Source organism: Ranitomeya variabilis, chromosome 6 (genome assembly GCF_051348905.1).
Source record: "Ranitomeya variabilis isolate aRanVar5 chromosome 6, aRanVar5.hap1, whole genome shotgun sequence".
Lineage (NCBI taxonomy): Eukaryota > Metazoa > Chordata > Amphibia > Anura > Dendrobatidae > Ranitomeya > Ranitomeya variabilis.
Genome location: NC_135237.1, coordinates 570,206,393 through 570,329,844, shown reverse-complemented (window position 1 = coordinate 570,329,844; position 123,452 = coordinate 570,206,393). Strand labels below are relative to the sequence as shown.

The 123,452-nt window shown below is 49.8% G+C and overlaps 5 protein-coding genes across 11 annotated transcripts; 2 read left to right on the top strand and 3 right to left on the bottom strand.

Annotated features, from left to right (window-relative positions):
* Positions 1–18,903: 18,903 nt before the first annotated feature.
* On the bottom strand, positions 18,904–33,053 carry LOC143783114 (protein brambleberry-like). 2 transcript variants are annotated; one of them, XM_077271389.1, is made up of 13 exons: positions 32,949–33,053; positions 32,210–32,460; positions 31,887–32,015; positions 31,628–31,813; positions 30,788–31,010; positions 30,465–30,581; positions 30,151–30,330; positions 22,860–23,066; positions 20,377–20,518; positions 20,230–20,291; positions 19,904–20,085; positions 19,654–19,754; positions 18,904–19,309 (listed from the first exon to the last, which is right to left on the bottom strand). In XM_077271389.1, exons 2-13 carry the CDS (start codon positions 32,450–32,452, stop codon positions 19,171–19,173), a joined length of 1,911 nt encoding a protein of 636 aa, XP_077127504.1. In that variant the 5' UTR covers positions 32,453–32,460; positions 32,949–33,053; the 3' UTR covers positions 18,904–19,170. The 2 variants fall into 2 exon arrangements, with proteins under 2 accessions (XP_077127504.1, XP_077127503.1); XM_077271388.1 differs by having other exon boundaries at positions 32,913–33,041.
* A 29-nt stretch (positions 33,054–33,082) lies between these two features.
* PYCR3 (pyrroline-5-carboxylate reductase 3) lies at positions 33,083–42,351 on the top strand. Its single transcript, XM_077271391.1, has 6 exons — positions 33,083–33,241; positions 33,320–33,384; positions 35,626–35,805; positions 35,935–36,147; positions 41,672–41,764; positions 41,891–42,351. Exons 1-6 carry the CDS (start codon positions 33,094–33,096, stop codon positions 42,071–42,073), a joined length of 882 nt encoding a protein of 293 aa, XP_077127506.1. The 5' UTR covers positions 33,083–33,093; the 3' UTR covers positions 42,074–42,351.
* A 6,858-nt stretch (positions 42,352–49,209) lies between these two features.
* Positions 49,210–51,131, bottom strand: TIGD5 (tigger transposable element derived 5). Its single transcript, XM_077271390.1, has one exon. The coding sequence runs from the start codon at positions 50,979–50,981 to the stop codon at positions 49,344–49,346; it is 1,638 nt and encodes a 545-aa protein (XP_077127505.1). The 5' UTR covers positions 50,982–51,131; the 3' UTR covers positions 49,210–49,343.
* A 180-nt stretch (positions 51,132–51,311) lies between these two features.
* Positions 51,312–71,823, top strand: EEF1D (eukaryotic translation elongation factor 1 delta). Of its 6 annotated transcripts, XM_077271381.1 has the most exons (11): positions 51,555–51,607; positions 59,339–59,355; positions 61,837–62,939; positions 64,623–64,752; positions 65,655–65,726; positions 67,182–67,253; positions 67,805–67,892; positions 67,985–68,094; positions 70,617–70,844; positions 71,004–71,198; positions 71,738–71,823. In XM_077271381.1, the coding sequence occupies exons 3-11, from the start codon at positions 61,837–61,839 to the stop codon at positions 71,774–71,776; spliced, it is 2,037 nt and encodes a 678-aa protein (XP_077127496.1). In that variant the 5' UTR covers positions 51,555–51,607; positions 59,339–59,355; the 3' UTR covers positions 71,777–71,823. The 6 variants fall into 6 exon arrangements, with proteins under 6 accessions (XP_077127500.1, XP_077127502.1, XP_077127501.1 ...); XM_077271382.1 differs by lacking the exon at positions 67,182–67,253; XM_077271386.1 differs by lacking the exons at positions 59,339–59,355; positions 61,837–62,939 and having other exon boundaries at positions 51,475–51,607.
* Positions 71,824–93,139: 21,316 nt separating this feature from the next.
* On the bottom strand, positions 93,140–104,414 carry NAPRT (nicotinate phosphoribosyltransferase). Its single transcript, XM_077271380.1, has 13 exons — positions 104,157–104,414; positions 102,750–102,877; positions 101,858–101,940; positions 101,069–101,199; positions 100,880–100,995; positions 100,593–100,804; positions 100,368–100,508; positions 99,583–99,667; positions 97,265–97,345; positions 97,034–97,136; positions 94,434–94,591; positions 94,121–94,228; positions 93,140–93,710 (listed from the first exon to the last, which is right to left on the bottom strand). Exons 1-13 carry the CDS (start codon positions 104,347–104,349, stop codon positions 93,642–93,644), a joined length of 1,608 nt encoding a protein of 535 aa, XP_077127495.1. The 5' UTR covers positions 104,350–104,414; the 3' UTR covers positions 93,140–93,641.
* Between the last annotated feature and the right edge of the window lie 19,038 nt (positions 104,415–123,452).

The following is a 123,452-nucleotide window of genomic DNA, read 5'->3' as shown; positions in this document are numbered from 1 at the left end:
TGCATATAGATTTATACAGCCACCACTAGAGGGAGCACATTACATACAGATTTATACAGCCACCACTAGAGGGAGCACATTACATACAGATTTATACAGCCACCACTAGAGGGAGCTCACTATATACAGATTTATACAGCCACCACTAGAGGGAGCACATTACATACAGATTTATACAGCCACCACTAGAGGGAGCACATTACATACAGATTTATATAGCCATCACTAGAGGGAGCACATTACAAACAGATTTATACAGCCACCACTAGAGGGAGCACATTGCATACGATTTATACAGCCACCACTAGGGAGAGCTCACTACATACAGATTTATACAAACACTACTAGAGGGAGCTCCCTACATATAGATTTATACAGTCACCACTAGGGGGAGCTCACTACATACAGATTTATACAGTCACCGCTAGGGGGAGCTCTCTACATACAGATTTATACAGTCACCACTAGTGGGAGCTCTCTACATACAGATTTATACAGTCACCTCTGAGGGGTGCTCACTGTAAAATGATTTGTTTTACGAGCACTTGGGAACTCAATACAGCACAGCCTTGTATGGTGTACTCAGGATTTCTGGTTTATTAGTACATATAGACATTTTAACCCCTTCCCAACCTGTGACACAGCTTATGCGTCTTGAAAGTCGGTTCCAATCCGACCTGTGACGCATATGCTGTGTCACAGAATGATCTCGTTCCTGCAGGTCGGGGTAAAGGGTTAACTCAAATTTCACCCGACCTACAGGAACAGGGGGAGTGGTACTTCAGCCCGGGGTTGCTCCGATTGGCTGTTGAAAGTGAAACAACCAATCAGAGCAATTTGTAATATTTCACCAATGAAACTTGGTGAAATATTACAATCCATCGGCCACGGCTGGCGACCCCGATCTGCCCCTGCCACCGACTGACAGCGGCGATCTGCTGCTGCCGTCAGTCCTCTCCGTTATGTCCTCCGCTGCAATCATCCCTCGGTCCTGTCCGGCGTGCCCCCCCCCCCGCTGTCCGATCCCACCCCCCTGTACTCCTGGGGTCCCTCCTGGTGTCCGTCCGGCTTCTAGGATGGGTGCCGCCATCTTCCAAAATGGCGGGCGCATGCGCAGTGTGCCCGCCGATCTGCCAGAAGGAAGATTCGTTCATTCATTTTGATCACTGATAGATCCTATCAGAGTGATCAAAATAAAAAAATAGTAAATAACCCCCCTCCCTTTATCACCCCCATAGGTAGGGAACAGAATAAAATACAGAGAATATATTTATTTTTATTTTTCCACTAGGGTTAGGGTTGCAATTAGGGTTAGGGGGTTAGAGTTAGGGTTAGAATTAGGGTTAGAATTAGGCTATGTGCACACGGTGCGGATTTGGCTGCGGATCTGCAGCAGACTGGCCGCTGCAGATTCGTAGCAGTTTTCCATCACGTTTACAGTACCACGTAAACCTATGAAAAACCAAATCCGCTGTGCCCATGGTGCGGAAAATACCGCTCGGTATTTTCCGCAGCATGTCAATTATTTGTGCGGATTCCGCAGCGTTTTACACCTGTTCCTGTATAGGAATCCACCTATTGGAGGCACTAGAGTTCTAGTCCTCTTCCTCTCTGAAGAGACAATTTGCATATTTCCCAGAGGAGCATTGCGGCTTTAAGTCTCCTCACCTCGACATGCTTATCATGTCACTCTCCGCAAGGAGAAACGATGATACTTGGATCTTGTGAAAATAAAAATTTGCTTGCTAAAAAATAATTTTTGAGGAAAGAAAAATTATTTTTTATTTTCACGGCTCTGCGTTATAAACTTCTGTGAAGCACTTGGGGGTTCAAAGTGCTCACCACACATCTAGATAAGTTCCGTGGGAGGTCTAGTTTCCAAAATGGGGTCACTTGTGGGGGAGCTCCAATGTTTAGGCACATCAGGGGCTCTCCAAATTCGACATGGTGTCCGCTAACGATTGGAGCTAATTTTCCATTCAAAAAGTCAAATGACGCTCCTTCCCTTCCGAGCCTTGCCGTGCACCCAAACAGTGGTTTACCCCCACATGTGAGGTATCGGTGTACTCAGGAGAAATTGCCCAACAAATTTTATCCTGTTGCCCACGTGAAAATGAAAAAATTGAGGCTAAAAGAACTTTTTTTACGGATCAATTTGTGAAGCACTTGGGGGTTTAAAGTGCTCACTATGCATCTAGATAAGTTCCTAGGGGGGTCTAGTTTCCAAAATGGGGTCACTTGTGGGGAAGCTCCAATGTTTAGGCACACGGGGGCTCTCCAAACACGACATGGTGTCCGCTAACAATTGTAGACAATTTTTCATTCAAAAAATCAAATGGCGCTCCTTCCCTTCCGAGCCCTGCCGTGCGCCCAAACAGTGGTTCCCCCCACATATGAGGTATCAGCGTACTCAGGAAAAATTGGACAACAATTTTCGTGGTCCAGTTTCTCCTTTTACCCTTGGGAAAATAAAAAAAATTGTTGCTAAAAGATCATTTTTGTGACTAAAAAGTTAAATGTTCATTTTTTCCTTCCATGTTGCTTCTGCTGCTGTGAAACACCTGAAGGGTTAATAAACTTTGAATGTGGCTTTGAGCAGCTTGAGGGGTGCCGTTTTTAGAATGGTGTCACTTTTGGGTATTTTCAGCCATATAGGTCCCTCAAACTGACTTCAAATGTGAGGTGGTCCCTAAAAAAAAATGTTTTTTTTTTAAATTTGTTTTTGTAAATGGTTTTGTAAATTTTGAGAAATCTTAACCCTTATAACGTCCTAACAAAAAAAAAAAAAAATGTTTCCAAAATTTTGCTGATGTAAAGTAGGCATGTGGGAAATGTTATTTATTAACTATTTTGTGTGACATAACTCTCTGGTTTAACAGAATTAAAATTCAAAATTTGAAAATTGCAAAATTTTCGCCAAATTTCCATTTTTTTCACAAATAAACGCAAGTCTTATCGTAGAAACTTTACCACTATCATGAAGTACAATATGTCATGAGAAAACAGTGTCAGAATCATCAGGATCCGTTGAAGCCTTCCAGAGTTATAACCTCATAAAGGGACAGTGGTCAGAATTGTAAAAATTGTCCCGGTTATTAACGTGCAAACCACCCTCGGGGGTAAAGGGGTTAAACAGGGTCACAAACAAATGGAAAGTTCTCATAATAGTGTTCAAAATAATAACAGTCCAATATCACATACCAGATAAATCCCTGTTTTTGGTATAAATTATATCACCATGTGTCACACAATTTACCAGTTGGTGCCGCAGATTTTAAGAAAACCCCCAGATTCCGCATTCATGATCTGCAGGTTTCTGAGTCTGTGTATTAGAATAATTAATTGTAAGGGCAGGTGTCCACAATAACAGCAGTGTGGTGATCAATTAGTGCGGTCAAGTTGATTGGAGCCGGTAAAACTTATAGAGAAGTGCAGACAATGATCGGCTGTTCAGCTACAATGATCTCCAAAGCTTTATAATGGAAAGGCAAACCGGAGAGACGAGGAAGAAAATGGAAGACGACCATTCTAATGGATGGAAGAAAGCCAAAGGCTTAGCCAGTGATCGGCTCCAGGATGATCACAGACAGTCTCACGTTACCAATGATCGGCTCCAGGATCACAGTCTCATGTTACCTGTGAGGACTGTGACAGAAGACGCCTGTTTGATGCTAATCTCTTACCAAGAAGTCCCCGCAATGTCCCCGCAAAGAAAGAAACGTACTGAAGAAGATACAATCTGCCAAAGAACACATCAACTGGCCTAACGAGAAATGGAGAAATATTTTGTGGACTGATGAAAGTAAAATTGTTCTTTTTGGGTCTGAGGACCACAGACAGTTCATCAGACGACCCCAAATCTCTGCGTTCAGGCCACAGTACACCCTGCACACTGTGAAGCATAGTGGTGAAACATCAGGATATGGACAGGCTTCTCTTACTATGGTGCCGGACCTATTTACCGCACACCAGGGATCATGGACCAATTTGCATATAGTAAAATACTTGAAGAGGTCATGTTCCCTTACGCTGAAGAGGATTTGCCCTTGAAATGGGGGTTTTCACCAAGACACTAAACACCAGTAAATGAGCAAAATCTTGGTCCTAGTTCAACAAAATGGAGGTTATGGAGCGGCCGGCCTAATCCTCAACCTCAATCCGATAGAACACTTGTGGGGTGACATCAAAAATGACGTTTCTGAGGAAAAGCCAACAAATGCCAAAAAATTATGTGATGTTGTCCGAGCATCCTGGGCTGGAATAACAGGGACCAGAAGGTGGGTGACTCATGTAGCATAGATGTGAAGCCGTTCTGTAAAAAACTGCGGGGGAACAACAAAATATCAGCTCAGTGATTCACAGGAATGAGAAATCGTCATAAAAAATAGTTCATATTGTGAGATTGTAAAGACACTGCTGTTTATTAGAACGGCTCAATGTTCATTTTTTGTTATTTTCTATAAAGTAGTTAAGAATTATCTACATAATGGCGAGCAATGTTCCCAATGTTGCAAATAAAACTAGTAAAAAGATTGTGCAATTAAGGGTATGTTCACACTGGGCGGTTTTTTTTTCTGCAGCAAAACCTGATTTCTTGGCAGGAAAGAAGCTGCGGTGTTTTGTTGCGTTTTTTTTTATGTGTTTTGTAGGCAAACTTTTGTCTCTTTGTGCATGCTAATAAAGTTGAGTGCCCCCAGAGGGAAAAAAAACTACTTCCTGTAGAACCATACCCCACTCAAGATCCTGTGAAAAGCCGACAATTCATGTGCCGTGTATAGTAATATCACACTGACAGGTGAAAATAGAATAGATATATACACATAGAATACGTAGATATATAGATGTTAGTGACACACACATATATATGTATATATATTACATGGAAGAAAATCCAGTAATTCATCTGCCGTGTTCTGTAAAGTCACTGCAGGAGCCGACAGGATAGAAGAGATGGATTACATACAGTAAATACAAATAGAATAGTTAGATATATAGATGTCAGTGACCAATACAATTAGTACAGTGTGTCTGCAGCTTAATGTACATTAATTAATAAAAGATTATTTTAAAAAAATGGTGTGTGCTCCTTCGTAATTTTCTTAACCAGCAGAGAGAAAGCCGCCAGCCAGGGGCCGATGTTTATAGCCTGGGAAGGGGGTAATACCCATGGAGCTTCCCAGGCTATTAATATCGGCTCACAGCTGTATACATAGCCTTTACTGGCTATTAAAATAGGGGACCCCCAAAAAAAGATGTAGGGTCCCCCCATAATTAATAACCAGCAAAGGCTATGCAGACAGCTGCAAGCTGATATTAATAGCCTCGGAAAGGGCAATGGATACTGCCCCAAAGGCTAAAAACATAAGCTCTCAGCCTCCCCAGAAAAGGCGCATCTCTAAGATGCGCCAATTCTGGCACTTATCAAGTGGGGTGATAGATGGGGGGGTTGATGCTACCTTTGTATTGTCAGGTGACATCAAGCCCACAGGTTAGTAATGGAGAGACATCAATATGACGCCACCATTACTAAGCCCATAGTCACATTGTATAAAATCACAGACACCCAGAAAAAAAGTCCTTAAATTGAAAGACTGACACAGACTCCTTTAATAAAGCTTAATTAAACCATACTTATGACCTTGCCCATTCCCCCAATACCATTGTCTCCTGCAAAAGAATTAAAAATAAAAACAATATTCCTCACCTGTCCATCGTTCTGTCCCACACCGTAATCCAGTCTAGGGGATTAATAGTTTTCAACCTGGACGGTGCCAAGATGCGACTGTCCAGGCGGAGAACCACTGGTGAATGAGCTGCTGTGAGCTCAGCCTCAGTGACTAGTGGTGCTGTCACTAAGGCTGCGTTCCTAGCCGGGCAGAACTGCAGTGACCTCAGTGAGATCCCGGCTAGCACCGTGAAAAAGTCGCAAGGTGCAGAGGCAAGTTCACCACAATTCAAATACACCGCAATGAAATTCTCCCGGTGAACTTGCCTCTGCACCTTGCGACTTTCTCACGGTGCTAGCCGGGATCTCACTGAGGTCACTGCAGTTCAGCCCAGCTGGGAACGCAGCCTCAGTGACCGGCAGTAACTTCTATGACGTCACCGCTAGTCACTGAAGCTACGCTTGCATCAGCTCATTCACTAGTGCTTCTCAGCCTGGATGGTCGCATCTTGGCACCGTCCAGTTTGAAAACTGTTTATTCCCCAGACATGGATTACGGCGTGGGACAGAACAACCGACAGGTGAGGGATATTGTTGATTTGTTATTTCAGTTTTATTACAGGTGAACGAGGACTTTGGTGGAATATGCGTTTTGGTCAGTATAACTGTGTTTGTTATTTTTAAATAAAAAAGTAAAAGTGTTTTGTTTTATTTCTAATAAAGGACTTTATTCCGGTTGTGTCTTTATTTATCATGTAACTATAGGATTAGTAATGGAGAGGTGTCTTATAGATGCCTCTCCATTACTAAGCCTTGGGCTTGATGTCACCTGACAATACAAAGGTGACGTCAACCCCACAAATATTTTAATGTCCTGGTGGAGGGAAGGAGGGTGTCATTCAAGATTTTACGGTACATGACTCCATCCATTCTCCCATTGATGCAGTGAAGTTGTCCTGTGCTCTTAGCAGAGAAACTCCCCCAAAGCCACCTCCATGCTCGACAGTGGAGATGGTGTTCTTTGGGTCATAGGCAGCATCTCTCTTCCTCCAAAGGCGGCGAGTTGAGTTAATGCCAAAGACCCCAATTTTTGTCCATTCTGACCACAGCACCTTCTCCCAATCACTCACAGAATCATCCAGGTGTTCATTGGCAAACTTCAGACGGGCTGCACATGTGCCTTCTTGAGCAGGGGACCCTTGCTGGCACTGCAAGATTTTACACCTTTACGGCGTAATGTGTTACCAATGGTTTTCTTGGTGACTGTGGTCCCAGCTGTCTTGAGACCATTAACAAGTTCCCCCTCGTGTAGTTTTAGGCTGATCTCTCACTTTCCTCATGATCAAGGATACCCCACGAGGTGAGATTTTGCATGGTGCCCCAGATCGATGTCGATTGACAGTCATTTTGTATTTCTTCCATTTTCTTACTATTGCACCAACAGTTGTCTCCTCACCCAGCGTTTTACTTATGGTTTTGTAGCCCATTCAGGTTTGTGCAGGTCTATGATCTTGTCCTTGACATCCTTATAAAGCTCTTTGGTCTTGCCCATGTTGTAGAGGTTAGAGTCTGACTGATTATTGGAGTCTGTGTACAGGAGTCTTTTTATAAAGGTGACTATGTAGACAGCTGTGTGTAATGCAGGTAATGAGTTGATTAGGAGCATCTAACTGGTCTGTAGGATCCAGAACTCTTAGGGTATGTGTCCACGTTCAGGATTGCATCAGGATTTGGTCAGGATTTTACATCAGTATTTGTAAGCCAAAACCAGGAGTGGAACAATTAGAGGAAAAGTATAATAGAAACATATGCACCACTTCTGTATTTATCACCCACTCCTGGTTTTGGCTTACAAATACTGATGGAAAATCCTGACCAAATCCTGATGCAATCCTGAACGTGGACACATACCCTTAAAGGTTGGTAGGGGATCAAATACTTATTTCTCACTGCAAAATGCAATTATTATTTATATAGCACCATTCATTCCATGGTGCTGTACATGAGAAGGGATTATATACAAATTACAGTAAACAGACTAACAATTACAGACTGATACAGAGGGGCGAGGACCCTGCCCTTGCGGGCTTACATGCTACAGAATTATGGGGAAGGAGACAGTAGGTTGGGGGTTGCAGTATGCTTCGGTAGTGCTGACGAGGCAGCGGGGTCGGTGCAGGCTGTAGGCTTTCCTGAAGAGATGGGTTTTCAGGTTCCGTCTGAAGGATCCGAATGTGGTTGATAGTCGGACGTGTTGGGGCAAAGAATTCCAGAGGATGGGGGATATTTGGGAGAAGTCTTGGAGGCGGTTGGGTGAAGAGCGAATAAGTGTGGAGGAGAGAAGGAGGTCTTGGGAGGACTGGAGATTACGTGAGGGAAGATAGCGGGAGATTAGTTCAGAGATATATGGAGGAGACAGGTTATGGATGGCTTTGTAGGTTAGTATTCGTAATTTACACTGGATACACTGAGGGAACGGGAGCCAGTGAAAGGATTTGCAGAGGGGGGAGTAGCGAGGAGAGAGATGAATTAGTTGGGCAGTAGAGTTAAGGATGGACTGGAGAGGTGCAAGGGTGTTAGCAGGGAGGCCAAAGAAAAGGATGTTGCAGTAGTCGAGGCGGGAGATGATGAAAGCATGCATTTTCGTAGATTGAGGGCTGAGGAAAGGATGGATTCTGGAAATATTTTTGAGCTGGAGGTGACAGGAGGTGGAAAGAGCTTGGATGTGCGGTTTGAAGGACAGGGCAGAGTCAAGGGTTACTCCAAGGCAGTGGACTTCTGGTACGGGGGAAAGCGTGATATCCTTTACTGCGATACATAGGTCAGGTAAGGAAGATCTGTGAGATGGAGGAAAGATGATGAGTTCAGATTTGTCCACATTGAGTTTGAGGAAGCGAGAGGTGAGGAAGGAGGATATGGCTGATAGACACTCTGGGATTCTGGACAGCAGAGAGGTGATGTCTGGGCCAGAGAGGTAGATCTGAGTGTCATCGGCATATAGATGGAACTGGAATCCATGGGACTTTATGAGTTGTCCCAGGCCAAGTGTATAGGTTGAGAAGAGTAGGGGTCCTAGAACAGAGCCTTGAGGGTCTCCAACAGAGAGAGGGTGGGATGAGGAGGTAGTGTGGGAGACGCTGAATGTGCGGTTGGTAAGGTATGAGTAGATCCAGGATAGGGCGAGGTCTTTGATGCCAAAAGAGATGAGGATCTGTAGTAGGGGGCAGTGGTCAACTGTGTCGAAGGCAGAGGACAGGTCTAGAAGGAGGAGTACAGAGTATTGTCCATTAGCTTTGGCTGTAAGTAGGTCATTAGTAATTTTGGTCAGGGCTGTCTCAGTTGAGTGATGGGGGCGAAAGCCAGATCGTAGATTGTCAAAGAGCAAGTTAGATGAGAGGTGGGAGGAAAGTTTAGCGTGGACGTGCTGCTCCAGGAGTGTGGAAGCGAATGGGAGCAGCAATATTGGGCGAAAGCTGGACATAGCGGTTGGGTTGAGGGTTGGCTTTTTAAGGATAGGCACGATTGACAAATAAATTCGAAATAGCCGACCGGTCTGGTACAGTAATTCTGAGCAGATCCACAGATGCCACCCCAGAGGTGACCAGCCACTGTTCCCATATATTTATAAACTTTCTTATTGAGTTCCTTTTAATGTAAGTACCTCTCTCCAGGCATATGGTATTATTAATTTTAGCTTTCAATTCCTCCAATGTTGGGGGATTACGGTCTAACCAGTGCAATGTTAACAATTTCCTGTCCAGAAACAGTATTCTCAGAATGGCGATAGTCACAGGGGATCTTACATCTGCCCCCACTCCCAGAAGGCCCAGTATGCACACCCTAGGATCAAGTTCTATGTGTATGTGTTTAATCAGAGAGGTCACTCCCACCCAGATATCAACACATTCCCATAGCATATGCATCAGATGGGCCCCATTCGTACCGCATCTCGGACATGAGTCTTCAGTCCGAGCCCCAATTCTAAACAATATATAAGGAGTCTTATATACCCTGTGGATAAGGAAAATTTGGGACATTCTTTGGGACTCAGAGATAGTAGAGGTGTTGTGTTTAGTATTTCATTCCATTGTTCTTCAGCTATGGGGCCAACATCCTCTTCCCACTTTGATCTGACCAACATGGGATGCTTATCCAGATACAAGGGTAATAATATCCTGTAAATGGAGGAAATAAGGCCCTTCATATTAGAGGCTGTAGTGATTAGTGATAGCTACGTTAGCAGTCTTAATTTGTGTCTGGAAGGCATGACGAAGCTGCAAATACTAATAGAAGGCTCTATGTGGAATGCGACACATAGAGCGAATTTGATCAAAACTGAATTGACGGAATTGATCCGTCACGTATTATTTGGGTCAATAGCAAAATCCCTCTGCATTCCCATTCAACGAAGCCCTCTAGTTTAGTTATTTCCCTTAGTTTAGAATTGTGCCACAGAGGGGAATAGTTTGTGAATCCCTTGATACAGAGATTGTCCTTGATACGCAGAACGTCCTGGATACGGAGAATGTCCTTGATACTGAGAATGTCCTTGATATGGAGAATCTCCTTGATATGGAGAACATCCTTGATGCGGAGAACATCCGTGATGCGGAGAACGTCCTTGATACGGAGAACGTCCTTGATGCGGAGAACATCCGTGATGCGGAGAACGTCCTTGATACAGAGAACGTCCTTGATGGGCTGAAGTCCTTGATATGGAGAACGTCCTTGATACGGAGAATGTCCTTGATACAGAGAATGTTCTTGATACGGAGAATGTCCTTGATGCGCTGAAATCCTTGATACGGAGAACGTCTGATACGGAGAACGTCCTTGATACGGACAACATTCTTGATACAGAGAATGTTCTTGATACGGAGAATGTTCTTGATACGGAGAATGTCCTTGATACAGAGAATGTTCTTGATACAGAGAATGTTCTTGATACGGAGAATGTTCTTGATACGGAGAATGTCCTTGATGCGCTGAAGTCCTTGATACGGAGAACGTCTGATACGGAGAACGTCCTTGATACGGACAACATTCTTGATACAGAGAATGTTCTTGATACGGAGAATGTTCTTGATACGGAGAATGTCCTTGATACAGAGAATGTTCTTGATACGGAGAATGTCCTTGATACAGAGAATGTTCTTGATACGGAGAATGTCCTTGATACAATGTTCTTGATACGGCGAATGTCCTTGATACAGAGAATGTTCTTGATGCGCTGAAATCCTTGATACGGAGAACGTCTGATACGGAGAACGTCCTTGATACGGACAACATTCTTGATACAGAGAATGTTCTTGATACGGAGAATGTTCTTGATACGGAGAATGTCCTTGATACAGAGAATGTTCTTGATACAGAGAATGTTCTTGATACGGAGAATGTTCTTGATACGGAGAATGTCCTTGATGCGCTGAAGTCCTTGATACGGAGAACGTCTGATACGGAGAACGTCCTTGATACGGACAACATTCTTGATACAGAGAATGTTCTTGATACGGAGAATGTTCTTGATACGGAGAATGTCCTTGATACAGAGAATGTTCTTGATACTGAGAATGTCCTTGATACAGAGAATGTTCTTGATACGGAGAATGTCCTTGATACAATGTTCTTGATACGGCGAATGTCCTTGATACAGAGAATGTTCTTGATACGGCGAATGTCCTTGATGCGCTGAAGTCCTTGATACGGAGAACGTCTTTGATACGGAGAACGTCCTTGATACGGACAACGTTCTTGATACAGAGAATGTTCTTGATACAGAGAATGCTCTTGATACGGAGAATGTCCTTGATGCGCTGAAGTCCTTGATACGGAGAACGTCTTTGATACGGAGAACGTCCTTGATACTGACAACGTTCTTGATACGGAGAATGTCCTTGATACAGAGAATGTTCTTGATACAGAGAATGTCCTTGATACAGAGAATGTCCTTGATACGGAGAATGTCCTTGATACGGAGAATGTCCTTGATACGGAGAACGTCTTTGATACGGAGAACGTCCTTGATACGGAGAACGTCCTTGATACGGACAACGTTCTTGATACGGAGAATGTCCTTGATACAGAGAATGTTCTTGATACAGAGAATGTCCTTGATACAGAGAATGTCCTTGATACGGAGAATGTTCTTGATACGGAGAATGTCCTTGATACGGAGAACGTCTTTGATACGGAGAACGTCCTCCGTATCAAGGATGTTCTCCGTATCAAGGACGTTCTCCGTATCAAAGACGTTCTCCGTATCAAGGACATTCTCCGTATCAAGAACATTCTCCGTATCAAGGACATTCTCTGTATCAAGGACATTCTCTGTATCAAGAACGTTGTCCGTATCAAGAACGTTGTCCGTATCAAGGACGTTCTCCGTATCAAGGATGTTCTCCGTATCAAGAACGTCCTTGATACGGACAACGTTCTTGATACGGACAACGTTCTTGATACAGAGAATGTTCTTGATACAGAGAATGTTCTTGATACGGAGAACATCCTTGATGCGGAGAAAGTCCTTGATGCGGAGAACGTCCTTGATGCGGAGAACGTCCTTGATGCGGAGAACGTCCTTGATGCGGAGAACGTCCTTGATACGGAGAACGTCCTTGATACGGAGAACGTCCTTGATACGGAGTATGTTCGTGATGCGGAGAATGTCCTTGATGCGCAGAAGTCCTTGATACGCAGAATGTCTTTGATACGCAGAATGTCCTTGATATGGAGAATGTCCTTGATACGGAGAATCTCCTTGATGCGCAGAACGTCCTAGATATGGAGAATGTCCTTGATACGGAGAACATCCTTGATATGGAGAACGTCCTTGATGCAGAGAACATCCGTGATGCGGAGAACGTCCTTGATGCGCAGAACGCCCTTGATACGGAGAACGTCCTTGATACGGAGAATGTCCTTGATGCGGAGAATGTCCTTGATGCGCAGAATGTCCTTGATACAGAGAACGTCCTTGATACGGAGAACGTCCTTGATGCGCTGAAGTCCTTGATACAGAGAAGGTCCTTGATACGGAGAAGGGCCTTGATACGGAGAACGTCCTTGATACGGAGAACATCCTTGCCCCTATCCCAGATTTTATAGATCAGATTTACACTGTGAGCCGTTGACTCATTTTCCCTGAGAAAACCAGCCTCAAGAGCGAATAGTGGGATCTCCCATTTAGTGCCCTCCTTTACTAGCTGACCTGAAGCTCCACAGAGGCTATGAAGTATAACCAAGCGTTTGGAACTGCTCATCCCCCATTATCCTTTCCCCTTTGCAGGGTTTCAAGTTTAATTCTGGGTTGCTGTTTTTTCCAGATGAGTTTCCTAAACAGCCCATGTATTTTATGAAAGAAAGACATAGGAATCCAAATCGGAGTATTATGAAGAAAATAAAGGAGTTGTGGTATTAGGATAATTTTCAGATTACTTCTTCCCACTGGAGACATGGGGAGGCGACACCATGCATCCACCTTAGACCTAAATTGTAACAGCAGTGGGGCTAAATTATGTGAATGAAAATCCTGAGGGTTAGCAGAGACTATTACCCCCAAACATTTAAAAGAGTTTACTATGTGAATTTGTGTATGCTCCAATGAGTATTCCTCTGGAATAAGTACCGATTTGCTCCAGTTAATTAGAATTCCCCTGGTAACCCATCTGAGCCTGGGGCCTTCTCATGTTGGGACCCTTGAATGTCCTCCTCCAATTCCTCAAGCTCAACTGGTTTGTCTAGTATATCTCTCGATTTGATAATTGTGGCAATGGAATGGTTGCCAAAAAGTTTTCTATTTCTTCTGAATTGATGACGCTTCTAGATGAATAAATACTCGAAAAGTAATTCTGCAGTGTGGAGAATATCTCCATCCTCTGTAACCGCGACCCCAGTCTCAGAGACCAGTCTAGAAATGGACGAGGACCCATTTTGAGCTTTAACAATAGTTGCCAGTAAGTGGCCGGCACTTTCACCCTCTGTAAAATGTTTGTTTTGCAAAAAAAAAAAATGTTTGTACAGCTCGTCCCAATAGGTGATTTTTTTCATAGATTTTTGAGATTCTTTCATATTTTCCGCAGTGCTCACTGCAGGGTTTGATATAAATTCTCATTCTGCTGGGCCGACCTGCTCTTGTAACTTTTGGGTGTATTTTCTTGTTTTAGTTTTCCGTTTACTAATTTCTCCAATATAGGGCCCTCTAACAAATGCTTTCACAGCATCCCATATTACTAACCTCGAAGTGGAGTCCATATTAAAGTTATCCCGCAATCTGTCGTGTAGAGAACTCCCAATAGTCTGAATCGGCCATGTTCTTGGTGACCGAGCCCTCCGAGCCCAACCTCAGTTGTACCCATATGGGGCAATGGTCTGACACGGTTCTCGGTAAATATTCAACCTCCTTTACCAGAGACATCATAGTCACATTTCCAACCGCCAAGTCAATTCAATAACGAATGGTAAGACGTTGAATAACAAGAGTATTGTTTGATATTGGGGTGCTCAACTCCAGCTCCGACAGAACTCTGGATAGAGCGGTCTGTGAGGCTGATCCAGATATGGTTCCTGTATGAAATCTATCCCAGTACGGGTGTAGATACAGATCGACATCCCCCATCATGAGCAAAGACACGTGTGGAAGTGTGGAGGAAAGGGGGTTATAGAGACGGAGAGACCCTTGGAGTCTACCACGTGACCGGGAGGGCCCTATAAAGCAGAAGACTCGCTCCTCGAGTGCGTGCTATAGACCAAATGATAGTCATAGGACATCCATGACCCGTGCAATAGATGCGTCCTTTCCTTCACCATATATATGTTTCCAGTAAGGATATTATTCCTGGATGGTAAGTACACAAGCACGAAAATATTGCGCATCTCTTGGATGGGTCGCTTAGTCCTCTGACATTCAACGCTATAAAATTTACATTTTTGCACAAAAGCAAATTATCTCCCATATGATATCACTGTGTCCACCTGCAGCGAGCGCACACTGGCAGGGAGCTGGTCATACATACAGCAGTTCCCTAACCCAACTACATATAAAAAACTAATAACCCAGATAAACAACGTAATAGACATTCCTCCTCTAGTAGGACGACGGAGGCTTTGTATGTTCCTGGGGTCGAGTGACGGGCGGCCTCTATTGTTATATAGCTCACCGTCCATCTGAATTCCAGCCACGCCGCTTATCTAAACAGGTAATAACCCCTTAGTGACCGGGCCAATCTGGTACTTAACGATCAGGACGATATTCACAATTCTGACCACTGTCTCTTTATGTGGTAAGAACTCTGGAACGCTCCAACGGATCCTGATGATTCTGAGACTAGTGATGAGCGAGTATGCTTATTACGCTGGTTTCTCGGAGCATGCTCGGTTGGTCTCTGAGTATTCCGGTGGACTCGGAGATTTAGTTTTTGCCGACGCAGATGTATGGTTTACGGTTGCTAGACAGCTTGATTACATGTGAGGGTGCCCTAACAAACAGGCGTTGAAGTAAGTATCGATTAATTTAGAATATATTATAAAGGAGTCTAATTTTTTTCAAATAAAGGACTTTATTCTGGCTGTGCCTTTATTTACCATATAACTATAGGATTAGTAATTTTTTTTTTTTTTTTTGTGGGGGGGGGGGGGGGGGGGGGTTGTAGACTTCTCTCCATTACTAATCTGTGGGCTTGATGTCACCTAACAATACAAAGGTGACATTAACCCCACAAATATTACCCCATTTGCCACCGCTACATGGCAAGTGGGAAGAGTGAGGCTAAGCGCCAGAATTGGGGCATCTAATAGATGAGCCTTTTCTGGGCAGCTGCAGGCTGCGTTTTCAGGCTGCGGGGGGCCCATATCACTGGCCCCTTACCAGCCTGAGAATACCAGCCCCCAGCTGTGAGCTTTAGCAAGGCTGGTTGTCAACAATGGGGGGGACCCCATGCCATTTTTTTAAATTATTAATTTAATAAACAGCATGGGGACCCCTCTATTCTTGATAACCCACCTTGCAGAAGCTGACAGCTGAGGGTTGCAGCCCCCAGCTGTGAGGTTTGCCTGGTTGGTTCAAGAATATAGGGGGGAACCCACACCGGGTTTTCCATTTATTTCCTTAGATTGCAGGTGGCGGCTGAGGAATACAGATCATCCGGCTCCTGCTGTCACAGTTATTAGTGGCAGCAGGTGTCGGATGATGGGGTAACAGCACCAAAAGCCCGCACCTGCTGTCATCGTTCAGACTTTAATCTAACTCTCATCATTCTCTTCTGCTCATACCGATCGCCGGCAGAGCAGGAGAGAATCATGAGAGCCGTATTCAGCGCCAGGGAACAGCGCTTACTGTAACGCATCTTCCCCGGCGGCTGTCTGTGTGGTACTGATGCTGCACACGGACGGCATCCGTGTGCAGTACGCGTTTACATGGACCCACTGACTTGAATGGGTCCACGTGATCCATGCAGCTGCACAAAAACAGACATGTCTACGTGTGGGTCACTCGGAAAAACGCTCCATGAAAAAACACAAGTTATGTGCACAGACCCAATCATATGAATGGGTTTCCGTGTGTCAGTGTCTCTTGTACGTGTGAAAACTATCACTACACGCACCGGAGCCACTGACCTGTGAAAGAGGCCTAATGCCGGGTAACCGAGGATCTTTCAGGATGGAAAGCAGGAGCTGGGTGAAAGTTCTTCACATGCTGCTCTAGCTCTCGCGGTTATTAGAGGCAGCAGGTGTCGGATGATGGGAGAAGTAGTCCCACACGTTGTACCTCCCATCACAGCTGTGTGCTCTCGCCGTCTTCTGACAGTGGGGATGGTATCACTGCCGATCAGAAGCGACGTTTGCCACGCTGTCATGCATATGACAGTGGCAAACACAGTATTGTCGGACCCCCATTCAAGTAAATGGGGTTCGGGTCCGCTCCTCTGTCTCTGCTGGACGACAGGCTGTATGGTGGCATCATGCAACCATGCAGCCTGTCATCTAGATGTAGCAGAGCAGACTGTGAAAGAGGTGACATGCTCTATGTAAAAAAAAAAATGCTGCAAAGCACAAAACCCCGATGACAAAAAAATAAAATAAAACTGCATGAGGTTTCTGAAATCTCATAGGCTTTGCTGGTACTGTAAAAAGCAGCTGAAAATTAGCATAAATAAACGCAGCAAAGACACCCAGTGCGAACGGGCCCTTTACTCATGTTCTTGAACACACGGCTATTATTCTGAACACTACTGTAAATATGAGCCAATAGGAACTTAAGGGGCCTGAGCAAAAATGTGAAACTTCACCACCATCAGTATCACACAGGGGTTACAAGACCTCTCACATGCATGATCTGCAGGGTTACTGGCACATAGGTCTGACATCACGGCTTGTAACAGTGGCTGAGGGGACACATCCCGGATCTGCAGTGAGGAATGGAGACAATCCAGCAGACCCTAGTGTTGGATGTCACGTAAACTGCATTTCAGGGGCTAAAGATTGCAAAGAGAAACACCTAGAGCTCACATCCAGCCTATATTACCGGGAGAGACACACAGACCTCACATCCAGCCTATATTACTGGGAGAGACACACAGACCTCACATCCAGCCTATATTACCGGGAGAGACACACAGACCTCACATCCAGCCTATATTACTGGGAGAGACACACAGACCTCACATCCAGCCTATATTACTGGGAGACACACAGACCTCACATCCAGCCTATATTACTGGGAGAGACACACAGACCTCACATCCAGCCTATATTACTGGGAGAGACACACAGACCTCACATCCAGCCTATATTACTGGGAGAGACACACAGAGCTCACATCCAGCCTATATTACCGGGAAAGACACACAGACCTCACATCCAGCCTATATTACTGGGAGAGACACACAGAGCTCACATCCAGCCTATATTACTGGGAGAGACACACAGACCTCACATCCAGCTTATATTACTGGGAGAGACACACACAGACCTCACATTCAGCCTATATTACTGGGAGAGACACACAGACCTCACATCCAGCCTATATTACTGAATGAGACACACAGAGCTCACATCCAGCCTATATTACTGGGAGAGACACACAGAGCTCACATCCAGCCTATATTACTGGGAGATACGCACAGAGCTCACATCCAGCCTATATTACTGGGAGAGACACACATACCTCACATCCAGCCTATATTACTGGGAGAGACACACAGAGCTCACATCCAGCCTATATTACCGGGAAAGACACACAGACCTCACATCCAGCCTAAATTACTGGGAGAGACACACAGAGCTCACATCCAGTCTATATTACTGGGAGAGACACACAGACCTCACATCCAGCCTATATTACTGGGGGAGACACACAGACCTCACATCCAGCCTATATTACCGGGAGAGACACACAGAGCTCACATCCAGCCTATATTACTGAGAGACACACAGAGCTCACATCCAGCCTATATTACTGGGGGAGACACACAGACCTCACATCCAGTCTATATTACTGGGAGACACACACAGACCTAACATCCAGCCTATATTACTGGGAGAGACACACAGAGCTCACATCCAGTCTATATTACTGGGAGAGACACACAGACCTCACATCCAGCCTATATTACTGGGAGAGACACACAGACCTCACATCCAGCCTATATTACTGGGAGACACACAGACCTCACATCCAGCCTATATTACTGGGAGAGACACACAGAGCTCACATCCAGCCTATATTACTGGGAGAGACACACAGAGCTCACATCCAGCCTATATTACTGGGGGACACACACAGACCTCACATCCAGCCTATATTACTGGGAGAGACACACAGAGCTCACATCCAGCCTATATTACCGGGAGAGACACACAGAGCTCACATCCAGCCTATATTACTGGGAGAGACACACAGATCTCACATCCAGCCTATATTACTGGTAGAGACACACAGACCTCACATCCAGACTATATTACTGGGAGAGACACACAGAGCTCACATCCAGCCTATATTACTGGGAGAGACACACAGACCTCACATCCAGCCTATATTACTGGGAGAGACACACAGACCTCACATCCAGCCTATATTACTGGGTGGACTGATTACAATTAGACGTTGGATACAGACTGAATTTCAGGTGTCTGAGAATACAGGAATTTAGATTGGAAATGCTTCAGGGGTCACAGCTGGCAGCCCCCCATGATCTGAGCCCCTGCTCCTCCTCAGTCGCTCCCTGTTGCACAGCACTTTGTAGTAAAGACTTCAGGTTTATTACAAAACGGCCCTTTATAAAAACATTTCTACAGACAATAGATAAATGCAGAGAAGACCGAGACTCACAAAACAGGTAAAATACAGAAATCTGCGGGAGCCAAACCAGCAATCAGCGATCCCATCAGGGGCCACAGGGGCCCGTAAAGTGCAAAATCTGCAGAAGTCTCCTCCAGATGGAGCAGAGTAAAGTGCAGCACGAGCAGAGGGGCCCAGACCGCGGAGGTGGGGCAGTCCCTGGATCAGTCCATCAGGGGGCGATGTAGGACGTCTGACCCGCGGCGTGGACTCTGCAGAACTCCTGCCCTCCGCTGGCCTTGTTCCTGCAGGGCTGACCCGCACGGGTGATGGCGTGGCAGAACTGGCGCGGAGACATCGATGACAGCGACCTGTGCGGGCAACAAGGGGCAGGGCGTGAGGGCGACGCTCCGGATCGGTCACATCTGCCCCCTACTGGTGGGTTATATCGGGTCTTCAGTGCCATTGATAGTCACAGCCGCCCCCAGAGATTGAGTCTCTGCAACAAGCTGCACTACAAGTCCCAGAATGCACCACTGTAAGATCTGCTCCAGCTGCCATGCTGGGAGTAGTAGTTCCACAGCAGCTGGCTCAGCGTATATAGCCGTGATATGCTGCCTGTGGCTTCACAGCTTCTGCACTGGATCATGAAGGAGCATGCTGGGAGTTGTAGTGGCATGCCTCCCGTCTCCTTCACATTACTCTGGATACTCACAAGTTGCTGCAAATAGAAGAATTTGGACTTTTACTTATAGACTCCGACATGGAATCAAACGCTGCCCCCAAGTGTCGCTGGGGAGTTCTGTCCAGCGCCATCTGCAGGAACAAGACGACACTTACATCTGCTCTGTGCAATCTCTGCAGCTGACACTAGGGGGCGATGTCGACACAGGGGTATTAGGCTGTGACCGATACACATCGCCCCCTAGTGGCGGCCGCAGCACATCATTCCTCCGAGCACTCACCGTTCTCAGGGGGCTGCCGTGCCCCCGGACTGAGATGGAGACGCTCAGTCGGCGCAGTTTCATGGCGGGAGTGGACGGCTGCGGAGTCCTCGTCCATGGCTGCGACTTCCAGTCCTGATGTGCCGGAGACGCTACCACAGACACATCTTTACACAACGTCTCGTTACCCAACACCGAATCATCTGGAAGAGGGAGAACGAGTGCATCAGAAAAAAAAAGGGGCGAAAACCTGCATTAGCCGCAGGGCAGAATTATAAATGCAGCTCTGGATGGAAATCCCATAGAGTCACAAGAACAAGAGAGAGAGCGCCATCCAGAGGCCGCACCCATGTGACTGACGTCCACCAGCTTCCTCAGCTTCTCCTTCAGCAGGGCGTCCTCCTCTGCCCTAAACACACAAGAGAATTACTGAAATCCTCTGTGCTAGTTTAGGATTTTTATTTTTTTTAAAATTACATTATGGGTGTACTTACTTTTCAGGAGTTGAGCTACAAAACCCTGCATCCTTCTCTACGTAAGGCAGGAGCACAGGACACTCTCTGGGGGCCGTCAGCGCGGCCTTCCTGCTCCTCACCTTCACCAGGTAGCAAATGAAACGCAGTAGTGTCCAGTGACCTGCGGGGGGCGCAGGAGGGATAAACAGCAGTCACCTCAAGAAGTCCGTTATGTCTCCACACACTGGCAGAGGGCGCCCCCCTCAGATATGCAGTAGCCGTAGATCCTAGCAGATAGGCAGCCCCCCTCAGGTGCAGCAGTTCCGCTGGCAGGGACCCCTAGCAGTCCCAGGAATGCCCCCCATTGTCTGCACTCACCTATCACCCCCCCTCAGGTGCCCCCAGTTGTCTTCGCTCACCTATCACCGCCCCCCTACATTGTCTGCGCTCACCTATCACCGCCCCTCCCCCCGGCGCTCCCCGCTGTCTGCGCTCACCTATCACCGCCCCCCCCAGGTGCCCCCCCTTGTCTGCGCTCACCTATCACCGCCCCTCCCCACGGCGCTCCCCGCTGTCTGCGCTCACCTATCACCGCCCCTCCCCCCGGCGCTCCCCGCTGTCTGCGCTCACCTATCACCGCCCCCCCTTGTCTGCGCTCACCTATCACCGCCCCCCCCAGGTGCCCCCCCTTGTCTGCGCTCACCTATCACCGCCCCTCCCCCCGGCGCTCCCCACTGTCTGCGCTCACCTATCACTGCCCCCCCTTGTCTGCGCTCACCTATCACCGCCCCCCCCAGGTGCCCCACTTGTCTTCGCTCACCTATCACCCCCCCCCTCAGGCGCCCCCAGTTGTCTGCGCTCACCTATCACCGCCCCCCCCCCTTGTCTGCACTCACCTATCACCGCCCCCCCCAGGCGCCCCCCGCTGTCTGCGCTCACCTATCACCGCCCCTCCCCCCGGCGCTCCCCGCTGTCTGCGCTCACCTATCACCGCCCCCCCCCTTGTCTGCACTCACCTATCACCGCCCCCCCCAGGCGCCACCTGTTGTCTTCGCTCACCTATCACCGCCCCTCCCCCCGGCGCTCCCCGCTGTCTGCGCTCACCTATCACCGCCCCTCCCCCCGGCGCTCCCCGCTGTCTGCGCTCACCTATCACTGCCCCCCCTTGTCTGCGCTCACCTATCACCGCCCCCCCCCAGGTGCCCCCCCTTGTCTGCGCTCACCTATCACCGCCCCTCCCCCCGGCGCTCCCCACTGTCTGCGCTCACCTATCACTGCCCCCCCTTGTCTGCGCTCACCTATCACCGCCCCCCCCAGGTGCCCCACTTGTCTTCGCTCACCTATCACCCCCCCCCTCAGGCGCCCCCAGTTGTCTGCGCTCACCTATCACCGCCCCCCCCCTTGTCTGCACTCACCTATCACCGCCCCCCCCAGGCGCCCCCCGTTGTCTTCGCTCACCTATCACCGCCCCTCCCCCCGGCGCTCCCCGCTGTCTGCGCTCACCTATCACCGCCCCTCCCCCCGGCGCTCCCCGCTGTCTGCGCTCACCTATCACCGCTCCCCACTGTCTGCGCTCACCTATCACTGCCCCCCCTTGTCTGCGCTCACCTATCACCGCCCCCCCCAGGTGCCCCACTTGTCTTCGCTCACCTATCACCCCCCCCCCCCTCAGGCGCCCCCAGTTGTCTGCGCTCACCTATCACCGCCCCCCCCCCCTTGTCTGCACTCACCTATCACCGCCCCCCCCAGGCGCCCCCCGTTGTCTTCGCTCACCTATCACCGCCCCCCCCAGGCGCTCCCCGCTGTCTGCGCTCACCTATCACCGCCCCTCCCCCCGGCGCTCCCCGCTGTCTGCGCTCACCTATCACCGCCCCTCCCCCCGGCGCTCCCCGCTGTCTGCGCTCACCTATCACCGCCCCTCCCCCCGGCGCTCCCCGCTGTCTGCGCTCACCTATCACTGCCCCCCCCAGGTGCCCCCCCTTGTCTGCGCTCACCTATCACCGCCCCTCCCCACGGCGCTCCCCGCTGTCTGCGCTCACCTATCACCGCCCCCCCCCCCCCCCCCTTGTCTGCGCTCACCTATCACCGCCCCTCCCCCCGGCGCTCCCCGCTGTCTGCGCTCACCTATCACTGCCCCCCCTTGTCTGCGCTCACCTATCACCGCCCCCCCCAGGTGCCCCCCCTTGTCTGCGCTCACCTATCACCGCCCCTCCCCCCGGCGCTCCCCACTGTCTGCGCTCACCTATCACTGCCCCCCCTTGTCTGCGCTCACCTATCACCGCCCCCCCCAGGTGCCCCACTTGTCTTCGCTCACCTATCACCCCCCCCCTCAGGCGCCCCCAGTTGTCTGCGCTCACCTATCACCGCCCCTCCCCCCGGCGCTCCCCGCTGTCTGCGCTCACCTATCACCGCCCCCCCCCCCCTTGTCTGCACTCACCTATCACCGCCCCCCCCAGGCGCCCCCTGTTGTCTTCGCTCACCTATCACCGCCCTCCCCGGCGCTCCCCGCTGTCTGCGCTCACCTATCACCGTGCACACCAGTAACGCCGTCAGCGATCTGAACCCGAGCGACGTGTTGTGGTTGAGCTCAGAAACTGCGTTGAGCAGGATCAGGAGCAGCAGGACGAGGCGCGAGAAGCCGGGGGTCTGCAGGAACGTCATCAGCAGGGCCAGGAGAAGGAAGTAGGCGCCATGAAGGACACACGTGGAAATGGCGTCCAGGTTCCCGCCTGTGAACAGAAGTCGTGGGCGGATTATCCGCAGTAATGCACTGTCACGGTTCACGGGGAGGATACGTTTATCATCCCCACCACTCTCACCAATTTGTCCTGAACCGGGGTTGTTTGGTTGCCCCTGGTTCTTTTCTGAAGGGGATTTATCTATATCCCACTTCCGGTTTGGAAGTTGCAGCTCTCTGGCGCCCCCCTTACCCTCAGGTCAGATTAGGTTCTGCACCTAGGGTAATTTGGCACCAGAAAGTCTGCCTTACTTTGTACTGGCTAATGGGCACACTGCAGTAAGGGTGATATAACTACTCCCACTCAGGCGGGAACAATAATTATCGACGCAGCCGATCGCTACAAAGCCTCCCAAACGCACAGAACAAATCCCGTGCCACAATGTCCAATTTCTTAATTATTAACGGGTTCGGAGCCTACCCAGATTGGTGAATTCACTTCAGAGGACGTGACCATACGTTATAGAGCAAGGAGCGACAAAGCTAGTAATTTTATATTTTACTCTAAAAAAGGTAGGCAGTGTTTACAGAGGTATAAAAAGATATTATAAAGAAGACAAATATATGTACAATACAATTACGAATAAAATGGGATCAAGGTTGAAAAACACTTACATTTCGTTATGCCATATCATCTGATGGCTGACCGTGTGCTGTGGGGGAAGGGCGAGCAGATGCATCACCCTTGAATAACAACTAGACCCCAGACAGACACTAGAAGACTGCTGCTTCACTCACTTATTTCCTAGCCTAAAACCAAAGCCCTCCCCCTGTGGTGACCTCACTTAGAGGCTGGATACTCCCCTATCTTAACAGTATGAAAAATCCTCAACCCGGATATCTTGGCATAGGAACCTCTTAGAAAGAGGACACCCATGTCATTATGCTCAGTGTTCCATAGGGATTTGTTTAAGTATAGACATGGGGTGGTTGGGTGACCCAGTTCCGTAGTAATCTGTTTCTCATCTGAGCTGGTTCTGGAACCTGGAAAACTCACTGGCTGATAGTTCTACTGAAGTATATGCCAAAAATGTATTTGTCCCACTTCTATCATTAATCGGTGCTGATATTTTGATTTGCAAGGACATAGAAACCTGGGTTTGTTCCTCCTTGTGCTTCTACTTGTACTTTCACTTTGAAGCCAGATAGCATTAAGCTACTTACGGGTAGCGGCATTTTTCGGAGGCCCATGACAGCACTATGAGAGAGGGGATCCGCCCTTCAGGAACAGGAAACCTACAGAGATACAAAAGGGCGGCACCTCTCCCTATGCATCAGTTGTATATTAGAGCCTGAGAGGACTACCGCGGTTAGTAGCACACAAATATTATATATAGTTTATATACAAAACTAATCCAATACAAATACCACACGTGAGATCTATATATATCTCATTATATACATTATAGGAAGTGCAACCCCCACGTGAATAGGGAGGGAACTAAGGGTGCTGTCATGGGCCTCCGAAAAATGCCGCTACCCGTAAGTAGCTTAATGCTTTATTCGGACTCCCATGACAGCACTACGAGAGAATTACAGAGATGTAAAACTACCTTAGGGAGGGACTATGGCTTGTAGCACCCTTAACCCGAAGGTGAGATCAGAGGAGCACCCCAAGTCCAACCGATAGTGCTTGAAAAAGGTGGAAGGGGACGACCACGTAGCTGCCTTACATATCTGGTCGATTGATACTCCAGATCTTTCCGCCCAGGATGTAGCCATGGCCCTGGTGGAATGCGCCCTCAGATTCTGCGGAGCCGGACCCCACCTGCAGTATAAGCCAGAGAGATAGCCTCCCTAATCCACTTCGCTAGTGTGTACTTCGAAACTCTAAGCCCTTTCCTAGGACCTTGGAAGGATAAAAATAACGCATCCTCTCTCTTCCAAGCGTTAGTGACCGTGATATATTCTAACAGGCATCTCCTAACATCTAATGTATGGAGTAGTTCTTCTTTAGCGTTAGAGGGGTTAGGGAGAAATGATGGTAACACTATCTCCTGTGATCTGTGAAAATGTGAGGTGACTTTTGGCAAATAGGCGGGGTCCGGTTTTAGGACTACTCTGTCCTGTAAAAACTCTGTATATGGGGAGAGTCTAGAGAGCGCTTGAATGTCCCCTACTCTACGAGCAGATGTTATCGCTACCAAGAACGCTGTCTTGAGGGACAATAATTTAATTGAAGCAGAATGTAAGGGCTCAAACGGTTCTCTAGTCAAGGCTGACAGGACTAGGTTGAGATCCCAAGGTACCGACCTGTTCTTGTGTATAGGTCTAGCTCTACTAGAAGCTTTTATAAACCTTGATACCCAATAGTTATTAGCAACGTTACAAGAAAACAGGGCCCCCAGGGCTGAGACTTGTACTTTTAGTGTACTCGTGGATAGGTTTAGCTCTAACCCTTTCTGCAGGAATTCTAAAATTTGGTTAATTGGTAACCCTTCTTCCATTCTGAAATCTGAAGAGGCCAAGAACTTCCTCCAGGTTCTAGAGTAGATCTTTGTTGTTATATTTTTTCTACTCTTCATAAGGGTATCAATTAAGTTTGGGGAAAAACCTCTGTTTTTTAATAATGACCTCTCAAACACCATGCCGTCAAATGGAGCCCCTTCACCTGCGGATGGGTGATCGGACCTTGATGGAGTAAATTGGGAATGTCCGGAAGTACCCAGGGGTCTTCCACCGACATGGTCCTGAGCCACGCGAACCAAGCTCTCTTGGGCCAGAAAGGGGCGACCAGTATGACCCTTGCTCGGTCCTCCCTTATTTTCCTGACCACAAGAGGTAATAGGCCCAGCGGGGGAAACGCATAAGCCAAACGGAAGTCCCATTTGTTCAGGAAGGCGTCCACTGCCAACGGATTCTCCCTGGGATTCAGAGAACAGAATTTTTTTGTTTTTCTGTTGTCCCTGGTGGCAAACAGGTCCACGTCTGGATGACCCCACATGTGGACAATCTGACCGAAGAGGTCTCTGTTCAGGGACCATTCCCCTTGTTTTAAGGTGTTGCGGCTTAGAAAGTCCGCTTTTAGGTTTTCTTTCCCTTTTAAATGTAGAGCAGTTAAAGATAGTAAATTGCTCTCTGCTGTCTGGAGAAGGCGGTCTGCTACATCCATCAGAGATTCGGAGTGTGTTCCACCCTGGTGGTTTACGTAGGCTACTGCCACCTGGTTGTCGGAGAGGATCTTGACATGGTGACCCTGTAGATACACGAGGAGTTTTTTAACTGCTAGCTCAATAGCCATTAACTCTCTCTGATTGGAGGAAGCTGATGTTTGAGGGTCCCATAGCCCTTGAACTACGATGTCACCCATGTGCGCCCCCCATCCCGTAGGGCTGGCGTCAGTTGTTATTACACGAGTCACATGTGTCACCCCGGGAACTCCTGCCGACAGATTGCCTTCTACTAGCCACCATCTGAGAGATGTAAGTACTACTGGACCTGCAAGGACCCCTGTAAGGCTCTATCATTGTCCAGAACCTCAAACTGTAAAGGTCTGGTATGGAATTGGGCCCAACGGACGGCAGGAATGCACGAAGTTAGGGATCCTAACAGTGACATAGCCTGTCTAAGGGTCATGGATGGTTTATTAATCGCCTTCAACACCTGTTGTTGAATGTGGAGTAATTTATCAGGCGGCAGACAGCATTGTTGGGTCTCAGAATTTAATAACAGTCCGAGGAATCTCTGAATTTTTAGGGGCTGTAAACGGGATTTGTCATAATTTATAATCCAGCCCAGATGTTCTAGTTTGGCTATGGCTGTCATTGCTTGCGAAAGGCAATGATCTGCTGAATTCCCCACAATAAGGAAATCATCCAGATAAGGTATTATGAGGATATCGGATTCTCGCAAATATGCCATAACCTCAGCGACTACCTTGGTAAATACCCTAGGAGCTGCAGAAATGCCGAAGGGAAGGGCTCGATATTGAAAATGACGAACAATTCCCTCTATAGACACCGCCACCCTCAGGAACCTCTGGAAGTTCTCATGGATAGGAACATGATAGTATGCATCCTTAAGATCTACAACTACCATAAAGCAGTGTTTGAACAACATCTTTATTGTAGTACTGATAGACTCCATTTTGAAGGTTTTATTAACCAGGAATTCATTAAGAGATTTAAGATTAATGATGGTCCTAAATGACTTATCTGGTTTTTGAATCAGAAATAGAGGAGAGTAGAACCCTCTTCCTCTTTCTGAATCTGGGATCTCAATCAGCACCTTTTTAAGACATAAATTGGTGACTTCAGCTTCCAAAGCCGTTTGTTCAATAGAGGAGGAACGTAAGGGGGTTAATTTGAACTTATCCCGAGGCCAATGGTCAAACTCCAGTCTCAGACCGTCTGATATAATGCCTCGGACCCAGTCACTATTTGTGAGGTCAGACCATGCGGAAGAGAAGGCTGCCAATCTCCCTCCCACAGGGATTGCTAGTCATTGGTCTGACTTTTTACGTTCTTTTGAGGAACGGCGGAACATATAGCCCGTACCTCTTGCGTCTATCCTCCCATCTGAAATTATCTCTCGAGTGTGAGGACGCGCGTTTCCTTCCGCGACCAAACCTCCTTCTGTTGAAGGGGCGACGGTAAGATGCTGATGCCAGATTAGGGAACTTCTTCTTATCATCACCTGCTTTTTCAAGCAAGTCATCCAGAGTTGGTCCGAAGAGATATTCCCCTTTACATGGGATAGCGCAGAGCTTGGATCTTGATTGGATGTCACCAGACCAACATTTTAACCATAAGGCTCTACGAGCCGCGTTAGAAAGACCTGCTGCTCTGGCCGCCATTCTGACGGAATCCAGTGAAGCGTCCGACAGGAAGGCCGCAGCATCTTGAATCACTGGGAGCGCATTCAGGATTGTATTCCTGGATGCACCTTCCTTAAGTTGTGACTCTAACTGATCCAGCCAGACCATTAAGGATCTGCCTGTACACGTTGCGGCCACCGCTGGTCTCAGAGATCCGGCCGCCATCTCCCAGGTACCTTTAAGGAAGGTGTCTGCCTTCCTATCGAGCGGATCTTTAAGGGTCCCCATATCCTCAAAGGGTAATGAGGCTTTTTTGGACGCTTTCGCCACCGCCGCATCTAGCTTAGGGGCCTTGTCCCAGGTATCAACGGCTGCATCCTCAAAGGGATACCTGCGTTTTAAAGCTGGTGGTAACGAGCCTTTTTTCTCCGGCTTCTTCCACTCTCGGAGAATTAAATCTTGAACTTTATCACCGGAAAGGATCTGCGCTTCTTATGGTCTAATCCGCTGAACATTATTTCCTGCCTGGAAGGTTGTGTTTTAGGCTCTTCCAGGCCCATGGTACCCCTGACCGATTTAACTAGTTTGTCCACTCGGTCCAGCGGTAGACAAAACCGGCCAGAGTCCTCTTCCGAAGACGAGGAAGAGGGAATAGAGCCATAGGAACCTTCCTCTCTTTCTTCCTCCGAAGATTCAGAGATTAAGGGAGTTTTAGGTTTTGAACTTCCCGCCTGGGATAGAGACCGCAGGGATTCCCTTACTTCCATACGGATCACCTCTTTTAAGTTAGCCGTATTTGCAGATTCTTCCGCTACCTAGGGGAGGACAATAAGGTGATACCATCTATCCGACCTGATGTCCCTTAACCCCTACCACACCTGTAGACCTCACCGTCTGTTGTATACAGGGGGCACATAATTTTTTGGGATAAGAATCTGGTAAAGGGATTCCGCACAGGGCGCACTCCTTATGTTTCGTCTTTGCACTTCTCTTCCCCTAGAATGACAAAGTATAAGGGGGCCCGCGTCACTGAGTGAACATTCACGTAGATCACTTACCAGTGTACGCCAAATCAAGGTACCGGAACACGAGGGGGTTCTTTCCCAGTCGAAGCTCTCGATCCCTGCTTGGACGAGCTTTTGCGGCTGGACTGGTCACTCCTGACATGCTCCTTCTCCAAGGGCTTCTGTCGCACATCCAGTAGCTGAGGCTGCTCACCATCACTCTCCATGATGGAAGTGTGACCAAAAGCAGGGTTCTAAATCCGACACCTGCTTAAATCCCCCCTGGGTTCCGGTCAGCAGACTGCCTGGCGTCATCCCATTGGTTTCTGCTGACCAGACCGCAGCTGGGAGGTCAGCGGTAGTTAGTGGGGAATCCGGTGTCCAGGATCGATGGGCGCCGCCATCTTGGATAGACTGCGCATGCGCAGCCATCCAGTAACCCGTAAGCGCCTGCCGACTCCGCCCCCGGCGTCACAGCACTCCGGAAACGCTCCTGGGAGCGGTGCAGGACGCCGGAGATGTGCGACAGCGCTCCGGTCGGCGCCGCTTTCCCGTCACCGCTACCCCACTCCACCGCTGCATCGCTGCAAGAACCAAGGGGGGCATATACTTACCAACGCCGGCATAGAATGGAGATCAGGCAATCCTCCGGACCCTGCTCCCTGCTGCCATACTCCACCGACGTGCAGTCTAGCCAGGACCACCGTGGCGCCTCCAGGGACATCCGCACCGGCCGAGGTAGGAGACCCCCCCGCTACCAGATTCGGCCGGCCGGCCTGGGATCCACTACGGAGATTTTCATCTGTAGGATCCTGTCCCTCCAGGAACAGGAAACCAACTGATGCATAGGGAGAGGTGCCGCCCTTTTGTATCTCTGTAGGTTTCCTGTTCCTGAAGGGCGGATCCCCTCTCTCGTAGTGCTGTCATGGGAGTCCGAATAAAAATTCTTGAGGGAGGGAGGGGGGAATGAGGGGTTCTGGATTACACCCACAGGCTGAGTGGGAAGAGAGGGGTCGGAAAGGCCACAGCGTGTGTCTGAAAAGCCAATGTACTTTTAGGTAGATACTCAAACATGGCATATTCACATTATTGTGACATGCACCTGAGTATCTGACAACACCTGCGTCTGACAACCAGCGCTGCCATCGCTGCTCTGAGCCTGGCTTACAGTGTTTCCGCTGCCTCGCGGCACTGCTGGGTGACAATATGGCGAAACAAGGAGCCATCGCGGCGGTGGCCAAGCTACAAGAATTCACCTTTAAGGCAAGGTGCATATTGGATGTCTCTCCCCGCAGACACCCCCGGCAGCTCCTTACCTGCCCAGATGATGAACCCCTGGATGTAGCTGAGCCGGTGCTCCACGCTGCGGTGCATGTGCTCCATGGCGTATAGCGCGGCGCTCAGGCTCCGGTTCATGCGCTGCAGCTTCTCCATCAGGTCGTCGTAGTGCAGCGCGCTGCGGTCCTGGTAGGACAGGAACAGCGCCAGGTTAGACTCTGCAGATACAAGAGAACAACAGCGGTCACCGCAGAGAGGAGCCATAATCAGCCGGCACAGTCACAGCCAGCAGCGCTGATACATTGTAACAAACCCTCAGCTGTGATACCAGGACATCGGGTCTAGCACTCACCGATTTTGGCATAGACATCACGTGACCTGGCTCGGACTTCTGCGAGGTCGGCCATGATGGCTTTATGCCCCTTGTGCAGCTCCGCGTCCTGCGCCGTCAGGTGCCCACTCACATTCTCTACAGAAAGGAAAGAAAGACCCCCATCAGCGAGCGGAGGATGGGTGCAGGAGTCCACAGCCGGATGTCTCCCCACTGTCGGGTCCCCAGGGGCAGAGTCTCTGCAGACCCCACATGGTTGGCAGCGTCTGCTGAGAGTTGTGGTGTCTTTACCAGGAGTGCGATGCAGCAGGGGGCGCTCCGGAGACGCTGCCGCTCCCACATACCTATGTTTCGTGTGATCCCCTCGATCATGTCCACCACCAGGTGGTGCCCACTGGCGATCAGCGCCTTCTCCTCCGCCAGCAGCTGCAGGTTCCCGCTGATGGAGCCCTCCATCTTCTCCTGGTTGTTCTGCAGCTGCTCTTGCTGGGTCAGGAGGTGGTCCTGGCTGCTCAGGACCCTGTGCAGAGACTCCGAGGTCAGCTCCTTCAGCTCCTCCTGCCCATCCTGGGAAGAGACGTAATGTCAGAGGAGGGGGAAGGCCGCACCCAGGAGGGGGCAGGCAGCGCCGACAGAGGACCCGCACCCAGGAGGGGGCAGGCAGCGCCGACAGAGGACCCGCACCCAGGAGGGGGCAGGCAGCGCCGACAGAGGACCCGCACCCAGGAGGGGGCAGGCAGCGCCGACAGAGGACCCGCACTCGCGGGGAAGCGCCGACAGACGCCGCACTCGCGGGGAAGCGCCGACAGACGCCGCACTCGCGGGGAAGCGCCGACAGACGCCGCACTCGCGGGGAAGCGCCGACAGACGCCGCACTCGCGGGGAAGCGCCGACAGACGCCGCACTCGCGGGGAAGCGCCGACAGACGCCGCACTCGCGGGGAAGCGCCGACAGACGCCGCACTCGCGGGGAAGCGCCGACAGACGCCGCACTCGCGGGGAAGCGCCGACAGACGCCGCACTCGCGGGGAAGCGCCGACAGACGCCGCACTCAGTGTTGTGGGTGGAAGGACATCTATTCCTGTGCTCAGATTCTGGGTCAGGGTGGGCATCTGACCGTGCTGCTTAAACATGAATGGCCTCAATACCAGCCCCCGTCTCCCACCCCCCATCGTGCTCGGTTACCTTCAGCACTTTCATGGCCTCCAGCTGGTCCATGGCCGTTGACACCAGGGTGTTGACCGTGAGCTCGGTGCGTCGGCGGAAGTGGAGCTGTCGTGTGGTGTAGCAGACGGAGCGCGCCCGGTTACTGACAATGTGGTAGGCGTTCCAGGTGTCGGGGTCCATGGGGGACGTGCACTCGGCGAGGGTCTGCGGACAATGGACCGACTCAGTAAACCGCACGGTGTAAGAAGTTCTGCTGAGCACCGCCTGTCCTGCTCACCATGTCCTCCGTGCAGGGGTACGTCCGCCGCCCCTCCACTTCTGCCTGGCAGTTGAACAGCGAGACCCCCAGCTTGGCGATCTCTTCCTCCGACATGTCTGTGCACGACGCCCTCAGCTGACTGACGACCTGTAAGGAGACGGAGGCGCCATCACCGCACAAGGCCCGTACTCCAGTCACATCCAGAGCTGCGGGGCCTTACAGCCTCTGCACTGCCGTGTTATTGGGGGAGGGGCAGTCGGACGGTCATCTGCTGTGGATGCAGCTCTGGGTGTGACTGGAGTACATCAGGATGAACAGAGCAGGACCCCCACCCTCCGCACCTTGTAGTGACAGCTGTCCAGAGGCGACAGCTCCAGGATTTTGGCTTCAGCTAAAAACTTCTCATCAGAAGTGGTCATCTCAAAGGGGGCGCTGGAAAGAGACCGGGGGTCCAGGGCCGCCTCCTTCTGGGGGGCAGATGAGTCACTGGGAGACTTGCGGGTGAACCAGCCAAAAAAAGCCCCACTCCCTGCAGGAAGGCAGAGGACGAAGAAGAGCAGAAAGACATGGCTGCCGGGAGACATCACGATAGCTGCAGGAAAAAAAGGAGATGTAATACCCGTCCTCACCACAGGGGGGCGGTGTAGTGTAAGGAGTGATACCCCGTCCTCACCACAGGGGGCGGTGTAGTGTCAGGGGTGATAACCCGTCCTCACCACAGGGGGGCGGTGCAGTGTCAGGAGTGATACCCCATCCTCACCACAGGGGGCGGTGCAGTGTCAGGAGTGATACCCCATCCTCACCACAGGGGGCGGTGCAGTGTCAGGAGTGATACCCCATCCTCACCACAGGGGGCGGTGCAGTGTCAGGAGTGATACCCCATCCTCACCACAGGGGGCGGTGCAGTGTCAGGAGTGATACCCCATCCTCACCACAGGGGGCGGTGCAGTGTCAGGAGTGATACCCCATCCTCACCACAGGGGGCGGTGCAGTGTCAGGAGTGATACCCGGCCGGCATTACTACAGTGTCACAAATAACGTTACCGCAGCAGCTGTCGGTCGGTGTGGACAGCCGCGTACCGGAGCAGCCCGCTGGCAGCAGCTGCACTTCACCTGCCGTCTCTTCAATGCTCGAATCTCTCGCGCCGACATCTTTTATAAAAGATCGTGTGAGTGACGTCACGCCCAATCCCTTCCCTGCAAAGCACAGCGCCCCGCCCCCTCCATGTCCTTCTGCCTCAGGCTCCGCCCATCCCCAGTGTGCTGCTGTGCGGCGCTCAGGATGGCGGCGGGTCCGGGCTCCGCGCTGAGGGTCGGGTGTATCGGAGCCGGGCGGATGGCGCGGGGCGTGCTGGGCGGCCTCGTCATCAGCGGTAACCGGAGCCGAGACTGCGGCCTCCGCGCCTCCCTCCGCCCTGTCTAGTAATAATCATCACTCCTTGTGTTTCTAGGGAAAGTTCCAGCGCAGAACATCAGTGTGAGCGCCCCGGGCGACAGCAACCTGCACTACTTCCGGGTGAGCATGCGCACTGCCGGGACATTAACCCCTTCCCAGCACTGGCAGGTTGCATTTTTCCCCCAAATCCTTTAGGCCATGTGCACACCTATTCTGGTCTACAAAACCGCTGCGGTTTTTACTGCAGATTTATCGCGGTTTTTATTGCGGTTTCCTCTGCGGGTTTTCACCTGCAGATTTCTATTGGAGCAGGTGTAAACCCGCAGCGGATTCCACACAAAGAATTGACATGCTGCGGAAAATAAACTGCTGCGTTTCTGCGCGTTTTTTTCCACAGCATGTGCTCTGCGGATTTCATTTCCCATAGCTTTACATGGTACTGTAAATGCATGGAAACCGCTGCGGATCCACAGCGTGCGCACATACCCTTACTTTCTGTCGCGGTATCGGTTCTGGTATTAACCCTTAAAAAATTCCATCAGACCAGAAATTATTCCACAAAATATATTTTTATTTTAAAATTAAACACAATCACAGACAAACATCACCAAAATATATGGAAATGTTAATATTAAAAATACATTTAAAAACCATATCCAACATAAATCTTTATTAAGAATATAAAACGTAAAATTAAAAATATTGATATTATGTAGCTCCTCCAATCGAGTTTTTTTCTAGGGATTAATAGAATATAGATCCCGTATGTGCAGGACACGGCAAATCCAAACTGATCAGTGTAAAATTTAAATAAATATAATGCAGCAAATAATATTTTAATAATATAATATGTGACAAAAATAAATCAAATTAATTTGTGGATAATATGTGTGTATACCCATATATACACACACACCCCCTTTGTGTGCAACAATCAAATGTTCATTTTATAATAAAGTGCAATAGTGCAATGAAAACCATTTGCATACAAAACAGACCAATATGACCACAAAAATAGTGAGCAAGGAAATCCAACACCCAAATGACAATATATTACTCTATCACAGTGCTGCAAATGTGCCAAAATTAATATAACCAAAATTTATCAATACTGACCAGTTAGGGATGCCACTGCCCCGCACACACCACTCCAACGCCGTTTCGCTCACTGCTTCATCAGGGACTTCCTGATAAAATGAACATTTGATTGTTGCACACAAAGGGGGTGTGTGTGTATATATGGGTATACACACATATTATCCACAAATTAATTTGATTTATTTTTGTCACATATTATATTATTAAAATATTATTTGCTGCATTATATTTATTTAAATTTTACACTGATCAGTTTGGATTTGCCGTGTCCTGCACATACGGGATCTATATTCTATTAATCCCTAGAAAAAAACTCGATTGGAGGAGCTACATAATATCAATACGGTATTTTTAATTTTACGTTTTATATTCTTAATAAAGATTAATGTTGGATATGGTTTTTAAATATATTTTTAATATTAAAATTTCCATATATTTTGGTGATGTTTGTCTGTGATTGCGTTTAATTTTAAAATAAAAATATATTTTGTGGAATAATTTCTGGACTGATGGAATTTTTTAAGGGTTAATATTTATAGTGGTTTTCCTTAGTCTATATAAATTGTCAATTCTGGCATTTCTTTCTATATAGGTTTTTGTTCGGTTCTGGTATTGTCTGCAGTGCTGTCGTCACATCAATGGTGCTGCAGCTAATCATTAGCTCACTGATTGGCTGCAGTGCTGATGGTTAGCTCACTGATTGGCTGCAGCGCTGACATCACATCAATGGTGCTCAGCTAATCGTTAGTTCACCGATTGGCTGCAGCGCTGATGTCACATCTATGGTGAGGCAGCTAATCGTTAGCTCACTGATTGCCTGCAGCGCTGATGTCACATCAGTGGTGAGGCAGCTAATCGTTAGCTCACTGATTGCCTGCAGCGCTGATGTCACATCAGTGGTGAGGCCGCTAATCTTTAGCTCACTGATTGTCTGCAGCGCTGATGTCACATCAATGGTGAGGCAGCTAATCGTTAGCTCACTGATTGCCTGCAGCGCTGATGTCACATCAATGGTGAGGCCGCTAATCGTTAGCTCACTGATTGTCTGCAGCGCTGATGTCACATCAATGGTGAGGCAGCTAATCGTTAGCTCACTGATTGCCTGCAGCGCTGATGTCACATCAATGGTGAGGCCGCTAATCGTTAGCTCACTGATTGTCTGCAGCGCTGATGTCACATCAATGGTGAGGCAGCTAATCGTTAGCTCACTGATTGTCTGCAGCGCTGTTGATGCGATAACGGCCTGGTGCGTCTCTTCCGCAGGATCATGGCTGTCACACAACCCACTCCAACATCACCGTGCTGTACGAGGCGAGGGTCATCTTTCTGGCCACCAAGCCGCACATCATCCCGCAGGTCCTGGTGGAGATCTCCTCGGCCGTCACCCCCGATCACATCATCGTGTCGATGGCGGCCGGCGTGTCGCTGCAGACTCTGGAGAAGGTAAGTCCAGGGCACGAGGAGGCCCAGCTGCTGGATGACTCTGACCCTGCGGCAGCGGCATCCTGAGTGTTAGAGGAGGCCGCTCACCACTGTGTGCACAGGACCGACAACCCATCATTGTGTCTGCAGCTGGTTCCCGATGGGGTCCGGATTCTCCGCATGTGCCCCAATCTGCCGTGTGTCATCCAGGAGGGGGCCGTGGTGTTCTCCCGGGGATCCTGTGCCGGCCAAGAGGAGGCGGACATGCTGAAGGATCTCCTGTCCGTGTGCGGGATGTGTGAGGAGGTGCCGGAGTCCTACATGGATATCCACACCGGGATCAGCGGCAGCGGTGTGGCCTATGTGAGTATAACGGGGCAACAGCGGTACCGCGCCACCTACTGGTGACTGACTGCATACACTACACATAAACGTCTGTGCCCCCACATCCACCTCCGGGGGCTTCTCTCTCCTCATCTACATCCATATACATTAATATGGAGAAAGTATGTGACCCCCACATCCTCCTCCGGGGGCTTCTCTGTCCTCATCTACATCCATATACATTAATATGGAGAAAGTATGTGACCCCCCCCCCCCCCCACATCCACCTCCGGGGGCTTCTCTGTCCACCTCTACATCCATAGACATTAATATGGAGAAAGTATGTGCCCCCCACATCCACCTCCGGGAGCTTCTCTCTCCTCATCTACATCCATATACATTAATATGGAGAAAGTATGTGACCCCCCCCCACATCCACCTCCGGGGGCTTCTCTGTCCACCTCTACATCCATAGACATTAATATGGAGAAAGTATGTGCCCCCCACATCCACCTCCGGGGGCTTCTCTGTCCACCTCTACATCCATAGACATTAATATGGAGAAAGTATGTGCCCCCCACATCCTCCTCCGGGGGCTTCTCTGTCCACCTCTACATCCATAGACATTAATATGGAGAAAGTATGTGACCCCCCCCACATCCACCTCCGGGGGCTTCTCTGTCCACCTCTACATCCATAGACATTAATATGGAGAATGTATGTGACCCCCACATCCTCCTCCGGGGGCTTCTCTGTCCTCATCCACATCCATAGACATTAATATGGAGAAAGTATGTGCCCCCCACATCCTCCTCCGGGGGCTTCTCTGTCCTCATCTACATCCATAGACATTAATATGGAGAAAGTATGTGCCCCCCACATCCTCCTCCGGGGGCTTCTCTCTCCTCATCTACATCCATAGACATTAATATGGAGAAAGTATGTGCCCCCCACATCCACCTCCGGGAGCTTCTCTCTCCTCATCTACATCCATAGACATTAATATGGAGAAAGTATGTGACCCCCCCCACATCCTCCTCCGGGGGCTTCTCTGTCCACCTCTACATCCATAGACATTAATATGGAGAAAGTATGTGACCCCCCCCACATCCACCTCCGGGGGCTTCTCTGTCCACCTCTACATCCATAGACATTAATATGGAGAAAGTATGTGCCCCCCACATCCTCCTCCGGGCGCTTCTCTGTCCTCATCCACATCCATAGACATTAATATGGAGAAAGTATGTGCCCCCACATCCTCCTCCGGGGGCTTCTCTGTCCACCTCTACATCCATAGACATTAATATGGAGAAAGTATGTGCCCCCCACATCCACCTCCGGGGGCTTCTCTCTCCTCATCTGCATCCATATACATTAATATGGAGAAAGTATGTGCCCCCCACATCCACCTCCGGGGGCTTCTCTGTCCACCTCTACATCCATACACATTAATATGGAGAAAGTATGTGCCCCCCACATCCACCTCCGGGGGCTTCTCTCTCCTCATCTACATCCATCTACATTAATATGGAGAAAGTATGTGCCCCCCACATCCACCTCCGGGGGCTTCTCTGTCCACCTCTACATCCATACACATTAATATGGAGAAAGTATGTGCCCCCCACATCCACCTCCGGGGGCTTCTCTCTCCTCATCTACATCCATATACATTAATATGGAGAAAGTATGTGCCCCCCACATCCACCTCCGGGGGCTTCTCTGTCCTCATCTACATCCATAGACATTAATATGGAGAAAGTATGTGCCCCCCACATCCACCTCCGGGGGCTTCTCTGTCCACCTCTACATCCATACACATTAATATGGAGAAAGTATGTGCCCCCCACATCCACCTCCGGGGGCTTCTCTGTCCTCATCCACAGACATTAACCCTTTGCCACCCTTAGACGTATAGTTACTAGAGATGAGCGAATGTGATCGGGTCAGGGCTTATTCGGCCAGCTATAGCGCTTACTGATTAAGCTGCAGATTGAACCCGGATACCTGGAGCGCTCCGGCTGATCAGCTCTGCAGCTGCATGTGTCGCGGCTGTGTTCACTGTTACAGCACATGCATGGAGAACCTGTGTGTTGGGCTCCCCATGCATGTGCTGTCACACAGCCGCGACACATGCAGCTGCGGAGCTGATTAGCGAGAGCGCTGCAGGTATCCGGGTTCCCTCTGCAGCTTATTCGGTAAGTGCTATAGCTGGCCGAATAAGCAGGGATCTGATTAAATTCGCTCATCTCTAATAGTTAAGTCTAAGGTGGGCTCCCCTCTGTTTGCGAGCTCCAGTGATGACCCGCAGCTTTACCGGCACATGTCAGCTGATTTCATTAGCTGACATGTGCCCCCAACAGCCGCGGATGGAATCGAGATCCACCCGCGTCTGTTAACATGTTAAATGTGCCGCCATCAATCTCTGACATCGGCAGTTAACATGCTTGCGCCAGAAGCGCGTCCCTAATCCCACCCATCGGCGCCCGTGTCACATGACCGCGGGTCGCCGATGGTTTGGAATGACAATCCAGGGTCTGCAGGAGACCCCTGTGGTTGTCACTGCCGGATTGCTCATAGCAAGTGAGCATTTCTGCTACACAGAGCAGGGCTTTTTTGCAATTTCACCGCACTTGGAATTTTTTTTCCCCTTTTTTAGTACACGATATGGTAAAACCAATGATGTCGTTCAAAAGTACAAGTTGTCGTGCAAAAAACAAGCCCTCACATGGCCATATTGACGGAAAATTAAAAAAGTTATGGCTCTGGGAAGAAGGGGAGTGAAAAACGAACGCTAAAAAGAAAATGGGCTGCAGCGTGAAGGAGTTAATATGGAGTCGCCCCTAGGCAGATATAATGGCTCCCACTCTTCTGGGAACGCTTTATACAAGATTTTGGAGGCGTCTGTGATGAGTTTTGCCCCTTCTTCCATAGCATTTGTTGTCCTTGCTCTGTGCGGCCGCTCATGTCCCCCCCCCCCCTCCATATCTGTGTGGGGCTTGTGCACTGGGGGACAGATAAGGGTCTTCCCCAAACTGCTGATGCTTTAAAGTGAACCTGTCAGCAGTTCTGACTGATAAAAGATACGGCCATCACCTTTCAGGGTTTATATAAAGCATTCTATAATACTGTATATCTGCGCCCAACTCGACCTGGAAGAACTGAAAAACAAGTTTTATTATACTCACCTGCGGGGCGGTCCGGTCCAATGGGTGTCGCTGGTCTTGGTCCGGTGCCTTCCATCTTATGATGGCCGTCCTCCTGCTTGCTTCTTGTGGATGACGCGAGCCTGCATTATCCACACAGGCTCCCCGCATCGCGCTCCTTTCCGGCACCTGCGCACTGCAGTACTTTACTCTGCCCTCAACAGGACAGAGACATACTCCTGCGCATTCAGACCCTTTGCTCAGACCCTCATTTTTAAGTCACATGCTGTCCATTTCCTTGTGATCCTCCTTGAGATGGTTCTACTCCTTGATTGGAGTCCAGCTGTGTGTAATTAAACTGATAAGACTTGATTTGGAAAGGCGCACACCTGTCTATATAAGACCTTACAGCTCACAGTGCATGTCAGACCAAATGAGAATCATGAGGCCAAAGGAACTGGCCAAGGAGCTCAGAGGCAGAATTGTGGCAAGGCACAGATCTGGCCAAGGTTACAACAGAATTTCTGCAGTACTCATGGTTCCTAAGAGCACAGTGGCCTCCATAATCCTTAAATGGAAGAAGTTTGGGACCACCAGAAGTCTTCCTAGACCTGGCCGTCCAGCCAAACTGAGTAAGGCTAGGTTCCCATTGCGTTAATGGGATAGCGCTAACGGACAGCGTTGCACGGCGAAATTAACGCCGTGCACCGTGTCCGTTAGCGCTCCCATTGCCGGCAATGTTAGAGCGCATTGCTAGCGCGTGTCATTTTCGGCATGCGCTAGCGATGTGCCGGTCTTTTGTAGCGCGCCTCGGACGCTGCTTGCAGCGTCCGCGGCGCGCCAGAGGTCCGTTCCCCGCTCTCGCAGATCGGGGATCTGCGAGAGCGGGGACGTTAACGCGACCCCTGAACGCGACCCCGAAAAAGACATTGCGTTAGCGCAATCCGCTAGCGCTCGCGCTAAACGGATTGCACTAACGCAATCTGAACCTAGCCTAATCGTGGGAGAAGAGCCTTGGTGAGAGAGGTAAAGAAGAACCCCAAGATCACTGTCGCTGAGCTCCAGAGATGCAGTAGGGAGATGGGAGAAAGTTCCACAAAGTCAACTATCACCGCAGCCTCCACCAGTCGGGCCTTTATGGCAGAGTGGCCCGACAGAAGCTTCTCCTCAGTGCAAAACATATGAAAGCCCGTATAGAGTTTGCAAAAAAAACACATGAAGGACTCCCAGACTATGAGAAATAAGATTCTCTGTCCTGATGAGACGAAGATAGACCTTTTTGGTGACAATTTTAAGTGGTATGTGTGGAGAAAACCAGGCACTGCTCATCACCTGCCCAATACAATCCCAACAGTGAAACGTGGTGGCAGCATCATGCTATGGGGCGTTTTTCAGCTGCAGGGACAGGGCGATTGGTTGTCATTGAAGGAAGCATGAATGCGGCCAAGTACAGAGATATCCTGGATGAAAACCTCTTCCCGAGTGCTCTGGACCTCAGACTTGGCCAAAGGTTCACCTTCTAACAAGACAATGACCCTAAGCACACAGCTAAAATAACAAAGGAGTGGCTTCAGAACAACTCTGTGACCATTCTTGACTGGCCCAGCCAGAGCCCTGACCTAAACCCAACTGGGCATCTCTGGAGAGACCTGAAAATGGCGTCCACCAACGTTCACCATCCAACCTGACGGAACTGGAGAGGATCTGCAAGGAAGAATGGCTGAGGATCCCCAAGTCCAGGGGTGAAAAAACTTGTTGCATCATTCCCAAGAAGACTCATGGCTGTACTAGCTCAAAAGGTGCTTCTACCCAATACTGAGCAAAGGGGCTGAAGACTTATGACCATGTGATATTGCAGGTTTTATTTTTTTTATTACATTTGCAAAAATTTCTACATTTGTTTTTTTCAGTCAAGATGGGGTGCAGAATGTACATTAATGAGAAAAAAATGAACTTTTTTGAATTTACCAAATGGCTGCAGTGAAACAAAGGGTGGAAAATTTAAAGGGGTCAGAAAACTTTCCAAACCCACTGTAAGCCCTGAAAGGTGACAGGCGTATCTTATATCGGCCAAAACTTATGATGACGGGCTCAGTTTAATTGTCCATGTTTGGTGCTAAAGATTAAGATTTCCCATCAATGGAGCTGAGGGTCCGCGGCCGTCCCCTGATAACGAGACCATAGCATTATCCTCCACCATCTGTACAGGGACACAATGCAGTCAGGGGGGAATGTTCTGGAATCACCAAACCCAGACTCCTCCATCATCAAATAGAGAAGTGTGATCCGTCACTGCACAGAACCCTTCTCCAGATTGAGGTCAATAGGACTGAAGAAGAATCTCGAGTTCACTGACGTCTCTCCTTAGCGTCATTGCCCCCTCCCTCCCGCACTGACTTTACTGCACTGATCTCTTGCAGGTCTACCTCTTTGCGGAGGCGTTAGTGGAAGGTGCGGTTAAGATGGGAATGCCCAGCGCCATATCGAGCCGCATCGCTGCCCAGACTCTGCTGGTGAGTTGATGAATCCTTGCCACATTCTTCATTACCTGCGGCGTTGGTTTTTTTATGGTAAGCTATAGCTCTGTTCATCCTGAATTTCCTGGTTCATGCATTGAATGCCAATTCTTTGTATCATAGGGAGCTGCTAAGATGATACTAGAGACGGGCGAGCACCCAGCAAAGCTTCGCTACGACGTCTGCACCCCTGGCGGGACCACCATACACGGGCTCCACGAACTGGAGAAGGGGGGTCTGAAAGCTGCAGTGATGAATGCTGTGGAGGCCGCGACAAAAAGAGCGAGAGAGCTGGACAAGCACTAGAAATGGCAGCGATGCCAATCACATACCGGGCGCGGGGACCAAAAGAACTAAATTCAGGCTGCTCCAGTTCCCAGGCATGCACCGTTTGGCTCTCCACCTGGCAGGGTGCACCGTCTCCTTGAAGTGCTCCTGTAAGGTGCTCTGTCTTCCAGGACATTTCTGGTACGCAGCTCCTGTGCTGGAGTTGCCTCTTTATTATGAGCATCATCTGCCACTTCATCGCCCCAGGATCATTTTGGGAAATTTTGGTGGATTTTGAAAGAAAAGTCCTTGATGTGTTTGCTGTCAGTGAATAGAAATATCCATAGTCTTCTTCCAGTCCCTCTCACACAGGTGCTGCCTTGTTACACTGGATGTGAATGTTTCCTCTCGGTGCTGACACTTAGGATTTTCTTGTCGCTTTTGCTGATATTGTAGGAGCCATGAACAAATTTCTGATGTGTTCCTACAAGACCTTCTTGTCCTGACCTATTTAATAAAAGCAGAGGCGCCATTGCATCTGTGTTGTATGAGGACTGCGCCCCGAGACCTGCTGCTCCCTGCATCGCCCCGAGTCCTGCTGCTCCCTGCATCGCCCCGAGTCGTGCTGCTCAGAGTCCTTTGTCGCCCCGAGTTCTGCTCCCTGCATCGCCCCGAGTTCTGCTCCCTGCATCGCCCCGAGTCCTGCTGCTCCCTGCATCGCCCCGAGTCCTGCTGCTTCCTGCGACGCCCCGAGTCCTGCTGCGCCAAGTCCTGCTGTTCCCCGTATCACCCCGAGTCCTGCTGCTCCCTGTGACACCCCGAGTCCTGCTTTTCCCCGTTTCCTGCTGCTTCCCAAGTCCTGCTGTTCCCAGTGTCCTGCTGCTCCCTGCATCACCCAGAGTCCTGCTGTTCCCAGAGTCCTGCATCACCCCGAGTCCTGCTGCTCCCTGCGACGCCCTGAGTCCTGCTGTTCCCCGTGTCCTGGTGTTCCCCATTTCTTGCTGCTCCTCGTGTCCTGCTGCTCCCCAAATCCTGCTGTTCCCAGTGTCCTGCTGCTCCCCAAGTCCTGCTGTTCCCAGTGTCCTGCTGCTCCCTGCATCACCCAGAGTCCTGCTGCTCCCCAAGTTCTGCTGTTCCCAGTGTCCTGCTGCTCCCTGCATCACCCCGATTCCTGTTGCTCCCTGCGACGCCCCGAGTCCTGCTGTTCCCCGTGTCCTGGTGTTCCCCGTTTCCTGCTGCTCCCCAAATCCTGCTGTTCCCAGTGTCCTGCTGTTCCCCAAGTCCTGCTGTTCCCAGTGTCCTGCTGCTCCCTGCATCACCCCGAGTCCTGCTGCTCCCTGCGACGCCCCGAGTCCTGCTGTTCCCCATTTCCTGCTGCTCCCCAAATCCTGCTGTTCCCAGTGTCCTGCTCCCCAAGTCCTGCTGTTCCCCATTTCCTGCTGCTCCCCAAATCCTGCTGTTCCCAGTGTCCTGCTCCCCAAGCCCTGCTGTTCCCAGTGTCCTGCTGCTCCCTGCATCACCCAGAGTCCTGCTGCTCCCCAAGTCCTGCTGCTCCCTGTATCACCAAGAGTTCTGCTGCTCCCCAGAAGCCCGTACATCCCCACATTGGAGTCTGCCCCATCCGCATCGTACCACATGTATATAATGTGCTCACAGTGAGCAGAACAGAACCTGCCTCCCCGGCATGCAGTGCGGCCACACCGCTATGCATTATGGGATGTGTATGGAGACTATAGACTGCCAGTAACCTGGAGCTTGTTGACATCACATTGTAGGGAATTGCTATTGAACCAGTTTCCTGACACTGGAGGTTCTCTCTGCCCTATAGGAATCTGATGTAGCTTTCCACTGGATTCCTGTCTGCCATAACCTCTATGTATATAGTATAGACACTGATCTCCACGCCCATGTTGTAGACAGAAGTATTTACTATTATTTCCCACGGTCGGACACTAAGGCTATGTTCTCTAGGGGTTTTTGTTTTATTTCAGCCAAAACCTGTTCTCTTGGCAGTAAAAACGCTGCATTCACAATGCCTGTTTTGTGGCATTTTTTTTCCCAACTTTTTTTTTTTGAGTGCAGAATACATGTGCTTACTATGCATGTTTAATAATGTTGGTTTAATTCACCAAAAACAGAACGAGAAACGCGACAAAAATGCAGCACAATGTTTGTTGCGAGTTTTGAAGTTAATTTATTTTTATTGCTTTCTATAGCTGAAAAAACACTGTAAAAACTCTGAAAGAATTGACACTGCAAATTTCACATACGATGCAATTCAGTCAGGAAAATAAAATCAAGAATGCGAGAGATCTCTGAAATCTCACAGCTGGTACTGTAAAAAGCAGCTTTTAATTTGTATTAAATTGCTGCAAAACCGCTGCATGTGGACAGAGCGTTAGTCTCCTCACTACGCAGCGTAGCTTCATATATGGCGGTCGTCTGGTGGTCGCCTGAGCTGTTTGACATAGTGATAACATTTAAGATAGAATATAACATAAGAAACTACCAAGAAGATAAAAATAATTTATTACAGAACTCTATCACTTCTGACAAATGTGTAAAGTGCCAGTTTGGGGACAGGTTTAAAAAAAAAAACAACAAAAAAAAAGCAGGACAACTTTGTAGCAATTCACAATATGGGACGTGTGCGGAGACATGGTAGGAGGGCGCGATATGGGACATGTATGGAGATATTGTAGGAGGGCATGATATGGGACATGTGAGGAGATGTAGGAAGGTGCGATATGGGATGTGTGAGGAGATATTGTAGGAGGGTGCGATATGGGATGTGTGAGGAGATATTGTAGGAGGGGGCGATATGGGACGTGTGAGATGTAGGAGGGTGCGATATGGCATGTGTGAGGAGATATTGTAGGAGGGTGCGATATGGGACGTGTGAGGAGATATGTAGGAGGGTGCGATATGGGATGTGTGAGGAGATTCTGTAGGAGAAAGCGATGTGGGTCGTGTATGGAGATATTGTAGGAGGGTGCGAAATGGGTCGTGTATGGAGATATTGTAGGAGGGTGCGAAATGGGTCGTGTGAGGAGATGTGGGAGGGCACGATATGGGACGTGTGAGGAGATATTGTAGGAGGGCGTGATATGGGACGTGTATGGAGATATTGTAGGAGGGTGCGAAATGGGTCGTGTATGGAGATATTGTAGGAGGGTGCGAAATGGGTCGTGTGAGGAGATGTGGGAGGGCACGATATGGGACGTGTGAGGAGATATTGTAGGAGGGTGCGAAATGGGTCGTGTATGGAGATATTGTAGGAGGGTGCGAAATGGGTCGTGTGAGGAGATGTGGGAGGGCACGATATGGGACGTGTGAGGAGATATTGTAGGAGGGTGCGAAATGGGTCGTGTATGGAGATATTGTAGGAGGGTGCGAAATGGGTCGTGTATGGAGATATTGTAGGAGGGTGCGAAATGGGTCGTGTGAGGAGATGTGGGAGGGCACGATATGGGACGTGTGAGGAGATATTGTAGGAGGGCGTGATATGGGACGTGTGAGGAGATATTGTAGGAGGGTGCGAAATGGGTCGTGTGAGGAGATGTGGGAGGGCACGATATGGGACGTGTGAGGAGATATTGTAGGAGGGCGTGATATGGGACGTGTGAGGAGATATTGTAGGAGGGTGCGAAATGGGTCGTGTGAGGAGATGTGGGAGGGCACGATATGGGACGTGTGAGGAGATATTGTAGGAGGGCGTGATATGGGACGTGTGAGGAGATATAGGAGGGTGTGATATGGGATGTGTGAGGAGATATTGTAGGAGGGCGCGATATGGGACGTGTGAGGAGATATTGTAGGAGGGCGCGATATGGGACGTGTGAGGAGATGTAGGAGGGCACGATATGGGACGTGTGAGGATATGTAGGAGGGCACAATATGGGACGTGTATGGCGATATTGCAGGAGGGCGCAATATGGGACGTGTAAGGAGATATTGTAGGAGGGCGTGATATGGGACATGTGAGGAGATATTGTAGGAGGGCGCGATATGGGACGTGTGTGGAAACATGGTAGGAGGGCGCGATATGGGACGTGTATGGAGATATTGTAGGAGGGTGCGATATGGGATGTGAGGAGATATTGTAGGAAGGTGCGATATGGGACGTGTGAGGAGATATGTAGGAAGGCGCGATGTGGGACGTGTGAGGAGATATTGTAGGAGGGCGCGATATAGGACGTGTGAGGAGATGTAGGAGGGCACGATATGGGACGTGAACGGAGATATGTAGGAGGGCGCGATATGGGACATGTACGGAGATATTGTGGGAGGGTGCGATATGGGACGTGTAAGGAGATATCATAGGAGGGCGTGATGTGGGACGTGCGGAGATACTGTAGGAGGAAGCGATATGGGACGTGTGCGGAAATATGTAGGAGGGTGCGATATGGGACGTGTATGGAGATTGTAGGAGGGCGCGATATGGGATGTGTGAGGAGATATTGTAGGAGGGCGTGATGTGGGACATGTGTGGAGATACTGTAGGAGGGAGCGATGTGGGACGTGTATGGAGATTGTAGGAGGGCGCGATATGGGACGTGTGAGGAGATATTGTAGGAGGGCGCAATATGGGACGTGTACAGAGATACTGTAGGATGGAGCAATGTGGGACGTGTATGGAGATAATAATGTAGGAGGGCTCGATATGGGACGTGTATGTAGATATTGTAGGAGGGCTCGAAATGGGACATGTATGTAGATATTGTAGGAGGGCACGATATGGGACGTGTGAGGAGATATTGTAGAAGGGTGTGATATGGAATGTATGAGATGATATTGCAGGAAGGCGTGATTTGGGACTTGTGAAGAGATTATCTTGTATGAGTGCGTGATCTGGACGTGTAATGAAAAAATATTGGATGATCTGGGACACATGAGATAATGTTGTATGAAGGAGGCAATCTGAGAAACGTGAGATGATATGACTTTGCCATCAGAGACGTGTATAATAAAGGAGGGTGCAATTTGGTATATGTGAGGAGATGATACTGTAGTAGGGCACAACCTGTGACCCTCTAGAAGATTTTGTATGACTATGCCGTTTGGGACATGTAATGCTATAATGTAGGATGGTGAGATCTCGGCCACGTGAGGAGAGACTATCCTGTACACCAAGATTACCTCACAGACCTGGGATATTATCCGTCCATAGATATTACTTCAGAGACCTGGGATATTATCTTACAATTAAATATTACAGAGGAAACTGATATTACTTCAGAAATCTGAGATATTACCTCACAGATCTGAGATATTACCTCACAGATCTGAGATATTGCCTCACAGACATATTACGTCACAGACAGATTTTACCTCAGAGACATAAGATATTAACTCAGAGACATGAGATATTACCTCAAAGATCTGAGATATTACCTTACAGACATGAGATATTACCTCACAAACAGATATTACCGTACAGATCTGAGATATTACCGCAGACTGAGATTATCTTACAGACATGAGATATTACCGCACAGATCTGAGATATAATCTCACAGATCTGAGATATTACCGCAGACTGAGATTATCTTACAGACATGAGAGATTACAGCACAGATCTGAGATATTACCTCACAGATCTGAGATATTACCTCACAGGCATGAGATATTACCTCAGAGATCTATTTACTTACAGACATGAGATATTACCTCAAAGATCTGGGATATTTCCTCACAGACATGAGATATTACCTAACAGACATGAGATATTAACTCACAGACTTAGGTATTACCTCACAGACATGAGATATTACTTCACAGATCAGAGATATTACCTGAAATACGACTTTACTGACATAAGATATTACCTCACAGATCTATTACCTCAGAGATATGAGATAATACCTCAGATCTGAGATATTACTTCACAGATCTGAGATATTACCTCACAGATCTGAGATATTACTTCACAGATCTGAGATATTACCTCACAGATCTGAGATACTACTTCACAGATCTGAGATATTACTTGACTGACATGAGATATTACTTCACAGATCTGAGGTATTACTTGACTGACATGAGATATTACCTCACAGATATGAGATATTACCTCACAGACATGACATATTACCTCACTGACATGAGATATTACCTCAGATATCTGAGATATTACTTTACTGACATGAGATATTACCTCACAGATGTATTACCTCACAGACATGAGATATTATCTTACAAACATGAGATATGACCGCACAGACTGAGATATTACCTCAAAGATCTGAGATATTACCTTACAGACATGAGCTGTTACCTCACATACTGAGATATTACCTTACTGATCTGAGATATTACCTTTACTTAACAATGATACCTAACGGCCATGATAATATCTCACATATATAAGATATTATCCCACAGACCTAGAGTCCCCCTCTGGCTGACTGGACAATTGTAAGGCTGACGTGACCATACAGATACAGACTCTAACCCATATTGCCCGTTACAGTATTTCAACTTTGGTCATACATTTTTAATCACTTGGTGACGAACAAATGACAGATTATTCATAGGCAAACGATCTTTCGTCTGACATTCGTCTGTAAAAGTCAAATATGTCCGACTTAATTTCAAACAACGACGATCTGTGATCGGGTCAACTAAACCGATCATTCATTTTGATAGAAATTGATCATTAAGATGTTGTTATCCTATAGCCTTAAGGCCCCCATACCAATGAAGGTTTATGAAAATGAACAATTTCTACCAAAAAGATGGTTCGTTGGGGAGAAACCTAAAAGCAAACGATTGCTTTAGCCGACATTCATCCACTGGGTTCATTTTTTTTTTCAAACGGAAATCTATTGTTTGAAGAATATTCCCAGAAGGATTGTACGTTCATGGCCCTGGGTGACATGTAAGGCCATGCTGAAAGCCTAGAACAAGCAAGATGGACTAATGTGTATGTGTGCGTCAGTGTATGGGGGCCTTTAGATATGGCCCCTCACTTCAGATATTTTATCTCTGGGATCTAGCTATTAAATATCTCAACAATTATCTAATTGGCTCCCAGAATTTTTATAATGACTTTAAAATATTAAAAAAAGTTAAAACATTTCCCGCATTAAATTTTATGACAGAAATATCCGCGTCGACAAAACACGCCATAATGCGGATGTTCAAATGACAGCTAAACAGGTCAACCTGGTAAAACGTAGTGCAATATTTCCTGAGGAGCCACTAGGACACCAGGATGCATATCACTGGGGAGTATAGATTGTATATATCTATTAGAGTCTACCTACAAATACATTTCCAAATCTATGATGCCCGCTAATACCATCAGTTAGAAGCTGCCATAGTTGGCGCCTTTGGTTTCTGATTTAATTTGCTGAAGACGTTGCGTCATGACGATTAATGAACGCAAATGCGCTTTTGCTATAGGGGCCACATTTTGTGGCTCCTGGGCTTCAAACCATCGTAACGCAGTCTCCAACCCCTGGACAGCCTCGGCCATTGATGGGTTTAGGTCATGCTCTATTTCGTCATCTTCACTGACATCTTCGTTGTCACAAGCGGTTCGCCTCTCTAAGGATTCCTCTATGACCTGGATGGGGTCATCAATGTGCACCCACTCCGCGACATCCTCTGGGACTAAATGTTTGTAAACCAGAGTGACCAGGTTGGTCAAGTCTGAGAAGATCTTGTTATAGTCATCGCCAACTGTGTCCGCCAGGGCACTGCTTTCGAAAGCAGCTTTGAGACCATAGAGCCAACACTTCTCAATGCTTCCGGCCTGTATCATGCCCCATGCCTGGCCAGAAAGGACGATCATGTCTTTCAGCAGAAAGGACTTGAGGAAATCTAAAGGAGAACCCTCAGCAGACAGCATCAACCGCAGGAGCTCCCGCTTGTACAGGAGTTTGAAGGACGAGATGACTCCGTGGTCCATGGATGGGACCTTGCTTCTAGTGGTTTTGGAAAGGAACAAGACTCGCACGCTGCCATCGGGAGTCTGAAGCTCCTTACTGGGAGGGCTTCCAGGACACTGGTTGATGAGGAGGACCGCTTTCTGTTGGAGAGTGCACCGTCTCAAATAACGCTTTACTCTGGGTACAAACTCGTCAAAAAACCATTGTCGGAGAAGATCTAGAGTCATCCGTGCGGTTTTACAGAACTTGTAGGTGGCTGGCAATCTCTCATGATTTTGGTTTCGGAGACTTGGTGGATCCCGCAGCTTTCCTACAACTAATGGTCTCAGCTTGTGATTGCCTGTAAGGTTGGCGGCCAAGAGAATGGTCAGGCTGTCCTTCACTTTCCGGTAGCCCCCCGGCTTGTCTGTTACCACATCTTGTGTTTGGTCTGGAAGGAGCTTCCAATATAATCCAGTAATGTTGGCGTTGTAGATCTGTTCATCACCATAGCCACCATCATTCACCGGTGCCTCAGGTTCTTCTTCTTGGTAGACCAGAACCGGGTCAATATCTGTCGGCCTCATTTTTGGTTCGCCATAGATGCGCTGACTGGAGATACCGTGTCTTTTCTGCCAACGCCAGAACCAGCCATGGCTCGCCTTAAAGGTGCAGTCCTCTCCGTAGATTTGCTTTGCAAACATCTCAGCCTGGGCTTGGATTATTGGCCCAGACAGAGGAATGCCCTGTTGTCGTAAAGTGAGGAACCACGAGTATACGGCACGATCAATCTCTTCTTCGTTGGCGAGACGCATCTTCTTCCGCTGTGTCCCCACGTCTCCTCCGAGCTGGTCCAGAAACCATCGCAGTTTCTGTTCGTCCTTTAGCCACCCTCGTAGCGTTCCCCCTGGCACCCCGAAATCTCTGGAGACGCTGGCTTGGCGCTCGCCATTCTTAACTCTCTCTATGGCCTCCAGCTTGTCTTTAATGGAGTACGCCTTACGAAATGCCATCTTCACCAGGGTCTGTGTGCTGTCCGCATCGCCCAGGATCTGCTGTCCCTGGCACGACATGGTGATAGCTGCAGGCACAGATGAGACGAAGGTCACTCAGCCCATCTGCTCCTGCCATGCCGTAAGTTTACTGCCATGTTGATGGGGTGCCAGGCTGTGCCCACTGCCTTGCCACAGATGCCCCAGCTGTGATGACAGAGCCCTGTCTCTCTTCTGTCTCTCCTTTTCTCTGACCCCTCCCCTCCTTAGAGCCCAAACTCTGTCCAGTCAGGAAGAGACACAAACCCCCGCACGCATGCGCGTCGTGTCAACAACCCAGCTGGGCATACTACGCATGCGCTTGAGTTTCAGCTGTCACCTGTCAAAACAGTACACATGCGCAGGAGCGCACGCCTCCACTGCGTCTGCGTTAAGGACTCAACCATCCCTGTCATGGGACAAAATAAAGAACAGAGGTAAAATCACCGGCTCAAATAATAGGTAGACGCCCTGGATACATATCATGAGCGGAGTGAGTGCGGTATCGTGCGAATATGTCAGTGTTGGTTTAGAAGCCGGTTTTCTCTCTCCCGTATCCACCCTAGATTGTATAGTGGTACGGTCCTGCCCGTGCGCTGGTTATTAGAGCTGGCAGGTCACGTGGTTCGCTCCTTCCCTCCCGCGCTCTCTCCTGACACGGCTGCAGCGTGAGTACCGGGCCGGGCTCGGGGGGGACTGCTGACCGGCGGGCTGAGTACTGAGGGCCGAGTCATCAACCGGAGAGTCTGCGGTACTGTACTGAGCAGTACCGGCGTGGAGGAAGGGGAAACCGAGGAGGGGGATGGCCGGTCTATATACAGAGCGTGTGTGTATGAAGGGGGATGGCCGGGCCTATATACAGAGCGTGTGTGTATGGAGGGGGATGGCTGGGCCTATATACAGAGCCTGTGTGTATGGAGGGGGATGGCTGGGCCTATATACAGAGCGTGTGTGTATGGAGGGGGATGGCCGGGCCTATATACAGAGCCTGTGTGTATGGAGGGGGATGGCCGGGCCTATATACAGAGCGTGTGTGTATGGAGGGGGATGGCCGGTCTATATACAGAGCGTGTGTGTATGAAGGGGGATGGCCGGGCCTATATACAGAGCGTGTGTGTATGGAGGGGGATGGCCGGGCCTATATACAGAGCGTGTGTGTATGGAGGGGGATGGCCGGGCCTATATACAGAGCCTGTGTGTATGGAGGGGGATGGCCGGGCCTATATACAGAGCGTGTGTGTATGGAGGGGGATGGCCGGGCCTATATACAGAGCCTGTGTGTATGGAGGGGGATGGCCGGGCCTATATACAGAGCGTGTGTGTATGGAGGGGGATGGCCGGGCCTATATACAGAGCGTGTGTGTATGGAGGGGGATGGCCGGGCCTATATACAGAGCCTGTGTGTATGGAGGGGGATGGCCGGGCCTATATACAGAGCCTGTGTGTATGGAGGGGGATGGCCGGGCCTATATACAGAGCGTGTGTGTATGGAGGGGGATGGCCGGGCCTATATACAGAGCGTGTGTGTATGGAGGGGGATGGCCGGCCTATATACAGAGCGTGTGTGTATGGAGGGGGATGGCCGGGCCTATATACAGAGCGTGTGTGTATGGAGGGGGATGGCCGGGCCTATATACAGAGCCTGTGTGTATGGAGGGGGATGGCCGGCCTATATACAGAGCGTGTGTGTATGGAGGGGGATGGCCGGGCCTATATACAGAGCGTGTGTGTATGGAGGGGGATGGCCGGCCTATATACAGAGCCTGTGTGTATGGAGGGGGATGGCCGGGCCTATATACAGAGCCTGTGTGTATGGAGGGGGATGGCCGGGCCTATATACAGAGCCTGTGTGTATGGAGGGGGATGGCCGGACCTATATACAGAGCGTGTGTGTATGGACGGGGATGGCCGGCCTATATACAGAGCGTGTGTGTATGGAGGGGGATGGCCGGGCCTATATACAGAGCCTGTGTGTATGGAGGGGGATGGCCGGGCCTATATACAGAGCGTGTGTGTATGGACGGGGATGGCCGGCCTATATACAGAGCGTGTGTGTATGGAGGGGGATGGCCGGGCCTATATACAGAGCGTGTGTGTATGGACGGGGATGGCCGGCCTATATACAGAGCGTGTGTGTATGGAGGGGGATGGCCGGCCTATATACAGAGCGTGTGTGTATGGAGGGGGATGGCCGGGCCTATATACAGAGCGTGTGTGTATGGACGGGGATGGCCGGCCTATATACAGAGCGTGTGTGTATGGAGGGGGATGGCCGGGCCTATATACAGAGCGTGTGTGTATGGACGGGGATGGCCGGCCTATATACAGAGCGTGTGTGTATGGAGGGGGATGGCCGGGCCTATATACAGAGCGTGTGTGTATGGAGGGGGATGGCCGGGCCTATATACAGAGCCTGTGTGTATGGAGGGGGATGGCCGGGCCTATATACAGAGCCTGTGTGTATGGAGGGGGATGGCCGGGCCTATATACAGAGCGTGTGTGTATGGAGGGGGATGGCCGGGCCTATATACAGAGCGTGTGTGTATGAAGGGGGATGGCCGGGTCTATATACAGAGCGTGTGTGTATGAAGGGGGATGGCCGGGCCTATATACAGAGCGTGTGTGTATGAAGGGGGATGGCCGGGCCTATATACAGAGCGTGTGTATGAAGCCGGCTGTGGAGGGGGATGGCTGGGCCTATATACAGAGCGTGTATACAGAGCTTGTATACAGAGCGTGTGTGTATGGAGGGGGATGGCCGGGCCTATATACAGAGCGTGTGTGTATGAAGCCGGCTGTGGAGGGGGATGGCCGGCCTATATACAGAGCGTGTGTGTATGAAGCCGGCTGTGGAGGGGGATGGCCGGGCCTATATACAGAGTGTGTGTATGAAGCCGGCTGTGGAGGGGGATGGCCGGGCCTATATACAGAGCGTGTTTGTATGAAGCCAGCTGTGGAGGGGGATGGCCGGCCGATATACAGAGCGTGTGTGTATGGAGGGGGATGGCCGGCCTATATACAGAGCGTGTGTGTATGATGCCGGCTGTGGAGGGGGATGGCCGGCCTATATACAGAGCGTGTTTGTATGAAGCCAGCTGTGGAGGGGGATGGCCGGCCGATATACAGAGCGTGTGTGTATGGAGGGGGATGGCCGGCCTATATACAGAGCGTGTGTGTATGATGCCGGCTGTGGAGGGGGATGGCTGGCCTATATACAGAGCGTGTGTGTGTGAAGCCGGCTGTGGAGGGGGATGGCTGGGCCTATATACAGAGCGTGTGTGTATGGAGGGGGATGGCCGGGCCTATATACAGAGCGTGTGTGTATGAAGCCGGCTGTGGAGGGGGATGGCCGGCCTATATACAGAGCGTGTGTGTATGGAGGGGGATGGCCGGCCTATATACAGAGCGTGTGTGTATGATGCCGGCTGTTGGGGGGGTTTGGCCGGCCTATATACAGAGCGTGTGTGTATGGAGCCGGCTGTGGAGGGGGATGGCCGGCCTATATACAGAGCGTGTGTGTATGGAGGGGGATGGCCGGCCTATATACAGAGCGTGTGTGTATGGAGCCGGCTGTGGAGGGGGATGGCCGGGCCTATATACAGAGCATGTGTGTATGAAGCCGGCTGTGGAGGGGGATGGCCGGCCTATATACAGAGCGTGTGTGTGTGAAGCCGGCTGTGGAGGGGGATGGCCGGGCCTATATACAGAGCGTGTGTGTATGAAGCAGGCTGTGGAGGGGGATGGCAGGCCTATATACAGAGCGTGTGTGTATGAAGCCGGCTGTGGAGGGGGATGACCGGGCCTATATACAGAGCGTGTGTGTATGAAGCCGGCTGTGGAGGGGGATGGCCGGGCCTATATACAGAGCGTGTGTGTATGGAGGGGGATGGCCGGGCCTATATACAGAGCGTGTGTGTATGGAGCCGCTGTGGAGGGGGATGGCCGGGCCTATATACAGAGTGTGTGTATGAAGCCGGCTGTGGAGGGGGATGGCCGGCTTATATACAGAGCATGTGTGTATGAAGGGGGATGGCCGGGCCTATATACAGAGCGTGTGTGTATGAAGCCGGCTGTGGAGGGGGATGGCCGGCCTATATACAGAGCGTGTGTGTATGGAGGGGGATGGCCGGCCTATATACAGAGCGTGTGTGTATGATGCCGGCTGTTGGGGGGGTTTGGCCGGCCTATATACAGAGCGTGTGTGTATGGAGCCGGCTGTGGAGGGGGATGGCCGGGCCTATATACAGAGCATGTGTGTATGAAGCCGGCTGTGGAGGGGGATGGCCGGGCCTATATACAGAGCGTGTGTGTATGGAGCCGCTGTGGAGGGGGATGGCCGGGCCTATATACAGAGTGTGTGTATGAAGCCGGCTGTGGAGGGGGATGGCCGGCTTATATACAGAGCATGTGTGTATGAAGGGGGATGGCCGGGCCTATATACAGAGCGTGTGTGTATGAAGCCGGCTGTGGAGGGGGATGGCCGGCCTATATACAGAGCGTGTGTATGAAGGTGACTGTGGAGGGGGATGGCCGGGCCTATATACAGAGTGTGTGTATGAAGCCGGCTGTGGAGGGGGATGGCCGGGCCTATATACAGAGTGTGTGTATGAAGCCGGCTGTGGAGGGGGATGGCCGGGCCTATATACAGAGTGTGTGTATGAAGCCGGCTGTGGAGGGGGATGGCCGGGCCTATATACAGAGTGTGTGTATGAAGCCGGCTGTGGAGGGGGATGGCCGGGCCTATATACAGAGTGTGTGTATGAAGCCGGCTGTGGAGGGGGATGGCCGGGCCTATATACAGAGCGTGTGTATGAAGCCGGCTGTGGAGGGGGATGGCCGGCCTATATACAGAGCGTGTGTATGAAGGTGACTGTGGAGGGGGATGGCCGGGCCTATATACAGAGTGTGTGTATGAAGCCGGCTGTGGAGGGGGATGGCCGGGCCTATATACAGAGTGTGTGTATGAAGCCGGCTGTGGAGGGGGATGGCCGGGCCTATATACAGAGTGTGTGTATGAAGCCGGCTGTGGAGGGGGATGGCCGGGCCTATATACAGAGTGTGTGTATGAAGCCGGCTGTGGAGGGGGATGGCCGGGCCTATATACAGAGTGTGTGTATGAAGCCGGCTGTGGAGGGGGATGGCCGGGCCTATATACAGAGCGTGTTTGTATGAAGCCAGCTGTGGAGGGGGATGGCCGGCCGATATACAGAGCGTGTGTGTATGGAGGGGGATGGCCGGCCTATATACAGAGCGTGTGTGTATGATGCCGGCTGTGGAGGGGGATGGCCGGCCTATATACAGAGCGTGTTTGTATGAAGCCAGCTGTGGAGGGGGATGGCCGGCCGATATACAGAGCGTGTGTGTATGGAGGGGGATGGCCGGCCTATATACAGAGCGTGTGTGTATGATGCCGGCTGTGGAGGGGGATGGCTGGCCTATATACAGAGCGTGTGTGTGTGAAGCCGGCTGTGGAGGGGGATGGCTGGGCCTATATACAGAGCGTGTGTGTATGGAGGGGGATGGCCGGGCCTATATACAGAGCGTGTGTGTATGAAGCCGGCTGTGGAGGGGGATGGCCGGCTTATATACAGAGCGTGTGTGTATGGAGTGGGATGGCCGGGCCTATATACAGAGCGTGTGTGTATGAAGCCGGCTGTGGAGGGGGATGGCCGGCCTATATACAGAGCGTGTGTGTATGGAGGGGGATGGCCGGCCTATATACAGAGCGTGTGTGTATGATGCCGGCTGTTGGGGGGGTTTGGCCGGCCTATATACAGAGCGTGTGTGTATGGAGCCGGCTGTGGAGGGGGATGGCCGGGCCTATATACAGAGCATGTGTGTATGAAGCCGGCTGTGGAGGGGGATGGCCGGCCTATATACAGAGCGTGTGTGTGTGAAGCCGGCTGTGGAGGGGGATGGCCGGGCCTATATACAGAGCGTGTGTGTATGAAGCAGGCTGTGGAGGGGGATGGCAGGCCTATATACAGAGCGTGTGTGTATGAAGCCGGCTGTGGAGGGCGATGACCGGGCCTATATACAGAGCGTGTGTGTATGAAGCCGGCTGTGGAGGGGGATGGCCGGGCCTATATACAGAGCGTGTGTGTATGGAGGGGGATGGCCGGGCCTATATACAGAGCGTGTGTGTATGGAGCCGCTGTGGAGGGGGATGGCCGGGCCTATATACAGAGTGTGTGTATGAAGCCGGCTGTGGAGGGGGATGGCCGGCTTATATACAGAGCATGTGTGTATGAAGGGGGATGGCCGGGCCTATATACAGAGCGTGTGTGTATGAAGCCGGCTGTGGAGGGGGATGGCCGGCCTATATACAGAGCGTGTGTGTATGGAGGGGGATGGCCGGCCTATATACAGAGCGTGTGTGTATGATGCCGGCTGTTGGGGGGGTTTGGCCGGCCTATATACAGAGCGTGTGTGTATGGAGCCGGCTGTGGAGGGGGATGGCCGGGCCTATATACAGAGCATGTGTGTATGAAGCCGGCTGTGGAGGGGGATGGCCGGCCTATATACAGAGCGTGTGTGTGTGAAGCCGGCTGTGGAGGGGGATGGCCGGGCCTATATACAGAGCGTGTGTGTATGAAGCAGGCTGTGGAGGGGGATGGCAGGCCTATATACAGAGCGTGTGTGTATGAAGCCGGCTGTGGAGGGGGATGGCCGGGCCTATATACAGAGCGTGTGTGTATGAAGCCGGCTGTGGAGGGGGATGGCCGGGCCTATATACAGAGCGTGTGTGTATGGAGGGGGATGGCCGGGCCTATATACAGAGCGTGTGTGTATGGAGCCGCTGTGGAGGGGGATGGCCGGGCCTATATACAGAGTGTGTGTATGAAGCCGGCTGTGGAGGGGGATGGCCGGCTTATATACAGAGCATGTGTGTATGAAGGGGGATGGCCGGGCCTATATACAGAGCGTGTGTGTATGAAGCCGGCTGTGGAGGGGGATGGCCGGCCTATATACAGAGCGTGTGTATGAAGGTGACTGTGGAGGGGGATGGCCGGGCCTATATACAGAGTGTGTGTATGAAGCCGGCTGTGGAGGGGGATGGCCGGGCCTATATACAGAGTGTGTGTATGAAGCCGGCTGTGGAGGGGGATGGCCGGGCCTATATACAGAGTGTGTGTATGAAGCCGGCTGTGGAGGGGGATGGCCGGGCCTATATACAGAGTGTGTGTATGAAGCCGGCTGTGGAGGGGGATGGCCGGGCCTATATACAGAGTGTGTGTATGAAGCCGGCTGTGGAGGGGGATGGCCGGCCTATATACAGAGTGTGTGTATGAAGCCGGCTGTGGAGGGGGATGGCCGGGCCTATATACAGAGCGTGTGTATGAAGCCGGCTGTGGAGGGGGATGGCCGGGCCGATATACAGAGCGTGTGTGTATGAAGCCGGCATCGCCGGTGCAGGGAATATATTACATCCCTTCCTGATATTGGACTTGTCAGGTCTTTGTGTGTGATCCGGGCTCAGGAGCGGAGCCTGCACCATACCCGCTAGATGCCGGCTGTGTTGTGTAGCCATCATCTGGAAGCGATCTAGGCTCGGCTCGCTGCTGTTAAACCCTTAGATGCTGCTGTCAATCTCTGACTGCAGCATGTAAAGCATTTCTGTGCATTGGATTGTGCTGCATTACTGACCATTGTGCAGTTTTCCTCCGCTGTCCTATTGCCGTGTCCACCGCTACTCTGGAGTTTTTTTCCCAGCTGTGGAAGTGACCTCACTACTACGACTATTATTCTGTCCCTCGTCCACATAATCTGTTTCTCATTTGGCCCCTTGTGACATTGATCAGCCGCCCCTGGCTGCGGGACCAATAAAAAGTGTAAAGAATAAGTCCCCAAATTCTAAATAGAATCTGAAAAGTAAAGTGCGAATGACCAGTATAAATAGCCATCACGATTCATTTGTTATAGTAAATCCTCGTATTTCCTTTCTTCCTTCTGAAAATGTGGGAATTAATTGCCCGGTGGGTGTCACAGGCTAGGGGGGGACGGGGTGTCCTGTCCGATCAGTGCTCAAAAGGGGAATGGCATCTGTGTATTCCTAATTATCCAGGAGGAATAACTGAGGAGCAACACAATGCAGACCAGAATGACCTGCTGTCCTCGGCGGCTCTGTTCTCCCTTTCCAGGTCCTGTAAATCCTGCTCTCTGGTTGTGTGTGGATGAGTGAGGGGCTCGGCGCTCTGGTAATGGTCCCCGCAGTCTTTGTCAGGGTGGGTCGCATTGTTTCAAGGGGTCGTCCTTATGAAGAAATATCTGTAATTTACATGAAATTCTGAGATGTTGATTCTGTCTGTGTCTCGTCCGCCGGGTGTCTGTCCTGTTCCTGAGGTTGCGCTCTCTTCTAACCTTGCCGCTTTCTTTTTCCTGCTGACTCTGCTGCGCAGTTCTCCTGCGGTACATAGTGAGTATGCACACTGTAGTCTGCTCCACCTGCATGTCTGCACGATCTCCCCATCCATCGCTCCATCCTACTGTTCTTTCTTTCAGTCATTTCTGGAGGATTTAGTGAGACAGATGTTTAGTAATGAGAATACTGGTAGTGTATGGATATGTAGCAGAGCCCAGCGCTCAGCCATGTTTGCTGTCTGTTTTAGCGGCCTCCCTACAGGGTAATTATAGGGAATAGGAGTCGTGCCAGAATCGCTCATCTCCTGTCTACAGGATTGGCAAGTGTCTGATTGCTGGAGATCCCACTGATCACAAGAAAGGTCATAGTCCTGGCCTGCGGCGGGGACCCTCTCCACTCTCCTGGTCTGCGGTGGGGACCCTCTCCGCCTTCCGGGCCTATGGTGGGTACCCTCTCCTCCCTCCGGGCCTGCGGCGGGGACCATCTGGGCCTGCGGCGGGGGCCCTCTCCGCCCTCTGGACCTGCAGCAGGGACCATCTGGGCCTGGGGAGAGGGGCCCCTCTCCGCCCTCTGGACCTGCAGCAGGGACCATCTGGGCCTGCGGAGAGGGGCCCCTCTCCGCCCTCTGGGCCTGCGGCGGGGGCCCTCTCCGCCCTCTGGGCCTGCGGCGGGGGCCCTCTCCGCCCTCTGGGCCTGCGGCGGGGGCCCTCTCCGCCCTCTGGGCCTGCGGCGGGGGCCCTCTCCGCCCTCTGGGCCTGCGGCGGGGGCCCTCTCCGCCCTCTGGGCCTGCGGAGAGGGGGCCCTCTCCGCCCTCTGGGCCTGCGGAGAGGGGGCCCTCTCCGCCCTCTGGGCCTGCGGAGAGGGGGCCCTCTCTGCCCTCTGGGCCAGGAGTCGGGACAATTTCCATCTTCACCGGCTTTCAGCTCCTCTTCTAGGTCACGTGACAGCGATTCTGACGTACCGGCTACAGATATGTTCTAACGCTCCATACACTCACATTGTAGAAGCCCCTTCCAGCTCATACATGGATCCCGGTGTGAGCCGGCAAGTCAGAGTAGTTATCGCGTGACCCAGAAGAGGAGCAGAGTTGGAAATTGGGGAAGATGGCGATAACCACGTAGACATTTCCACAGGTTTAGCCAATAAAAAGTTTCAGGAAAGGACAGGATAGCCACAGATTGCCTACATGTAACTGTGGACTTGGTGACGAAAGTATCTGACACAAATCCTATGAGTATTGAATTCCTATTCCCCGCAGCGCTGTTACATGCAGGGCACCATATGCAATCTGTCTGAAGAACGTCCTTTCGACCAAAGCGTCTTTTGGATTGCTTTGCTAATCAATCTGATATTATTTTTTGCAAGCTGAGGAGTGCCGGATTCTTTCTTCAGAGTATATTGAGTGGTATCCAATCCTGGTGCCATATTCTTATACAGAGTGACGTACATCCTATCTACATGTCACTGTGGACTGTCTGACATCGCAGATCATTAGATTGAGCCCCAGGATAAAAGTAGGAGGGTCACTGCGATATAGAAGGAGATCTGCATCGAGGTGTCGGACTCCACCATGAGGACCAGAGCGATCTGTAGTGTTCAGTGCTTACATCAGGTGTTGTCTGGGATAATCCGCCGCATGCGGCCGCACAGATCGTCATTTCCCTTCTCCCTGTGCATCTGTCTGGCTGATCCTGACCTCTCCTCTCTTCCTTCAGAGCTCCGTAGTTTCCATTGCATGTGTCTATCTGCACCAATACCACCATCGGGAAGGCACAACCATTGAGCAGAACTGCTACTACCAGCCTATATAGTATGCGTGGAGCCGATCTGCCCAGTGACGGCCCATACACAGTATTAGCAGCTGAACCCGATGGAAGCAGATGTCTCTGGAGGTCCTCCAGGGTGCAGCTGTTGTGTAGCGTCACGTATTGGAGGCATGCTGGTAGCGACGTCTCCTCTGGCTTCATCCAGTTCCTCTTGATGGTTGGCAGCGGGTCCCAATTATTTCTCTTCCGTAGTAATGCCGGTTCATCCATTGTTTACTCCACCTTTTCGGACTACTACTCCACCATGCTGAATTCAGTTCCACCTCCCCCGGGTCTGCTGTGTTTTTTGCAGCAGGAGTTGGAAGCGCGTTCATGGTCCATCTGCAGATCATTGCATGATATGGCTTCGTAGAAATGTGGTCTTACCAGAGAAGACCCCTCGGATCCCCACCTTCTAATGCTTTGCCGGGCAAGGCTCAAGTACCACTCTCATTTGCAAAGTTGCCATTGAAGATGTCTCTTACTTTTGCATTAAGTTGTAGTTCTCTGCCGCAGGTTGTGATTGCCCCTGATGGCCTGTAATGAGCTGGTCCTCCCCATAGGGATGAGCAGCCTCCAGTACCACGTCTGATCGGTCTGAGCCTCCATGGCAGCCCATCTTTACCCCTCCGACCCCATGGGTCTTCTCTGGTAAACGACCTATGTTGCTTGTGCACTTCTATTCGGCGTTACAGCTCTTGTTGTCTTTTAATGCTGCTGGACGGTGAAGATGAGGACGAGGAAGCACCAGAGCCCGGCCGAGTCCAGCTGGGTGGAAAAACTCAAGTGTGAGGATGGCGCCAAACTCGTGGGCGAAACTCAGACAACGCCAAACCCTAAGAAGAACGAAGAAACAAACGGCTCCCAGTCCGAACCCTTGGAGAACTCCGTGACCTCCGACGAGAAGAAAGTCAACGGCAAAAAGCAGAAAAAGAGGCGAAGGTCCCCCCGAAACAAAGACTCTCCTCTGAAGGCAGAGGCGGCACTCCTCGGCATGATGACAGACTCTGTATGGTTGGATAAGTATGTCTACGATGACGCTGAATGTTATTACCACGCCAGGCTCGCCACGGAGCAGAACCTCCTGCCTTCAGCCAAGGCGACTGCCATTAAAAAACACAAGAACAGTGCCATGGGCGGCTGCTGCCACGCCAGTACGGTGGCATGCCACCACGTAAGCAAAGGCATCTGGGTCAACAAGTTCAACTTCGAGGATGCCGAGAGTCACTTTGTCATGCGGTTTTCCTCCCCGCTCGCTCCCCGGGTGCTAAACCTCAACCTGCTCTCTCCTGACTGCACGGCACCAAAGACACCCGACGAAGGATACGCAAGTGCCACCCCGACCCCGGCCGCCGTGCACAATTCACTAACTGTCAACGCCATAGCATCGGACCGCACTGTGAACGGGAAGCCCCACTGGGCCGGGCTGCAGAGCCTGCTGACCGAGGTGTGGCTGGACAAGTCGCTGTACGATCAGGCGGAGGCACGGTACTATGAGCATGTGGCACAAGCCAAACCCAACCCCAACGCCTGGAGCCACCACACTGGCAAAAGGGCTAAAAAGGACAAATGGAGCCGCAAATCTGCCGGGAAGCAGAGGAAGGAACTGGCCAGTATCCCGGAGGAGGCCACCACCAACGCGCTGTATTACCCCACATACTACCTGCACACCGACAGCGAGCGGGTGTGGCTGGACAAGGTCGCGTACGACCAGGCCGAAGAAGACTTCCACTCCACCCGAAGCCATAGGACCACCGATGCCATGAAGTTCTACAAGTTGCCATCTGTAGCCAAACGCCCCAGGGCTGTAAAAAGCAGACACATTGGAAAGAAGTAGGAGCCTAATATATATTTATATATCCTTCTGTAGTGATGTCACATTGTGTGCTCTGTCAGTGTGTCATTATGTCGGTGTGAGGCCGCAGGTGGGACTCGCACATAGGTGATGCCCTCCGCACCCAGGGCATCTGCCGTCACCGAGACCCCTCACCCCCCCAATCCGCTTTGTGTTCCCTTCTTTACCATCGTCTTATCTGTCAGTGACAGATTTTGCACAGATAAAACCCCATTCTGATACTGCGGTTTTGTTACTGCGCCGCTGGCATAGTACACGTCTCTCTCGTTGTGGTGGTTTGTTGCAGTGTGTCAGTGACACCTGGTAAGATGCATCCATTTTAGCGGCTATCCAGAACCTCTGACACATCCTCCACCTGGCGGGTATTGTCCGATTATCAGGAAAAAGCACCTGACCTCCCACAGGGGGGGGGGGGGGGTTCTGAAGACGTGGCACTAACTCCTGTAACCCACAGTTTTGCATGTAAAGGCGTCCGACACCAATGAGGCGTCCATATTACAGGGGAATCGGTTTACTTATCAATTATCTTCACGGTGGGGTCCAAACAGACCGAACAGCCCGGGATGGGGGGAGCCATGCTGCCGCTCCTATGGAAGATTGGAGCCAGTTGACGTAGTGTTTTTATCCACTAGTCGGGATCCCACATCTGGGCGAGTGAGTGGGCTGATCGCGTGCATACAACATGGCCTGGACTTGGTGTTCAGTTCACTGACAGCAAGCAGAGGGGTTTGAAAATAGAATTAAAACACAAAATGAGATGGCAGATTTTTACATGGGGCTTCAAGCCTTTTTTTTTTTTTTTTTTTTTTAGTATTTCAAGGCAACAACCTTGTTCATTCCTTGCCCTTATCAGAGATTACATTCCCTTTAAGACCTTCCATATCCTCCCCGGGATAGAAAAAAAAAAAGCGTAATGATCCATCCACAGGGGTGGGTGCTGTAGTTAATGACACACCCTCCGGAGCTGCATGCGTCCTGTACTGTACCCGTACCACAGAGGATCCTTAGCGCCGAGCCCGTCGGACCCTCATATGGTGGATGAAACTCATCGAGCCTCCTGCACACACGGCGTCAGCCCGGTGCTGCTGTTTTGCCCTCACGTTGTCCGGCATCAGCCCGGTGCTGCTGTTTTGCCCTCACGTTGGCCGGCATTGGCCCGGTGCTGTATCGGCCCGGTGCTGCTGTTTTGCCCTCACGTTGGCCAGCATCAGCCCGGTGCTGCTGTTTTGCCCTCACGTTGGCCAGCATCGGCCCGGTGCTGCTGTTTTGCCCTCACGTTGGCCAGCATCGGCCCGGTGCTGCTGTTTTGCCCTCACGTTAGCCAGCATCGGCCCGGTGCTGCTGTTTTGCCCTCACGTTGGCCCGGCATCAGCCCGGTGCTGCTGTTTTGCCCTCACGTTGACCCGCTGCTGCTGTTTTGCCCTCACGTTGGCCAGCATTGGCCCGCTGCTGCTGTTTTGCCCTCACGTTGGCCAGCATTGGCCCGCTGCTGCTGTTTTGCCCTCACTTTGGCCAGCATCGGCCCGCTGCTGCTGTTTTGCCCTCCCTTTGGCCGGCATCGGCCCGCTGCTGCTGTTTTGCCCTCACGTTGGCCGGCATTGGCCCGGTGCTGCGGTTTTGCCCTCATGTTGGCCTCATGCTTGTTGCTGTGTATCTTGCAGAGACATGGCGGCGTCATTCCTGAGTACAGACAAGATCTGGTTCGATAAGTACAAGTACGACGATGCCGAGAAGCAGTATTACGAGCAACTGACCCAGAAGTCTGGACCCGACTGCCAGAACCAAACGCAGGTGAGCACCGAGGAGGGCGCAGGGCTAATAGCTCTCATGTGCATGGAGGATACATGTTCTCCCACTATCATGTCACTCTTGTGCTAAAGTAATGGCCCTCTCGCCCCAGGTCACTGGGTGCAGCGGTACGTGCGCTGCAGGTTTCAGGTCCGGCCGCAGTATCGGGTATGACTCCCATCTGCCATGTGCTGCTCCCGACATCTTGGGTCATTGTCCTTCCAAATTATGTGGCGGCTGGATTCCAGTATCGGAGGGGGCATTTACTTTTTCACATGGGTGGTGTGGTTGTCGGACACATGGGGGACATCTGGTGGGGGCCTGAATACCTGAAATTGCAAATTAAAGGGACCCCCAATCATGCTTTTGCCTAATCTGGTCAGTGTGTGGAGGGCGCTCGCCCGGATGATTTGTCTTACTCGCTTTTCAAGATCTCTGCTTGCTGTCAGAGACATACCTGAGGCGGAAAATCCTTCCTGTCCTACATGTGGCCAGAAAACACAATTATTAGACCGCAGGCAGAGATGTTGAAAATGGGGTCTGGCTGATCCCCTTGTGTCCTGTGCATGGTGCGGGGACCCCCGTACATCAGACCGCACAGATAGCTGTGTGTACTGCGTGTCTTGTTGATGGTGTGGGGACCCCTGTACGCCGGACCCCGATGTCACCACAAATGGCTGTATGTACTGAGTGTCCTGTGGCCGCTTCTTCCCCCGCCGGCTGGTTTGGCGTCTGCTTCTCTTCCCTTTGGCCGCTTGCCTCTTGCTCTGTGGTGGTGGTCGCCCCGTATCTGCATCCTCGCCCCGCTCCGGGCGCTGCCACCTGTGTATTCCCTCCCGTCAGCTCGATCTGCCATCGCTGGTAACATGTAAATGTGTGTGTGGTTCTTTGTGCACGGCCTACAGGAAGACGGAGCGAGCACAATCCTCAAGGACATTGCCAGAGCCAGGGAGAATATCCAGAAATCGCTGGCCGGAGTGAGTACCCGCAGGCGGTGCTGCCGTCCCGTCACCAGAGGCGGCCGCCGTCCTCTACCTTCTGCTGTGTGTGCTAATAACCCGTGTGTGCCGAGGTCTGCCGTCCACCATCACTAACACTGACATGTCTGATCCATCTCCGATGTCCTGACAGTGTATGGGAGAACTCAGAGCAAAACTCAAAGCGATGCAGCCCGACCTGCCGGCCGCCATTCCTCCCCCAATACTGGTGGATGGAGCAGGCGACGCTGAGATTTTATCTCTGCCCGTCCACACCCTCAGTGGACATTCCCCATCAGACTCTGACCAGGAGCCTTGGACAAGGGTGAAAGCTGGGCAGATGCACGCACGGTGGGGGGCTACTCCTGCTGATGTGGGAAGCCCCCGGAGGGTCATGTTCACACACAGGGTTTTGATTTAGATTTTTCAGTTGCATCGGCTGCAAAATCCACGTCAGAAACCGCTTTGCCTTCTGCTGAATAAGCCTCACTGTTTGCAGTGGTAAATTTCAGCGAGGGGGAAAGTAATGTCGCTTTGATGCAGATTTCTCCTGGGAACTTGAGGCTGGAAAAACCCTGAACGTCTCTGCCGAAATCTGCACCGAGCGCTGTGGCTTTCACTGCGAGAAAACTGCCAGCGTGAGGATGAGATATTGTAACGTGCCATACTGGCATCCTCTGCGTGTGCACCCCGTGTGAACATGCCCACAGGGGGCAGCATGGCGCTCCCATGATGCTGCAGCCGGACCTTCTGCCGCTTCCGGTCTCCTCCAGGCAATTTTCTTTTTCTGTTTTTGAGTTTTGTTCCAACCCTCCTGTGTAAGATCAGTTACGCTGCGTCCCCTCCAGATTGGCCTGATTATGGGACGTGATGGAGGCAGGGGTGCACAGTAACTGGCCGCGCTCCGGACAGTCTGTATCTGCGGAGCACCGCGGCCACCGTGTAAAGCGGAGCCGCACCGCAGGTCGTATACGCCATTACTGTGCACACTCCTGGAATCGGGCGACACTTTACGGCTAAACCTCCATATTATGCACATCATTACTTTGCAGCACTGATTTTTGAGTTGCTTGATGTTTTATACTCCGCTCACATCCCAAGCTGCAGTCCGTTATTACAATGCATATAGAATAAGTGTTTACACCGAAGTATTCGTGCTGCTCTGGATGTGGCCGGAGTATAAGATCTGATCCATAGAAAAGCAGCAGATCTCTGCGTTATTGTAGATGTCATGTTATATACAGGGTGGTGGGGAAGGGGGGTCCGCTTGACTACTTGCTAACTTATGGGACTGATGGCTGACCTTGGCGTCCTGTGCATGACATCCATTAATCCTCCCCAGTCTTCCTCTGCATGGCTGCTCCTGTCTCTCCGTCCCCCCATCCCCGCTTGCCTGCGTCCCCCCGGTGTCCTGTTCCAGTCATTAAACGAATCCACATTTCTCCCCCTTTCTAGCTGAGGACAGTCCTGCATAGTCCTAAGGAAGGCCAGGCTCCCCCTCCCCCGAGCCAAACAGGGTCCCATACTGTAAGTCTAATCCCTCCTGAGACCCCTGGGGTTTAGGGTCAGGCCCTGCAAACGTTACACATGTCTTCTATGGGGGCAGCACGTGCATCACGTCTGCTCCAGTCACATCCAGAGCTGCGCTCGCCTCGCTGAGGACTGCAGAGAATAGGCCGGGCTGTGAATGCAGCTTTGGATGTGACTGTATTACATAGAGTGGAGTTGCTCTTTTCTTTCTTGTGCTATAGAAGAATACAAGGTTGATATAAGGGGGTCTCCCACCCATATTGAGGTCGTGCGCCCCCCAGTCTGCATGTCCGCCTTAGTTTCTGCTCTTGGCTGCTGGGATTCTGCTCTTTCCTGGAGCCGGGCTCTCGCCTTTGGCTGCACTAAAGTGTCCTCCATCTGCTCCCTGTCGCCCCTCGATCATCTTAAGGGGCCGCAGCCTGGTATGTTATACCCCTCCCCCACCGCTGGTCATCACTTCTCAGCCTACATCCATTAGTCGGGGTCTGTTACACGTTTTGTCTGTCGTTTTTGCAGGTCTTAATCTTTTCTCTCTGTTACTTTTGCAGAGTGCAGCCACCCCTAACAGTGGAGAGAGCTGCGAGCTCCTGTCACGGGTCGCCAGCCTAGAACATGAGAACCAGAACCTGCACAAAGGTGCGTGCCGGGGGGTGACGGTCTCTGTGCCGAGGGCACAAACCACCCGTGTCTTATCGTGTATTGATCCACCCTCGTTTCCATGGTTTTAGTGGTGAGGGACCTTCAGTCGGCCATCTCCAAACTGGAAAGCCGGATCAGTACACTGGAAAAGTCCGCGACCTCCACAGCATCGGCCCCCCTGCCTCCCCCTGTGTGCAAGGTATGTGGGGCTTATAGGGGGGATTCATCACTTATCTGCGTCAGTGGCAGGGGGCTGTAACGCCCCAGCGACCTGTGCCGGCTCTGATCGCTGCTGCCATCACCCCACTTACCACCATCTTCATAGTCTCACAAAGCCGAGTCTTTGATGTCGCTCCTCCTCGAGAAAATGCAATAAAAAGTGATTAAAAAAAATGTTTTTCTGCACACAAAATGTTACCAATAAAAATACAGCTTAACCCGCAAAAAACAAACCTTCATACTGACGCATCGAGGTGACTTTTTTTTATTTAACATAAAATTACTATAAAAAACGCAAAAAAAAATTCCAAGTCATCCTACAAAGAAAGGAAAGACTCATACAGCTAAGGTGAGCAATAAATAGAAAAGTTATGGGGGTGGGGGTTGCAAAAACATTTTTGCTTGGTCGGGAAGGGTTTAACCCTTAGCTCTCTGTGACAGATATATATGTCGTGGGGCTGAGCTGGGCCCGCTCCACTCAGGGCAGGTGCCAACTATATTACACAGCCGCCATCTTTTTCCTCCAAGATGGACGTTTTATTGTCCAGTCTCAATTTCCAGGTAAAATCTGTGTCCCATGAGGGAATGTTCCATCGCTGAGAGGTGGGGACAGTTGGTGATTATAAGATTCTATGGCATGGAAACCCCTTCACAACCTTGGGATTTTCAATTTTCGTTTTTCCTCCCCTTCTTCCTAGAGTTATAAGGTTTTTTTTTTTTATTTTTCTAGCAATATGGCCGTGTGAGGAGGTCATTTTTTAGCAGGATGAGCTGTACATTTGAGCGACACCATTGCTTTTACCATATCGTGTACTGGAAATTGGGAAAAAAATTCCAAGTGTGGTGAAATTGCAAAAAAAAAAGGTGCAATTCCACAATTTTTCGTTTTCTGTGTTTGCTAAATGCTAAAACTGAGCTGCCATTATGATTCTCCACGTCATTATGAGTTCATAGACCCCAAACATGTCTAAGTTCCTTTTTACTTTTAAAGGGACTGTCACCTGAATTTGGAGGGAACAATTTTCAGCCATAGGGGCGGGGTTTTCGGGTGTTTGATTCACCCTTTCCTTACCCGCTGGCTGCAATATTGGATTGAAGTAAATTCTCTGTCCTCCTTAGTACATGCCTGCACAAGGCAATCTTGCCTTACGCAGGCGTGTACTGTGGAGGACAGAGAATGAACTTCAATCCAATATTGCAGCCAGCGGGTAAGGAAAGGGTGAATCAAACACCCGAAAACCCCGCCCCTATGGCTGAAAATTGTTCCCTCCAAATTCAGGTGACAGAGTCCCTTTAAGTAGTTTAAAAAACAAAACAAAAAAAAAACAACTTTTCAGGATAAGGCTACTTTCACACATCAGTTTTTTTGTTTCAGGCGCAACTTTTGAAAAAAACAGATCCCTTTTTTTTTTCTTTTTTCATAGAGATGTATTAGCGCCAGATTGCGCCTGATGGCCGCACATTTCATCCGTTTTTTCCGGATCTGTCCAAATAGTCGTTTCCGGCGGACGGAGAAAACGTCCAGAGGAAGGTTTTTTTGTCCGGCGAAAAAAAGCGCACAGTGACTTAACCGGTCAAAATCGTGTGAAATGGATATGTTGCATCAGTTTTTACAGTATTTGCAACGGATCCGTTTATTGAAACATTAGACGGATTATGCCTGAAACAAAAAACCTGATGTGTGAAAGTAGCCTAAGTGGGAGCTTATTTTTTGTGCCCCTAGCTGATGTTTTTATTGATACCATTTTGGGATAGATACAATGTTTTTATTGGCTTTTACCGATCGGATTAATTATTTTAATATTTTGATCGAACATTTCAGAACGCAGTGATACCAAATAATTTTTTTTTCTTTTTATGGTTTTAATTTGGGGCAAAAGAGGGGGATTTAACTTTTTTTTTTAATATTCTTTAAACCTTCTTCTTTTTCTACTCTTTTATGCTTCAATAGTTTCCTTAGGAGACTTGAAGCTGCGATCGTCTGCCCTGCTTCAGCCCTGCCCTGCAGAAATCATCATCTTCGATGAGCACCGGCCACAGCGTCCATTGCTGATCTGCAATAACAGGAATGGGGGGGGGGGGGTCTTCTGCAGATCTCTAGTTGTGATGCCCGCCCATTGGCTCCCCATGATCATGTGACGGGAGGCCGATGGGCGGGGTTTGTGACGCGCTGACTGCGGTATTTAACATAACAGCTGTTGGTGCATTGTGATTCCACCCGCGGCTGTTAGGGGCACATGATGGCTGATCGGACTAGCTGTCATGTGTGGGGAAAGATGGGGGCTCAGCGCCAGAGCTCGCACCAAAGGTGGATACACGACCTGTGACGTACCTATACGTCATGGGTCGTGAAGGGGCTAAAACTACAACTTGTCTCAAAAAAAGAAAACTCTGATCCGGCAGAAGAAATGGCGAAGACTGACGAAAGAATGAAAACGTGACGACTACACAGGATACCGGCGCCTCATACATATATAATTGTGTGTTTTTGCTTTTCTATAGCTTTCTGCCCCAAGACCGGCACCTGCTTGCCCGCCTGCTGCAGCCCCACAACCAAAGGCAGAAGAGGATGATGATGACGACGACATCGACCTGTTCGGTAGTGATGAGGAAGAGGAAGATGCAGAAGCTGCCAGAATCCGAGAGGAGAGATTGCAGCAGTATGCCGAAAAGAAATCCAAAAAGCCCGGACTCATCGCCAAGTCCTCCATCTTGTTGGATGTGAAGCCGGTGAGTGGTGCTCGGCCCTGGACATCGGCAGCACAACCTTCCAGAATCTGGGTGACATCTGCGTGAAAGGCACCCAGCAGATCGCAAGGTGTAACGCGCAGCGTGCCTCTGTGCGGTGTCTCCTGCCACAAACACTAACCCCTGTTGTGTTCTCCACAGTGGGATGATGAGACTGACATGGCGAAGCTGGAGGAATGCGTGCGCACCGTGCATATGGACGGCCTGCTCTGGGGGTCCTCCAAGCTGGTGCCTGTGGGCTACGGCATCAAGAAGCTCCAGATCCAGTGTGTGGTGGAGGACGACAAGGTCGGCACGGACATGCTGGAGGAGGAGATCACAAAGTTTGAGGACTATGTAAGTGCTGCAGGATCATCCTACAGACCGCACGGTCTCTGCGAGACCCTCACGTCCTGCAGGGGTATCGCATAAAAATGTCTGACCACTAGGACCCCACCAATCCTGAGAACGGGGCTCGGAAATGCCCTGTGGGAATGGAGCAGTGCCACCGCGGCCATCCTCCATAGGGCTCGGAGCCTGGATCTTCCCATCATCCTCTACAGAATGATTGCAGGATTTTAAGACCCTCCGTAGCCAGGATTGGTGGGGGTCCCAGCGTGCCGACCATCCTTCTACAATTATCACCTAACCTTGCAAGAGGTGACATGTTTTAATGTTGAGAATAGCCCTTTCACTGCTGGTGAGATGACTAGGCCCAAAGTGACCTGTAATTGTCACCGTGTAGCATTACATGCAGCTTGTGGCTGCGGGCATGGGACATTTACTGCAGCTTTGGAGGTGACTGGAGTATGAGAGCAGTCAGGCTTAGTAGTAGATGTAAACATGACGGCATCGCTCCCTTCTGCCCATTTATCAGCCTCTTCTTCTGTTCTCAGGTGCAGAGTGTGGACATTGCCGCCTTCAACAAGATCTAGGCTGGAGCGTGCCGCCTTGTGTCAATAAAGAGCAGCGTGTTCCCTCCGCCCCGTGTCCGCCTCTTCTGTCATGTAGGGGTCACAGCATCAGGTGTATTACCATGTACATGTGACAGTGTGATCCCCCCCGTGTCCGCCTCTTCTGTCATGTAGGGGTCACAGCATCAGGTGTATTACCATGTACATGTGGCAGTGTGATCCCCCCCGTGTCCGCCTCTTCTGTCATGTAGGGGTCATAGCATCAGGTGTATTACCATGTACATGTGGCAGTGTGATCCCCCCCGTGTCCGCCTCTTCTGTCATGTAGGGGTCACAGCATCAGGTGTATTACCATGTACATGTGGCAGTGTGATCCCCCTGTGTCCGCCTCTTCTGTCATGTAGGGGTCACAGCACCAGGTGTATTACCATGTACATGTGGCAGTGTGATCCCCCCCCGTGTCCGCCTCTTCTGTCATGTAGGGGTCACAGCATCAGGTGTATTACCATGTACATGTGGCAGTGTGATCCCCCCCCGTGTCCGCCTCTTCTGTCATGTAGGGGTCACAGCATCAGGTGTATTACCATGTACATGTGGCAGTGTGATTCCCCCCCCCCGTGTCCGCCTCTTCTGTCATGTAGGGGTCACAGCATCAGGTGTATTACCATGTACATGTGGCAGTGTGATCTCCCCCGTGTCCGCCTCTTCTGTCATGTAGGGGTCACAGCATCAGGTGTATTACCATGTACATGTGGCAGTGTGATCCCCCCCCGTGTCCGCCTCTTCTGTTATGTAGGGGTCACAGCATCAGGTGTATTACCATGTACATGTGGCAGTGTGATCCCCCCCCCGTGTCCGCCTCTTCTGTCATGTAGGGGTCACAGCATCAGGTGTATTACCATGTGCACGTGGCAGTGTGATCCCCCCCCCGTGTCCGCCTCTTCTGTCATGTAGGGGTCACAGCATCAGGTGTATTACCATGTACATGTGGCAGTGTGATCTCCCCCGTGTCCGCCTCTTCTGTCATGTAGGGGTCACAGCATCAGGTGTATTACCATGTACATGTGGCAGTGTGATCCCCCCCCGTGTCCGCCTCTTCTGTTATGTAGGGGTCACAGCATCAGGTGTATTACCATGTACATGTGGCAGTGTGATCCCCCCCCCGTGTCCGCCTCTTCTGTCATGTAGGGGTCACAGCATCAGGTGTATTACCATGTGCACGTGGCAGTGTGATCCCCCCCCCGTGTCCGCCTCTTCTGTCATGTAGGGTCACAGCATCAGGTGTATTACCATGTACATGTGGCAGTGTGATCCCCCCCCCCGTGTCCGCCTCTTCTGTCGTGTAGGGGTCACAGCATCAGGTGTATTACCATGTACATGTGGCAGTGTGATCCCCCGTGTCCGCCTCTTCTGTCATGTAGGGGTCACAGCATCAGGTGTATTACCATGTACATGTGGCAGTGTGATCCCCCCCGTGTCCGCCTCTTCTGTCATGTAGGGGTCACAGCATCAGGTGTATTACCATGTACATGTGGCAGTGTGATCCCCCCGTGTCCGCCTCTTCTGTCATGTAGGGGTCACAGCATCAGGTGTATTACCATGTACATGTGGCAGTGTGATTCCCCCCCCCCCCCCCCGTGTCCGCCTCTTCTGTCATGTAGGGGTCACAGCATCAGGTGTATTACCATGTACATGTGGCAGTGTGATCCCCCCCGTGTCCGCCTCTTCTGTCATGTAGGGGTCACAGCATCAGGTGTATTACCATGTACATGTGGCAGTGTGATCCCCCCCGTGTCCGCCTCTTCTGTCATGTAGGGGTCACAGCATCAGGTTTATTACCATGTACATGTGGCAGTGTGATCCCCCCCCCCCGTGTCCGCCTCTTCTGTCATGTAGGGGTCACAGCATCAGGTGTATTACCATGTACATGTGGCAGTGTGATTCCCCCCCCCCCCCCCCGTGTCCGCCTCTTCTGTCATGTAGGGGTCACAGCATCAGGTGTATTACCATGTACATGTGGCAGTGTGATCCCCCCGTGTCCGCCTCTTCTGTCATGTAGGGGTCACAGCATCAGGTGTATTACCATGTACATGTGGCAGTGTGATCCCCCCCGTGTCCGCCTCTTCTGTCATGTAGGGGTCACAGCATCAGGTGTATTACCATGTACATGTGGCAGTGTGATCCCCCCGTGTCCGCCTCTTCTGTCATGTAGGGGTCACAGCATCAGGTGTATTACCATGTACATGTGGCAGTGTGACCCCCCCCCCCGTGTCCGCCTCTTCTGTCATGTAGGGGTCACAGCATCAGGTGTATTACCATGTACATGTGGCAGTGTGATCCCCCCCCCCCCCCGTGTCCGCCTCTTCTGTCATGTAGGGGTCACAGCATCAGGTGTATTACCATGTACATGTGGCAGTGTGATCCCCCCCCGTGTCCGCCTCTTCTGTCATGTAGGGGTCACAGCATCAGGTGTATTACCATATACATGTGGCAGTGTGATCCCCCCGTGTCCGCCTCTTCTCTCGTGTAGGGGTCACAGCATCAGGTGTATTACCATGTACATGTGGCAGTGTGATCCCCCCCCCGTGTCCGCCTCTTCTGTCATGTAGGGGTCACAGCATCAGGTGTATTACCATGTACATGTGGCAGTGTGATCCCCCCGTGTCCGCCTCTTCTGTCATGTAGGGGTCACAGCATCAGGTGTATTACCATGTACATGTGGCAGTGTGATCCCCCCCGTGTCCGCCTCTTCTGTCATGTAGGGGTCACAGCATCAGGTGTATTACCATATACATGTGGCAGTGTGATCCCCCCGTGTCCGCCTCTTCTGTCATGTAGGGGTCACAGCATCAGGTGTATTACCATGTACATGTGGCAGTGTGATCCCCCCCGTGTCCGCCTCTTCTGTCATGTAGGGGTCACAGCATCAGGTGTATTACCATGTACATGTGGCAGTGTGATCCCCCCGTGTCCGCCTCTTCTGTCATGTAGGGGTCACAGCATCAGGCTTATTACCATGTACACGTGGCAGTGTGATCCCCCCGTGTCCGCCTCTTCTGTCATGTAGGGGTCACAGCATCAGGTGTATTACCATGTACATGTGGCAGTGTGACCCCCCCCCCCGTGTCCGCCTCTTCTGTCATGTAGGGGTTACAGCATCAGGTGTATTACCATGTACATGTGGCAGTGTGATTCCCCCGTGTCTGTCTCTTCTGTCGTGTAGGGGTCACAGCATCAGGTGTATTACCATGTCCATATGGCAGTGTGATTCCCCCCCCCCCCCCCCCACCCCAAGAATAGGTGTCCCCCACAGCTGACTACGCCCTGTAGTCACCCAGCAATACTATGACCATGTGGCAGCAACGAGTGCAAGATTTTACCAAAATGCTTTACATAAATTTCCTGCTGCTGTGGATTTCAGAGTTGTGGCATCTGGGGGTCTGAGTGATGAAAATAGTGGGGGGTCTCCAGGGAGTATTCCAGGTGTAGAGCTAAAGGTACCTTCACACGAAGCGATGCTGCAGCGATAGCGACAACGATGCCGATCGCTGCAGCGTCGCTGTTTGATCGCTGGGGAGCTGTCACACAGACCGCTCTCCAGCGACCAACGATGCAGAGGTCCCCGGGTAACCAGGGTAAACATCGGGTTGCTAAGCGCAGAGCCGCGCTTAGTAACCCGATGTTTACCCTGGTTACCAGCGTAAAAGTAAAAATAACAAACAGTACATGCTCACCTGCGCGTCCCCCAGCGTCTGCTTCCTGATACTGACTGAGCTCCGGCCCTAACAGCACAGCGGTGATGTCACCGCTGTGCTTTCACTTTCATTTTAGGGCCGGCGCTCAGTAAGTGTCAGGAAGCAGAGGCTGGGGGACGCGCTGGTGAGTATGTACTGTTTGTTATTTTTACTTTTACGCTGGTAACCAGGGTAAACATCGGGTTACTAAGCGCGGCCCTGCGCTTGGTAACCCGATGTTTACCCTGGTTACCAGTGTAAAACATCGCTGGTATCGTTGCTTTTGCTTTCAAACACAACGATACACAGCGATCGGACGACCAAATAAAGTTCTGGACTTTATTCAGCGACCAGCGACATCACAGCAGGATCCTGATCGCTGCTGCGTGTCAAACTAAACGATATCGCTAGCGAGGACGCTGCAACGTCACGGATCGCTAGCGATATCGTTACAAAGTCGTTTCGTGTGAAGGTACCTTTACTCTGCACCTGAGGACATGTGGTGGTGGGGACTTGTCTGACCTTGAAGAGGTCATTAACCCTTTTACCCCCAAGGGTGGTTTGCACGTTAATGACCGGGCCAATTTTTACAATTCTGACCACTGTCCCTTTATGAGGTTATAACTCTGGAACTCTTGCATGGATGCTGGTGATTCTGACATTGTTTTCTCGTGACATATTATACTTCATGATAGTGGTAACATTTCTTTGATATTACCTGCGTTTATTTGTGAAAAAAATGGAAATTTGGCGAAAAATTTGAGAACTTCGCAATTTCCAACTTTGAATTTTTATGCCCTTAAATCAGAGATATCTCACACAAAATACTTAAGTAACATTTCCCACATGTCTACTTTACATCAGCACAATTTTGGAACCAACATTTTTTTTTTTGTTAGGAAGTTACAAGGGTTAAAGTTTACCAACAATTTCTCATTTTTACAAAACCATTTTTTTTTAGGGACCTCATCACATATGAAGTCACTTTGAGGGGTCTATATGATACAAAATAACCAAGTGTGACACCATTCTAAAAACTGCACCCCTCAAGGTGCTCAAAACCACATTCAAGTAGTTTATTAACCCTTTAGGTGTTTCTCAGGAATTTTTGGAATTTAAAAATATTTCACAAAAAAAATTACGCCAGATCCAATTTGTTTTATCTTACCAAGGGTAACAGGAGAAATTGGACCCCAAAAGATGTACAATGTGTCCTGAGTACGCTGATACCCATATGTGGGGGTAAACCACTGTTTGGGTGCACGGCAGAGCTCAAAAGAGAAGGAGCGCCGTTAGACTTTTCAATGCAAAATTGACTGGAATTGAGATTGGGCGCCATGTCGCTTTTGGAGAGCACCTGATGTGCCTAAACATTGAAACCCCCCCCCACAAGTGACACTATTTTGGAAAGTAGACCCCTAAGGAACTTATCTAGATCTGTTGTGAGCAGTTTGACCCACCAAGTTCTTCACAGAAGTTTATAATGTAGATCCGTAAAAATAAAAAAAATCATAATTTTTTTTAACAAAAATGATACTTTAGACCCCCGTTTTGTATTTTCCTAAGGGTAACAGGAGAAATTGAATCCCATAGGTTGTTAATCCATTTGTCCTAAGTACACTGATACCCCATATGTGGGAGAAAACTACTATTTGGGTGCATGGCAGAGCTCGGAAGGGAAGTAGTGATGTTTTGGAATGCAGACTTAAATGGAATGACCTGTGGGCGTTATGTTGTGTTTGCAGAGCCCCTGATGTGCCTAAACAGTAGAATCCCACAAGCGACACTATTTTGGAAGCTAGAACCCCCCCCAAGGAACTTATCTAGATGTGGTGTGAGAATTTTGAACCCCAAAGTGTTTCAATAAAGTTTATAACGCAGAGCTGTGAAAAATCAAAAATCTTTTTTTTTTTTTTTTTTAGCCCCCAAATTTTAGTTTTCCTAAGAGTAACAGGACAAATTGTACAACTTTTGGGGTCCAATTTGGCCTGAGTACGCTGATACTCCATATATGCGGGTAAACCACTGGGCACAAGGCAGAGCTTGGAATGGAAGGAGCGCCATTTTACTTTTTCAATGCATAATTCGCTGGAATTGAGATTGAATGCCATGACATGTTTGGAGATACCTGATTTGCCTAAACAGTGGAAACCCCCAATTCTAACTCCAACCCTAACCCCAACACACCCCTAACCCCAACCATAAACGTAATCCAAACCCTAGCCCTAACGGGAAAATAGAAATAAATACATTTTTTTAATTTTATTATTTTTCCCTAACTAAGGGGGTGATGAAGGGGGGGGTTTGATTTACTATTTATAGCGGGCTTTTATAGCGGTTTTTTGTTTGGCAGCTGTCACACACTAAAAGACTCTTTTTATTGCAAACAATAGTTTTTGCGTCTCCACATTTTGAGACCTATAATTTTTCCATATTTTGGCCCACAGAGGAATATGAGGTCTTGTTTTTTGTGGGATGAGTTGACTGACTGCAGGACCCGGAAGGACCCCGTGGCATTCTTGGATCCGGGAGCTTGCAGGGAGGAGACTCTCGGAACAATGTGATCACATCATGTTGTTCTGAGGGTCTCTGGGAAGCACGCAGGGAGCCCCCTCCCTGCGCGATGCTTCTTTATGCCACTGGCCCGCTGCAATCTTTTCTGTTCTGTGACAGCTCCTGGCACATATTTCTGGGTGTCAGCTGACACCCGGCCGCGCTCCCGTGCGCGCGGCTGATCGCGTATGACGTACTATCCCGTCGATGGTCATACGGGCCCAGGTCACCTCGATGGGATAGTACGTCTCAGAAAGGGGTTAATAAGACGTCACATTCCCCTCTTGGCTCCAGGAGAAGCCGCACTTTGCCGATGTGTGCCGTACTCGGGGATGTGTCGCCGGCTTCTCACATCACTTTTAAATGCTGCATCTTTTAGTACAACAAAAATTATTCATCTTTTACTCAAAAAATGGATAAAGTTTCAATGTGACCAGGTGCCAAAATATTGGTTTAAAATATGAAGTACACTATAGGGAGGAAGAAGTGTGCACCATCCCCCTCCGGGATCTGCGGATCTCACACTCTACAGTTATAGCCATCGTTGTGGGGTCGGCGCCTTTCCCAATATAACTGCTCTAATGGGAAGATTGTACAGCGGGCACAGTGCAGGGGGTAACGTCCTCCTGGAATCACAAAACCCAGACTCCTCCACCAGACACAGGTGCGAGCCGTCACTGCACAGAACCTGTCTCCTTCAGAGTGCAGCAGTGACGGTGTCACATACCCGCTTCTCAGCACGTGACTTGGGGTTGTGCCTGCAAGGGTTAATCTCTCGGTCCAGCATTCAACCTCTCCTATGCTGTAATGGGAGCATAAATCACACACTGACCCAGGCCACACACCCGCTCATACATGCTGCCACCATTCACCGAACACACAGGCGATGAGTCCTGGAAATATTACTACTACTGTCTGACAATCATAAAGATCACACACTTTAAGGCTGTGGATTCTTTAGAGCATGCAAGGTTTAGACTTATTAAAATTTTAAGCTTTAATAGAAAAGGTACAGTGCTTACAGTAAAAGGTATAAAAATATGGTAATACAAAGTGACATACAAATATGCAAAAACAGTGATAAAATAAAGGGAGAAAACTTAGAGATATCGAACTTTGCATTCTGATTCTCTGCCCCTGGGGGAGGGAGAAGTATGGAATGGATCACAACAGCGTTCCAGGCTGCCCTCACATGTGAACATCTTTGTGTTCAGGCCTAATTTATAGAGTCAACCTGGAGGTCAAATTTCTAGACCAGCCTCTCAGGTTAATATTATAATTGCTGGTGTGTGACTGGACCATGGCCACTCCACCGATGAATATATTATTTTCTCTGAAACTCTTTGTGTAACGTTTCTCATAGATAGGTAGTGTCAGGCTGTAATTGACATCTATCTTCAAAAGAGCCAGAAGGTGTGAAACGCTTCCCATTCCTGCTCCCTAGCAAGGCCCCCTGGCGAGATTGGAGACAGGAGACTACCTTCTCAGGATAACATATGCTGGGAGACCTGCAGTCTCAGGACAGATGTTTTTATTTACTGCTGGTCATACATTCATACCTATACATATTTCACTATACCTCCCTCCTTATGAACGTGCATGGCGGTTGACTTACAGGTCAGCTCCCTAGCACCTTGTCGAGATAGGCCATCAGCATTGCCATGATCGACTTCCTTCTTATGTTAAATTGTGAAATCATATTGCTGGAATATCAACCTACATCTAAGCAATTTTCCGTTGTCCCTAACTACTCTGTTAAGCCAACTCAATGGGTTATCTGTTATCACGGTGAAGTTGCGCCCATAGAGAGGTATGGTTGCAGCTTCTGCAGAGCCCACACAATTGCCACACATTCCTTCTCAATGGTGGCATAAGCCACTTCTCTGGTCAGGAGTTTCCTGCTTAGGTGGAGAATTGAGTGCTCCTCACCTTGCTGGTTCAGCATCTCCTCTACCTGTTCCCTCATGTGTGTCTTCACATCTGTTGACACACGGTATGCAGACTGCCGTACTGGGGGATTAGTGCCAGCGTCCACATGGTGAGCTGCTAAGTGCGTCCTCCCAGGCTCCCCTGTGAAGACTTCGGTGAACTCGCTGAGCGCCCCCATCAGCTCAGACCTCTGACTGCAGCATAGCTCAGGGTTAAACTCTGCTAAGTCCATGTACTGAGTCCCGGGCCCCAACATCTAGTAACAGATCAGCCTCCCCCTCTTCAGGCCGGCTACAGACAGGTAAGACACAGGTCTCCCTGTCATGGTGAGCCTTCAGCATATTCACATGAAATACTTTGTCGCTTTGCATGCTCATCTAGGGTCACCACATAATTAACATCATTTAGCCGCTTGTGTACAGTGTATGGTCCCTCCCATGCGGCCTGTAATTCTGTAACATAGGGACCAAAACCCAAACCTTCTGCCCCTCCTCATAGGTCCTCAGTCTGGCATTACGGTCGTACAAGACCTTCTGGTTGATTTGGGCCTGGGTCACATTCTCATGGGCCAGGTTGCTCAATTTTTGCATTCTTTGAGCCGCAGTACATATTCGACCACCAAGATGACTGTCGTGTTGGGGTCGCTCTCCCAACAGCTTTCTGTGTATTCCTGGACTTTCCAACTCTTTGACAAACTACGCAGGATCGACAATAATTGGCAATATCTGTCCCCATCTTGGGCCAATAGAAGTTATGTGTCAGGCGAGCTTTCGTCTTTTGTATTCCAAGGTGTCCGGCCAGAGGAATCTCGAGCAATTCCCAATGATTGTTCCCTAAATAGATAAGGAACGACCAGACGCTTTTCATAGTCCCAAGATTCTGTAATATCCGTGGGGATAGTCTCTGTATACAGTCTGCCCTGGTCCCAGTATACTCTCTCTTTGCCAGAAGCAGCAGGGGGTTGGTCTGCAAGACATCTGACGCGTTTTTTTCCAAATGCATAGAATTGCGGGAAAAATGCAGAAAATCAGCAAAATTAATGAACATGCTGCTTTTTTTTACCGCAATGCGTTTTTTTTCGCGGAAAAAAACGCACCATGTGCACAAAACATGCAGAATGCATTCTAAATGATAGGATGCATAATGTATGCGTTTTTATCGCGAAAAAAACTGAACGTGTGCACATACCTTTAGAATGCATTCTGCATGTCTTGTGCACATGGTGCGTTTTTCTCCGCAATTCTATGTGTGGTGAAATATGTGTTGTGAAGGAAGCCCCTGTTCCTTCCACGTCACCAATCCGTGACGTCACTACACAGGCACAGCTCTCCGGCGCCCCCTTTGTCTCTCAGGTCAGTAAGGGAACTGCACCTAGAGCAAATGGCCGCCGGAATGACTGCCCTGTTACCCACACTGGGTATTCTAAGATTCGCAATCAGAGTAAAAGGATCAGCCCAAAATTAATTTATGATTTAATTGCCTTAAGGGCGCACTAGGTAATTACAAGAAATATACAATCACAATATACCAAGAGTTACAGTCAGAGTACAATATAACAACAATGATACAAGGCTTAAGGTATAAAGCTGGAGGTCACTTTACCAGGTTAGAGGTCGCTTGTGGAAGCCGGGGGGCGCAGCGTTCCGCAGGTCCAAAACTTTAGTTGCCGGGCAGCCCCCAGAAAGCGTGTGCTTGCCCCCCCTCTGGCTGGCATATGCCCTGTTTCTTAGCTGGTCATCTTCTGTGTGTCACTCTCCACATGTTCCAGCTCTTAACCCTGCCGTGTCCCTCCCCCTGTAGCTGGGTGGGCTTAGCAATCCCCACCCCTCTGCCTCCCTGCGATATTTGTTCCAATATCTAATAAATGGGATAACTGCTCTCAGGATGATCGGATCAGCACACGGGCAGTACCAGCGCCTGTGGTTTGTTCTGCCGGTCGTACTGGGATCAAACCTGGATCCATTCGGTCCCTGTGGGAGGCTGATCTCTATATCTCGGGTTTCAGACCTCCCACGGATACAGGAGTCGCACCATTAGATGCACCATTTCTTTAGGACGAGGGGAATATTTTTTATGAGCCGCTACCTCAGACGATGCGTCCATAATTCACGATTCCATGTCAGAGACGGTTCGGCTGGACGACCATACTAGATGTGTATCCCGTGGCCCCTTGACATGCGTGCTTTAATTAAGCCCTTGAGCATTTCCAAGCCCCCTGCTGGTGTGGCTTCCTAACTGAGCTTTGAAGTACCTTCTGCAATCTCCTCTGAGCTCAGCCGATTACCATACTAATAGGCACTATGTTCATTAGAAAAGGTGGGGGCCAGGAGCACTCCTCTCTGCAGACCTGTGACCAGGAGACAAAATGGAGTCACGCCAATCTGTGTTAGTAGGCCCGTCCAAGATGGCGGCTGTTCCCTCATCACACCTCCCTGCTTTAGAGGGCGCTAGGGGGCATCACATTCCTGTGTTCCCCCGTGCGCCCTTCCGCACCTTCTCCTTGCCGGGACAACCCATCAGCGTTACCATGGTCTCTGCCCCCTCCTCTGCCTCTCCCCGAGGCTGTCTCTGCCTCCTCTGTCTCTCTGAGGCAGTCTCTGCCTCCTCCTCTGTCTCTCTTTGAGGCTGTCTCTGCCCCTCCTCTCTCTGTCTGAGGCTGTCTCTGCCCCCTCCTCCTCCTTTCTCTGAGGCTGCCTCTGTCTCCTCCTCCCTCTGTCTGAGGCTGTCTCTGCCTCCTCCTCTGTCTCTGAAGCTGTCCCTGCCTCCTCCTCTGTCCCTCTCTGAGGCCGTCTCTGCCTCTCCCTCTCTCTTTCTGAGGCTGTCCCTGCCTCCTCCTCTGTCTCTCTCTGAGGCTGTCTCTGCCTCCTTCTCTCTTTCCCTGAGGCTGTCCCTGCCTCCTCCTCTGTCCCTCTCTGAGGCTGTCTCTGCCTCTCCCTCTCTCTTTCTGAGGCTGTCCCTGCCTCCTCCTCTGTCTCTCTCTGAGGCTGTCTCTGCCTCCTCCTCTCTGTCTCTGAGGCTGTCCCTGCCTCCTCCTCTGTCCCTCTCTGAGGCTGTCTCTGCCTCTCCCTCTCTCTCTGAGGCTGTCTCTGCCTCTCCCTCTCTCTTTCTGAGGCTGTCCCTGCCCCCTCCTCTCTCTCTCTCTGAGGCTGTCTCTGCCTCCTCCTCTCTGCCTCCGAGGCTGTCCCTGCCTCCTCCTCTGTCCCTCTCTGAGGCTGTCTCTGCCTCCTTCTCTCTTTCCCTGAGGCTGTCCCTGCCTCCTCCTCTGTCCCTCTCTGAGGCTGTCTCTGCCTCTCCCTCTCTCTTTCTGAGGCTGTCCCTGCCTCCTCCTCTGTCTCTCTCTGAGGCTGTCTCTGCCTCCTCCTCTCTGTCTCTGAGGCTGTCCCTGCCTCCTCCTCTGTCCCTCTCTGAGGCTGTCTCTGCCTCTCCCTCTCTCTCTGAGGCTGTCTCTGCCTCTCCCTCTCTCTTTCTGAGGCTGTCCCTGCCCCCTCCTCTCTCTCTCTCTGAGGCTGTCTCTGCCTCCTCCTCTCTGCCTCTGAGGCTGTCCCTGCCTCCTCCTCTGTCCCTCTCTGAGGCTGTCTCTGCCTCCTTCTCTCTTTCCCTGAGGCTGTCCCTGCCTCCTCCTCTGTCCCTCTCTGAGGCTGTCTCTGCCTCTCCCTCTCTCTTTCTGAGGCTGTCCCTGCCTCCTCCTCTGTCTCTCTCTGAGGCTGTCTCTGCCTCCTCCTCTCTGTCTCTGAGGCTGTCCCTGCCTCCTCCTCTGTCCCTCTCTGAGGCTGTCTCTGCCTCTCCCTCTCTCTCTGAGGCTGTCTCTGCCTCTCCCTCTCTCTTTCTGAGGCTGTCCCTGCCTCCTCCTCTGTCTCTGAGCGGATAGGGTACCCCTAACTGTCGGTCCCTGGGCCACGCCTCCGGTGAACCCTGCTGGACCGTTACCTGGAACAGCCATCCCTGGTCCCAGACCACCCGCTCGCGGTCTGACTCCCCAGGAGGCTGTGCCGCCTGCTCCTTGAGAGCTTTCAGGCTAGCATCAGCTTCCAACGCTGCCTGAAATCCCTGACTCGATGTGGCGAGAATGGACGACACTGCCACATCCGCTGTCAGCTCCCCGGGATCTGTCTCCTGGCCGCTGTCTGACTCGGCAGCCACTTGGTCAGAGAGGGGGAAGCCGTCGGACCTCTGCAAGGCTCCTCGGGCTCCGGCGCTCCCACTCCTGGTGACAGCGGCCACGACCGCTGTGCCCATGGGTAGCGCCTGCTTCCCTCCGGCTCCTGACCAAGCCGCCGGGTCAGGCAGACTTCCCTGCCATCCTGACATCCCGGGTGTGGGGAACTCCTGCCCTGGGGTCTTACCTGGTGGCTCCTCTCCCGGGACGCCTCCTCCCCCCATGGCCTGTTCCTCTTCCTGCAGGGGCCCTAGACTCAGCAGGCTGGATTCACTTAGGGGCCCTACACTGCCCATAGCAGCCCCTCCCTCCACCTCTGAGCTCTCCCCTACAGTCTCCTCACCTGTCCTCCCTGTGAGCCCTGTGTGTGTGGTGTCCGTGCATGGATTACCCTCAGGTTTCAATCCCTCCTCCACTGTTGGAGGCACATTCAACACATCAACATTCACAGTAGAGTCATGACATTCTTGGGGAGCCGAACTTGGGGGTTCAGTGGCCACATACTGAGACAGTATCCGCCCCAAATCGGTCCCAAGTAATACATTGGCAGGAATATTTGACGTTACTCCCACCTCCCGCACTCCCCTCCCGGCGCCCCAGTCCAAAAACACCTTTGCGACAGGCAGCGCCGGTTCCACGCCTCCAATTCCGGAGACGGAAAGGGTTCTCCCCGGCACCAAGTCTTGAGGGGACACCACCTCAGGACGTACCAGGGTTCGTTCAGCGCCTGTGTCCCGCAGTCCCATGACCGCTGAGCGGCCGATAGTGACGGGTTGGTAATTGTCCAGGGACCTCCCACCACCCCCTCCCACACATAAAACAGTGGCCGGTTCCAGGGACAGGGATGGGGCCTTAAGACGCTGGGGACATGCAGACTTGAAGTGTCCCAGCTGGTTGCAGTGATGACAACGTCTGGGTTCTGTGCCTGGCCTGGAGAGGGCAGCAGGGGGGTACACCCCTTGCACTCTGGGGGCTGGGGAAACAGGGGCAGGATTGGGCTTACCCCCTCTCCAGGTGCTGCTGGCAGGCTTCTTCGGCTCAGGCGCCCTGTTATTGGCATACTCATCTGCCAGGGCGGCTGTAGCAGAAGCCCCCTTTGGTTTCCGGTCACGGAGGAACTGCTGGAGGTCCTCTGGGCAGTTCCACAAGAACTGCTCCGTGACGAACAGTTCCTGGACCTCCTGACGGGTGGTGAGCGCTAGACCCGAGGTCCAGTGCTCTGCAGCTCTCAGCAACGCCCGCATGTGGTCGGTCCAGGTGTCCTTTGGGCCCCGCTGCAGGCTTCGGAACTTCTTGCGGTAGGACTCCGGGGTGAGGTTGTAGTGCTGGATCAGGGCCCGCTTGATGCTGCTGTAGTCCTGCTCCGCCCCGGCAGGTAAGTCCCCCAAAACTTCCAGGGACTTACCCCTCAAACGGGGGGTCAGGTATCTTGCCCACTGATCCGGGGCCAGATGGTGTTGAAGGCAGGTCCTTTCAAAGGCCAGCAAGAAGGAATCCAGGTCTCCATCCTTCTCAAGCAGAGGGAAGTCCTCGGCCCGGACTTTGGAAACCCTGGACTCGGGTGGTGCTGGGGCGTCCAGCGGGAGCCCGTGTTGAGCCATCTCCAGTCGGTGCTGGCGCTCCGCTGCTCTCTCTGCCGCTGCTTGCTCCGCTGCCCGCTCTGCAGCTTTCTCTGCCCGCTCCGCTGCCTCACGGCGTTCTGCCCGCTCTCGCTCCTCTGCCTCACGACGTTCTGCACGCTCTTGCTCCGCCGCTTCACGGCGTTCTGCACGCTCGGCCTCCGCTGCCTTCTCTGCAGCTGCCATGAGTCTCATATAGGCGTCTTCATTACCCGCCTCGAGACGTGCCACTGCCGCTGCAACAAGGGCCTCTGATGTGGACAGGCTGGGGCGGGTAAGTGGTGGGTAGTCCCTTGCCGGACTAAGCACGGGTGGCTGGCTCCTTGGGGAGTCTGGGCTGAGCTCCCCCTCGCCTTGAACAGTAAAGTCCACCACCACCTCCTCATCGACCATAGCACTGGCCTGCGCCCTCACTGCACTCCTTGTGCCCTCTGCCATCTTTGGAACCTCTGGTTACTGACACAGCTGTAACCCTGACCTTGCACACAACTTATTATATTTACACTCTGACCGTCTAGTGCTGGGCTGACCTTAAGACCCCAGCAGCGAAAGTTACCACTGGTAGTCTTTAGTGTCTGGGAGTAGGGGTCCCACGCACACTATTACTCTGATCCCACGTACGCTGCCACCACTGTGAAGGAAGCCCCTGTTCCTTCCACGTCACCAATCCGTGACGTCACTACACAGGCACAGCTCTCCGGCGCCCCCTTTGTCTCTCAGGTCAGTAAGGGAACTGCACCTAGAGCAAATGGCCGCCGGAATGACTGCCCTGTTACCCACACTGGGTATTCTAAGATTCGCAATCAGAGTAAAAGGATCAGCCCAAAATTAATTTATGATTTAATTGCCTTAAGGGCGCACTAGGTAATTACAAGAAATATACAATCACAATATACCAAGAGTTACAGTCAGAGTACAATATAACAACAATGATACAAGGCTTAAGGTATAAAGCTGGAGGTCACTTTACCAGGTTAGAGGTCGCTTGTGGAAGCCGGGGGGCGCAGCGTTCCGCAGGTCCAAAACTTTAGTTGCCGGGCAGCCCCCAGAAAGCGTGTGCTTGCCCCCCCTCTGGCTGGCATATGCCCTGTTTCTTAGCTGGTCATCTTCTGTGTGTCACTCTCCACATGTTCCAGCTCTTAACCCTGCCGTGTCCCTCCCCCTGTAGCTGGGTGGGCTTAGCAATCCCCACCCCTCTGCCTCCCTGCGATATTTGTTCCAATATCTAATAAATGGGATAACTGCTCTCAGGATGATCGGATCAGCACACGGGCAGTACCAGCGCCTGTGGTTTGTTCTGCCGGTCGTACTGGGATCAAACCTGGATCCATTCGGTCCCTGTGGGAGGCTGATCTCTATATCTCGGGTTTCAGACCTCCCACGGATACAGGAGTCGCACCATTAGATGCACCATTTCTTTAGGACGAGGGGAATATTTTTTATGAGCCGCTACCTCAGACGATGCGTCCATAATTCACGATTCCATGTCAGAGACGGTTCGGCTGGACGACCATACTAGATGTGTATCCCGTGGCCCCTTGACATGCGTGCTTTAATTAAGCCCTTGAGCATTTCCAAGCCCCCTGCTGGTGTGGCTTCCTAACTGAGCTTTGAAGTACCTTCTGCAATCTCCTCTGAGCTCAGCCGATTACCATACTAATAGGCACTATGTTCATTAGAAAAGGTGGGGGCCAGGAGCACTCCTCTCTGCAGACCTGTGACCAGGAGACAAAATGGAGTCACGCCAATCTGTGTTAGTAGGCCCGTCCAAGATGGCGGCTGTTCCCTCATCACATGTGTGTATATATATATATCTATATGTGTGTAGTGGCATATGTCTAGGGTTACATGTGTGCCTAGTGATAATGTAACATCTGTCCTGAAGGCAAGTCGCACCTAGGTGTTAATAGGTACTTCCTTGGGATTAGTAGACATTGTGTCTCCATATCTCGCCAGGAGGTCTAGCTAGGGCCGAGAAGAAAGGGAATCTTTGGCACCTTCTAGGACTTGGAGGAGAGATGCTAATTGTGGCTTGAGGGGATCTATTCCTGAGAACCTTTTCACACGTATCTCAAGAGAAAATAATATATTCATTAGTAGCGCGGCCGTGGCCCAATCAAACAGGCAGCAGTTATGATATTGATCTGAGGGGCCGGTCTAGAAACCTGACCTCCAGACCAGTTATAAATTTAGGCTGCAGACAGAGAATTGTGTTCACATGATGGGGGCAGCCTGAGAAGCTGATGTGTTCCATCAACTCCATTCACCCCCCCTCAGGGAGCAGAAAGCAAACTACCAGTTAGATGATTTCTGTAAGTTTTTCTCCTGTTTATTTTGATACTGTTTTGCATAAGTTGTATGTCTTTTTATTATCATATTTTTATACCTTTTTCTTATTGTAAGCATTGAACCTTTTGTTATTAAAGTATAAAACTTTAACAAGTTGAACCTTGAATGTTCTAAAAGACTCCATAGCCTGAGGTGTGTGAGCCTTATCAGTGATAGACTTATTTTTATTAGTAATATTATTATTTCTGGGACTCATCGCCCGTGTGTTCGGTGAGTGGTGGCAGCGTGCATGAGCGGGTGTGTGGTCTGGGTCGGTATGTGATTTATGCTCCCATTACAGCATAGGACAGAGGTTGAGTGCTGGACAGAGAGGGGAGATAGATTAACCCTTGCAGGCACCACCCCAAGTCACGTGTGAGAGCAGGCACGTGACGAATAAGTGACACCACGGAGTGGGGATCCGTGACACTATGCATTTGGAAAAAAACGCACAAAAAACATGTCAAACGCATGAAAAAACGCATGCGGATTTCTGGCAGAAATGTCCAGTTTTTGTCAGGAAAATTTCTGCTAGAAATCCTGACGTGTGCACATACCCTCAGTCTGCAGGCCCTGGTCGGAAGCTGAGTTTTCAGTGTCTGTTATCAGGGACCTTGGTGGGTCTGCCATGTATGGAGGCTCCGGGACCACAGTATGGGCCTCCTGTCCTGGCAGTTCTGTCTGAGACTCATCCTCTAATCTCTGGGCCTGAGTCTGAGCTGCAGCCTGACTCCGGGTCACAGCTGCCACATACGTACAGTCCTGTGCATTGGGACATTTTCCCTCCTCACACGGGATCTCAGGTGGGTCTCTTTCTTCCACCTTGTCTGTAGCATTTACTTGTAAGGGAGGGACATAGTGGGACACCATCCTCCCCAGGTCCGTGCCTAGTAACTCATTGGTGGGAATAGCCTATGATACTCCCAGTTCCCTCAGTCCTTTCCCTGCTCCCCAGTCCAGGTACACACGGGCCATGGGCACGGCAGGGCTGACCCCTCCAATCCCGGTTATAGACATAGTCTTTCCTGGTATGATATCGGCAGGGGTTATCATGGCTGGACGCACCAGGGTCACCTCTGCCCCAGTGTCTCTGAGACCAATGGTGACTTTATTGCCAACAGTGACAGATTGACAGTTCTCATTAGTCCTCGCATCAGAGCCGGCTACAAAGAGGGCAGAAGGTGGGGGCACAGACGGCTTTGTGGTGGTAGTTGGACGTTTCTCCCTATCAGGGCAGACAGCGCTAACATGTCCCACTTTGTTGCAGGAGAAGCAATGGCGTGCATCGCCTAGAGAATGTCTATTCCCCGGGGCCCCATAGAAGGTGGGCTTGGACAGCACTGGTGATCGCCCGGCAGAGGGAGAAGGGTCCCCGTTTGGCTTACCTCCCCTCCAGCTGTTAGCCACACAGCGGTCAGCAATCCTTGCAGCCTGATCCGCAGTTTGTGGCTCCCGATCACACACAAATGTCGTACATCCGTGGGGCACATGTGAAGAAATTGATCCTTGACCATAAGATCCGTTAAGTCCTCAAAACTGTTCATAGAAAGTCCCCTAATCCATTGGTGGAACGTGGTCCTTAAGGTGCTCACAACATCTGCCTAGCTGTCAGTTGATCCGGACCTTTCTACGATACACTTCTGGTGTCAGGTTGTATTTCCTAATCAGGGCCTCTTTTATGGCCTCATAGTTCCCATCTAGCTCTGGTGGGAGGCCAGCAAAAACTTCCAGGGCTTTGCCTCTCAACCCTGGGGTTAGATACTGTGCCCACTGCTCACGGGGTAGATGGTACTGCCTGCAGGTTTTTTCAAACCCCCGCAGGAAAGTATCTAAGTCCGTATCCTTCTCCATCACAGGGAAGTTTTCCAGACGTGGTCTCCTTGGATTTATGTCCTGGGAGGGAGTTATCTGAGGACTGATACCCCGCTCTATTTGAGCCATCTGAAGCTGGAAAGCTCTGTCCTCCCGGCGTTCTGCAGCCTCTCTCAGCCTGTCTGTCCCGGCGTTCTGCAGCCCCTCTCTCAGCCTGTCTGTCCCGGCGTTCTGCAGCCTCTCTCTCAGCCTGTCTGTCCCGGCGTTCTGAAGCCTCTCTCTCGGCCCGGTCCCGGCATTCTGCAGCCTCTCTCTCGGCCCGGTCCCGGTGTTCTGCAGCCTCTCTTTCAGCCTGTCGGTGCTGTAGAATAAGCTGCATGCGCAGATTGGGATCACTTGTTCCCAGCCCTAGTAAGTCCATTTGTAAAGTACAGTCCATAGGCTCCTCAGCACTGGCATTGCTGATATTTCCATCAGGTATCTCCGGTGTAAGAGCTGGCATTGCTGGGTCTCTGTGAGGTGGGCTCTCTCCTTGCCCAGATGTTCCAGCACTTTGCTCTATGTCCTGCTCCACCAAGGCACATATCAGCCGCTCCCTGGATCTGTCGGCCGTCTCTATTCCTCTCTGCTCACAGAGGTCGGTCAGAGCCTCTTTGCTCTGCGTCTTGTACTGGGCTGCCATATCGATTAACAGCCTTTGCGAAATAAAAGCTAGGGTGGCGCTCACAGCTATCCGAGATCAGTAACCATAGAGGTCTCAAGGACCTCTATGGTTACTCTGCAGAAGCATCGCTGACCTCCGATCATGTGACGGGGGTCGGCGATGCGCTCATTTCCGGCCGCCCGGCCGGAAGCGCCGGTTAAATGCCGCTGTCTGCGTTTGACAGCAGCATTTAACTAGTTGATAGCGGCGGGTGAATCACGATTTCACCCGCTGCTATTGCGGGCACATGTCAGCTGTACAAAAGAGCTGACATGTCCCGGCTTTGATGCGCGGGCTCACCGCCAGAGCCTACATCAAAGCAGGGGATCTGACCTCGGACGTACTATCCCGTCCGAGGTCAGAAAGGGGTTAATATTACCGTATAATTGGTGGTTTGTGACTGGACCATGGCCACTCCACCAATGAATATATTATTTTCTCTGAACACTCTTTTTGTAACGTTTTTCATAGATAGATAGCGTCAGACTGTAATTGACATCTCTGTTCAAAAGAGTCAGATGGTGTGAAACGTTTCCCCTTCCTGGTTCTTAGCAAGACCCCCTGGCAAGATTGGAGACAGGAGACTGCCTTCTCAGGGTAACATATCCTGTGACCTGCAGTCTCAGGACAGATGTTAATTTACTGCTAGTCAAACATCTATACCTATACATATTTCACTACAGGCGGTTTTACACCACTCCATCTGACAATCAGCATTGTGCTTGGTGATGTACGGCTTCATGAAGCCCCTAGCAGGGGTGCAGTGTATGTGCTGAGGATGTCTGGACTCTGTAGTTATGGAGTGAGCAGAGCAGTGACTTTTCTGCCCTTGGCCCCCTGCTCTATAACGTTATGGGGTCTCCACTTCGTGGCTGAGTTGCTGCAGTTCCTTTCACTTCTCAGTAATATCAGTCACAGGTGATGGGGGAAGATTCTGGAGGAAAAAATGTCATGGACGGACCTGGTATCCCCGTGGATCCTATTACAGGACCGCGCTGGTATCGGGAGCTCTGCCCCACCGGCTGCTCTGACACATGGTAGCGGTGGGACGGTGGGTATATACAGGTCCTTCTCAAAAAATTAGCATATAGTGTTAAATTTCATTATTTACCATAATGTAATGATTACAATTAAACTTTCATATATTATAGACTCATTATCCACCAACTGAAATTTGTCAGGTCTTTTATTGTTTTAATACTGATGATTTTGGCCTACAACTCCTGATAACCCAAAAAACCTGTCTCAATAAATTAGCATATCAAGAAAAGGTTCTCTAAATGACCTATTACCCTAATCTTCTGAATCAACTAATTAACTCTAAACACATGCAAAAGATACCTGAGGCTTTTAAAAACTCCCTGCCTGGTTCATTACTCAAAACCCCCATCATGGGTAAGACTAGCGACCTGACAGATGTCAAGAAGGCCATCATTGACACCCTCAAGCAAGAGGGTAAGACCCAGAAAGAAATTTCTCAACAAATAGGCTGTTCCCAGAGTGCTGTATCAAGGCACCTCAATGGTAAGTCTGTTGGAAGGAAACAATGTGGCAGAAAACGCTGTACAACGAGAAGAGGTGACCGGACCCTGAGGAAGATTGTGGAGAAGGACCGATTCCAGACCTTGGGGAACCTGAGGAAGCAGTGGACTGAGTCTGGTGTGGAAACATCCAGAGCCACCGTGCACAGGCGTGTGCAGGAAATGGGCTACAGGTGCCGCATTCCCCAGGTAAACAGCGGCAGAAGCGCCTGACCTGGGCTACAGAGAAGCAGCACTGGACTGTTGCTAAGTGGTCCCAAGTACTTTTTTCTGATGAAAGCAAATTTTGCATGTCATTCGGAAATCAAGGTGCCAGAGTCTGGAGGAAGACTGGGGAGAAGGAAATGCCAAAATGCCTGAAGTCCAGTGTCAAGTACCCAGTCAGTGATGGTGTGGGGTGCCATGTCAGCTGCTGGTGTTGGTCCACTGTGTTTCATCAAGGGCAGGGTCAATGCAGCTAGCTATCAGGAGATTTTGGAGCACTTCATGCTTCCATCGGCTGAAATGCTTTATGGAGATGAAGATTTCATTTTTCAGCACGACCTGGCACCTGCTCACAGTGCCAAAACCACTGGTAAATGGTTTACTGACCATGGTATTACTGTGCTCAATTGGCCTGCCAACTCTCCTGACCTGAACCCCATAGAGAATCTGTGGGATATTGTGAAGAGAAAGTTGAGAGACGCAAGACCCAACACTCTGGATGAGCTTAAGGCCGCTATTGAAGCATCCTGGGCCTCCATAACATCTCAGCAGTGTCACAGGCTGATTGCCTCCATGCCACGCCGCATTGAAGCAGTCATTTCTGCCAAAGGGTTCCCGGCCAAGTATTGAGTGCATAACTGAACATTATTATTTGATGGTTTTTTTGTTTGTTATTAAAAAACACTTTTATTTGATTGGCCGGGTGAAATATGCTAATTTATTGAGACAGGTTTTTTGGGTTATCAGGAGTTGTAGGCCAAAATCATCAGTATTAAAACAATAAAAGACCTGACAAATTTCAGTTGGTGGATAATGAATCTATAATATATGAAAGTTTAATTGTAATCATTACATTATGGTAAATAATGAAATTTAACACTATATGCTAATTTTTTGAGAAGGGCCTGTAATAACGCGGTGCTGTGGACTTTGCACACCAGGATGAAAAAAAAAAAAAATGAGTTCAATGCTTACAGTGTGCTGCTCACTGATGACAATGGGATGGAGCAGAAAACAATGAGGTTTAGTTAATTTTTTTTTATGCTTTGTGAAAACTGGAAATAATCAGACCCCCTAGGACGAGCAGCTCCTCTTTTCTGGACCACATGTGTCAACGTTGGTATACAGTTCAGGTAAGAGCCATCAGGGTATTCAGCTGATATTCTGCTACAATGTCGGCTACGGCTCTGCTCTGGACCAGGGGAGGGGGTGTCTGTCCGTGTGATAGTGCCGGCACCTGTGGTTCATTGTGTCTCTGCTGCCGGCAGCTTCATTTCATCACCTGAAGATCTCGGCGCCTGCTACAGTCACTGCAAATGGCGACTGCTCCTCCGCAGCGCAGACAGGAGGCCGTGCAGCTTCTCACTCACTGCGACCTGTAAACAAGAAGAGACGAGGCAGCTGAGACATCGACACCTCCCCTGTTCTACATGACGATTCCTGCAGGAAGCCATGTTGGACCCATCCGTAGGTGGTGACCTGTACCCACATGTCATGGCATGTGGCACAACATCACAGCTGTGCAGGGCAGCAAGGGTTAAAGATTAAAGGGATTCTCCAGCCAGGTAGTAACACAGCGGGGGGGGGAAGGGACGAGGACACCATCCTGCAGCCATGTTAGGTGCTCACATCATGGACCTGTCTTCTGGGACCACCACTAATTCTGATAACTAAGGGGTCTCTTGCTTTTTCCTTGCTGTAGATTATGGGGGTCCCAGCAGCTGCACCCCCACTAATTCAGATGTGCTGGGGTAAGTAGCGATATGACTCACTGGTGGTCACTCACCCGGTACGGCCGTGGCTCGTCCAGCTGTCGCTGCTGGGGATGGAGGCTGCTGAGCGACCTCTGGGCATAACATCGGATATCAGTGATTGTGGGAAGGGGCTGCAGGAGCTGAAATCACAAAACGGCACAAAGTAAAGTGAAACCAAGCACAGACAGAATGATAAGTGGACGCCAGGTGATCAGCGGCAGCGGCGGGGATCTGACTGCTGGATTTATCACAGCCAGTGTCCGCCAGCAACCAAACAAGGGGCAGTATATGGGATTGTGAGAGGTGAGCGCTGCACTTCTCACCGTGGCACTGCTGTGCTCCTACCTGTGCATGATGGAAGTAGGTGCGATGAAGGGGTTCTGCCCTGATCGGGGTCACACACTCGTTTTCTGTGCTTCTGCCCAGTTCATAAACTTTCACCTCCTTACCCAATTCAGGCGGAGGCTCATCCTCCAGCGTCATGAGGTCCAGGAGCGGCTGATCTGTCACCAAAATGTTACATCCTTTATTATACCCCAGAGCTGCACTCACTATTCTGCTGGTGCAGTCACTGTGTACATACATTACATTACTGATCCTGAGTTACATCCTGTATACTACAGAGCTGCACTCACTATTCTGCTGGTGCAGTCACTGTGTACATACATTACATTACTGATCCTGAGTTACATCCTGTATTATACCCTAGAGCTGCACTCACTATTCTACTGGTGCAGTCACTGTGTACATACATACATTACTGATCCTGAGTTACATCCTGTATTATACCCCAGAGCTGCACTCACTATTCTGCTGGTGCAGTCACTGTGTACATACATTACATTACTGATCCTGAGTTACATCCTGTATTATACTCCAGAGCTGCACTCACTATTCTGCTGGTGCAGTCACTGTGTACATACATTACATTACTGATCCTGAGTTACATCCTGTATTATACCCTAGAGCTGCACTCACTATTCTACTGGTGCAGTCACTGTGTACATACATACATTACTGATCCTGAGTTACATCCTGTATTATACCCCAGAGCTGCACTCACTATTCTGCTGGTGCAGTCACTGTGTACATACATTACATTACTGATCCTGAGTTACATCCTGTATTATACTCCAGAGCTGCACTCACTATTCTGCTGGTGCAGTCACTGTGTACATACATTACATTACTGATCCTGAGTTACATCCTGTATTATACCCCAGAGCTGCACTCACTATTCTGCTGGTGCAGTCACTGTGTACATACATTACATTACTGATCCTGAGTTACATCCTGTATTATACTCCAGAGCTGCACTCACTATTCTGCTGGTGCAGTCACTGTGTACATACATTACATTACTGATCCTGAGTTACATCCTATATACCCCAGAGCTGCACTCACTATTCTGCTGGTGCAGTCACTGTGTACATACATTACATTACTGATCCTGAGTTACATCCTGTATTATACTCCAGAGCTGCACTCACTATTCTGCTGGTGCAGTCACTGTGTACATACATTACATTACTGATCCTGAGTTACATCCTGTATTATACTCCAGAGCTGCACTCACTATTCTGCTGGTGCAGTCACTGTGTACATACATTACATTACTGATCCTGAGTTACATCCTGTATTATACCCTAGAGCTGCACTCACTATTCTGCTGGTGCAGTCACTGTGTGCATACATTACATTACTGATCCTGAGTTACATCCTATATACCCCAGAGCTGCACTCACTATTCTGCTGGTGCAGTCACTGGGTACATACATTACATTACTGATCCTGAGTTATATCCTGTATTATACCCCGGAGCTGCACTCACTATTCTGCTGGTGCAGTCACTGGGTACATACATTACATTACTGATCCTGAGTTACATCCTGTATTATACTCCAGAGCTGCACTCACTATTCTGCTGGTGCAGTCACTGTGTACATACATTACTGATCCTGAGTCACATCCTGTATTATACTCCAGAGCTGCGCTCACTATTCTGCTGGTGCAGTCACTGTGTACATACATTACATTACTGATCCTGAGTTACATCCTGTATTATACCCCAGAGCTGCACTCACTATTCTGCTGGTGCAGTCACTGTGTACATACATTACATTACTGATCCTGAGTTACATCCTGTATTATACTCCAGAGCTGCACTCACTATTCTGCTGGTGCAGTCACTGTGTACATATATTACTGATCCTGAGTCACATCCTGTATTATACTCCAGAGCTGCGCTCACTATTCTGCTGGTGCAGTCACTGTGTACATACATTACATTACTGATCCTGAGTTACATCCTGTATTATACTCCAGAGCTGCACTCACTATTCTGCTGGTGCAGTCACTGTGTACGTACATTACATTACTGATCCTGAGTTACATCTGTATTATACCCCAGAGCTGCACTCACTATTCTGCTGGTGCAGTCACTGTGTACATACATTACATTACTGATCCTGAGTTACCTCCTGTATTATACCCCAGAGCTGCACTCACTATTCTGCTGGTGCAGTCACTGTGTACATACATTACATTACTGATCCTGAGTTGCATCCTGTATTATACTCCAGAGCTGCACTCACTATTCTGCTGGTGCAGTCACTGGGTACATACATTACTGATCCTGAGTTACATCCTGTATTATACTCCAGAGCTGCGCTCACTATTCTGCTGGTGCAGTCACTGTGTACATACATAACATTACTGATCCTGAGTTACATCCTGTATTATACTCCAGAGCTGCACTCACTATTCTGCTGGTGCAGTCATTTGTGGGTAAACACAGATAGAAATATAGCTATGCTCCTATAAATAAAATGAGATGACAACTTATCAGGTTGTAAATCAGTAGAGGAAGCTGTGCACAGAGAATAAACCGGCTGGAAATACTGGATTTCAGCTCTGGAGCTGCAGAGATGTGCAGTAGTGCTCACCGCTGCGGTCGTACAGTCTGTACACGGCTTTGCTCCCCGGGATCGTGCTCTTCTCTTGGTCCTCGCTGATCTTCATTCTCGGTTGGTCGTTCACCTGCACCAGCTGCAATTGCAGGATCATTACATATCTGCAGTGGAGGAAACCTTCCCGCCCACATCCCCCTCCAGACAACCACATGGCACTTTCCATGCGTCTCCCACCCGACCCTCCATCACCAACCATGATCTCACCTTGTAGACGCAGCCCAGAGACGGCTGCAAGGGGCAGGTGACAAGGTGAGTGCCGACACCAATCACATTAATCTCATTGTCCTGCAAGTACAAACATCAGTCACTGACCGACCAGAGGAATAAACCTGGAGGAGCTCCCTGCGGCCTGTCCACACACAGATCTGATACCGCTGTATACACGGAGCTCCCCCTAGTGGTGGCTGCAGACAGGACCTTATCATGTATCTCTGTATACAGGGAGCTCCCCCTAGTGGTGGCTGCAGACAGGATCTTATCATGTATCTCTGTATACAGGGAGCTCCCCCTAGTGGTGGCTGCAGACAGGATCTTATCATGTATCTCTGTATACAGGGAGCTCCCCCTAGTGGTGACTGCAGACAGGATCTTATCATGTATCTCTGTATACAGGGAGCTCCCCCTAGTGGTGACTGCAGACAGGATCTTATCATGTATCTCTGTATACAGGGAGCTCCCCCTAGTGGTGACTGCAGATAGGATCTTATCATGTATCTCTGTATACAGGGAGCTCCCCCTAGTGGTGACTGCAGACAGGATCTTATCATGTATGTCTGTATACAGGGAGATCCCCCTAGTGGTGGCTGCAGACAGGATCTTATCATGTATCTCTGTATACAGGGAGCTCCCCCTAATGGTGACTGCAGACAGGATCTTATCATGTATCTCTGTATACAGGGAGCTCCCCCTAGTGGTGGCTGCAGACAGAATCTTATCATGTATCTCTGTATACAGGGAGCTCCCCGTAGTGATGGCTGCAGACAGGATCTTATCATGTATCTGTGTATACAGGGAGCTCCCCCTAGTGGTGGCTGCAGACAGGATCTTATCATGTATCTCTGTATACAGGGAGCTCCCCCTAGTGGTGGCTGCAGACAGGAACTTATCATGTATCTCTGTATACAGGGAGCTCCCCCTAGTGGTGGCTGCAGACAGGATCTTATCATGTATCTCTGTATACAGGGATCTCCCCCTAGTGGTGGCTGCAGACAGGATCTTATCATGTATCTCTGTATACAGGGATCTCCCCCTAGTGGTGGCTGCAGACAGGATCTTATCATGCATCTCTGTATACAGGGAGCTCCCCCTAGTGGTGGCTGCAGACAGGATCTTATCATGCATCTCTGTATACAGGGAGCTCCCCCTATTGGTGGCTGCAGACAGGATCTTATCATGCATCTCTGTATACAGGAAGCTCCCCCTAGTGGTGGCTGCAGACAGGATCTTATCATGTATCTCTGTATACAGGGAGCTCCCCCTAGTGGTGGCTGCAGACAGGATCTTATCATGTATCTCTGTATACAGGGAGCTCCCCCTAGTGGTGGCTGCAGACAGGATCTTATCATGCATCTCTGTATACAGGAAGCTCCCCCTAGTGGTGGCTGCAGACAGGATCTTATCATGCATCTCTGTATACAGGGAGCTCCCCCTAGTTGTGGCTACAGACAAGATCTTATAATGTATCTCTGTATACAGGGAGCTCCCCCTAGTGGTGGCTGCAGACAGGATCTTATCATGTATCTCTGTATACAGGGAGCTCCCCCTAGTGGTGGCTGCAGACAGAATCTTATCATGTATCTCTGTATACAGAGAGCTCCCCCTAGTGGTGGCTGCAGACATGATCTTATCATGTATCTCTGTATACAGGGAGCTCCCCCTAGTGGTGGCTGCAGACAGAATCTTATCATGTATCTCTGTATACAGAGAGCTCCCCCTAGTGGTGGCTGCAGACAGGATCTTATCATGTATCTCGGTATACAGGGAGCTCCCCCTAGTGGTGGCTGCAGACAGGATCTCATCATGCATCTCTCTATACAGGGAGCTCCCCCTAGTGGTGACTGCAGACAGGATCTTATCATGTATCTCTGTATACAGGGAGCTCCCCCTAGTGGTGGCTGCAGACAGGATCTTATCATGTATCTCTGTATACAGGGAGCTCCCCCTAGTGGTGGCTGCAGACAGGATCTTATCATGCATCTCTGTATACAGGGATCTCCCCCTAGTGGTGGCTTCAGACAGAATCTTCTCATGTATCTCTCTATACAGGGAGCTCCCCCTAGTGGTGACTGCAGACAGGATCTTATCATGTATCTCTCTATACAGGGAGCTCCCCCTAGTGGTGGCTGCAGATAGTTGTGTTGTCTCATTCTAACTATCTGGATTATTTGGATCAGATAATAAGGACAGTTTCCGCTCCTTGGTTTGTTGATTTCCATGATCACCAGTCATGTAACGGATGATTTGTGACTTGTATATAAATCAGCTGTGTGGCCTGTAGTGATCAGGGGTAATTGAGCGCTCACCGATTGGGTCAGGGTCTTTACACTCTTCTCACTGATGTTATTACTGACAGCGATAGACAATGTTCTGAAGCTCGGAGCCTCCAACCTGCAAGATGGAAAGGGTTAATAAACGCTGTGCGGTATACAGAGATATTCATAGACTGTAGTTTGCAGCAGCTGATTCTCAGGCCATCTCCTCCGGGGTGAGGGCTGCTGATTCTCAGGCCGTCTCCTCCGGGGTGAGGGCTGCTGATTCTCAGGCCGTCTCCTCCGGGGTGAGGGCTGCTGATTCTCAGGCCGTCTCCTCCAGGGTGAGGGCTGCTGATTCTCAGGCCGTCTCCTCTGGGGTGAGGGCTGCTGATTCTCAGGCCGTCTCCTCCGGGGTGAGGGCTGCTGATTCTCAGGCCGTCTCCTCCAGAGTGAGGGCTGCTGATTCTCAGGCCATCTCCTCCGGGGTGAGGGCTGCTGATTCTCAGGCCGTCTCCTCCGGGGTGAGGGCTGCTGATTCTCAGGCCGTCTCCTCCGGGGTGAGGGCTGCTGATTCTCAGGCCGTCTCCTCCGGGGTGAGGGCTGCTGATTCTCAGGCCGTCTCCTCCGGGGTGAGGGCTGCTGATTCTCAGGCCGTCTCCTCCAGGGTGAGGGCTGCTGATTCTCAGGCCGTCTCCTCCAGGGTGAGGGCTGCTGATTCTCAGGCCGTCTCCTCTGGGGTGATCTGCAGATCCCTTCATCCTTGTCATCTTCCATGTAAGACAGTCCTGAAATGCCGCATGACTGCCCACTCCACCACCCTCTAAACGGGCACTCGCCTTTCGTCACATAGCTGGAAAATCTTCCGGATCTCTACCGACTGTCTGGCGAGGTCTCCGCTGTCCAGCCGCACCCCAACCGCTCTGTACCCCAACTCCTGCAAAGCCAGGACAACCGCACAGAAATTGGGGATCCCGCTCCTGCCCAAGAGAAAAGTATATTTACCATTTTGGCAATAACCGTGCCCACAACGGCGGCCCCCCCGGGGTGCGGTCACCACTTACATCATCACGCTGTACGTATCCACCACCACCAGGAAGTTCAGCGGGAAGGCGATGGCGTATGACACGAATGCCGCCAGCTCCCCAGGGTGTGTGCTCCCAGGAGGAATCTGCAGCAGATGACAAACCTTCTGCAGCCACGACTGCGACAGAGACAGGAAATCCACGCCCGTGTCCTTGCCGCCCGCCTCCTGACCGCCCGCCGGCAGCAGAACCTGACGGGAAGAAAAAGGAGATCAGCATATCCATCAGTAGCCAGCGGCCACTGCGGGGAGGGGACCGTGCCTCACCAGGTGCTGGACTTCATCCGTAGAGGAGAACGATGCCACGTAGGAGTGGGCCACGGTCCCCGCCACCGGGATGTTAAACCGCTGCCCGGCGAGCACGTTACTGGTGCAGTCAAAGCCTGGAAGGAAACCGGGGAATCGGTGACTCGTCAGGCGCCACGTCCAGAGTGCAGAGCCGTCAGTGGCACTCACCACCTATGTAGGAATATTTGGAGGCTGAAAGACCCCCATCAGGCCCCTGCGCCCTCCGCAGACCCATTTCCAGCAGCTTCTTGTCCGGACCAACCGCAAGGCGGAAACGGGCGGCATTGGTGGCGACCAGGCTGAAATAACAAGAAATGATCAAGAAGTATTTCCTCCTTTTCTGGGTCCTGTGTCTTTCTCCAGAATGGGGGTCTCCCGCATGTGAAAGTGACCGCTGGGAATAGAGAGGTGGATGCACTTGTGTAGCTCCCTCCATTCACTTCCATGGGAGAGGACAGTGAGCGCATGCCACAGGAGATGCTGATCACATGACCCCCCCAGTACTGGGCGCACTAATATGGAGGCCAAGGGACCCTGCTACAGAGACGGGTGCAGATTCCACAGTTGGGACTTGCAGCCATCAGACGTCTACGACTTATCCTGTGGGTGGAAATCCCCCTCTAAAAAGTGGCTATAAAGGGCAGAGCGGCGTTCCTTCACATAGCGGGGGTCTGCAGCTTTCATGGTATTTTCAGGTTGCTGCTTGTTGTCAGTGAATGGAATCTTCTGACAGCTGAGCGATTGTTACAATGTATCAGTGTAAGTGAATGACAATCGGGCAGCTGTGCTCATCCAGGATTATCTGCACCGACACACTGTAACGAAACCCACCAACTCTGACCCAGGACCTCCATCTATGTGTCAGTCCTTACTGCAGCTCCGGCATTATATTAACTAACCAGGAAGCTTGTGAGGAATGGAGAGCGTGCCCACCCCATAAACGTGCCCCTCACGTACCTGGCATAATTCACCAAGCAGAGCAGGGTGGTCTCCAGAAGCTGGACCACCAGGAGGGGCCCCCGCACCTTCATCAGCGGCTCCTGCAGAGATCACACGTGAGTCACATGACACCCAGTACTGGGAGTACCAACATGGCCGCTAAGGGTCCCCTGCAGAAAGGCACAAGCTGATTGGCTAAAGGTATCCAACCAATCAGCTTTCATACTATATCACAAAAGCCGCCTGCACCGGAGGGTCTCGGACCCCCGATCTGTGTATCCTCTGATCGGCGCCAAAGAGGTCGGAAAACTCACAGACGCCAGAAGCTGATCGATTTTTCATCCAAGTTCTAAACTTTCGCACTTGACTTTGTGATTACATTTCGTTCCATCTTAAGATCTCCGCTTGCAGTCACTGAATCATTGCTGCTTTACCCCAGATGGTGGGAACCCTGCGCTGACCCAGGCCTGCTGACAGCTGCAGTCTGTCACAATGTACCTGTGCAGACAATCCTCTGAGCAGCAGAGATCAGTCCTGACATTTGGTTACAATGTGTCAGTCCGGAGAGTAGAATATTTCCCTTACTGGATACAATTGTGACAATCAGCAGCTGAGACACAAATGATACTAAGCGGATGAATGCTTCACTGTACAAGGCGTCAGCTGCATTTACATAGGACTGCTGAGGTCACGAAATAACCGGCTGATAATCCGGCACTGGGGATCGCTGTCCCCCCAGTACTACAGGACACATGCAGACGTCTCTTGTGACAGGTCCCTTTAAATCTTATCACAGGACACATCTGCCCAATCTCAGCTCGAGGAGGAACTACAGGTCCCAGCATCATAAGGGGAGGATGGGCGTCGCTATATTCACACAGACGGAGCAGCGGGCAGTAGCCATACCTACTCTGGGAAACACGACGGATCCCTCCGGGAAAGACGCCAGCGACACCTCCGACGCGTCCACGGTCTCCAGGTATTCAAAGAAGCCGCGGTCCACGGATGGCGGCAAGACGGAGGCCAAGTACTGGAGGTCTGAGGACACAGGGGAGGTCAGGAGGGGTCACAGGAACGGCGCCCGAGGGCGAGGAGGACAGGGCGAGAAGCAGGAGCGGAGGCAGGTGCTGGGGGGAGACAGAACCAGGAGGTTGGGGGGGGGGGGGGGACACACACGGGACCAGGAGGTTGGGGGACCAGGGGGGTGGGGGGGGGGGACGCGGGACCAGGAGGTTGGGGGGGACGCGGCCCGGGGGCAGGGGGACACGGCCCAGGGGCGGGAGGTCGGGGGGGACAAGACTCGGGGGTGGCGGGTCGGGGGGTCGCAGCTCGGGGGCGGTGGGTCGGGGGGGTCACAGCTCGGGAGCGAGGGGTCAGGGGGTCACAGCTCGGGGGCGGTGGGTCGGGGGGGTCACAGCTCGGGGGCGGGTGGTCACAGCTCGGGGGCGGTGGGTCGGGGGGTCACAGCTCGGGGGCGGGGGGTCACAGCTCGGGGGCGGGTGGTCACAGCTCGGGGGCGGTGGGTCGGGGGGTCACAGCTCGGGGGCGGTGGGTCGGGGGGTCACAGCTCGGGGGCGGTGGGTCGGGGGGTCACAGCTCGGGGGCGGGGGGTCAAAGCTCGGGGGCGGGGGGTCACAGCTCGGGGGCGGTGGGTCGGGGGGGGTCACAGCTCGGGGGCGGTGGGTCGGGGGGTCACAGCTCGGGGGCGGGGGGTCACAGCTCGGGGGCGGGGGGTCACAGCTCGGGGGCGGGGGGTCACAGCTCGGGGGCGGGGGGTCACAGCTCGGGGGCGGTGGGTCGGGGGGGGGGGGTCACAGCTCGGGGGCAGGGGGACACGGCCCAGGGGCGGTGGGTCGGGGGGTCACAGCTCGGGGGCGGGGGGTCACAGCTCGGGGGCGGGGGGTCACAGCTCGGGGGCGGTGGGTCGGGGGGGGGTCACAGCTCGGGGGCGGTGGGTCGGGGGGTCACAGCTCGGGGGCGGGGGGTCACAGCTCGGGGGCGGGGGGTCACAGCTCGGGGGCGGGGGGTCACAGCTCGGGGGCGGGGGGTCGGGGGGGGTCACAGCTCGGGGGCGGTGGGTCGGGGGGTCACAGCTCGGGGGCGGTGGGTCGGGGGGTCACAGCTCGGGGGCGGGGGGTCACAGCTCGGGGGCGGGGGGTCACAGCTCGGGGGCGGTGGGTCGGGGGGGGGTCACAGCTCGGGGGCGGTGGGTCACAGCTCGGGGGCGGTAGTAGCGGACCCTGCAGGGTGCACAGGGCAGCAGACAGAACACACCGGGCGGGCACGGAGCAGACACCGCTCGGCCCCGGGTCCTCACCTGCTCGGGAGAAGCGGAAGTCCCGCAGGAAGCGCAGCGTCTCCTCCAGGCCACAGAACAGGGTGAAGCCGCCACTGAACGGAGCGTCCCGGAAGAATAGCTCGAACTCCGCGGCTTCCCGGTGCCGCCCGCTCCGCCAGTAACCGTACGCCATGGTGAACTGGTAGAGGTCGGTGAGTAGCGGGAGCTCCATGCCGCCTGAGCCCCGCACCGAGCGGCCAATGACAGCGGCTATATACACCGGAAGTGTTACCCCTGCCGCCTGGGGCATGCCGGGAAGTGTAGTTCTGTCTGTCACCGCGTCCTGACACGTGATTGCTCGGAGCTGCGCCCCCGGATCCACGCTCCTCACACGGGTTATGGGGGATTCAGAGCAGGAAAATCCGGAAGATTTACTGATAATGTGACTGGATGCGGAATCCTTCATAGAAGTGACATCTGCAGTGTGAGCGCCACAGGACAGCCAGAGGCAGGACCGGCGGCAAATTGTGGCCTGGGGGCGATAATAAAGCAGAAGTCGCAGAGCTGCTGCTGGTCATCTTTGATCTGCTTACCTCTGGCCTCTACAATTAAGCAGCAGAGGTAACAGGCTTTAAAGGGAACCTGTCACCCCGTTTTTTCAAGATAAGATAAAAATAGCGTTAAATAGGGGCAGAGCTGGGCGTTACATTAGTATATTTTTTGTGCCTTTATTCCCCACCTATGCTGCCGAAATACCTTTGTAAAGTCGCCGTTTTGGGCTGTCACTCACGCTGGTCTGGTCCTATGGGCGTGGTGACAGCGCTGTTTCTCCCCCAGATCCTGCTCATCTTTCCGTTGGTGGCGTAGTGGTGTGCGCATGTCCAACAGGTGAGTCCACTGCGCAGCTGAAGGAAAACAGCGCGATCTGCGCTATTCAGCGGTATATCGGTGGGCGCGGCCATCTTCCTGAGGCCGCGCGTGCGCAGATGGTAGGCTTCAGGAAAATGGCCGCCGCGATCTCCATCTGCGCACGCGCGGCCTCAGGAAGATGGCCGCGCCCACCGATATACCGCTGAATAGCGCAGATCGCGCTGTTTTCCTTCAGCTGCGCAGTGGATTCGCCTGTTGGACATGCGCACACCACTACGCCACCAACGGAAAGATGAGCAGGATCTGGGGGAGAAACAGCGCTGTCACCACGCCCATAGGACCAGACCAGCGTGAGTGACAGCCCAAAACGGCGACTTTACAAAGGTATTTCGGCAGCATAGGTGGCTAATAAAGGCACAAAAAATATACTAATGTAACGCCCAGCTCTGCCCCTATTTAATGCTATTTTTATCTTATCTTGAAAAAACGGGGTGACAGGTTCCCTTTAAAATGAAGGTGGCTGCTACATAGATGTGGGAACAAAACACAAAAACACAGCATTCTACATAGATACAGGAACAGAACCAAGCTTACTACATAGATAATAATAATCTTTATATAGCGCCAACATATTCCACAGCGCTTTACAATTTAACAGTTTCAAACACAACAGTCATAGGTAACAATGTTAATACAGTAATTAAAGCAACACAAGCCGACCCTGCTCGTGAGAGCTTACAATCTACAATGAGGTGGGGGAGATACAAAGCACAGGTGTGTATTTACAATGATGTATTTACAGTGATGGTCCAGCCATCTTCAGGGGGTGGGGGGTAGGTGAGATAGTGAATGGGCTACACACACACACAAACATAAAATGACTGATTAGGGAACGTGATAGGCCGCTCTGAACAAATGAGTTTTGAGCGAGCGCCTAAAACTATGCAAATTGTGGATGGTCCTGATATCTTGGGGTAGAGCGTTCAAGAGGATTGGTGCAGCACGGGAGAAGTCTTGGAGTCGGGAGTGGGAGGTGCGGATTAGTGCAGAGGTTAGTCGGAAGTCATTTGCAGAGTGCAGCAGTCGGTTAGGCCGATAGACAGAAATGAGGGAGGAGATGTAAGGGGGTGCCGCACTGTGGAGAGCTTTGTGGGTGAGAACAAGTACTTTGAATTGTATCCTGTAATGAATGGGCAGCCAGTGTAACGACTGGCGAAGAGCGGACACGTCCGAGTAACAATTAGCCAGATGGACGACCCTGGCTGCTGCATTAAGGATAGACTGGAGAGGGGAAAGTCGCATGAGGGGGAGGCCAATTAATAGAGCATTGCAGTAGTCCAGACGGGAGTGGATTAGGGCGACAGTGAGAGTTTTTGTTGTCTCCATGGTGAGAAAAGGGTGGATTCTGGAGATGTTCTTTAGGTGTAAGCGGCACGAGCGGGCAAGAGATTGTATGTGGGAGGTGAAGGAGAACAGATACTGGATACTGGAACAGAGCCAAGATTACTACAAAGATACAGGAACAGAGCCAAGTTTACTATATAGCTACAGCAACAGAACCAAGATTAGTACATAAATGCAGGAACAGAACCAAGCTTACTACATAGCTACAGGAACAGAACCAAGCTTACTACATAGCTATAGGAACAGAACCAAGCTTACTACATAGAGACAGGAACAGAACCAAGCTTACTACATAGAGGCAGGAACAGAACCAAGCTTACTACATAGATACAGGAACAGAACCAAGCTTACTACATAGCTACAGGAACAGAACCAAGCTTACTACATAGAGACAGGAACAGAACCAAGCTTTCTACATAGATGCAGGAACAGAGCCAAGATTACTACATAGATACAGAAGCATGACCAAGCTTAATACATAGATACAGGAACAAAACCAAGCTTACTACATAGCTACAGGAACAGAACCAAGCTTACTACATAGAGACAGGAACAGAACCAAGCTTTCTACATAGATGCAGGAACAGAGCCAAGATTAATACATAGATACAGAAACACAACCAAGCTTAATACATAGATACAGGAACAGCCAAACTTATTGCATTGCCAAGACAATACCAAACCTGTCTACTACATAGATACAGTACCAGAACTGAGTCTATTACATAGATATGGGAACAGAACTGAGTAAGCTTACCGTATAGATACAGGATCATACTATAGAGATATGGGAACAGAACACGGTCAGAATAACAGTCTGTGGATTGGAAATTGCAAATGATTCTCATAGTTTTTCCTAATTCATCAAACCGTAAATTGTGTTGACAAAAGCTGAGCACTACACATGGTATATACTGAGCCCCTTTTTCACACAACCTTTAAAAAACAAAGCGAAAAAAAATACTTTTCTAAACTTTTTATTTTGCTTTCAAAAACTGTGTTATGATGTAGCTTTAGGACACTGTTAGGATTCGGCTGATTTCGCCCTCTCGGGGCTCGTCACATCACCGCTTCATATGCCATTTACATAGAGACGAGATTGGGAAGTGATTGTAAGTAATTGCAGATGGGGCAGTGATGTGAGGAGTGCGGAGAGCGTGAGATCAGCCGAATCCTAGCACACAATGTTAGGCGTCAGTGACATCCTACAAGTGTGCTGGACACCTCTAAGGGCACCTAAAAAAGGCAGCAATCAATGCGATCTCCGATCACTGCTGTTACAGACAGATGCCGGCTGTGTACCACAGCCGACATCTGCACTGTATGGAGCAGGCTCAGCTCCTGCACCCGCTCCAGACAAGCACATCCCTATGGAGACATAGTTACATCAAGGAGCGCAAAAGGTTGAATTTCACTTGTCTGTTCCGAAACTTTGAAAGACAATTGGAATTCTGTAACACAGATGTGAACCAGCGCTGCTAGGATTGGTAAATGAGCCCCGAGCTTATGATTGTTGTTACCACAATGCTCTGTTACACACACCACAGGTGGATCACCCGGGGCAAGAGGTCCAGCGGTTTGAGTAATCGCCATGCAACCGCTTCTGTGTGATTTGCACAGTTACAGTCACGTGCCGACAAGCTGCTCTTATATATTCTCTCAATGTTCAGTAAAAATCTATAGCCTCTGCTTCACTGAGAGAAGTACAGGGTGGAGCGCGGTAATTTGCTGATTTGGGAATGAAATAAAAAAATTATGATCATTAGAAAAATTTATTTTATATTTTAATTATACTGAACAGTAATGGAATTTTTAAATTACATGGTTTTAAATAGTGTATCTGGCAAATGTCGACCTTCGCTATCCACACACTGCTGCATACGTTTTCTGAAGTTTTCATGAACTCTAACAAGCATGTCCACTGGTATTCTGCCAATTTCAGCTTCAATATTGTTCCTTAGGTCTTCCAAGGTGTTGGGACGGTTGATATACACCTTAGACTTCAGGTAACCCCAAAGGAAAAAATCGCATGGGGCTAAATCTGGTGAGCGTGCTGGCCAGTTCACATCTCCCCTCAAAGAGATAAGCCGTCCAGGAAACATTTGCCTCAAACAATTCATGGTAACCCTCGCTGTGTGTGCAGTGGCACCATCCTGTTGGAACCATGTATCCTCTAGTTCCATTGCCTCAAGAGCCGGCTGAAAATAATCCTGTATCATAGACAAGTACCGTTCGGAGTTCACAGTTATGGCACGACCGTTATCCTGAAAAAAGTAAAGACCAATGATGCCTACTCGTGATATGGCGCACCACACAGTGACGCGGTCCGAATGCAGAGGTCTCTCGTGAACTTCTCTGGGGTTTGTTTCACTCCAGTAATGCATATTTTGTTTGTTTACACACCCACTGAGGTGAAAATGTGCCTCATCAGAAAAAAACACAATTGCGTCACGGGGTATCGTTGCTAACATGTCTTCACAAGAGGTCCGCCGTGTCAAATAGTCCCGTGCTGACAATTGTTGGACCACGCACATTTTATACGGGTGAAAATTCAGTTCATCATGAAGAATCCGGTGGAGAGAACGTCTTGAAATGCCAAGAGCAAATGATTGCTTCCGAGCAGAGCGTTTCGGAGATTGCAGTACTGCTGCTCTAACTCTCTCGATGTTTTGTGGTGTTGTAATCCTTCTCTCAGGTCCCCTTCGTACACATGACACATTCCCTGCTGTTCTGAATGCATTCACCCAATTTACAATTGATTGCCGTCCAGGAACACGTCCGCGTGGAGGAACAGCGAATTGTAAACGACAAGCACGCTGCACTGCAATGATCGAGTGGGCATTTCAAAAATACGCTTCAACACAAAATGACCTCTCCTCACGTGTCCACTGCATGATGGCAACTGAAAGGCGGAGGAATACAAATCTCCCATCAGCCACTGTAAGCCACACCCACTCTCCCCTCTCTTCGACCGACAGTGCCGCCACAGCATGCAGTGCAAAAAAGCAAATTACCGCGCTCCACCCTGTAGGAAGACAAGCTCATGGTCATGTGACCATAAGGATGAAAATCGCATATGCGTGATCATGTGATGACTGCTGGAACCAGCAAGCAGAGCTGAGTCCTGACAGTGAGGCTATTGCATGCTTTTAGGATTGGGCATGCTGCAGGGCTTAATGTTATATTTAAAGGGGTTGTCCAGGATTGTGACGAAAGTCTGCAGTCACTCTGTCACTGTCTGCACACTGCACACTTTCAGGATTCTCCTGTGCCACTCACCATACTGTCTCCACAAACGTTCCTCCCCACTCACCATACTGTATCCACACATATTCTCCCACACTCACCATACTGTCTGCTCACATGTTCCTCCCCAATCACCATTGAGTCTCCACACACATTCCCCACACTCACCATACAATTTCCTCCACACTCACCATACTGTCTCCATACACATTCTTCCCCACTCACCATACTGTCTCCACACATTTCTCCCCACTCACCATACTGTCTCCTCACACATTCTTCCCCACTCACCATACTGTCTCCACACATTTCTCCCCACTCACCATACTGTCTCCTCACACATTCCTCCCCACTCACCATATTGTCTCCTCACACGTTTCTCCCCACTCACCATATTGTCTCCACACACATTCCCCACACTCACTATACTGTCTCCTCACGCGTTCCTCCCCAATCACCATACTGTCTCCACACACATTCGCCCCACTCACCATACTGTCTGCTCATATGTTCCTCCCCACTCACAATAGTGTCTCCGCACACATTCCTCCCCACTCACCATACTATTTAAACACATGTTCCTCCCCATTCACCATAGTGTCTCCACACATATTCCCCCCACTCACCATACTGTCTCCTCACACATTCCTCCCCACTCACCATACTGTCTCTTCACAATTTCCTCCCCACTCACCATACTGTCTCCACACACATTCGCTCCACTCACCATACTGTCTCTTCACACTTTCTCCCCACTTCCCATACTCACCATACTGTCTCTTCACAATTTCCTTCCTACTCATCATACTGTCTCCACATGTCACCCTACTCCTCAGTTCACACCTGATGTCTGGGTTCAAAAAAATCTAGGCACATTTGCTTCTCAGTATACTTATGGTCTATTGTTTTTTTTAATCCTTTATATTCTATTTCTGTTTTGTTCAAACGTTCTAATACAGTAGCTGACGGATGTTCGGCCAAGTGAGGTTTTATTGTTCTTGATGTTTGTCCCACATCCACCATCTCACATGAGCTATTAACAAATAGATAATATTCTCGATATCACAAGTAAAAACCCCTCTAAAAAGCAGGTTTTTTTTTCCACATGTGAGATGGAGAATGTGGTCACCTTTTATTACCACAGAGAAATCCTGACAACTAAGGCATGGAAATGTCCCAGACTTGAGCTCCTAAAAAACTCTGGGATTTTTTATTACTTCCCTAAATCTGAATTAATAAGTTGATTAGAACGGCAGTGACCCCTCTATGTGCGAAATGTGGGGGCTGTTTAAATAGTTTCCCATTTTTAGCGTCTTGCTCTCATAGACGCCAGTGTTCCTGATTAGCCGGCATGGTTATCACACACTGATACAAGGAGCCTTCTATCTTCTTGTTTCGTTTATTGTTGCTAATTTTAATGATCTCTTCTCACGTTTTTTCTTCAATTTCTTGACAAATATTCACAATTATATTTTTCTGGTATCTTTTCTGCATGAACTTCTCAACCTTCTAGACTTTTTCTTCATGAACATCTGTATTATCGGAGCAGATCCTTCGGAGGCTGCGGAATTGACTTTTAGGGAATCCCTTTGAACAACTGTGAGGAGCGAAAACTCTCTCTATGGAGCAAATTGTTCCCATCCGTGTCCTTGGTATACATTTTGTATTTCAAAGAATATTCTCTTATCACTTTAACATTCAAAGACTTTAGTGTTTTTTCATGTGTTTCGAGAGTAAATCGTTTTAATGAATGTTGTACATTAAGATAATGATGGAATGACTCCAGTTCTTTCTCTGTACCTGTCCACAACACAAACGTATCAGCTACATACCGAACCACAAAAGGTTTTCTGTACAGGGATGAGCGAGCACCAAAATGCTCCGGTGCTCGTTACTCGAACCAAGAATGTTCCTAATACTCGCATGCGTGTCTCCAGTAACGAGTATAATCGGAGTCAATGGGAAATCCAAGATTTTTTTCGGCAGACCCTACAAAGAGGTTTGGGGGGGGGGACATGAAAATGTAATGGATGGATAAAGTGCTGCATGGAAGGAGAACAGCATGGGGAAGACACCTCGAAGCATTGCTGACTTCCAGATCACTGCAGAGAACAATGGGGGTCACACTTTTATATAGATGAGTGAATATTAAAATATTCGGTTTGGATCATGATCGCCGAATTTGCAATACTGCGCGGCGGTTCAGATCAGTGGTAACATTACTGCAGGTAGATAGTCACGCTGTCAGATGTCGGCGTGACCCCGCAGAGATACTGTGACCCACGGTAAAAAGCTTACCGCAGGTCAGCAGGCGCTGGCTGATGAGAGACTACTCCTCCCATGAGGCTACGTCTGCTGTCACTGATAATGATGGCAGGAGCCACTGGTGGGAGAAGTAGTCTCTCATCAGCTGATGCCTGTGCTCAAAATGCAAAAAAAAAAAAAACAGTACCGCCATCAGAGCACTGCGGGGTCGCACTGTCAGATGTCAAGAACAAAAAAGGTATATATTTGCTAGTAGACTGGCGCCTATACCATGAGGCAAATTATGCTGATAGAAAGCGCAGCATAAAAATATATACAGTGGGGCAAAAAAGTATTTAGTCATTCAGCAATAGTGCAAGTTCCACCACTTAAAAAGATGAGAGGCGTCTGTAATTTACATCATAGGTAGACCTCAACTATGGGAGACAAACTGAGACAAAAAAATCCAGAAAATCACATTGTCTGTTTTTTTATCATTTTATTTGCATATTATGGTGGAAAATAAGTATTTGGTCAGAAACAAAATTTCATCTCAATACTTTGTAACATATCCTTTGTTGGCAATGACAGAGGTCAAACGTTTTCTGTAAGTCTTCACAAGGTTGCCACACACTGTTGTTGGTATGTTGGCCCATTCCTCCATGCAGATCTCCTCTAGAGCAGTGATGTTTTTGGCTTTTCGCTTGGCAACACGGACTTTCAACTCCCTCCAAAGGTTTTCTATAGGGTTGAGATCTGGAGACTGGTTAGGCCACTCCAGGACCTTGAAATGCTTCTTACGAAGCCACTCCTTCGTTGCCCTGGCGGTGTGCTTTGGATCATTGTCATGTTGAAAGACCCAGCCACGTTTCATCTTCAATGCCCTTGCTGATGGAAGGAGGTTTGCACTCAAAATCTCACGATACATGGCCCCATTCATTCTTTCATGTACCCGGATCAGTCGTCCTGGCCCCTTTGCAGAGAAACAGCCCCAAAGCATGATGTTTCCACCACCATGCTTTACAGTAGGTATGGTGTTTGATGGATGCAACTCAGTATTCTTTTTCCTCCAAACACGACAAGTTGTGTTTCTACCAAACAGTTCCAGTTTGGTTTCATCAGACCATAGGACATTCTCCCAAAACTCCTCTGGATCATCCAAATGCTCTCTAGCAAACTTCAGACTGGCCCGGACATGTACTGGCTTAAGCAGTGGGACATGTCTGGCACTGCAGGATCTGAGTCCATGGTGGCGTAGTGTGTTACTTATGGTAGGCCTTGTTACATTGGTCCCAGCTCTCTGCAGTTCATTCACTAGGTCCCCCCGCGTGGTTCTGGGATTTTTGCTCACCGTTCTTGTGATCATTCTGACCCCACGGGGTGGGATTTTGCGTGGAGCCCCAGATCGAGGGAGATTATCAGTGGTCTTGAATGTCTTTCATTTTCTAATTATTGCTCCCACTGTTGATTTCTTCACTCCAAGCTGGTTGGCTATTGCAGATTCAGTCTTCCCAGCCTGGTGCAGGGCTACAATTTTGTTTCTGGTGTCCTTTGACAGCTCTTTGGTCTTCACCATAGTGGAGTTTGGAGTCAGACTGTTTGAGGGTGTGCACAGGTGTCTTTTTATACTGATAACAAGTTTAAACAGGTGCCATTACTACAGGTAGTGAGTGGAGGAAAGAGGAGACTCTTAAAGAAGAAGTTACAGGTCTGTGAGAGCCAGAAATCTTGATTGTTTGTTTCTGACCAAATACTTATTTTCCACCATAATATGCAAATAAAATGATAAAAAAAACAGACAATGTGATTTTCTGGATTTTTATTTCTCAGTTTGTCTCCCATAGTTGAGGTCTACCTATGATGTAAATTACAGACGCCTCTCATCTTTTTAAGTGGTGGAACTTGCACTATTGCTGAATGACTGAATACTTTTTTGCCCCACTGTATATCTGCGCAAAGGGTGGCCATTTAAAAGTGTCTATATACTAACAACCCCTATAATAAAGGTAACCAAATAACATATAGTGGGTTTTTACCCCCCCCCCCCCCCAAATGCTCAAATCTGCCAATAGAAAGCGCAAAAAAGAAATATGGGCCCAGGGGAGAAAAAAACAACACAATTGAAAGTGCCTATGTGCCAGCAGCCCTTATGATAAAGGGTTACGTATTATGAGACCCACCATGTTGGGTGGTGCTGAACAGTACGCTAAGTAAAATTATAAGTAAAGAAAATGAGAAATATATATATTTTTCATGCTGCGCTTTCTATCAGCATAATTTGCCTCATGGTATGGGCGCCAGTTTACTAGCAAATATGGGCCCTCTGTTCAATATATTCAGATATTTCTATATCCCTCCCACATGAAAGGCGGTTTTCTCTCTGCGCATGCGTCTATCCTGGCCAGGATCGTCTTCCGGCTTTTCACCGCTCTGCTCTCCACACTCCAGCCACATGTTATGCCTGATTGCTCCGCTATTTAAGGTTGGTTGATCCCGTTCCCCAGCACACTTCCCCTGACGAAGCCGCTGATTTCAGCAATACACATGGGGCTCCCCACATCGCCCTGGTCCCTTGGCTATTGACCCCTGGACTTCATGCCCTGACGCCCATTTCACTGATTCATCTGGTAACTCGCATGGCTTTCTCATCCTGGACGTCCTCCTTTTTTTTTTTCCTCTTTTCCCCTCTCTTTTTGCAATTGTTTTCAGCGTTCCTCCATTTCTTACACAACCAGGGAACTGTTCACTTCTCTACTTGCTAAGAGGGGTTTATAGTTCTATATCAGGATTTATTGTGATCTTGCATTACGTTCCCTGGGGACGCCCGGTGTGAGACTTCATGTGATTTAAGATTTATTGGCATTGATTCTGTTATCCAGGGCTAATTATCCATGTGTGCACACATATATATGCCGCACTTTGCCTTGACATTGTATTGATATGTCATAGTCATATGGGACTTCTGGCGATGTGTTCTGTCTTTTAATGGTTTTATTATGTCTACTAATAAATATTGCACATAATTTTAACATTGTCTTGTGATTTTGGGTCTTGTATGCACGGATCTTTTTCTCCTCCTCTCCACACTGTCAGATGTCGACGTGGCCTCACAGAGATACTGTGACCCGCGGTAAAAAGCTTACTACAGGACAGCAGGCGCCGGCTGGTGAGAGACTACTGCTCCCATCAGGCTACGTCTGCTGTCACAGATAACTGTGATAGCAGGGGACGCTGATGGGAGAAGTAGTCTCTCACCAGTCGGCGCCTGTGCCCAAACTTAAAAAAAACAAACAAAAAACATGTAAAATAATTAAATACATATTCAAATAAAAATAGTAAACACATTATACTCACCTAACACCAAATCCCCGATGCTCTTGTCTCCTATAGAAAAATAATACCTCACCATATACTCTCCTGTCCGCCATAGTCAACATAATCCTGAGTGGGTTTTTTTTTGCGCCGGCTGCCGAGAGACTACTTTTCCTGCTATTACTGTTATCTGTGAAAGCAGATGTACCCTGATTGGAGCAGTAGTCTCTCATCAGCCGGTGCCTGCTGTCCTGCAGTAAGCTTTACATTGTGGGTCACAGTATCTCTGAGGGGTCACATCTCACACGTGACCCCGCAGCGCTCTGTCGGCGGTAACGATCTACCGGCGGTAACGTTACCACTGATCAGAACTGTCGTGCCCGTATTTCCGACACTATAATTTTTCTCAGATCAAACTTGTAAGTTAACCTCATATTGTGCGAATTAGAACTGAGAAAGTCCATGAAGCCCTCGAGCTGCCGCACAGATCCATTGCTAAAGATTGCCCTTTGATTCTTCGGTTGTTTTCTGCTTTTTGCTGAGGTCAGACACAATATTTCCTGTTCAAATAATTTTTTATTATAACTTTGAAATTTAATATTAGCATGTGGAAATAATCATATAGTCAGCTCGCAAGGGAATAGGGGTAAGGAGAGGGAGGGAGGTAGGGGGGATGGGTTTGGGGAAAGGTAACCTGTGATCATACTTATTCAAATAATTTTATTATATCTTTGAAATGTAATATTAGCATGTGGAGTCAGCTCACAAGGGAATAGGGCAAGGAGAGGGAGGGAGGTAGGGGGATGGGTTTGGGGAAAGGTAAGAACAACATTGTGGACACGCTGTCCATTTTAAACAAAATTTGATAATGATTAACAATTGTTTAACAGATTAACATATAGTAACATATAATAGCATATAATAATAGCATATAGCATATAATAAATCGTAATATCCTCACAGGTATGTAGAAGCCATCATCTTTCCTTTTAATGCGATAGGTTGGACTTTACCTCAACCCATTTCTTCCATTTCCTATCATGCTTCGTATAGTAATTATTTGCTATTGCGAAGTTTTCTTCGTATGTCTTGTGTAAGTTAATTTGGTCTATAATTTCAGTAAAAGCCGGTAAAATCGGATTCTTCCAATGGAAAGCTATGATTTGTTTGACCACAAGGCAGATATGGATGATAAGAGATCTCACATTTGTGTCTATTTTTTCCCCGTTCAGGGACAACAAGGCCATTGCAGGGGTAACTATAATATTACCTGTTAATAATTTGTTGATTAATTTTATGGCTTGCCTCCATAAGGGTTTTACCCGGGGGCATGACCAAAACACACGTAGCAAACTTCCACGCTCTCCACATTCTCTCCAGCATAATGGAGATCCTCCTGACGGCAGATGAGAAAGGCGAGCCGGAGTATAGTACCATCTTGTTATTATTTTATAGTAGGCCTCTTTCAGTGTCATGCAGATGATTGATGCGTAAGTAAAGTGGATTGCATTTTCCCACTGTTCTGGAGTGAACGTTACATTCAGGTCCCCTTCCCATTTTATCATATGAGCTAACTTATTAAATTGTGTGTCATTGTTAAACCACCGATATATTTGCTTGTTGCTCCAAAATAAATTGTGTGTGTTTTTTTTTTAGTAAATTAATAGTTGCTTCAGATATTTTTGGTTTGTTTGTAATGAATTTTTGAGCTTGGTCCTTTAGTACCATGTAAGGGAAAAAGGCTGAGGAGGGTATTTTAAATTTTTGTTTAATAGAGCTGAAGGTGAGAAATGTAACCCCATCATGGCTATCATTTAATTTTTGAATCCCATTGTCTCTCCATATGGGGGAGGGGTTAATATTTTGGGTAAGCATGATAATCTCTATAGGGGTATTTTGGAGGAGGACTTTCCTGTTGGAGCCTCTCTTTCGTTTGGACAATTTATTCCAGGCATATATAATGGGAGAAAAGATAGGGTGATGGGCGTAGGCCTTATAAGGTCTGTTGAGAATATGGTCAAAAACCAATTCTTTGGGAGATTTCCTATGGTTAAGTTCAATTTCAAGGTCAAGCCAATTCGGAGGATCTTCTTTCATGAACCAATACTGGCTTTGTTTTATTAAATTCGATAGATATAAAGCTGTAATGTTTGGTAAGCCTATGCCCCCAAATTCCTTGCATTTATATAGAATGTTTGTGGAAATGCGGGCCCTTTTTTTATTCCAAATAAACGTATTTATTGTTGATTGGAAGCTAGTCAGGTAGGAAGTGTTGATTTTTAGGGGAAGTGTTCTCAGTATATAAAAGATTTTTGGGACGATAAAATTTTAGTTGCCAATACTCTGCCCCACCATGAGAGGTCTTTAGTACCGAGGAAACCTAGGTCTTTGTTTATATTTTCCAAGAGTTTGTTCAAGTTTTTCTTCATTAATGTGTCTAAGTTTTTTGAAATGATTGTACCTAGATAGTCTAGGTCTCCTTCCGACCAACTGAATGAAACAATATCTTTTATTTTCTTTGTTTCTAATTCCGTCAAGTAAAATGGCAATATTTTGGATTTATTTTCGTTTATCTTAAAAAAGGTAATAGTTGAAAAAAATTGAAGGGTTTTTTGTAGCTCCGAAACTGATTCATAGGGGTCCGTCAGGGTAAACATCATATCGTCGGCAAAGAGCCCTATCTTATAATGGCGTGTTCGCGTTTGTAGACCTTTTATGGAATTATTTTGCCTAATTGATTGCGCCAGTGGTTCCATTGATAAAATAAAAAGCAGCGGAGATAAAGGGCACCCTTGTCGTGTACCATTTGAAATGTTAAATGGTGTAGAGGAGTAATTGTTTGCATACATTTTGGCTGTTGGTTTTGAATAGAGTGCCATTACGCTGTTGATATATTTTCCATTAAACCCAAATTTTTGAAGTACTGATGTTAAATAAAGCCAATTTAATCGGTCAAAAGCCTTTTCGGCGTCTAGAGTAATAATTACAGATGGCACTTTAGAGGAATGAATCAATTTAATTGAGTTGATAAGTCTTCTAGGACCATCTGGCGCTTGACGACCTGTTATAAAACCCATTTGGTCCCCATGAACCAATAACGGCAAATAGGATTTGAGCCTATTTGCAATTAGCTTGGAGTAAATTTTCAGATCTGTATTGATTAAGGAAATTGGCCTGTAATTATTAACAAGGGTTAAGTCCGAATTGTGTTTGGGAATTAAAATAATTGTCGATTCTAACAGTTCTGCTGGGAATTTACCTGAGGAACTAGCTATATTAAAAAGGTTTTGTAGATGTGGGGAGAGTAATTTGGTGAAGGTTTTATAATATTCGTTTCCGAAACCATCTGGGCCTGGCGATTTAAAGTCCTTGAGTTGAAGAATGGTTCTTTCTATTTCTTCTAGGGAAAAAGGGGAGGTTAGGTTTTCTAAATCACCAAGGGTCAATTTTGGAAGACTAATTGAGGTCAAGAATTTTTCAATGTCAGAAATATTGGGAAGTGGGGTGGAGGGTTGGGAATGTAAATTATACAATTTGCTGTAATAATCTGCAAAGGAGTTGGCTATATCTTGGGGATGAGATACCGTTGTACCATTTTTTGTTTTTTGTATTTTGGTGATCCTGTTTACTTGTCTTATCTTTTTCATTCTATTAGTCATGTATCGCGTTGGCTTATTAATTGAGGAATACTGCTTCATTTTGGAAATTTTGACCATGGTGTGGTATGATGAAAAAATGATTTTCTTGAGCTCCTGCCTGAGTTTTAGTAGCTCTGTTTTAATTTGAGTAGATGGGGGGTTTGAATTTAGTTGTTCGCTTTCCTTATCTTTTATTTTATTTTGAATATCCTCAATCTGGATCCTAAACATTCTTTTCCTTTTTGCAGAGATTTGGATCATGATGCCCCTTATGACCGCTTTATGGGCGCACCAATGGGTGAATGGGGTTGTTTCGGTAGGTGAGTTTTCTGTGAAATAATTTGTTAGTGATTTTTCTATTATTGATCTATGATCAGGGTGGTGTAATAGGTTAGCGTCACATTTCCATAGTGGATTTTTATTAATCGTGTGGCCAATTTGAATTTCTGCTGAAACTGGGGAGTGGTCCGAGAAGGTTTTCCTTTCTATAGTAATTCTATGGATCTTGGGGAGTGTAAAGATATCTGATAGGATTAAGTCAATTCGTGACGCTGATTGATGAGGGTCAGAGAAATGGGAGAATTCAATTGAAGTGGTGTTTAGGCACCGAAAGATGTCAAATAATTCATTTTGATGTATCCAATTGTCTAAAGTGTGTGGTCTATATCTATTTGGGTTGGAGGAATCCATATTTGCATTCGGAACCATATTAAAGTCTCCCAACCAAATCATGGCACCTCTCTTGACTGATATGACTTTTTTATTTACTTTGTTTAGGAAAGCTATTTGACCCGTGTTGGGGGCGTAGATATTAACGATTGTGCAAATCTGGTTATTCAGAGAACAAACAAGAATATGAAATCTCCCTTTAGCATCTTTGATCTCCTCTAGAAATTCAAATGAGATAGTTCCTTTGATGATGGTGACCACGCCAGCTTTCTTTTTTGTGTTGTCAGACTTGTAGATATGTGGGAAGTTTTTATGCGAAAATTTTGGGTTGTCTGTGTGTTTAAATTTGGATTCCTGTATACAAATTACCGTATATACTCGAGTATAAGCCGACCCCCCTAATTTTGCCACAAAAAACTGGGAAAACTTATTGACTCGAGTATAAGCCTAGGGTGGAAACTGCAGCAGGTACCGGTGAATTTCAAAATTAAAAATAGATACTCCATACCGTTCATTATGGCCCCATAGATGCTCCACATAAAGCTGTGCCATATATAATGCTCTGCACCGTTCATTATGGCCCCATAGATGCTCCACATAAAGCTGTGCCACATATAATGCTCTGCACCGTTCATTATGGCCCCATAGATGCTCCACATAAAGCTGTGCAACATATAATGCTCTGCACCGTTGCCCCATAGATAGCTGTGCCATATATATAATGCTCTGCACCGTTGCCCCATAGCTGTGCCATATATATAATGCTCTGCACCGTTGCCCCATAGCTGTGCCATATATATAATGCTCTGCACCGTTGCCCCATAGCTGTGCCATATATATAGTGCTCTGCACCGTTGCCCCATAGCTGTGCCATATAGTGCTCTGCACCATTGCCCCATAGCTGTGCCATATAGTGCTCTGCACCGTTGCCCCATAGCTGTGCCATATAGTGCTCTGCACCGTTGCCCCATAGCTGTGCCATATAGTGCTCTGCACCATTGCCCCTTAGCTGTGCCATATAGTGCTCTGCACCGTTGCCCCATAGCTGTGCCATATAGTGCTCTGCACCGTTGCCCCATAGCTGTGCCATATAGTGCTCTGCACCGTTGCCCCATAGCTGTGCCATATAGTGCTCTGCACAGTTGCCCCATAGATACTCCACATAAATCTGTGCCATTGCTGCTGCTGCAATAAAAAAAAAAACACATACTCACCTCTCTTGCTTGCAGCTCCTCAGCGTCCGGTCCCTGCGTCTCTCCGCACTGACTGATCAGGCAGAGGGCGGCGTGCACACTATATGCGTCATCGCGCCCTCTGACCTGCACAGTCAGTGCGGAGAGACGCCGGGAAGATGGCGCGGCGCCCGGCGTGTGGAACGTGGACAGGTGAATATGTAATACTTACCTGCTCCCGGCGTCCCGCTCCTTCCCCCGGACAGCTGGTCTCCGGTGCTGCAGCCTCTTCCTCTATCAGCGGTCACCGGCACCGCTTCATTAGAGAAATGAATAGGCGGCTCCGCCCCTATGGGAGGTGGAGCAGCCTATTAATTTCTCTAATGAGCGGTCCCACGTGACCGCTCAGGGGAAGAGGCTGCGGCACCCGGAGACCGTGGGACGGGCAGGGGGAGCGCCAGGAACGCCGGAACTAGGTGAGTATATGACAGTCCTCACCCGCCGACCCCACCACCGATCATGACTCGAGTATAAGCCGAGAGGGGCACTTTCAGCCCAAAAATTTGGGCTGAAAATCTCGGCTTATACTCGAGTATATACGGTATATCGACATGGCTTTTAATTAGTTCTCTCCAAAGGGTGTGTCTTTTGTGTGGACTATTTAAACCTCTTACGTTGTAAGATAATAATTTTAAACTCATTGTGTATAAGCAAACCTGTGAGGATTAACAAACCTATATACTTTAAATAAAAGTAAGAACAATAAACAGTAAACTGAAATATCCACTTGAAGTGGTCCACTGCGGTGAACCTGACTTCACCTGTTGGGGGGAAAAGTTCGTGTTACTAGCTCCCAAGCAACACCTTCTTGGTTGTTGAACTTATACCCATGTAACATTAACAAGAACGACCAAAGATAGGTATTAGCTTCTTATGGGATAGTAAACAATAAACTTGATCAAAAACTCTTCATGTTTTACCATCAGAGTCAAGGCGATCCTTATGTCGTGGTTGAAGAGGAATACTGATGGAGTGCAAGAAGTCTCTGCCTTCTTCTGGAGAATTAAGAACGATAAAGTTGCCTTTGTAGTTGACTATTAACTTGAGTGGGAATCCCCACTTCTAGGAGATTTCATTGTCCCTGAGAGGTATGGTAATGCTTTGAAAAGTTTTCCTCCCTTCAATCGTTTCTTTGGAGAGGTCAGCATATATTTTTAGTTTTTCAAATGGCTCAGGGAAATGTTTATTTTCTCTAAAGTAATTTTGGATTCTTTCTTTTGTTTTGAAGAAGTGCACTCTCATGAGTGTGTCTCTGGGTAGGTCTTTAGAGATGGTGGGCGGTTTTCGCAGCCTATGTATTCTGTCAATTTCTAGCTCTTGCTCCGTTAGGGAGGGAATAATTTTCCTGAATAATTTTTTGGTAAATTCCTCCAGTTTGTTTGGGCCTATGGTCTCGGGGATGCCCCTAATTTTAATATTGTTTCTGCAATTTCGATCTTCTAAATCCGCTACCTTGAGCTTCAGCTTGTGCAACTCTTTTGTGATGTCTTTGTTTATTTTAGAGGTTAGATCTGGCCTCTCTTCTATTTTTTTAATTCTGTCCTCAAACCTGTCCATCCTTTTGCTGAGGAGGGACAATGAGTCTTCTAGGAATTTTATTTTGTTTATCAAATTTTTCATTCATACTATTTTCGAATTTGTCCATTTTCCCTGTCAATTTAGATATAAGAATCCCCACAGAATTCAGGTCAAATCCCTGGGTATCGTCTATGTTTGGGTTACTTATTTTTTGCTTGGATTTAGCTGGGCTCAAGTTAGGAGAGGTTTCTGAGACCTCATCAGATGAGTCATGTGGAGTAGTGTATTTTTCGGCTATAACCTCTGGAATTTTCCTCTTTAAAGAGGTGGATGAATCCATCTCTATAATAGTAGTGGGGGAGGATTGTTTTACTTCATTGCGGTTAGAGAGTTTTTCGTGGTCTGATTCTTCCTCATCTTTTAGTGGGGACCTGGACCTATTGGGACTTGTTTTAGTTATCAAGTCTTTTGATGTATTTCGCCCTACCCCTTTAGATTTTTGGGCTTTTTGAGAATTTGATGAGGCCATGTTTGAGAATTGGGTTTTGGCCGAGGATTTACTCATAATTATCCCCGATCCGTTCTCTAGAGTTCAGATAGTAGTAACTAAGACAGTCACAGAATAGGGTAGGAGGGTTGCCCACACTCTAAATCTCCCAGCAAAGTTGGAGTTATATAGACTGATTTATATGTTGTCGTGGAAGAATTTCAGGGAGGATTAGTCAGAATTCTCTACTGGTAACTCTGAAGTGAGCGACAAAGGGTTGCTTATTAGAATAACCCTAAGAATATAATTAGGAGAGAGAAGGTACTATATAGGCAGGCAGTAGTTATGACTATGCAGAGATACAGAGGGGTGTGTAAACTAATACTATTCACCTGGGGTTGATCCTGCCAGAGAAATTAGGTTATAGCTCTTTTGCATTAAAAGCCCTTCAGGCTCCTAACTAGTCGTCAGCAGGATTAGTTGTGTTGTAGTCTCTTCTTCTTGCTAGTGGATCTGGCAGGGTCTTCAGAGCCAACGGCGTTCCGGACCGTCAGTCTCCGTTAATCTCTCTACCCCCTGTGATGCAGCATCCAGCATAAGCTGGAACTCACCACCTCCAGAAATGGCGCTGAAGCAGTCCGGCCGGCTGTCTGAGTCCTCAGCTTGTGTTGCCGCGTTGTCGTCTTCCGGTGCAGGGACTTTCCCAGCCAGGAGC

What these genes read in the sequence shown, in the direction of transcription:
- LOC143783114 (XM_077271389.1), bottom strand. Translation starts at nt 32,452, where the DNA reads ATGTCTCCCGGCAGCCATGTCTTTCTGCTCTTCTTCGTCCTCTGCCTT. An exon ending in TGTAGCTCAACTCCTGAAAA is followed by an intron (nt 20,292 to 20,376) that starts GTAAGTACACCC and finishes TTGTGTGTTTAG; the next exon opens with GGCAGAGGAGGACGCCCTGC. An exon ending in ACGGCAGCCCCCTGAGAACG is followed by an intron (nt 19,755 to 19,903) that starts GTGAGTGCTCGG and finishes TTGTTCCTGCAG; the next exon opens with ATGGCGCTGGACAGAACTCC.
- PYCR3 (XM_077271391.1), top strand. Translation starts at nt 33,094, where the DNA reads ATGTCCTTCTGCCTCAGGCTCCGCCCATCCCCAGTGTGCTGCTGTGCG. An exon ending in GGGCGGCCTCGTCATCAGCG is followed by an intron (nt 33,242 to 33,319) that starts GTAACCGGAGCC and finishes TTGTGTTTCTAG; the next exon opens with GGAAAGTTCCAGCGCAGAAC. An exon ending in TCGCTGCCCAGACTCTGCTG is followed by an intron (nt 41,765 to 41,890) that starts GTGAGTTGATGA and finishes TTTGTATCATAG; the next exon opens with GGAGCTGCTAAGATGATACT.
- TIGD5 (XM_077271390.1), bottom strand. Translation starts at nt 50,981, where the DNA reads ATGTCGTGCCAGGGACAGCAGATCCTGGGCGATGCGGACAGCACACAG.
- EEF1D (XM_077271381.1), top strand. Translation starts at nt 61,837, where the DNA reads ATGAGGACGAGGAAGCACCAGAGCCCGGCCGAGTCCAGCTGGGTGGAA. An exon ending in ACTGCCAGAACCAAACGCAG is followed by an intron (nt 64,753 to 65,654) that starts GTGAGCACCGAG and finishes CACGGCCTACAG; the next exon opens with GAAGACGGAGCGAGCACAAT. An exon ending in GAACCAGAACCTGCACAAAG is followed by an intron (nt 67,893 to 67,984) that starts GTGCGTGCCGGG and finishes CCATGGTTTTAG; the next exon opens with TGGTGAGGGACCTTCAGTCG.
- NAPRT (XM_077271380.1), bottom strand. Translation starts at nt 104,349, where the DNA reads ATGGAGCTCCCGCTACTCACCGACCTCTACCAGTTCACCATGGCGTAC. An exon ending in CTTCCGCTTCTCCCGAGCAG is followed by an intron (nt 102,878 to 104,156) that starts GTGAGGACCCGG and finishes CTGTGTCCTCAG; the next exon opens with ACCTCCAGTACTTGGCCTCC. An exon ending in CGGATGAAGTCCAGCACCTG is followed by an intron (nt 100,805 to 100,879) that starts GTGAGGCACGGT and finishes TCTTCCCGTCAG; the next exon opens with GTTCTGCTGCCGGCGGGCGG.